At 41.1% G+C, this 144,179-nt stretch overlaps 2 protein-coding genes across 2 annotated transcripts; both read right to left on the reverse strand.

The window, feature by feature from the left end:
* Positions 1-18,287: 18,287 nt before the first annotated feature.
* On the reverse strand, positions 18,288-47,899 carry lbr (lamin B receptor). The gene is made up of 14 exons (XM_061092128.1): positions 47,789-47,899; positions 43,776-43,950; positions 42,880-43,080; positions 41,991-42,065; positions 26,909-27,092; positions 26,355-26,551; positions 24,721-24,775; positions 23,957-24,151; positions 23,721-23,824; positions 22,041-22,166; positions 21,734-21,902; positions 21,364-21,444; positions 20,784-20,906; positions 18,288-20,490 (listed from the first exon to the last, which is right to left on the reverse strand). Exons 2-14 carry the CDS (start codon positions 43,944-43,946, stop codon positions 20,330-20,332), a joined length of 1,842 nt encoding a protein of 613 aa, XP_060948111.1. The 5' UTR covers positions 43,947-43,950; positions 47,789-47,899; the 3' UTR covers positions 18,288-20,329.
* A 6,271-nt stretch (positions 47,900-54,170) lies between these two features.
* enah (ENAH actin regulator) lies at positions 54,171-116,879 on the reverse strand. Its single transcript, XM_061091380.1, is given in 14 exon segments — positions 54,171-55,643; positions 56,581-56,638; positions 58,399-58,483; positions 62,316-62,382; positions 62,942-62,993; positions 63,547-63,595; positions 64,279-64,421; positions 64,899-65,219; positions 67,643-67,661; positions 68,506-69,250; positions 74,058-74,383; positions 89,128-89,200; positions 113,849-114,026; positions 116,718-116,879. Coding segments are annotated over 14 exon segments (2,286 nt in total). The 5' UTR covers positions 116,850-116,879; the 3' UTR covers positions 54,171-55,605.
* Between the last annotated feature and the right edge of the window lie 27,300 nt (positions 116,880-144,179).

Raw genomic sequence — 144,179 nt, forward strand, 5'->3', positions numbered from 1 at the left:
CAGAGTGTTCAAACTCTCCCCGCCTCTTTCCCTCCTGTGGATGTGCGATGATGAGTGAGTGTCTGACAGAGGTAGGTTTAGGGGAGGTTGCGGTACAGTAATTGCATATCATAGTGTGAAGCGCGGTGCAGGTGCACTGACAGTTAGAAGATGTGCAGCAGCAGCAGACACTGCAGGAGAGGTGGCTTTTCTTTGTATATGCTTTCTTTTAGAAAAGGGGAGTTCAACATGATAGCAAGTAGGGAACAAAGCCGGGAGCTCATCGAGGACTAACTTAGTGATTCCATTTACTTTGCAACAGTTCTCAGTGGAGCGCTTCCTTGACGGAAAAATCCCAGCCAACACCTCTGACAGGGAGATTTCACTGGGAGCCATCAATCACTCAACATCTATGGACCCTTACTAATGGAGCTTGGAGCATGCCTTTGCAGCTAGTAAACAAAACCTAGGGAACAACCAGATGATTGGAGGTTGATATAGATTCAAATTACTGCCCACAGTTTTGGAAAGAGACACGTCCACATTCTTTTGGCCATTTGGTATATTGCTGCTTAGCTACTTTGCAGTATCAGCCTGGATCCCAGGCTCACTATAGTTTAATTTAGAGATTACATTTTCAATGAAATTGTATTATCCAACACTGTCCTAATTCTTAGATTTTAGCTGAGCTTCTTCCTGGCAGTAATTAATATAATCCCACTGTAATCCCTCACTTTCCAATCCTGTACAGTTATTGTACGACAGGCAATATGAGATTATGATATTAAAGGTTAGCTATGAGAGATGTTCTACAATAATATAGCAGCCAACAAACAATTATATTAAAAGATAAAGTGGAGAAATGAGCAGAAAAATAAGTTGTCATATTGTGTGTGTGTGTGTGTGTGTGTGTGTGTGTGTGTGTGTGTGTGTGTGTGTGTGTCTGTGTGTGTGTGTGTGTGTGTGTGTGTGTGTGTGTTTGTATGTTTGCAATGTAGTAACTCTGCTGCAGAAATCCAGTGTTTTTGTTTACAACACAACTCCACAGTGCTGCTAAACCAGAAACACTGCAGCTACAAGTTAATTGCAGCTTTTAGCAGAACACATTGTTGAGAAGACAAAAATCATTTACCCAGTCTGCACTGCAGCAAGTAAAGTCCAAAAATGTATAATAATGCCTAAAACGAGTGTGGTATTTGCTTTTCTTCTTGGCTCTTATGTACACACAACTTGCTGAGACCATACAGAGAGCGGGAGGTGTGGCCAACATAGCATTTATTCTGATCTGTGATTTGCAGACATCTAGTGGGAATGAATATTCTTAATATTACCTTTAATGGGTTGAATTTGCAGATAAAGAACAGCACTTGTACTTTGCTTGAGAAAAACTTTACTGTTTGAGTGCTTGACCTTGTGTACAGAGCTTTTCATATACTGTCTATGCTGCATAGTTAAACTTTGTGTTCATCCTCCCTGGGTTATCTTCAATGAAGCTGTTGTGCTTTCATGATGAACCGGTTTCTCTTTTTTGTAAAACAGTGTTTGGTCAGTGTTGCTGACTCTAGTGTGACATTGAGTGGCAATGAATATTATGTCAGTCTTGACATTGCAGATAAAGAGCAGCGCCTTTAGTTCGCTTGTGGAAAATACTTTGATGAGACGCAGCTTTTGTGCTCAGTAAAAACATTGTTACAGGTTTTTCTTCTTTTTTTGTACTTTTACTGCAGTTCAAGAGTTTCATGGTCCAGCATGGGTTGAAATCACATCGATATCTTTTGGCTTTAAACCTGAAATACATGGAGATCAAGCCAAAGTTTCAAAAAGGCTAATATTTCATGCAAGATTCCTAGCTTAAAACGTCTATATGTTGCTTATAAAGAAGAGGAGATACTGTATATTTCATTGAAACCTATTGATTACTTTGCAGCTTTAAGAAATCAGACAAGAAACAAGTTCACTCTAAAAAAAATTGTTGAATAAAAGTTTGCTATCTGAATCTCTCAAGGTCAGAGCCGAGAACGGGGTATTTTTCAAGGTTGTCTGGCGCTAGGCACGGCAGAGCAGTTGGTCGTCCTTGAGGCTGGCGACGCTCTTGTTTTGGAGCTCTGGAGGGCTCAAGCATTTCAGGGCAGACCGAGGAGACAAGGTGGCCTTGGTCTGTCCCATCCACTGCACCAAGGAGCTGAGGTTACAGTCACAACGCCACGGATTGTCATGGATGTGCAGCTTCTTCAGGTCTGAAGAGTCGGACAAGAAAGATTATTACTACAGTGAATTATGCTGCATCAGTAAATGATGAACTCATCAATCATCTGTGAAAATGGGACGGTGAGAAGACCCCCTGCTGGCATTAGTCTTACTGGGCATATGGGTGAACATGTTTCCATCCACTGTCTTCAGGCGGTTTCCACTGAGAGCCAGCTGAGAAAGCTTGGGCATGTTCCTGAACACATCAGGTGGCAGGTGCTCCAGATTGTTCTTCCTCAGGTAGAGCTCCTGGTTCGTTAGTCAGCACATTTACTTATGTTTAGAGGAGGAATGTAGACTGGGAAAGTTTTGTGCAAAGCAATGGTAATGAGAACATATATAGCTAAAGAGGTAGCTGAATCCAGTGATTGTCAACATAATTAATAGGAAGGTCGCCTAATTGTTCTGTTCTGTAAAAAGTGGATTGTTTTACATTGCATATCATTAAGCTTGAAATGAGAATGATTCTATCTGACTTTCTCATCTGTCTGTTTAAACCATAACAAGACAGTATATTACCTGTAGGTTGTCCAGGCCATCCAAAGATGACGGCCTCAGGGAGAAGAGAAGGTTGTTGTCTAGGACCAACATCTCCAGAGATTGCAGCGGTTTGAAGGCTCCAGGAGGAATGGTCTTCAGACTGGATATGGAGAGAAATTCAGAGTATCTTTATCAACCAATAGGGTGAGACATGATACTGTAATGGCTCCCTCAATTCAAAATCAAGTTTTTAACCTTATTAACATGTCCCGGACATTTTCTTATCATCATATCTCATGACTTATTATGAGAATTTCCAATTTGAAACTGAAGTCTACCTGTGACCTTTCAAAAAAGATTCAGGCTGCTTCCCCCTGATGCATTACGAGAAGTATGAAGAGATTTTACAAGCTATGGTACTTATCTAACTTTAGCAACACATTACTGTTTAATGGGGTAAGCAATTTAAAGGCTTATGTTATGTCTTCCTTTTACATTTCTAATTTAAAGAGTTATATATACAGTACATTACTATTCTGACACATTGACTTATGGAAGATTCAGTATAATCAGCACTTATTCTTCATCATCGTTTTCTGGTTCAAACATGCCTGAATGACTTTCAAATTTGTGACAAATCTGCTAATTACTATATTTTAGTATAAGTCATTCATTAAGCTACTCATTAATCACAAATAGGCAAACTTATAATATTTTTTTCCCTAATATATTTTATAAATGCTGTAAATAAATAAAAAGGATGTAGATTCAAAAGTAATAAATCAATTGTCTACGACTGGCTACCACAACAATAATGAAGTGCACATTTCCAGATTCAAAGCTCTACAGACTAACTGAGCTTAATAGTCACTGTTTGGGTGAGGGGATTCAAAATAGTCAGTAAGTGAGGTGACCCATCAAGTGATACCTGGATGACCATGAGATCTTTTTTGTCTTTGTCTTTTGCTTTTTAGTTCTTGGTTTTATAATTAAAAGAAGCACTGTTACACTTTCTGACTTTGTTCTCAATCATGAACTTCAAACACATCATTGATTCGGACCTAACAATCCCCATTAGAGAAATTTGATTCTCGTTTACACTACCTGCAAAGTCAGTCTGCTTTTGTAATCGCTAGATATGCATGTACATCAATGTGTTGTGACCTGTTATTGTCCAAGTTGAGAAACATGAGCTGCCTGAGGCCATTGAAGGCCTTGGGAGACATCCTCTGGATGAGGTTCATAGAAAGGTCCAGAACTTTGAGGGCGGTGAGAGGCTTGAAGGCATTTGATGGGAGAGAGGTGAGCACATTGAGAGGAAGATCAAGATCTGACAGGTTCCTTAAACCAGCAAACATCTCAGCTTTGAGGACACCTATCTGGTTCTGTCCCAACATAAGGAAGCGTAGGTTCAGGAGGTCCTACAGATATGGAAAAATAAAAGTTTCTGTGGTCAGATTATTGTGTCAGCGTATGAAACCCCTCCCACTCCACATCCTTTACCTTGAATCCCCTCGGTGGAAGGCTGGTGATGTGGTTTCTGTAAAGATTGAGAAGCATACGTTGTTTTGCACCGGAGAAGGCCTGAGGGTGGATGGACTCGATGACGTTTCGTTCCAGGTTGACACTCTCAATCTTTGGAGTTGATCTCAGAACGTCAGCCTTCAGGTCTGTGATACCATTCTCACCTTTACACACCCGTAGGGAAGTTGGTTACTCATTGAATCATGTCCTATAACTATCATATCCTAAACAGCACAACAATCTTGGGGTTAATTCTCATTAGTGTGAGGTACCCACCAAGTTTGAGGATCCAAGCATCGGCAGGCAGATCGGAGGGGAAATCCAGAAGACCCGTCCTGTGACAGGTGACCTCTGACTTTTCTGGACCAGACTTCCTGGAGCATTTACAGACGTCAGGACAGCTCTCCACAGACTGTGCCACCCAAAGGATCACCAGCAACAACCACACAGAGAAATGCATCGCCCCTGCAGAATGGAGAGTGTGGAGAAAAGGGGGAAGAGATCATCTTGGGATAGCTTTGAGATGGAGAAAACCAATCTATTTGTTTTTATTTGAACCTTTGAGTTTAAAATATATTTTATTTGGTTGTGATTCTTGTGTCTCACAGCAAGTTGCAACAAATGTACTCCCTTTCCTGAGAAAAATGTATGCAGGAGTAGTAGTATTTAGTTAGTAGCTAGAATTTTTAGATATGAGGAATTTGTTTTAAAAAATCAAACAGAATTTGAAACCAAGAAACTGACTTCAGATGCAAAAGTAACAACATAATTAAAATTGATTTAAAATACTCCACTAATCACTCCCTCACTCATCTATTTTTACTTCCCCTTCCTTAGCAGCTTTTCAGCCATCGATGCTGAAGTTGTCTCACTTCTGCCATATTCACAGTCATAGGGTAACATCCCCATTGGTTCGCAGCTTTGCAAGTGCTGGTCACCAGTGAACTCACTCCACTAGTCTGCCATCTGAGGCATCGAACACTAATACCAGGGAATGGCTTAAATAATTGATGTGACTCTAAACATAGGGATGGACAGTGAGTATACAGAGTGAATGTGTTTGGTAGTTTTGGTTCTTCCTGTTGAACCCAAGTTATCCAGTTCGCTTTCACGGTATCGTAACTGCGTCTCTGTTTGGATTTTGTTTTACAAAACTATGTGTTGGCATGACTGACTTCCTTTGGTTTCACTATAACAAGTACAGAAGTCATAACTGTATCTCAGTAATGATTTTTTCATGTTGCATATAGAGGCAATGGTAACAACTCCTCTGCTAGGTGGCACCCAATGACAAATGACATTTCATTTTTTATTATAACTTGTTATCTAAAGTTACTTGGACCAACATGATTATTTCATATATTAATCACTGTCCATATCTGAAAAAGTTACATTTTACTAGCAGAGTAGCGACCAAACACTTATTAGACTTGAAAAATACAATATGTGACAGTTATTAATTGGGGCAGGACATGTTTTTCTTTTACAAAGCTTTCCTATTGGCGAAATGTCAAGAGACAACACGTACAATACAGGACTTCCACATGCTCACATGATCCTACATTAAATGAGTATCAAGCATCATATTTTTGTACAGCATGAGGGTGATGAAATTAGCATTATTCCTCTCTGTTCCAAGATTTACGCTTAGTGAGTAACAGATGTAATTTTGGTGGAGGTGAGTTATGATGGTAGGTTTTAGAAGTCTACCTAAACAAAGAACAATAATCTCCAAACACCACACAGCCGTGTCGAGGGAAAATGCTGCCCACTTAGCTCAGCTAATTAAAGAACAGTAAACAATCAGTGTAAACAAGCTGTACAGAGTATAATGCATGTGTGTGCAGGACGCTCTGTCCCGATTGCCAAGGAGGAGCCAACTGCAGAAGCCAGGCAAAGTTTAATTCAATAGAATAAGAGGCTGACAGTCTCAAACAACTCAGAATAGGGTAATTCAACACTGAAACACTCAAGCAGCAAATCATAGGTTAAACTGGGAAACAGGGCAGGATTAACAGGACTGAAACTAATCAAACTGACCATATGACCTTACAAAGACAATAAGAAACACAGACTATAAGGGAGGCAGGGATAACTGATCACAGGTGAAACACATTGGAAAAGGTGCAGAAGATCATGGGTGGGACACTGGACAAACACAGGAGGCAAAGTGAAAGCACACAAAGAATGAAGTTTCAAAATAAAACATAAATGTGATGTAAAAACTACAGGGCAAACAAAGACATATTAAAAAATCCAAGAGGCCACACACAACAGTTCATAAATCAAAATTCCCAACATGAAGTCTCTCATTGCTTCACAGCCAGTGCAGAATCATAACATCGTCAACTATTTCTTCATTATTCCTCTTTTAAATGTTCTTGGTGCTGAATTAACTGTAAAAAGTCATGCAGCTCATGAGTGGTTAAAGCTGTATTTCTCTAGATTGCTAATGATACTATTTGCAGGTGTTCAATCAATAAAGTTTCAGGTTTTACAAGGCAAAGTAGTAAATATAAAGCAACACATCCAATATGGACAGACTGAGGAAAGAAAGCTCTCAGAGTTTATTCCCATGATCAAAAAGACTGAATACTGGGAACTCCAATAGCTCACTGGTTGAAGTGGAAAGAGGTGAAGATGGACAATTGGATCGTGCTAAGTTATATTTACAGTTTGGGGTTATCTAGTTGGATGCTAGTCAACAGGTATCTCAGTTAACTCTGCATTTTCAATTCTAGCCACGTGTCTGTTCACATGAGTGGCAGAGTTGTTAATTACAGGCCAATAACACATCACCATCAGATCAGACACAGATAATTTATTGAGCGACAGGATGAAACTGTGACGACCTTGGGGAAATTAGGTCACTGCAGTTATCAGCCTGGTAAAATACACAGCATGGTTTCACAATTACTGATGATCTGTCTGATGAGCAGGCAGGCTGATAACATATCCAAACAACCACAATATGACCTGTGGAGTCACTTTAAAAGAACAAGCACCTGAGGAGGAATTGCTCTTAAAAAATCAACACCTCATCCATTGAGTCACATTTGGCTCAATTCCCCAAATCTGATTCGAGAAGCCATCGCAAATGTTTGCCTGATTCTGAGGTTTATAATAAAACCATATTAATCCCCTATTGTGATATTAAATCAAATGTAAAACAAAGGGTAAAATGTCTCTGTAAGGACAAAATGTTTTTACTATTCAGTTATGGGGAGAAGTTTTTCCCCCATTTCTAAACAAAAAAGCATTTAAAAAAAAGAAAGAAAGTAATTCAAAAAAGGTAGGTAAGTATGCAGCCCAAATTTATTAGGCATAATATCTACAAGTATTTTAAGCCAAATTTGTGAAAGGAAGGCTGGTAAAGAAAATAGGAGATGAGAAAGTTAACCTCAAAATATTACTAAAGCTACAAATGTAAAGCACTATAAAAATGCTTTATTTGCCGACATACTGAAATGTGGGAACTCTGCTGTGATGCACAAACAGCAGCTTTTCCTCAATAAAAGCATTAACATGTCATTAATGTTGCAAAATCAAATTAGTTCAAGTGCGTTGATTTCTCCCAATCAGCAGGGAAGTCCATTAGAGAAATGGAATAGTAAGACATGGGGCTTGTGTGAAAGCAGTCACATCTGTTTCTACTTCTGTTGGTGCCACTTACCTGAACAGGCTCCTTCACAACAACACTTCAGGTGTCCTCTCAATCAGAGTCAGTTCAATGTTCCCTTTAGAAGTGTCCGTTACTGCTGCCTGCCACCTTCACCAATCATCTAAAAACTCTACTTTTAATTATTTTTCAATATGAGGAAGCACTGCAGAAGTCTCAGTCCCTCCTGACGGGTGGATGAAACTATGCATCATATGAAGCTGCTGTCAGACTAGACGCGAAGGCAGCTACACAACACTAGCCAGTGTGGTGGTGTGGGAACACAGACTCAGCAGACAGTCAACTCCGGGTGTGAAACTCTCTGAGGCTCAAGTTCTGCAATGTCACAGAACCCAGAGAAATGTGGCATCCAGAGATTATGGCTCTGGTCCATGTTACACTGCCAAGTCTACTGTCAGTGTGTGAATGTGTGTGTGTGTGTGTGTGTGTGTGTGTGTGTGTGTGTGTGTGTGTGTGTGTGTGTGTGTGTGTGTGTGTGTGTGTGTGGTCCAGGTATTTGTTTTTACATTACATTGAATTTAGCTGACACGTTTTGTTAAAGGAAGGCTGAGTGGTAGAGCGTTCGTCTTCCAACCATATGTTTGATCCCTAGTTTTGCCCATCTGCCTGCTGAAGTGTCCTTGGGCAAAATGCTGAATCCTGAATTGCCCCTCATAGAACAAAACAAGTGCTGCCAGTAGATGCACTGTACGAATGGGTGTGTGAATGGGTGAAAGGCAAACTGTACTGTGAAGCGCTTTGAGTGGTCATCAAGACTAGAAAAGCGCTATATAAATACAAATCTGTTTACCATTTACTTTTATCCAAAGCGACTTACGATAAGTGCACTCAACCATGAGGGCACAGACCCAGAACAACAAGAATCAAGTAAATACATTTTGCTTCACAAATTTCGTTGAGTGGTTAGCTCGCATTGAAGGAGCAGCAAGCCGATGCTTTACTGTTTTATTCACAAATTAATTTAACCAAGCTATTTTATATTGTCATACCATCATTGTATTTCAGTTCATTCTAAATTCCTAGCTATTTCATTCATATTAATTATAATAAATAGGTAATAAATATAATATCAACTATTTTTAAATCTTGAGATTCAGATTCTTATTATTTTCTTTTATCTGTTTTTACTATTAAACTGTGATTTCAAACTTTATATTGTTTCCTTTTAATTTGCTGTCCCTGTGCAGCACCTTGAATCTACCTCAATGGTGCTTTATAAATAAAATTGCCTTTCATGTTAAAATCGTATATCCCTACTGTGCATAATTAGATTTTATCTACTTTGCAAGTGGTCAATTGTTGACAAAGGGATCGGTTATTTCATTTTCTCAATCATTATCAGTGAGTCCTGATGTTGGTCCAGAAGATGGTGATGGTTTCTAAATCAGGGGGTATAAAGGGGCCAACTGTGTCTCCCCATCCATCCACTACTCCTTGAATCATCAGTTATTGATTTCTTTTTTAGCTTGATATCTTTGAGCAAAGCCACAAGTCAATGAATATGTTTTTGAAATTGTTCAAACACATTTTGTAGTTCTAAAAAGCTTTGGGAATAAAAATGCTTGTTACTACATTTGCTCTGAGGGACACCAATACTGCAGCATAGAGCCTTAGGACTTTGTTTCTTCAATGTTTGTCAAAGGTTTTTTATCATAGATGCACCACCAAGGTAAAAAAGCATGGCTCCAAAAAATGTTTTACACGTCAGAACAAAGAAGTTACTTAATCAAATTATAAATATTTTTCAGAAAGTGGCTGCAGGTAGTTAAGATCTTTCTGTGGCCGTTTGTGACACACATTATTCCAGAGGCTCGTAGATGAGGCAGCAGCGGCATGTGGAACTGGGTCAGGACCGTAATTCCTTATGAGAATAGAGAGCAGAGGAACTGGCAAACATGTCACTGTCTGTTACACAGCAATGAGGGAAGGAGAATGGAGGGAAGAGGAGAGGGAGAAGGAACTGGGAGAAAACAATGATGGAGCAGAAGGGTGGAGATTAAGAAGCGAGAGAGCAAGCAAGGAGGAGTGGGAGGAGAAGGAAAGGGATCAGAGTGAAAGTGGAAACAGAGGGAGAATGAGAATGTGTAAGAGAACAGAGGGAGAGAAACAGTGGAAAAGACTGATAGATTAAGAAAGCAAGAATAAATGGAGCAGTGGAGGAGAGCATGGGCCAAAACTGTGCCGCACGACGCTGGGATTAATCGAGACGTGCTGGCGGCAGATCGACAGCTGTGCTGACTGGACTGATTCTATTGTCAGAGGAAGTCCAAAGATCCTTTTCGAACAGAGGCAGTGCACACACACACACACACACACACACACACACACACACACACACACACACACACACACAGTAGGCAAACCATCTGGAAGTGTCATTATCCAACCTTCACAGAGATAGGGAGAGAGACACAGAGCAGATAGGAAGAGAGACTGGAGAGTGTGTGTGTGTGTGTGTGTGTGTGTGTGTGTGTGTGTGTGTGTGTGTGTGTGTGTGTGTGTGTGTGTGTGTGTGGGTGCTTGCTTATAAAATTCTAGTAGTACAGCAGCAACAGCCCACTGTAGAACTGAGAAAGAAATGATATAGGTTTCTTTTTTTTCTAGGGCCAAATAAATAATAATAATAATAATAATAATAATAATAATAATAATAATAATAATAATAATAGTAATAATAATAATAATAATCAACCTAATTGAAAATATATCTGAAAGTAAAAGCATAGTGTTCGTTATGTTGCTACAATGCTGAATTTACAGAGCCTTTATTTTGAAAAGTTTTGAGACTTCTAACTGGAGAGGAACTGCCAAATCAGGTAATATGTATTGGTTAATTGATTTTTCATCTCTTAATATTATCTTTTGATTGATTATTAGGTCTTGAGTGAGTTTTAAACCCCAAAAAAATGTTGTTGTAAAGTAAGGACATTGAGATTTGGCTTCTCACCTAAAGCAGAGAGGAACATTATGTCTTACAAGTGCAGCCACAACTTGAAGCCTTCGAAGTTTCGTAGCCTGCTGTTCAAAGTGTCTCTGTGATGAGAAGCTAACAACAGGCCTCGTGGGCAGGTTTCCATCGGGCAGATGTTGACTGTAATGATGCTCAGGCGAGCCTGGCCATCCCCAGCTCAACCAGCCGAGCCAAATCCACCATTCCCTATTTAGAGGAAGGTCTTTGATTGCTCCCTGCAGGCTAATGGCTCGTCCCACGTTAAGGCCCCATGCTCTGTCTCCTCCCAGGTTAACTGTTGGAGTCCTGAGATTGCAGGAACACTGCCAGACCATAATGAACACACATAATCACCACGGTAATGATGTGAGGGTGAGCGTGGTGGCACTCGGCTGCAGCAGAGAGAAACAGGTGTGAAGATGGCTCAAAAGTTTATTAGTATAGCTGTAGGTTCTTCATGCATTCACATAAGATAATAAACGAATACTTCCTGTATATGGACAGAAGATCTTCTTTACAAAATCTTGTAACAATCTAAAATTAAATGTAGAGATGACCCATCTTCATTCTCAGACCAGCATTGTGCTTTCAAACGTTGCAGCAGTGCAGTATCCTTCCAGGGTAGGAAAGTGATATAACTCCATGCTAATGTGCATGACACAGATTTCCTTACATCTCTGGCTGATCTTTGATCTCTGTGAAACTGGAGAAAATCCTTATCTCCTTGATCTCCATCCTATGACGCTAGAGAGTTTCCACGTGTCCATTTCTTGGTTACTCAGCTGTAAGATGAGATCCCTGCATAAAAATCAGGTCACAATGAAGGTGCCTCTACTTCTTATGTAAAAAACATGTCCATCAAACACCTCATTACAGAATGAATCACAGCAGGAAAATTATTCTGCGCGATCCACAGTGCTGACACCTCCGATACCGAGCCATCAAAGACACTAGTGATGAGCAGGCTGAATGTCTGCTGTGCAGGCACGTGTACAGTAAGGACGGGAGGGGAGCCTGTGTGTGTACTGGTGTGTATGTATCGCTGCATGTGTGATTAAAATAAGGGAAAGCCTTTTTGCATCCTGTCTTAGCTGTTTGCATGCAGCACCTGCCACTGGGTTGTCTCTGGCAGCAGAACACACCCGTCTCTGAGTGCTGAGCTGTTCTCCTTCTGCCTCCTGACTCATCTCTCCGACAAACAAATGGAAAAGATCAGATTATTTTATGATTGGGTGCAAAGATTCTATCAAATGTGCTTCTGCTAAAATTAGGAGAAAAAACACAAAAGCAAAAAAGCATACCTACAGGGTACCTTTGCTGAGGATATATGCCTGAGTTAGTAAAGTGCAGAGAGAAAGAAGAGAGAGATGATGGCATGTAACAAAAGCTGCAAAGCCATATCTGAACCAAAGGTGTTGCAAGGACATCACATGGCACTGAATAGTAAATTGTTTGTCTTTTATAAAGCAGCTTGATGACCACTCAAAGTGCTTCACAGTGCAGTTTTGCTATTCACAATAATGTAATGCATCTCTGTGCAGCCCGTTCTTTGAGCCATCAGAGGCCATTTGGGGTTCAGTATCATGACTTACGACGTAGGCATGCAGAATCGGGGAGTTAATGGAAAACATCACTATTCTCTTATTATTATTACGTATTTTGCATAAGTTTGTAAAGTACAGAGGGAAAGAAGCATTGTTTATTTTCAATAAGGGAAAAATGTCAATTTAACCAAATGAGGAAGACATTTTGAGCATGTTATCAGGGTGAAAATTGTCTGGCTAATAGGATTTGTTTTATGAGGACCCTGAGGTTAAAATGAAAGTCTGGTTAAGTGAGAGATAATCTTTGGATGCTGAAAAATACAAAAAGAGATGGATTTGATACAATAATGACGTATAGACATTTGTTTAATATATATTTGGCATAAATCTCTTCAGTTCTAAGAGACTATAATTACCACAGTAGCACTGTCCTGGGACAGAGGCAACCACATATCTTAAGTGGAGTTTTTTTTATCATTTTAATTAAAAAAAGGAAGATGTGGGTTTGTTTAACACACAGTAGCATATATCATTCTTTAGCCTATTTTAAATACGTTTTGAAACGCATGTGAGCATAAGAATTATACGGTTTATGTGTGTGAGGATAGAACAGGATTTATAACAGACTGGATTGACGGACTGAAATAAAGCACCAAAAGCCCAGTATGAGTACGAAAGTGTGTGTGAGAACAAAAACTGTAACCACCGGGCTATTTAATGCTTCACACTCCCCTGACTTCAAAGAGATTTTAAAATCAATTAGTTTTGTCAAAATCACAGCCAAAGCAAACCTCTCTCTCTCTCTCTCTCTCTCTCTCTCTCTCTCTCTCTCTCTCTCTCTCTCTCTCTCCCTCTCTCCCTCTCGCTGTAGCCACAGACCTTAACCTGAATGTTTTGATGAAGCACGAACGCAGTCAGATGGAGACGCAGGAGCAGCGGTGGTAGCCCAGCTTCTCTTTGATGTCTCACTTAAGTGACTATTGTGATGAATAATGAGACTCACGCTGACCTTTGTGGAATAAACTGGCCTTATTATTCATTCAAAAACAAAATTAACACTGCGTTTTCACTACAAGGACTAGTTTATCTCTCTTTTTTTCTCTCTCTCTCTCTCTCTCTCTGTGTTGCTGTGTGTGAGAGCAGGTACTTGCAGTTCTATCTTTCTGAGGACCCTACACTACATTAGACTCCGCAATGAAAATGGAAAATGTCAGTGAGATAGAGTGCAGGCTCATGGCTGCTTCCTGGATGCTGGAACTACCAGTGTAAACTCAGTTTGTATCCAAAATCTGCAACAATACCGGGAGGAAATATGTTGTTGTTCCGTTTTGTCCAGCACTACGACTCAGTGCAACACTGACAGTGACTCTAGTTCCACAACTGAGTCACATTAAGAGTTACACTGTTCCTCTTCAAGGTTTCTGTATCTGAAAACCCACCCTGATGGAAATTTCACCTCATTATTTCCTGAATATGTCATCGACAGCACCACATCTGCGATGTTAAACATGATGAGGTATGAATATCACATTTCAATTTTCATATCCCCGGGCCCTCAATTAACCACAAAAATAAACAGTAAAATAACCTTGCTCTGAATCTGCTGTGGTTGGATTGATCACATTGATCCAAAGAGTCCTTGGATCAAAACCAGGGGGTACACACCAACATGTTGGCTATAGCAAACAACAAGGATAGAAAGATTGTTTATTTTGACAATTTTTTGGACCGTCCTCACTTTCTGATGCACCTTTAACTTGAAGGGACTTGGTTTTATGCTCATGGTTCACCTCATTTCAGCATTCACCTCATTTCCCCTCTGTGTCTTTTCTGTATCCACTCCCTGCTGTGTCTTTTTTGTCCCCAGTTTTTCTGTCTCCCTGTCCATAGCATAAGACCGCCACCTTCGTGGACCATGTTGACCATAAAGGCCGTACCAAAATGGGTCTGTTCTACAGAGGATTGATCAGCGTCACTAGGTCTTCCTACTCTTGGTTGAGTTCAAACTTGATACTCAAACATTGGACGTCTCGTGCAAGCGCCATTACCTCTTTGTCATGAATCTTTTGATAGTTTGGGACTGGAAGAATCCACCTGATGAAGTATTTGTTTAACGGGGATATAGGGACGTATTAGTTCACAGCATCTGAAGGAGCCTTGGAAATGGGACAGTCTAGTCCAGCCAGTGGGACATAATTGGTCTTCAAATGCAGCCCTGGAATTGAGACACAGGTTGTGTGTGTTTGTGCTACTAGACACGGTCACCTGGTTGCAAATTCACCTGCACCCCTGCGTCTCATCACTTAGTAGCTTCTGTATTAAAAGCAGCTTCAGGTCAATGGTCCAGCCATCTCAGTCGTCTGCAACTTCCAGCTCTGTTCCTCTTATCCAACCTGCCCAGTCGTCTCCAGTCTGCCTCACATGTCTCTTACCACCTTTAAGAACCCCCATCCCCAACCAACCCGCTTACCTTAGACAACCTTTGTGTCACACCCTGTGCTTTCGACTTGTTGTCTTTAATATTGACACTTGGTAGTTTTCAGGTCCTTTTCTCCTTTATTTCCCTCTTTGTCTGACTCCGCCCAAATGTGATTCACCTGTTTCCAATTGTCTTTCCCTCTTTTGTGTCTTAGGTCTTTGTCCCTCACCTTGTCGCAGTTTGTCTCGTGCCTCTGATGTCCGCTACCGATCCTACAGTGCTTTTCTGTGTATTTATTATTGGACTTTTAGTTTTGATCCTTTTACCTCATGTTTTTGCGTTGTCTTTGAGTCGAGCATTTGAGTCCTGAATTTTCCCCTCAAGTTGTAATAAAATAACTTTAACTGCCTATTGTGTCCTTTCCTGTGTTCTGCTCCTTGGGTCCAAAATTGAAGTGGACTCCACATCTAGAGAATAAATTATGTCAATGTGTCCCCAAAAAGATGGTGGTAAAAGTGTGTGTGTGTGCAGGCTGGCAGCGAATGACACAGAAGATGTGCATTGCCATGGCAACAAATGGACAGTTCACCCCGGGCAGCTCCCCTGTCCTCAGAGGGTTATGTGATTTCGTTCAACTCTATCGGCAGAGCCACCTCCAAACATCCCATTTACTTGGCACATCCAGGACACGTGTGATGTACGACTGAGGTCAGATCACACTGTTACAGTAGATTAAAAAAATGGAATGAGTTTTTCCTGTCTTGCAGTCTTTGATGAAGTGTGAGCAAAGGTGAACTCCTCAATATTTTCACAATAGCAATAGATGCAATAACTTTGTATAATGTGAAAGGTGTCACAGGTGGCAGTAGAGAGACTTATGCTTATGGTTTTTGCTGTGTTTGCTCATGACCTAATTTCCTGCCACAAAACAAAACTGTGATCGAAACCCCAAACTAAACTGAACTCTTCAGAACTGTGTGTCTATAAGTGTTTTCTGATCCGATGGTCTTTTGGAAGATTTTCAAAAAGAAAACATTTCCTTCTACAACCATTCCTTCCACTTTTAATACAGAAAAACACAAACTAAAGGTATGAATGGGTTTAATGATTTTTAACAAAGTACCTGCCTAAAAGAATGGATCCATTTGCACTTATAAGGTTATTTAATGTTTTGTTTGGTAATATCCATGCATTATTCACTTTTTGTACGAAATTTTGTGAAAACTAGTTTGCCTTTCTACTAATGATTGTGGTTACTCTTTGATCTGAACCATGTAGTATGGAGGGGTGTCGTTTTGACAGATGTTTATCATTGCTTTAATATTAATTGCCTTATTGCTTATTACAACATTAACTCATTTGATTGAATTGCCTTCAGTTCCCTTCAATTCCCTTAAGCTAGCCTGAGAAACATTGGAAAAATAATCTGTTCACTTCCTGTGAGACTTGAACAAAGCTGTCTTTGAACATCAGAACACCGATATCTGTAGATTATTAAATGTATTCTCTTTGCCTGCTCAGGGTCAGACCTCCTGATACACTGTAGGTGTTGGAGCTCTGTCCCTCTCCAGCTGGGAAAAGATTTTTCTCTGAAACTTTCAAATATGAATTTCCACCTCAGGTGGTTTTCTTCCAAAGAACATGAACCCTGCACCAAAGATCAGGATTTGCATTGTGCATTATGCAAGTGGTTAAGCTTCGACAAAAAAAGGTTAAGTCATTTAAGTGGCATTAGACATGAAAATGGAAAGTGTCAGTGAGATAGAGTGCAGGCTCATGGCTGCTTCCTGGAGGCTGGAACCACCAGAGTAAACTTAGTTTGTATCTAAAATCTGCAAAAATACCTGCAGAAAATATGTTGTTGTTCCGATTTGTCCAGCACTATGACTCACACAGTGCAACACTGACAGTGACTCTAGTTCCACAACTGAGTCACATTAAGAGTTACACTGTTCCTCTTAAAGGTTTCTATATCTGAAAACCCATCTTGATGGAAATTTCACCTAATAGTTTTCTGAATATGTCATCAACAGCACCACAGCTGTGGTGCTAAACATGATGAGGTATGAATATCACATTTCAAGTTTCATATCCCCGGGCCCTCAATTAACCACAAAAATAAACAATAAAAGAAGCTTTCTCTGAATCTGCTGTGGTTGGATTGATCATGTCGGCTAAAGCAAACAACATAGAAAGATAGTTTTAATTTGAGTATTTATTATTTTATTCTGATCCACGCTGGCAAAAAAAGTAAGCAAACCTGCATTAATGTGTAAATTTGACTTAAAAATAATCAAATCACTATATAAGTGAAATTATGACCAAACACACAAGTGTATCGTTATTGTCAACCAACATTTTATCAAGCTATTTTCAGTGTAGGTTTGAACAGTTGTTTCTTGTTTAGCCTTGACAGTGACAAACAGATTTACCAGCAATTTAAAGCACAATGACACGTCTGTTGCATTGAAATTGCATTGGAGCAAATTAAATGAATTTAAAGATAAAATGCTAACTTCTCATAAAACCGAAACATGTGGTAAGTATATAAAAAAATTTAATTTAGTAATTTATCTATTTTATGATGAACCAAACACATCAGCTATACAGTAGCTACAGTATGTGGGTGTGAACACTGCTAGATTTCTCTGCAGCAGAAAGGCAGAGGGAGTTATATCGTGGAAAAGAGCTCCATCTTGTGGCAGCAGGACCTCATATATAAAGGATGAGATGAAAACTTGGATCTAAGAGACAATTTAATGTGAACTACCAGCATTAAGATTGAGATGCTGAAATGTGACCACGCATTGATCTCCACATCCAGTTTGCGTTTATATATAATATTGTGATGACCCGTCCTGACGGAGCTCTCACTTCCTGTTTTATTTTAATTTTTCACTCTCTCTGTTCATGAACTCAAGTTTCACTTCCTCTAATTTTACCAAAAAGGACCCACATTTGTTTTGGGGTCATATGTGCCACCTCAAAAGTGGGATTCTTAAGGCTCACATCCATTTTATTCGGTCTGCAAGAGGCCCAGAGGAGCTGCATCATTGTCGGTAGTGGCACAAATACGTATGCTATGTGATTTTCTGCATTCTTGCATGTGTGAGGGAAGGGTGAACTTAGGAAGGTGGTTGGGGGGGAGGCCAGGTTCGTCTGCTTCAGGCGAAGGTGGAGTTTATAGTTGCTACCCGAACTAAGCTTTTCCCTTATTCAGCCATGGCTGGTAACTTTAGCGGCTTCTGTAAAACATTCTCTGTGGCCTCACATCTAACTGACCTGCTATGTCCGAGAGTGACCGTTAAATGGGCTCAGGCTGTTCTTCCAGAGGAAAATTCTGATGGAACAAGTCTTCCAATCTCTTATTTTCTAAAGAAACTTGATTGTCATCAGAGTGGAACCAGACGTGACTTTGTTAACCTACAAATGAACTAAAGCCACAGACAGAAACAGGAAAAAAGAGAAAATACTGTAAATCTTTATTTTATGCTGCAACATTTGTACAGGTGGGCGTTTAGATTAATCTTCACTGAGCTTCACTTCTCATTCACTAGTGTCAAATATTACAATACATCCTGGTCTCTACTCAGACCAAACCAGAGAGAGTAGCTTTACCTCCATAACATGAAGAAGACAATCACCATAATGTGTCCTGGGCTCTAGAGCGTGGTGGCATCTGAAGTATTCAACTCTTTTTACTCTGGCCAGGAAGGTGTTGACCATTAAACAATTTGTTTTTTTTGTAAATGCATTTTGGTGAAATGCCCAGAAACTTGGCAAATCTATGTGTCAACATAACTATAGTGGTCAAATTGAAAGTTAACTTAAAAAAAGAAAGCAACATTAAATATCTACTGAGAAACATCACTACTTTCAATTCTTTGACTCAAAATAACATGGTTTAGAAATGTATATTTACAGGGAATTCAGTCAGCACAGCATAAAAAAAATACTACCTAAGCATAGTTCAGAAATTGCTACTTGTGTATCTACAGCTGCACAGGCTTAAAAATACTTTTTTTTGGGTTTGCACATGCACAGGTTATAATGTTAACAGTTCACAGCACTGCATATTGTCACAGTCTAAATATGGCCTAGCTAGTTAGAGCTGAAACGGGTCAAAACCAAATTCACGTGACAGTGGTTGGAAGTCGACCAGTTCATTAAGCTCCAGAAACTAGCAGGACAGAAATACAGATGTTCATCAATGCTACACAAACGCAGGAAGTAATGGAGACAAAATAAAAGCAGTTTGGAATTTCGTAATGAAAGCGTGACACATCTGTGATATTTTTCCTCTGTTCAGCAGATATGTCACACTCTTAATTACACACACTGCCCCAAAGAGGACAGATGAGGGAGAGCTGGACACTGAGGGAACCTGAGGTAGCAAAGCCCAAATCAAATTCACTTTGGAAGCACTGATAAAAAAGAAAAACAATGCCTCACAAATTAGTGCATTTTTTTCTTGAGACCTCATCATTTAAACATTTTACACTCTGGAGTCAAAGCTACTCGATAAAACTATTCACAACAAAATGATCATGACAAAACTTTCCTAGTTCAACTTTCTTAAACAAGTTCTGGGTCCTGAGAAATATGATTCTAGTTCCAACCAGTGACTGTATACAAAGATGGCCGACGTGACAGCTCCTCAAAAAGTGAAGCCGTGTGCACCTGGGGCGCCCTCTAGTGGCTAGCTACATTACGTGTCATAAACCTCCACATTGGCAAATGTAAAATGGACTAAATTAAAAAGAAAGCACACGTCAAATAAAGTTTCCTCAAAGATGTTTCTGTCACACTGGTGTTTCTGATGTTTTGTTTTAAATGGTCATTTGATGCTTTCTGATCACTGCTAATAGTTGCTATACTATTTTGTCTTCATTTTTACAGCGTGGGAGGAAGTGGCGACAAGTCGTCCGTCTTTATATATAGTCACTGGATCCAATTTACAGATAATAAAAAAAGGATGCATTTTCAATAACACCCATGACACTATACACAAGCTGTAAAATTATAGGAGGGTATACAACATTATTCATAAAAACAAAGATGATGCTGTCATTTTGAATATCAGAACAAAGTGTAAAACTTACCAGTATAAGTATGCAGGTGGTGTGTTATTCTCCCAAGTATTAAAACAACAGTGTATATACAAATATATACATCCTAACAATACATTCCTAGCAGAGGCGTTTTGTTTTTCCCCACCAGTTTGCGAGATTTTAAAGCAATATATATTTTTTAGGTATTTTCTATTAAGAAAGGAACTTCTTCAAACAGTTCATACAACCAATGAGTATTTTTCTTCCACGTAAAACTTTAATGTACTGTGGCCTTCTCAGTCCAGAAAGATTAAGAAAAATTCTTTGTTTAAAAAAAAAAAAAAAAAAAAATTCTAAAAAGTCAATTAGTTCATTCATATTTGGAATTTTTTTTGGCGAGCCTTCAGATATTGGTTTAAAGAAAGGCCTCGGCTCGACTGTCCAGCTTCAGGCTCCTCAGTAGACACGGGGAATGATCCGGTAGCGAACAGTCCGGCAGTACTCGTCCCACGCTGAGCCGTACTTCCTCCTGCAGTCTCTCATGTCACGGGAGTCTCGATGCACCAGCAGTATGATGAAGTAGATCATGTAGTACCACGGCAGGAGGTGGCTGAAGCCTGAGACAGAGGACAGAATAGAGAAATTAACCTGTATGTACATTTTTCTCTCATCTGTCCACGACAATAAGTTCAAGTTCTCCAAAAAAAATCAATCTCTACACTAATCTTTCATGGTTTCTAGTATGTTTAACTTTGTTTATACATTTTAGACCAGTGAACATCAGGAAGTGAAGGTGAAGAGGATAAGACTCTTGAATCCTGAACAGTTTTGTTATTAAAATACCAGTTGTAGTTGAAAGCTGCCCTTGACAACGTTTCATTTCATATTTGATCTCAAAGCTTCGACTCACCACATGGCAGGGACCAGGCCAGAGCCATCATCAGGTCTCCCAGGTAGTTCGGGTGACGCACCACACCCCACCATCCAGAGACCAGGAGACTCTTCCCTGTCGCTGTGGGGATCGTTTTCAGATCTGGAGACACGAGAAAGACGAGAAGTTATAGTCGAGAAAAGTACGAAGACTCGGAAAAAAAGAGGGGATTGTTATCCACAGTATTTGTTGTGCAATTTTATATGATATTTGCTGTTAATTATATATTTTGGGCCTTTTTATACAGAGTGTTTCATGCTGAAATTATAAGCACGCCAGGTTTTTGAAAATGCTGAATGTAATTATAATTGCTTCATTTCACCTCAGCTATATTCAGATACTGAATTTAAATATTATTGAGGCTTAAAAAGTTCTTGTTCATTAAAATCACACTGTAGCTCGTTTCCACCACCGTTGAGAACTCTGATTGAGGCTGATAGAGATATCAGACATAAGTGACTCTAATGACTGTTTCACCAGATTCATTTAGAAGAAAAGTAGTAGAAAAAAAACTTATCACAGGACCATGACATAGCCGTACACCTGCAGAGCAACTTACGGGACAGTTGGGGGTCTGATGGGTCTCTCCTGAAGGCGTTCTTCTCAGAGTTGGATTTCCTGAAGATGTAGAAGCCAAGGACTGAAAGAGTGAGAGACCAAGAGAAAACGTTAGCAAAACCACACAACCGCGGGGATACATATATATCCTCTCTACTTTTGAAATGAGAAAAATGTAGAGCCTGACCACAGAATTATTTATATCTTAATTATCTTTAGCTTACATTTCTATGAGATCATTAAATGACAATATCAAAATATAAAGATAAGGCAACAGCAATGACAAGTCAACAGCGCTTTGTGACGCCAATAATGTAAATCCTGAAGTCAGACAAACAGTAAACTCAGAACGAGGCTCTGCTCCTACTCACGTTTGAGTGTGATGATGGCTCCAACTGCTGGGAGGCTCAGTGAGTTGGGGTGGCTGACCAGGTAATAAGCCTGCAGGGTGTAAGTAAAGGGAACCCACACCAGATCCCCAAAAGCCAACATGAAGCCAAAGCCATCATGCATCAAGTCCATGGTGGTCAGGATGGCCTCCTGGGAAAGACAGACACAATCAGCCATTATTCATTAGGTCTGAACACATGTGGTTTTATGCAGTAAGGTCCTTTATAGGATGTTTACCTGCCATTTTTAATGTTTTACTAAATAAACATCACATTTTGTCAGGCTTACCTCATTCCAGAGGCCGTCCACCACATAGAGCAGCATGAAGACATTGACGAGGATCATGCTGTATGATGGAGCATCAAGATGGTGCAGCTTCATCTCAGCCAGAGCCAGTGCAAAGTTGATCAAGCACTGAAAACAACCAGAGAAATGCATCATTGTCATCACTTCCGAATCATCCTGAGTGAGCTGTGTCAATTTGTGGAGATACAGATGAACAGAAAAACTACATGTGCATGTGTACTTCCTCAAATGTTTATGCTAAGGGCGATCAGTGCTGCCATGCAACCTGTCTGAGGTTACAAAGTATTTTGAATATGACCAGCCCTCTTAAAAAACGCAAAAGGTCGCATTTTCATCAACTCTACTATTAACATGTAACAAGTACATTTTGGCTGATTGTGTTATAGTGTTGGGGGATGTCACTTAGATTTGCTGTCTCATCTAGAATTCATTCAACTCTATAAATAATGACCCTAGGAACTGGCACTTAGAAAGATCTCTTCTCTCTCTCTTCTTCTCTATCTCTCACTGACACACACACACCCACACACATAGACTGAGTTAAAACAACATAATTTCATGAAAACAAATGTGTATATTTGCACAGAGCAGAGAAGTAAGATGCCATCACACACATGCAACTAGGGCTGAACGATTTGGGGAAATAATCTAATTGCGATTTTTTTCCCCAATATTGCGATTGCGATTTAATATGCGATTTTTTATTTGATCCAATTTTTTTCCCCCAACAAAACGTAATGAATGATTTAAATATGACCAACACAATATTAGATACATTTAGTGTTAAATAATATTTAAAATTATAGGCTCCCAAGTCAGAAACATTTCACACAACTGAAACATAGAATTTGCCTCTACTATACTTTGAAAATATTTTGTAAAATCAAAGTAAATAAAGTTATAAATAAAAAACGGAGAAATGCACAGGCCACAAAGTCAAACAGTACAACTGCATGTATGAACAGTTTCCTGAAGTTAATGAAATGGTCCCACTCCTCAGACTGTGATTTTTAACCCTTTCGAACACAAGTCACGTAACAGACAGAGTGTGTGTGTGTGTGTGTGTGTGTGTGTGTGTGTGTGTGTGTGTGTGTGTGTGTGTGTGTGTGTGTGTGTGTGGAGCCACAACACAGCAGACATGAGGCGGTGTAAAGACCTGGCACATCCTGTTCATGTCCGGGTGGTCGTGCAGATGTACGGAGGCGCCGGGCCTCAGCAGGAAGACCCCCATACTGAACACCTCCGTCTCGCAGATGTGCGTGTAGGTGGCCGGGGGGCTCTGGAGCCCCGCCGCCCCGGAGCTCGGCTCGCCGCCCGGCTTGCTTTTCCGGGGAGCGATTTTCAGGTCCGCCGCCGGCACCGCGGTCACCAGCGAGATGAGCTCGCTCTATGTTTGCGCCACGTAGGTGACGCCGGCCTGCTTCGTTGTGTTGTCCCGCGGCATTCTGGCTGCGGCGGCAGCCCGGTGCGCTACTCTCGTTCGCACGTGATAATCGCGCACGTTGCGATTAGGAAATCGCGTTTTATCATATCGCGATTAAATCGCAAATGCAATTAATCGTTCAGCCCTACATGCAACCATATCATAAATCTGAATTTGTTGGGGTGCAGTGTCCAAACATTTAGCATATCGCCCAACCCAGGTGTCCCATAAGAACTCACCCAACCGATCAGTCCAGGACGCATCTCACAGAAGAATTTCAGATCAAAGTCTTTAATGCGAGGGTTGAGCTCATGTCCTTTGAAAAAGTCATAAACTACATTGCCTGGGGAAGGAAAACATGGACAGGAGGGAAAAATCTGAGTGTGCAAATTCAAAGCAGACAATTCAAAATAAAAAACAACACAACAGAATTATTTTGATTAGTGAGTTGTTTACTCTGGATGTTTCTGCTTACCAGAGTTTCCCCCCAGTGCCAGCTGCTCGGGGGCAGCGTAGCGTGAGCGGGCATACAGATAGACACTGAGCAGGACGGAGATCAGGAATGAAGCCACAGCGAGCTGCAGGAAGTGGCTGTGGATGTAGGTGAGGTCAACACCCTGGTGCACAGCTACTGCCACGGCTACGGCACTCACCATGATGGCAAAGAAACCTGTTAGCAAACAGAGCAAGTTAGACACAAACATGGAGAACTGTAGGGAATGAAGAGTGGTAGTTAAACTCAAACAGCTTTAAATTAAATTAACAGAGACAAAATATATACTCAGATGGCAGTTTATTAGGTAAACCTATCTTAAGCTAATGTGGTCTAATAGTGTCATAAATACAACCTACATGGAGTTTAACTGTTCAGATTATATTGGCTGCAGTTGGAGTACACTCATTGATATGAATGGGTAGGAGACACCTGTAAATACAGCTCCTTATATAAAACTGCAGCATAAATATATTTCAATCAACAACTCTTGAAAACAGTTTTCAAAAAGCAGAGCATTAGAACATGTTATAGTACTAAGGTTTTATAACTGGACAGTCATATTTGACTGTAACTTATAAACTGCCGACTAAGCATATATTAAACACGTCAAAATTAATTTTAATCACCACAAATGTAGGCTTCAATCTGTAGTAATCATTTACAATAACACATGAGCCAGGGTTTTCCCCTGAGACTTAAGTGTGACAGTTACAGACGGTGAGCATTGCTTCACACAGCCTCACCATTGGTTCTGTACTTCAGCCTCTCCCCAGACCTCAGTGGCATTCCCTCGCTCAGCTAGAGAGACAGGAAGAAGATAATGACATTAACAGATGACAACATGTATTTTCATCATGTGAGGGTCACCCACTTACAGGAAATCACAAGCGCGATCACACCCACTGAATATGGACCCACTCCATTATGACATTTTAGCTCACAGAAGGTGTAAATGCCAGAGCTCCACAGGATCCATTCACAGTTGGTCGACTGGAGTCATGCTGCTTTCATACATGACCTGCAACCCTTAACTTTCTCACATGTTACCAGGTGGAGCTGTATGTGTGAACACAAATGTCTACATCAGTCGAACTGGATATTAAACTGTTAACTCTGCCAGCTTCGTAGATGTCTGTGAGATTGTCAGTTTTTGTAGAATTCAAAGCGCCAGTGGGCATGTAGATGATGTTACCCGTTCCTCATTGAAACCATATCAGAGTATTTCTATGTCTGAACTCAAACAATATCTAGTTGTTTGCTGTGGGAAAGAGCAACTCTGGATTTCATCTGGAAGTCATATGTAAACAGTCAGATCACAAGCTTCACTGAAACTCTTCATTTCATTCAAGTTTTTTTATTTTATCAACTTTTAATCTAAGAAAGTAAAACTTTAACTGAAACCCACAACAGAAAATGGGTGTATGGGTTTTATAATTTAGATTAGCACAGACTAATCTCATTTAGAGGAAGACATGACAGAGGACCTTGCTTTTTCCTTATCAATAATCAAATTGGTGACCATGCCAGAGCGACTTTATTGAAGAAGTCATGCTCCAGTTCATGTATGTTTCCTGTATGGTCACACAAAAAAGTACAAAGTGGCTACATAGAGCTGCTCAACTATCACCTTGCCTAAGGCCAGTTCATAGTTTCTGCTCGACTATAACAAATGTACACCACACGCTTCTATTCATTCTACAAACAAGGTGATGCATATGTGAACACGTGTTGTGTGCAACTGCTTCATAAGAATCGGACCAGCGGGAATTGAACAGTACAAACATACACATACTGGTAGGTCTGTCCCCACAGATGATAAAGAAAAGATCATTTCTGACCTGCAATGACCAGTTCAAATTTAAAATATACAGTCTAGAAGCGCATCAGACCATCTGAAGTGGTTTGTCTCATGATCCAGCAGAGGACGATCACTGTCAGCTTGACTTATTGCACGTCCTCTGGAGCCATCACTACAGTAAGTCAGTGATGTTAAGATGTGTTGTTATGTAGAGGGTGATGGCACCAACGCATCTGGAAAGGTTTTGGGTTTGAAACCGTAGATTGCAAAGTAACAATCACAGGTGACGCTGGTGTCTTTGTACCATGCAAGCTGAATTAGAATATATTCGAAAAATTTAGTGTCATGTAGAATTCCTTTAAATTTTTTTTGTTTTTGAACCGACAGCCCTACATACCGGTGCATGTGCAGTGTGCCGTTATAGAAATGTGTGGTTTAACGTGGAAACATGCAAAGGGTCCATGCAGACCACCACTCCTTATGGACAAAGGGAAATGGAAAATTTGAATGTGCAAAAGAAAAAGCCGCACTGTTGATGTTACACACTTGTGTGTAGTGATGACAGCTCTTTTCACACACCTTTCCAACAGGTAGGACGTAGAGCAGGGCCTGGAAAAGGATCCAGAGGATTACAAAGCCAAGGGCCCGGACATCCCAAAATGCTTCAAGAGGGGGCAGAGGTGGGGGGAAGTTGAGCAAGCTGGGGTCCTCCAGGTTAACTTGGAACACCAAGAAGAGAACCCAGGACGGCAGAAAGAGCAGCCACAAATATGCTCCTGGAGGAATACAAAAAACTCACGTTTATCATTGACTTTCTGCATGTCCAGCTAAACTACCATCATATGGAAAAACACACACACAGTGATTATACACAGAAAACTGTTATTATCAGCAACATACATGGCAGTGTTCCATTGTTTTTACAAATCAAAAAGCTATGCATAGTTTATTACAAATTTAATACAGCTCTATAACATCTTAGGGTTGTCCAATTCTCCCATGGATAAGAAAAAAAGAAGGAAAATAAATGAATTAAATTAAGCGTCACTGATTTAATTTGTGGTCTTTAACAGCAATAAACTTTTACAATCTCAGATTGCGAAACTAAACCTGCTGTTCATTTTGTACCCTACCTATCTTTCCTCCAAAGTCCAGTGGGGTGGCGAGGGTGGCAGCAGGAGGTGCAGCCTCCTTGATGACCTCCTTCTCCTGCTGCTCTGCTACGACTGCGGCTGGTTTAGCTCCTCCGTCGTCTTTCCTGCGGCGCAGATTGTAACGGCCCTGGTTCTTCTCAGACTCCACCTCGGCCTCGGCCTTCTGAAGAAACATTTCGGATTATTCAGGATTTTCGATTGTTAGAAACAAATATCAAAGAAGGTTTTTCCACAGCTTTCTCAGGCCAGGGCTCGAGAGTGCAGGCAAAAATGTGTAAAGTGCGCCTAAAAAAAGTTCTTTGGTCACACTGGTGCACCAAACACTGCTCTCCTCTGAGTCTCGGGGTGAGTGAAAGTTTAAAGTTGCACACACCCAGGCCCCAGGCCAGCTGCGCCCACTCACTCAAACACAGACAGACGAACAAACAGTGAAGAAGAGATAAGAGAGGGCAGGGGAGCATGTCAATGTGAACGAGGCGGTATGTCGAGTAAATTTAAGAGGAGTGGCAGCAAAAAGTGAATTTATAGTGTATTCCCAACGGACTGCCAAAGCAAAACCATCAGCACTACTGCTTCAGGATCAGAACAGAAGCACGGGTTGGTTTGCACCGTGTCACGGTCTCTTGTCTGGGTGTGCTCCCTCCACACTGCTGACCTGTGCTAACTTTAATTAAAAACAGCAACACTAATCAAAGCTTTTATCTATGTACATGACCTGAGCCGCAGAGAAGTTATGTGGTGTTTTTTGATTTGCTGGAGAGTTTATGAGGCACGCATTTAACCCTTGTGTGTGTTTTCAATGTTTGCTATAAGAAAAAGTATGCGATAAATAATTTTTTCAACCTCAAACTCATTGGCCTTGGCTCATTTTCTGTGAAGAAAACATATTTTCAATGACTGTACACGCTACACATTTACATTACATATGTGGTGTTCGGGTCCACTGGACCCAGGGGTAAGAAAAGGGTGGAAATTGTCCATTTAAAGCTATTCTGCTCCCATATTCCTGCACATTTTACCCTCTGTCTTGCAGGTAAACATTCTAAAAAAAATTCTAACACTATCCCAGGTGCAAATTGGGGGCGGGATACAACAAATACATAGCTTTGAACGTGTGGCTCCTTATCACAATCAATGAACATGGTGAAAAGATTCTCTGCTCAGAGGGGGGCCAGAGAAATTATTTTTTAAGAGAGAGAAGCTTTGGAAGACAATGAAGAGGAAGACGTTTGAAAATATGAAGGTCATATTTCTGTCAATTCAGAGTCTGAAAGTGAGTTTGAAAAAAGAGGATGAGAATGACAATCAGCAAGCTTCGAGAAAAGCATGTCTGCAGCCAGCCCAAGGACCCACCTGTCTGTAGACAGCAAGTGGAGAAATGTGGATGTCAAGTGTAATGGTCTTTTGCCCAAAGAAATGAGCAACCTTGCATGGCTACCAATGTAATAGGAATGCAACCAGTGCCAACACAGATAGCGGTCCCTCATGTACAGGACATCAAGTCTTCTTTTGAACTTTTCATCCCAGATTCCATCCAGAAAGTTATTCTGGATTGCACTAATTTGGAGGGACAGCATGGTTTTAGAGAGAGGTGGAATGAGATGGACCAAACCAATTTATTTTCATACTTTGGGGTTCTTATCATTGCTGGAGTTTTCAAATCCACAGGGGAATCAATAGAATCCCTGTGGGATGCATAAACTGACAGAGAACTTTTTTGAGGAACAATGTCTCTGGAAATCTTCCACATCATTTCCAGGATTATCTGCTTTGATAAGAGAGACGACAGACCAGCTCGGCAGCAGCAATGCCATTTAGGGGTCGCTGCCCCTTCAGGACGTACATACCGTCTAAACCCGCAAAATACGGAATCAATATCTGGGCTTCCAAGAAATGAACCACCTATATCTTGATTGTACTTTTTTTTCTGATTTTTCTTGTTTAACTGCATTTTATCAAAAAAAAACAAAAAGCCCTTTTATTCATAAATGTGATTTAACAGGGGTAAATGACAAATATTTACCATTGTCTATATTGCTTGTTATTAGGATAAAGATAACATCTGTTAAGTATTTTAACATAAATTGTTATAGCTGTATTGATTTTAAGACCCATAAAGGCAGTGGGTCTACCAGACCCTCAAACATTGGCTGAGCGCAAAAACATGAACACCATACAAGGGTTCAACAAACATACTGGATAAAGAGTCCAAGAGTGCACTCAGTGTTCCTGCTAAACACATAAGAGTGTGTTTCAGTGAATCAGGATCTAACCACATTGAATAATAACTGAATCAATGTGACTGTCAGTTTGTGTGTGAAGAGCAATAAAGATGAGCAGACGCAAACACAATCCTTGAGGAAACACTGGAATACTGAGATAAAACAATACAAACCAAAAAGCTCATCTAAATCATAACCAACCCGTCCTGTTTACTGAGATAGTCATACGTATTCTGTGTCAAATGTTAAATATTTGTTCAGGAGCAAATTTTGTTGACAGAGCCTGAGAGTCATTTATGTATTGTTTCGGTTGTGTTTGGTTTTATTTTATTAGGGCCCGAGCACCGAATGGTGAGAGGCCCTATTGAAATTGTAAGGATTATTATTATTAGGGCCCGAGCACCGAATGGTGAGAGGCCCTATTGAAATTGTAATGATTATTATTATTATTATTATTATTATTATTTTTCCGGCAAAAGGATGGGCTTTTTGAGGGCTTTAACGTGCTCAAAAAGTTATGAAACTTTGCAGTAAATTAGTTACTGGTGAAAATTTACGTATTCTGGAGTATTTTGAAATGGGCGTGGCAAAATGGCTCAACAGCGCCCCCTGGAACCCAGCCCCTAAGTTTCCACATAACCGATTTTCACCAAAACCGGGCAAAAGATGTTTCGTGACAAATCATGAAAAAAAGTCTCAAGGGGCATTATGAAAAACGCAACAGGAAGCCCGCCATTTTGGATTTAGTGGCCATTTTGACCATTTTGGCCATTTTTGCTTTGACGTACTTGTCCCAGGGCTTTCATCAAATCAAATTTAAATTTAGATGAGTGATATCACAACAAGATGGAGATAAAAAATGATTTAGGGATTGATTTTTTGTCTCACCGTGTGACCGTGGCGTGGCGTCAAAGTTTGATTAAACGCCATCAAAACACGAGCTTCTGTATCTCGCACATACATGATCCAATCAAATCCAAACTAGACACATAAGACAAGGATCCCGGCCTGATGACATCTGCACTGAAATCATGACTTAATATGACAGCGCCCCCTGGTGGCAACAGGAAATGTCTTTTTTTTTGCATGTCTTACACTTGGATGTATTTCTCCTCATCCACTGACCTCAACCATGTCAAACTCTATCAAATGGGTCTCAAGACATTGAAAATGAAGATATAAGATTACTGTGACTTTTCGTCAAACACAGTATTAATGGCGTGACATCAAAGTTCATCAGCTCGCCGTGAAACACGAAATTGCTGTAACTTCCATGTTCATGGTTCCATCTCACTCAAACTACATGTGTGTGTTAACATCCCCCCCCTGAAGATATTCATATGGTTTTAAGAAATGGGCGTGGCAAAAAAACTGACTAGCGCCCCCTAAAGGGCAGCCCCGGCACTACGATTGGCCGACATGTACAAAAATCTATGGGGACATGTGTCTTTTCATAACAAACAAATAAGTCTCTTGGATTGATATGTTAGATCAAACAGGAAGCCCGCCATTTTGGATTTGGTGGCCATTTTGACCATATTCACCATTTTTACTTTGACATACTTGTCCCAGGGCTTTCATCAGATCAACTTCAAATTCAGATGAGTGTCATCACAACAAGATGGAGATAAAAAATGATTTAGGGATTCGTCCTTCGTCACACCGTGTAACCGTGGCGTGGCGTCAAAGTTCATCGACTCGCCGCGAAACACGAAATTGCTGTAACTTCAGTGTTCATGGTTCCATCTCACTCAAACTACATGTGTGTATCAACAGCCCCCCCCTGAAGATATTCATATGGTTTTAAGAAATGGGCGTGGCAAAAAAACTGACTAGCGCCCCCTAAAGGGCAGCCCCGGCACTACGATTGGCCGACATGTACAAAAATCTATGGGGGCATGTGTCTTTTCATTACAAACAAATAAGTCTCTTGGATCGATATGTTAGATCAAACAGGAAGTCCGCCATTTTGAATTTAGTGGCCATTTTGACCATATTCACCATTTTTACTTCGATGTACTTGTCCCAGGTCTTTCATCAGTTCAACTTCAAATTCAGATGAGTGTCATCACAACAAGATGGAGATAAAATCTGATTTAGGGATTTATCCTTCGTCAAACCGTGTGACCGTGGCGTGGCGTCAAAGTTCATCAACTCGCCGTGAAACACGAAATGTTGTTACTTCAGTGTTCATGGTTCTATCTCACTCAAACTACATGTGTGTATCAACAGCCCCCCCCCTGAAGATATTCATATGGTTTCAAGTCCGTGTGACCGTGGCGTCGAAGTTTGATTACACGCCATCAAAACACGAGGTTCTGTATCTCTGACATATATTGTCCAATCTAGTCCAAACTACACATGTAAGACTAGAGTCCCGGCCTGATGACATCTACACAGAAATCATGACTTTAAATCACAGCGCCCCCTGGTGGATACAGGAAGTGAAGCGTTTATTGTCCAATTGAGTCCAAACTAGACATGTAAGACTAGTTAGGGCCCGAGCACCGAATGGTGAGAGGCCCTATTGAAATTGTAATGATTATTATTATTAGGGCCCGAGCACCGAATGGTGAGAGGCCCTATTGAAATTGTAATGATTATTAGGGCCCGAGCACCGAATGGTGAGAGGCCCTATTGAAATTGTAATGATTATTATTATTATTATTATTTTTCCGGCAAAAGGATGGGCTTTTTGAGGGCTTTAACGTGCTCAAAAAGTTATGAAACTTTGCAGTAAATTAGTTACTGGTGAAAATTTACGTATTCTGGAGTATTTTGAAATGGGCGTGGCAAAATGGCTCAACAGCGCCCCCTGGAACCCAGCCCCTAAGTTTCCACATAACCGATTTTCACCAAAACCGGGCAAAAGATGTTTCGTGACAAATCATGAAAAAAAGTCTCAAGGGGCATTATGAAAAACGCAACAGGAAGCCCGCCATTTTGGATTTAGTGGCCATTTTGACCATTTTGGCCATTTTTGCTTTGACGTACTTGTCCCAGGGCTTTCATCAAATCAAATTTAAATTTAGATGAGTGATATCACAACAAGATGGAGATAAAAAATGATTTAGGGATTGATTTTTCGTCTCACCGTGTGACCGTGGCGTGGCGTCAAAGTTTGATTAAACGCCATCAAAACACGAGCTTCTGTATCTCGCACATACATGATCCAATCAAATCCAAACTAGACACATAAGACAAGGGTCCCGGCCTGATGACATCTGCACTGAAATCATGACTTAATATCACAGCGCCCCCTGGTGGCAACAGGAAATGTCTTTTTTTTTGCATGTCTTACACTTGGATGTATTTCTCCTCATCCACTGACCTCAACCATGTCAAACTCTATCAAATGGGTCTCAAGACATTGATAATGAAGATATAAGATTACTGTGACTTTTCGTCAAACACAGTATTAATGGCGTGGCATCAAAGTTCATCAGCTCGCCGTGAAACACGAAATTGCTGTAACTTCCATGTTCATGGTTCCATCTCACTCAAACTACATGTATGTATTAACAGCCCCCCCCTGAAGATATTCATATGGTTTTAGGCAACGGGCGTGGCAAAAAAACTGACTAGCGCCCCCTAAAGGGCAGCCCCGGCGCTACGATTGGCCGACTTGTACAAAAAATGATTAGGGCATGTGTCTTTTCATTACAAACAAATAAGTCTCTTGGATCAATATGTTAGATCAAACAGGAAGTCCGCCATTTTGAATTAAGTGGCCATTTTGACCATATTCACCATTTTTACTTTGACATACTTGTCCCAGGGCTTTCATCAGTTCAACTTTAAATTCAGATGAGTGTCATCACAACAAGATGGAGATAAAAAATGATTTAGGGATTGTTTTTTCGTCACACCGTGTGACCGTGGCGTTGCGTCAAAGTTCATCAACTCGCCGTGAAACACGAAATGCTGTTACTTCAGTGTTCATGGTTCTATCTCACTCAAACTACATGTGTGTATCAACAGCCCCCCCCCTGAAGATATTCATATGGTTGTAAGGCCGTGTGACCGTGGCGTTGAAGTTTGATTAAACGCCATCAAAACACTTGATTCTGTATCTCGGACATATATTTTCCAATCGAGTCCAAACTAGAAACGTAAGACTAGAGTCCCGGCCTGATGACATCTACACAGAAATCATGACTTTAAATCACAGCGCCCCCTGGTGGCTACAGGAAGTGAAGCGTTTATTGTCCAATTGAGTCCAAACTAGACATGTAAGACTAGAGTCCAAGCCTGATGACATCTACACAGAAATCATGACTTTAAATCACAGCGCCCCCTGGTGGCTACAGGAAGTGAAGCGTTTATTGTCCAATTGAGTCCAAACTAGACATGTAAGACAAGAGTCCCGGCCTGATGACATCTACAAAGAAATCATGACTTTAAATCACAGAGCCCCCTGGTGGCTACAGGAAGCGAAGCGTTTATTGTCCAATTGAGTCCAAACTCGACACATAGGACAAGAGTCGCGACCTGATGACATCTACACAGAAATCATGACTTAAAATCACAGCGCCCCTTGGTGGCTACAGGAAGTGAAGCGTTTATTGTCTAATTGAGTCCAAACATAAGACAAGAGTCGCGACCTGATGACATCTACACAGAAATCATGACTTAAAATCACAGCGCCCCCTGGTGGCTACAGGAAGTGAAGCTTTTATCCTTGCCACAGAGAGGAAAACGCATCCAACGCGGAGACGTGCGCTTGGTCATCGACCGCTCTCTCCCCCGACTGCAACAGGCTTCAACGTGCAGGTGCTCGGGCCCGCAAGTGCTACAACGTAGCCCTAGTTAGGGCCCGAGCACCGAATGGTGAGAGGCCCTATTGAAATTGTAAGGATTATTCTTATTATTATTATTATTATTGTGACTAAAGTGAATTGGCTTTTTGAGGGCTTTAACATGCTGAACTTCTTACCAAACTTTGCAGAAAATTCGAGAGTGGTGAAAATTTACGTATTCTGGTGTATTTGGAAATGGGCGTGGCAAAATGGCTCAACAGCGCCCCCTGGAACCCAGCCCCTAGGTTTCCACATAACCGATTTTCACCAAAATCGGGCAAGAGGTGTATCGTGACTAATCATGAAAAAAAGTCACAAAGGGCATTATGAAAAACGCAACAGGAAGCCCGCCATTTTGGATTTAGTGGCCATTTTGGCGATTTTTACTTTAATGTACTTGTCCCAGGGCTTTCATCAGATCAACTTCAAATTCAGATGAGTGTCATCACAACAAGATGGAGAAAAAAGTTGACTTAAAAAATCAACTTTTTGCCACACCGTGTGACCTTGGTGTGGCATCAAAGTTTGATTAAACGCCATCAAAACACGAGGTTCTGTATCTCGGACAAACACGATCCAATCGAGTCCAAACTAGACACATAAGACAAGAGACCCGGCCTGATGACATCTGCACTGAAATCATGACTTAATATCACAGCGCCCCCTGGTGGCATAAGGAAATGTATGTTTTTTTGCATGTCTTACACTTGGATGTATTTCTCCTCATCCACTGACCTCAACCATGTCAAACTGTATCAAATGGGTCTCAAGACATTGATAATGAAGATATAAGATTACTGTGACTTTTCGTCAAACGCCATACTAATGGCGTGGCATCAAAGTTCATAAACTCGCCATGGCACATGAAATTGCTGTAACTTCCGTGTTCATGGTTCCATCTCACTCAAACTACATGTGTGTGTTAACATCCCCCCCTTAAGATATTCATCTGGTTTTAAGAAATGGGCGTGGCAAAAAAACTGACTAGCGCCCCCTAAAGGGCAGCCCTGGCACTACGATTGGTTGACATGTACAAAAATTGATTATGGCATGTGTCTTTTCATAACAAACAAATAAGTCTCTTGGATCGATATGTTAGACCAAACAGGAAGTCCGCCATTTTGGATTTAGTGGCCATTTTGACCATATTCCACATTTTTACTTTGACATACTTGTCCCAGGGCTTTCATCAGTTCATCTTTAAATTCAGATGAGTGTCATCACAACAAGATGGAGATAAAAAATGATTTAGGGATTGTTTTTTCGTCACACCGTGTGACCGTGGCGTTGCGTCAAAGTTCATCAACTCGCCGTGAAACACGAAATGCTGTAACTTCAGTGTTCATGGTTCTATCTCACTCAAACTACATGTGTGTATCAACAGCCCCCCCCCCCTGAAGATCTTCATATGGTTTTAAGGCCGTGTGACCGTGGCGTCGAAGTTTGATTAAACGCCATCAAAACATGAGGTTCCTTACTCGGACATATATTGTCCAATCAACTCCAAACTAGACATGTAAGACTAGAGTCCCGGCCTGATGACATCTACACAGAAATCATGACTTTAAATCACAGCGCCCCCTGGTGCCTACAGGAAGTGAAGCGTTTATTGTCCAATTGAGTCCAAACTAGACATGTAAGACTAGAGTCCCAGCCTGATGATATCTACAAAGAAATCATGACTTTAAATCACAGCGGCCCCTGGTGGCTACAGGAAGTGAAGCGTTTATTGTCCAATTGAGTCCAAACTAGACATGTAAGACTAGAGTCCCAGCCTGATGACATCTACACAGAAATCATGACTTTAAATCACAGCGCCCCCTGGTGGCTACAGGAAGTGAAGCGTTTATTGTCCAATTGAGTCCAAACTAGACATGTAAGACTAGAGTCCCGGCCTGATGACATCTACACATAAATCATGACTTTAAATCGCAGCGCCCCCTGGTGGCTACAGGAAGTGAAGCGTTTATTGTCCAATTGAGTCCAAACTAGACATGTAAGACTAGAGTCCCAGCCTGATGACATCTACACAGAAATCATGACTTTAAATCACAGCGCCCCCTGGTGGCTACAGGAACTGAAGCTTTTATCCTTGCCACAGAGAGGAAAACGCATCCAACGCGGAGACGTGCGCTTGGTCATCGACCGCTCTCTCCCCCGACCGCAACAGGCTTCAACGTGCAGGTGCTCGGGCCCGCAAGTGCTACAACGTAGCCCTAGTTATTATTATTATTATTATTTTTCCGGCAAAAGGATGGGCTTTTTGAGGGCTTTAACGTGCTCAAAAAGTTATGAAACTTTGCAGTAAATTAGTTACTGGTGAAAATTTACGTATTCTGGAGTATTTTGAAATGGGCGTGGCAAAATGGCTCAACAGCGCCCCCTGGAACCCAGCCCCTAAGTTTCCACATAACCGATTTTCACCAAAACCGGGCAAAAGATGTTTCGTGACAAATCATGAAAAAAAGTCTCAAGGGGCATTATGAAAAACGCAACAGGAAGCCCGCCATTTTGGATTTAGTGGCCATTTTGACCATTTTGGCCATTTTTGCTTTGACGTACTTGTCCCAGGGCTTTCATCAAATCAAATTTAAATTTAGATGAGTGATATCACAACAAGATGGAGATAAAAAATGATTTAGGGATTGATTTTTCGTCTCACCGTGTGACCGTGGCGTGGCGTCAAAGTTTGATTAAACGCCATCAAAACACGAGCTTCTGTATCTCGCACATACATGATCCAATCAAATCCAAACTAGACACATAAGACAAGGGTCCCGGCCTGATGACAACTGCACTGAAATCATGACTTAATATCACAGCGCCCCCTGGTGGCAACAGGAAATGTCTTTTTTTTTGCATGTCTTACACTTGGATGTATTTCTCCTCATCCACTGACCTCAACCATGTCAAACTCTATCAAATGGGTCTCAAGACATTGAAAATGAAGATATAAGATTACTGTGACTTTTCGTCAAACACAGTATTAATGGCGTGACATCAAAGTTCATCAGCTCGCCGTGAAACACGAAATTGCTGTAACTTCCATGTTCATGGTTCCATCTCACTCAAACTACATGTGTGTGTTAACATCCCCCCCCTGAAGATATTCATATGGTTTTAAGAAATGGGCGTGGCAAAAAAACTGACTAGCGCCTCCTAAAGGGCAGCCCCGGCACTACGATTGGCCGACATGTACAAAAATCTATGGGGACATGTGTCTTTTCATAACAAACAAATAAGTCTCTTGGATTGATATGTTAGATCAAACAGGAAGCCCGCCATTTTGGATTTGGTGGCCATTTTGACCATATTCACCATTTTTACTTTGACATACTTGTCCCAGGGCTTTCATCAGATCAACTTCAAATTCAGATGAGTGTCATCACAACAAGATGGAGATAAAAAATGATTTAGGGATTCGTCCTTCGTCACACCGTGTAACCGTGGCGTGGCGTCAAAGTTCATCGACTCGCCGCGAAACACGAAATTGCTGTAACTTCAGTGTTCATGGTTCCATCTCACTCAAACTACATGTGTGTATCAACAGCCCCCCCGAAGATATTCATATGGTTTTAAGAAATGGGCGTGGCAAAAAAACTGACAAGCGCCCCCTAAAGGGCAGCCCCGGCGCTACGATTGGCCGACTTGTACAAAAAATGATTAGGGCATGTGTCTTTTCATTACAAACAAATAAGTCTCTTGGATCAATATGTTAGATCAAACAGGAAGTCCGCCATTTTGAATTTAGTGGCCATTTTGACCATATTCACCATTTTTACTTTGATGTACTTGTCCCAGGGCTTTCATCAGTTTAACTTTAAATTCAGATGAGTGTCATCACAACAAGATGGAGATAAAATCTGATTTAGGGATTTATCCTTCGTCAAACCGTGTAACCGTGGCGTGGCGTCAAAGTTCATCAACTCGCCGTGAAACACAAAATGCAGTTACTTCAGTGTTCAAGGTTCTATCTCACTCAAACTACATGTGTGTATCAACAGCCCCCCCCCCCCGAAGATATTCATATGGTTTTAAGGCCGTGTGATTGTGGCGTCGAAGTTTGATTAAACGCCATCAAAACAAGAGGTTCTGTATCTCTGACATATATTGTCCAATCAAGTCCAAACTAGACATGTAAGACTAGAGTCCCGGCCTGATGACATCTACACAGAAATCATGACTTTAAATCACAGCGCCCCCTGGTGGCTACAGGAAGTGAAGGGTTTATTGTCCAATCAAGTCCAAACTAGACATGTAAGACTAGAGTCCCGGCCTGATGACATCTACACAGAAATCATGACTTTAAATCACAGCGCCCCCTGGTGGCTACAGGAAGTGAAGCGTTTATTGTCCAATTGAGTCCAAACTAGACATGTAAGACTAGAGTCCCGGCCTGATGACATCTACACAGAAATCATGACTTTAAATCACAGCACCCCCTGGTGGCTACAGGAAGTGACGCCTTTATTGTCCAATTGAGTCCAAACTAGACATGTAAGACTAGAGTCCCAGCCTGATGACATCTACACAGAAATCATGACTTTAAATCACAGCGCCCCCTGGTGGCTACAGGAAGTGAAGCGTTTATCCTTGCCGCAGAGAGGAAAACGCATCCAAAGCGGAGACGTGCGCTTGGTCATCGACCGCTCTCTCCCCCGACCGCAACAGACTTCAACGTGCAGGTGCTCGGGCCCGCAAGTGCTACAACGTAGCCCTAGTTATTATTGTGACTATGCGGAATTTGCTTTTTGAGGGCTTTCCCATGCTCAAAAAGTTTCTAAACTTTGCAGTATATTAGAACTTGGTGAAAATGACAGTATTCTGGAGTATTTGGAAATGGGCGTGGCAAAATGGCTCAACAGCGCCCCCTGGAACCCAGCCGCTAGGTTTCCACATAACCGATTTTCACCAAAATCGGGCGAGAGGTGTATTGTGACTAATGATGAAAAATAGCCTCTTAGAGCATTATGAAAAACGCAACAGGAAGCCCGCCATTTTCTATTTAGTGGCCATTTTGACCATATTCACCATTTTTACTTTGACATACTTGTCCCAGGGCTTTGATCAGATCAACTTCAAATTCAGATGAGTGTCATCACAACAAGATGGAGATAAAAAATGATTTAGGGATTTGTCCTTCGTCACACCGTGTAACCGTGGCGTGGCGTCAAAGTTCATCAACTCGCTGCGAAACACGAAATTGCTGTAACTTCAGTGTTCATGGTTCCATCTCACTCAAACTACATGTGTGTATCAACAGCCCCCCCCTGAAGATATTCATATGGTTTTAAGAAATGGGCGTGGCAAAAAAACTGACTAGCGCCCCCTAAAGGGCAGCCCCGGCGCTACGATTGGCCGACTTGTACAAAAAATGATTAGGGCATGTGTCTTTTCATTACAAACAAATAAGTCTCTTGGATCAATATGTTAGATCAAACAGGAAGTCCGCCATTTTGAAATTAGTGGCCATTTTGACCATATTCACCATTTTTACTTTGGTGTACTTGTCCCAGGGCTTTTATCAGATGAACTCCAAATTCAGATGAGTGTCATCACAACAAGATGGAGATAAAATCTAATTTAGGGATGGATTTTTCGTCACACCATGTGACCATGGCGTGGCGTCAAAGTTCATCAACTCGCCGTGAAACACAAAATGCAGTTACTTCAGTGTTCATAGTTCTATCTCACTCAAACTACAGGTGTGTATCATCAGCCCTCCCCCTGAAGATATTCATATGGTTTTAAGGCCGTGTGACCGTGGAGTCGAAGTTTGATTAAACGCCATCAAAACACGAGGTTCTGTATCTCTGACATATATTGTCCAATCAAGTCCAAACTAGACATTTAAGACTAGAGTCCCGGCCTGATGACATCTACACAGAAATCATGACTTTAAATCACAGCGTCCCCCTGGTGGCTACAGGAAGTGAAGCGTTTATTGTCCAGTTAAGTCCAAACTAGACATGTAAGACTAGAGTCCCAGCCTGATGACATCTACACAGAAATAATTACTTTAAATCACAGCGCCCCCTGGTGGCTACAGGAAGTGAAGCGTTTATTGTCCAATTGAGTCCAAACTAGACATGTAAGACTAGAGTCCCAGCCTGATGACATCTACACAGAAATCATGACTTTAAATCACAGCGCCCTCTGGTGGCTACAGGAAGTGAAGCTTTTATTCTTGCCACAGAGAGGAAAACGCATCCAACGCGGAGACGTGCGCTTGGTCATCGACCGCTCTCTCCCCCGACTGCAACAGGCTTCAACGTGCAGGTGCTCGGGCCCGCAAGTGCTACAACGTAGCCCTAGTTTATTAAGGATATTTTAAATTATAATTCAAACGTCAGACTGAATAGTCTTAAGAATTAAAAGTTCATTGCTCTTTGAAAGGATGTACTGTATCTTATTATGCCATTATGTAATCATTATATCAGTGCTATAAAATGGTTTAAAAATGATGACAATAATATAATTTATCGCAATTATTTCTCCAATAATATATGATCCAACCAAATCATTATCGTGACAGGCCTACCTTGATATTTTCAATAATGCACAAGTGAAAGGTTTCCTTGCAGTTTCCAGCTTAAGTTCTTTATTTTATATGCATGCATTTGTATTAGATACAATGAAATATCCTTAACTGAATAGATATTGAATTTGAATATTTTACCTATATGAACTTAACCTGATAAAAGGTCTGAGGATCAAGTACAAGATTGGTGATGTAAAATGTGAAATAAACAGATTTTATGTATTCTATTGTCAGGATGCCTTGAGCACAGGTGCATGGAGAATTTACTGTGTTTAGTCCTCAATGATATAAAATATAGATTAAGTTAAGCCAAGTGTTCTTCGAAATCACACTGAAATTAGAAAACATATTTACTATACAATTATAAAGCAGAGTCTGTTTGCGTTTGCAGATCTTTAATATTGGAAAACATATGTAGATGGCCCTGGTCTTGAGCAATAGCGTGCACTGCTTCCCATTAATTGTCTAGACTGTGGTTGCCCGCCATATTCCAATAAGTCCCGCCACAGTTTAATAAGAGGCAATTTTTTGGGGTTCTCATAATAATGAAATAGATCTCTAGCTTGGTGTGTGCAGTGCAATATTCTTACTGTCCACGTAGACAGTCAGACCTCATAGTTTTGGCTGCTGTTGTGGCATGCAATGCAGTGCTTTCTCCCACAGGGGAACTTATCACTCTTGAGTCTGCATACCTCAGAATCTGTTGTGCATGAGAGTGAACTTAGTGCGCATGAGATTGAATAAATTCTGTGGAAAACGCTGATAGTATGTAATTTAACAAAAACATATTTTGTATATACTGAATAAAATGCCTTTCAATGGCTTTTCAGTAAACAATGTGATCTTGTGTCAAATCATGAGCAATGATTACAAATCAAAACCGACAGTAAACTTTCTCCCTTACACATTCTCAGCTCTGTGGGATCTGAGTTAGTTCAACTTTTTCCGTCAGTCGCCCCCTGCTCCCTAGTTGTCTAGGAGATTCCAAAAGCTGGGAGAGTAAAGCGGCTGCACATGTTTGAATATCATGTGACTGACCAACTAAAGCACGATCTTGGGAAGTGAACCTTTCAGTTGGAAAAACACATATGCGCACACACACACACACACACACACACACACACAGCACAGTGCCCCCCACATGTGCACATCATGACATTCCAATGGCTCTAACCTGCCTCAAAGCCTATTCAATATTGGAAGGTCTGCATTGCCTGGAATGCATGTTATTTTGTTGTTTTTCCGTCGACTTATTTTGTAAAACGTGTTTCAGCTCAAGAGAAGTGCAAACCAGAAAAGGCTTGAGAATTAAAAGCTGGAATAAATAAATATGTCCAGGCATTTTCACACTTTCAACTTAATTTTTCTTTCACTTGAATGTGTTTGTGTTAGAATGTTTATTAACACACTACCCATTATAAATTTAAAAATTCATCTGACAGTTCAAACTACTAGCTCCAAATACATGAAGAGATTTCTAAATACAAAACAGAACTCACCTCATTTACTTTGTTAGCCGTGTTATTCTCCTCATGTTTATTGTTGCTATTGTTCTCAGCAGCCATTGTCTCTTGCTGCACATCAATGAGGGGAGAGTGATGGAGATGGAGACAAAGAGAGAAGGGGGGAAAAGCACAACGTGAGGACCAGACCCAGGGAACGTGACACTGTTTTGCTCAAAAATCTGAAACAGAACTTGCCATTTCCCCACAATAAAAATGCACTGATGCGATAGGACAACTGACGATGATCAGGATCATGTCCTACAATTCTAAGTAGGGCTGGACGATATGGCCAAAACTTAGATCCAGATAAAAGCTAAATGTCATATCATTATTTCTTTTACGTTTAAAGACCAAAGCTGATGAATTAAAACTCTTTGTAGACAAGTTAGGACATACACTTGCCAAACAGCAAAACAATTATCGTACATACTCACTTAAGCATTATATTATATGTTATATTGCAAAAATGTCAGATGTTGATTTATTGCCCAGCTCTCATTAGTGCAGCTTCTATACTGCACAACTTCAACTTTTTACATGGAATCATATGATATATCTCAACTACAGTGACATTTCTATTTATACTTTCAATCTGAAATGACAATAATCTTTGCTGTCTTTGAGATCAAGAACCTATTTCTATGTGTCATATAGGCCCTGTTACAGTGGATACTGCACAGGACCTTATATAGCCACAACAAACCAAGATCAAACCATAGTGTATAACACTACCACACTACCTGGACCTGCATGTCCTGTTTTTAAAGTGGGATTTATACTCTTTGACTTGTATGTCTGACAGTTAAAGAGTGTTAGTGTTTTCCCTCAGTCCCTTCTCTATCAATATCAGTGCTGTAATAAGAGAATGATAAGTGGGAATTACCAGCGGATCCAGCCTGACTTCCAACTTTGTGTCCTTATTGGAGGACAGCGAACTCTCAGTTACCGCTGCAGCAGCGACAGCAGCTGTGCGAGACGATGAGCGTCGTGTGGTCCTTCCTGGGGAGCGGGAGCGGCTGCGACGACGGCCTGGTGATCGAGAACGAGAGCGGGAGCGGGGGCGAGACTGGAAGCCAGAAAAGTTCTGAAAGAAAACAAGTGGTTGAAACATGTTGAGATGTTAGTAAACATTGGTAAAGCTTTAACATATTATAAATATGTCTTACTAAATGGTGCATAGATAACAAGTGTACATAAAGAGACTATTACACAGTTGGGTCAAGAAAGTTCATCAATAATGCTTCTGCAATAGAACGACATGTCTCCAAGTAATTTTATCCATATGTATTACTGGTCAAGAACTGAATTTTGACTATTGATTTATTTTAAAAGTAATATTTAATGGTTTTAGCTTTGTTCATAAACAGTATCACTGCCATGTGGCCTTTGCGATGACAGGAAAACAATTTTCATTTTATTATTTTTAAGAGAGACTGAAAAAAAAAAATATGCATAGCATATGCCATATAGTTCTATAGACCTAAAAGGTAATATCACATTCTGAGAGTCTCTACAGTCTGAACTACTGATCAAAAGACTGAGCAACTTCCACTAATATCACTTAAATCACTTACCTTCCATCTTATCATCTTTAAACTAACTTATTTAAAAGGATTAAAATTAATCTGGTTCAAGTCTACACTACATTTTAACCAATGAGAACATAGAGAGTTAACCCCAACACACAAACAAAAATTTTAACCGAGACACTGAACAACAAATTGTTTAAAGCAAGACTTTGAAAAGAGCAAGTAAACATGTGTGTGTCACTGATTCTACCTTGATGTCTGGCTCCTTGAGCTCCAGCTCTGTGCCGTCCTTGTAGATGACAGTGTAGAGCTGACTTGAGATGTCAAACCCTAGGACCTTCACCTCATAGTACAGGCTGCTACCAGGCCAGCGGCCCATCACCTTGTCCCCTCTCTGATACTTCACACTAGGCATCCTCATTGACCTGGGAAGGGTGAAACCCAAACAGATAACGAGTGAGAGAAAGTTTTAAGACGGTGATAGAGAGGGCAGGAAATACAGAAACACAAAGACACCAGAGTAGACAGACAGTAGACAGACAGGTGACACGAGGGACGAAAAACAGGCAGGAAGGGAAACACAGAATAAAAGGATAATAAAAGATATTAGTATGAAAATATATTTCGTTATTAAGTCTTTCAAAAAGAAGTGGAGACCTCTGAAGATAATCCAGCTCCTGATAAAAAGCTGAACAATGAACAAGAAAGGATTTCTACCTGCTGAAATGAAACAGCAACGAAAACAAGCTGTCAGCGAGCACATGCAGAACATAGTATGAGCTGCAAAGATGCTCCTGAGCTAAAAAAGATATGATAACACCAAATTCCTATTGATCAAAACAAGACCAGAAATGTGTAAACCATTCTGACCACAACATAACAAACAGCTACAACCAGTCGTGATCAAAGCCCAGGAGGGAATTTCTGAACTACACAGAATAAATTAAAAGGTGTGTGAACCTGCTTAGCTGATGTCGGTTTACTGTTAATATCATATCAAATTTTTTTCAGATTTTACTATTGTGATTGTTCTATGCACACAGGCTGTTGTGAAGCTTTCAATATGATGTGATTTGTTTTGCTCTTAAAGCTTTGAAGGCATATTAGTGCCTTAATGTCATCTTACTGAATATATTCTGTATTGCATTGCATCACCATCAAAGTGTTCCTGCTTCAGCACACATGTTTACACTCCTGACAGTAGAGAGCATTAGCTATACAAAACAGTCACGTTACTTTCACTTCATCTGCTTTGGATTCATTCAAGTAAAGGAATATGAATTAAACTAGAATTATAAACTCTCAATTTAAATCATTGCACCTTCACACACCTCCGTCTGTTCTGTGTATCGACAGGTTTTAAAAAACGTGTCTGTGTTTATACACCTGATCAAACGAGCGGCCTCTTGGTTAACTACTTCAATACCGGGCAACCTCACACTTTAGAATGACTAAATCCTTGTACTATGCACCGCTGGAAACAATGAGGTGGGCCAGGCAAGGTCAGCATTGTGGAACATGAGGGACTAGGGAGGCTCAGTGTCTAGAAAACCAGCACACTACTGCAGAACTGCTGACAGGTCTGTCCCTGCTTGGTTTACCCAAAGCTGTCTGCCTGAAAGAGCCATTCAAGTCACAGCCGACAAGCAAGGGGTTTTAGAGCAGCTACTGTAACAGTTTTGTTACACTTGACTGTGGATGTTTGCCAACTCAGGCAGCCACTTTGAAGAGGGCAATGAAATTTAGCTGGGCAAACAGCGGTGGTAACAGAAGGTCAGCTTTATGACTGAACAGCAGTGAAGATCTGTGGAGCAACATGATATACTTCAAAGCTGCAGAAAACAGTTTCTAAATGACTGGCAGCGCAAAAATGTCAAAGATTGTGATGTAATGCAGGTATACTTTTGTGTTGAATGGAGCTTATTCATAACAAACATATTCACCATGATAACAATTAAGCATGTGAATGTTTCTGTTGCTGTAAAACACTCTTCAGTCTCATCTTGCCACTGACCACATGTGAATATAGAGAAAGCTAAACATAGTCGGAATAGTGAAGCTTTAACAAAAAATGCAGTTACTAAATGGATTAAAACAAAGACTTCAACGCATTCAAGAAAACTAACTTTGGTTATAGCAAACAAATCTTAGCCACACACTAAATATACACCCTCTCATCAGCAGCTTTAATTAAAAGTCCAGTGGTTAAGACAGCCACATGCTACAGGAAAGACCAGGTAGTATGCTCACTGAGATGATAGAGGTTATAATTGGTTGTTCGGGATGTGCTTTTAAACCCTCTATTTAAAAAGAAATTAGGATTAATTTTATGGCATTAAAAATGCCATTAAAGATAAACTTGAGGACCTGTGCTAAAATACAAAACAACTCTGGTGCACAATTCAATCTGACGTCTACATCACTCTCTTATAAACTTTTATAAACACTAAAAAACAGCAGGGAATTGTAAATCGGCTCACCAGGTTCACTACAAACAGGCAGTAGGAATCAAACACATGCAGTCAACCCTTAGTCCACTGGTAACTGATCCTAATCCTGAAAACTACAAAATTCCAACACATCTGCGTGAAAACCACCTCAGTAAGACACACCCAACGCTGCTCTCCTGCCTCGTCTGCCCAGTTCCATGTGGGATGTGGAAGTCAGGGTCGGGTCGTGACTGATGAGAGTTCCCCATCAGATCCCAGGCTGATGACAGGGTCGGGCTCTACCGTGGGTGGAGTTTTTAACTCAAGCCAGGCACACGACCCCCACACCCACCCCCCTAAAATCTACGACAGAGTCCATCTGGTATGCAGCCACTTCGGAATGTCAACAACACGTGGATTTAATTTTTAACTCCCATCAAAGAGGAGCCAACCTGCTACGTTCACATGGCATGTACAATATTATTTAACAATTGCAGGGGATGAATAGTGGCTGGCGTGGTTCACTTTGGTGTGCAAATAACACAAATTCTATTCTGTCAGTGAGTGAACTGTCCATCAGTCCAGGTCTGTGGACCACATATTGGATGAGACAATCTAGGTGTTGTGATGACTCCTGTTTCCCAGTCAACATGTGTCTCCCGACTGGAAGCATCCATAGAAATTCGCTGGGATACAAGGTTCTTGGGATGTGGAACTACACAGCCCAAGATGTTGTAAACGTTCATTTACAAAACCAAACATTAAATTCTCATTGTGAAAGTATTTTCTCTAATAAAACCGAAAAACTGTGGGGGAAAGTACTTTGGATAAAACCTTGATCTCACTTCTGTGTCGCATGGCCATGTTACTTTTTCTGACAGCCCGTCTACTTCGCGTCAGAAATGAGCTGGGCTCAGTACTGCCCCCTGAGGCCGGAGGCCCGCAGCTACTGGATGGTTCGCGGGAGCCTCGCTTTACGTGGGCGTTTTTACCCCAACTCCCACAAGGGGCAACACTGAGTCATTTTGAAGGAAACCGAAAGCCGACAATGACTGATTAACACGAAGCTTTATTTTGACAGTATTCTCGATTCAATGAGACAAACACGAGGACTAAATGTCTCAACTCTGCAGATGCACGTCTGGTTGATTTCCCTGCCCCCGGAAATGAGCAGTGCACGGCCACTTCACAGCATAAACCGTTAACACCCATCAAGTATATATATACATCTTACTGCTTAACACACCAGTGTATGTGTTGGTTGTGAGTAGCAGCTAATTCCTCATCACACAACTCCATTCTGATGTGTAAGAGCTGGTTCTTTAACGAAATGCGGCGAAAGTCTGCTTTGTTGACTCGGAGGAGGGAAAACGTCATGCGTTCAAACAGCGCTGGTGAGGAAAGCAAACACTCAACCAGTGGGCACGTCTGAGTTCAGCAGGAGCGAGTTCAGAGAGGACACACTGGCAAACATATTCAAAGCATAAAGAGCAGACCGGGCTAATGTTACCACCACGGTCCAATACGGACTTTAAGTAGGCGCTACGTACGGTTGCGTGGCGTTAATCTGGATGTTGAAGAATAGCCCGGACACCAGCGTAGTCAGCGTCGCGACATTATCAAGAACCGTTTACTTAAAAAAACACAAGACGCCGGTTGGAAACGTTGGCAGCACACAAGTTCTGATTCCAGGAACTAGCCGGAGCCTGCAGCACCGTAACACGGGCAGCCCGAGTTAGCTTGGGCTAAACACCACTTTCCTAACAAAGAGGCGCATAAAGCGATTTACCGCTGCGCAGCATGCACACAGCAGGTCCCGCACGGCTGCACTCACCTCGCTGTTAGGCGGCTAATTCCAGTGCGAGGACGCGAGGAGATATTCCTTCAAACACGCGGGATTAATAAATCTTCTTTATTAATTTTAAAAACTGTCCCTGCTCACGTTGACGTAGGTCTCCTTCTCCCTCCCTTTCTGGGTTTAACCCACCAGTCAGCAGGAAGGCGCGAAGCATGCCGATTGGCTGGCTCAGCGTTCATTTCAAACGGTGCTGCGATCTCATTGGCTGTCGGTGGATTTGAGCTCATCCGGGGTTGGTTTTAGGGGGGGTCCCGATTACTGTGTTTACTGGTGTCAAGTTTCCGTCCGACAAAATGTAAGAGGTGAAGAAATATAATATATAGAAAAATACCTCACACAATATAATACTATTTATAAATATATCGACCAATATAAACACTTTATTTATAAATATATTGCACAAAAGACCTTTATTTATTAATATACAAAATACACTTTATTTATAAATATATTTTTGTATGGATATATTATTTATAAATATATTTCACAAAATAAACACTTTACTTACAAATATATCACACAAGATAATCACTTTATTTTTAAATATATTATACAAAACAATACTTTATTTATACATGTATCAAATTGAAATAAACACTTTATTTATAAATATATTACACAATATAAACACTTTATTATATAAGTAATATTTAATAATAATATGTCATTTCAACATTATTTTATTATTTAGTATGAAAATAATTGAATTCAAAAAGAAGAATTAAGTTGAAATTGAATAAAAATGTGCGCCATTTAGTTAATTTCCAGTCTTATATTTTATTGTCAATGAAAAAGAGTTTCATTTCATAAAGTGCACAAACAAATAAAACAGCGAGCAGAAAGGGAGAACCTACATGTGGTATACATTACTGGGGGCAAGCTGTCACAATTGTGACACTCCCTGACGCTGCGGACACAGACGATCACCATTAAAATATCTTCGTGGGCTGAGCTTTTCATGCAAAGTGGTAATTGTGATGCAGCACATACAATAGTGCATCCGTGGAATCATTTAATGAATATTTAAAGACACTTGAAACTTGCTGCATAATAAGCTATGGTCTGTCCTCATAGAGACCGTGATAGAGTCAAACTTGACCTGTGAAAGTCGTATGTGCACTGTTATGAGATTATAAAGCCAATACAACAGCACAGGTAGCATGTCTCAATGTTTCTTTAAAATAAGTGCTTATAATCATAACCCTATTGCAAATACCACAACAACTAAAATGTGTTTAGCAGACTGTGCAGGGATATAGTCAAGGGGATACTGAATTTTTGTTGGATCTCCCTTTGTGACTTGCAGAAAAAGTCTTGAGTAGGTCCCGTCCAATTTCTCACTACGTAGGCTACGGTTGCGTGTCGTTAATCTGGATGTTGAAGAATAGCACCGCCAACACCGTGGTAACATCGCTGCATCTATTATCTTTAAATCATTCCGTTATACTCAAGTATCTTTATAGCATAAAGCCCCTTCAGTGTTTGTGTCACTCTGCCTTCAGCATTTGAATCAAGTCACTCACTCATGAAATTGCAAAGAAGAGTCAATTACAGCTGCATGCACACATGCGTGAGAGACGGTTGTGACACACATAAATTCAAACTCTCCAATTACAGCATCGTTGCTTTCTCAGCTTCCTCTTCTCTCTCTCTCTCTGCAGCTCAGGTTGTTTCCTGTCTTGGTGCAGTGTTGGCTGCAGCACAGCCCCTCTGGTTGCACGTCCTCAAACGAACTGCAGATGCACTGCATGGCCGCGGTGCGCTCAGCTCACAGGAAGTGACAGTTTGTGTGTTGTAAAGTGAAGCTACACAGAACGCTTTACAAGGTTCCTTTCATCTTAAAATGCTGTTTCTCTCCTCCCCTGCACACTAGAAGTATAGGAATGATTCCTGGTCTCTGGAGTTTTTGCTGCTAAACTAATAAGTTGTATTCTAATGATTTTAAATTCCACATTGTTGTGTTTATAGAATCTGCTTTTTGGCTCTAACTTTAACACTAACTTTAATAATGATAATTTTACTTTGAATGTTTTACAAAATACCACATCCACAAATCTAAATTCACAAAGTTAAAGCCTTTATTCTTATTATTTACCAAAAATCATTGTAGTGTCATACTGTATTCAAATGGTAAAAAAGCAAAATAAGGAAACATGTGCATGGTCCATACTTAGCCTGGGCTTTCTACATTTCCTCCATTTGCACAATCCCGTCTCTCTTGTGTCATAAAAACCTAGTGAGTGACAGACAAAAGAAAAACATAAAAAACAACTGGAAACTTCTTCAAGTGTTCTCCCCAGAAAATTAAAGTTCAAGGATGTGGAATGAAAACTCTGATATTGTACAATCATAAAAAAGAATCCTCTGAGAATCCTCCTTTAGCCAGGAATAAAGAAAAGTGCAAACCACAACTCGCAGGATTGTAGGTACAAATCTTGGACCTCAGTTCGGTCATCCTGTCTCCCTCAAGCGCAGCAGCAGCAGTTCAGCTCATCATGCAGGCTTGAAAAAAAAAAAGGCACTCATTCTCAGTTATTCTGTCACTTCCTGTTCTCCTCCACTGAGGGTGAGCATGAGGCGCTGTGCTGCAGTCAGACGTGTTGTCACATCTGACTCCCGCTGACCTGGTGTTACAACACACGTGGATGCACCAGGGAAGGAATAGGGTCGGCTGGGAACCCAAAAGTCATAACTTTTAAAGGAAGAAATAACACAATCTTTCTCTTGCAAAAGAAAAGTTGAATTCATGCGCCTAATTGATCTTGTTCAAGTTATTTAAAGTCATATACTTACTACAGTTATTCCAAAATGTCTATTTATGGAAGTTAGGATGTCCAGTGCCAAGTTAGGTTAAATTTTGACCTGCAATAAGTTCAATATTAATAAAAACTGAAGAAAGAGGCGACCAGTGCTCTGTTGCAGTCAGTGGGGGTGGGGCAGTGTGCTAACAATCTGTGGACCAAGTGTAACATGTCTTCTACCACGCCCTCACATAAACTGCAACAGTGGTCACTAAATCATTGACAATTTTTTTCTTTTTAGTTCACTATCTGGGACTTGGACACAAACCATAGAAGGGTGTAGCTAATGCTGATCTCCTATTACAGAATTACCTCCTCTTTAGTAAGTTGTCTTCAAAGTAAAAGCACAACATCAATTGTTTTGCTGTAATGCTTAAAATGTAGCTTTTACTTTGAAAAGTTGTAAATTTGGGACTGAGGATTGTGAGTTGCTTCACAGATCTTTGAAAAAGTGGATATGCAATGTAAAAATATAACAGCAGTTGATTAAATCATTCACACTTAAATTCAGTTTCATTTTAGTAAAATGAGTGACCACAAGATTGTTACTGCAGATAAACCTGATAGGATGAGCAAAAACTTCCCCCTGCAACATAGGCTGTTTATAAAAAGCTCTGCACAGGATGTCTAGTGACATTACATGGAACAGATTGAGCAGCATGACCACAGGCCAAGCAAGCAGCTCATTTCAGACAAGCAGGTTTAGAAAAAAAAAGAGAAACAATCTCTATATTCGTATATTGCAATTTTTTATTTTATTTGCTCAAACAAAACAATATGTTAGCATGTAAGAAAGACTAATTAACGTGAGAACAGTATGGTACAATGCAGATGATAAAATAATAAGTCTGGAAACCCATCCACCAAACTTGCCTCAGCCCAAATCCCTCTCTGCAAATACTCCCCCTGCAAATTCACAATCCTTTCAGCTCCTTCAGCAGACAACGGACAAAGATAAATGTTTCCATCAGCGACCCTACATTAACATGGAGCAGACCTCGCTGCAGAGAGCCTAACAGATTTTTCTCAGAGATTCCCAAGTATGTAGAAAAGAAAAAGACATAAGCGGCTGAACACAAACGTTCTCTGTGACATTTACATGGCATGAAGGAACACAGAACACTGCAGCCAGACTTATCGGGACTTGGTTTAGAAAAATCATCTCAGAGCAAAGATCATCTTTGAACTGTAACAAGCCACAAAAGGTTTGATTGAACTTCTGAGCTGTAAGAAAAAGCAACCTCACAACAGTATAGAAAGAAACCACATTTATGTTAAAAAAACAACAAAAGAAAAAACGAAGAAGATCTCGGTGCAAAGATGTTTTCTTGGTGAGGAACAGTACCATGGTCACTGAACTCTCCTTTCGAATCAAATGATGAAAGAGAAACAAAAAAATAACCGTATGTGATCATAATTACAGTCCCTAGATATTATTACTACTCATCTTTATATCTTTAACATATAAATGCAACTTTAGAGCAAGGCACAGACCACATAGCTTCAGAACATTTCACCTGCCATCGCGTCCAAAGGACTGAATATAGAGATGGACATCTTTCTGCTTTCAGACCTCTTGACAAAATGATACAAAAATAAGAAAGGCGACTTTGTTGAGTGATCGTGTTTAGCAGGAGACTGCCGGTCTGAATCCTTTGGTGAGATAGCCACAACTGTTGGCGACAGAGGCTTTAAGCAACTGTTGTCAGAGTACGTTGGTTTGCTCTGCGGGTTTTTTCTTGTAAAGTGCAATCGATGCTGTGTAAACACTCAGGAGAGGGAGCCTCTTTTTTTAAAGGTGGATGAAAGGATGACACAGCTTCATCAACAGAGATTTGGGTGATGAAATAGACCAGTTCAAACAGATGCCAAAACCTGTACGCATCAACTGGAGTTTAAAGCATTTTTTTACCACAGTATTTCTTTTAAACAAATTTGACCCAAACCCGAGCAAATTACAGAAACTGAGGGGAAATCCTTTTCCCAGTTTTTAAACAAAGCTGTAACATCCAAGCCCTTGAACAGTTCAGCAGGCAGCATCTGATTAACAAACCTTTTGGTCAGATACCAGGTCTAACAGCTATGCAATATGATAACTCGTAAGCCAATTCTCCAAAGTGTCATGTTACCTATCAAAAATCTGTCTACTGAAAAATAATGTAGTGTTGAAGGCTAGGTGACTTCAGAAACCAGAGCAAACTGGGGATGTGGAGTTTGACGTGGGTGTTCACCAGGAGTGAAAAGACACTATTAAGCTGTATTCTGGGAACTGTAGTACCAAGCAGTCAAGGGACTAATGGCGTTTTCATGATTGCTTCGTACCGTGCCTTCGACCCGCCCCACCATCCCAATGGTATTAGGTATGACAAAGCAGTTGTACCTAATATGGAAACTAAATCACAACTACGTAAACCCCTTAAAGCTACCTATACTTATCCTATGCCAAAATTAGCAGGTATACACAGGTTTTTAAAACGCGGTGAAGCTGCTACAAAAGGGTGATTGACTCCTTTCCCATTACAAGTAGGAGTTTTCCTTTCTGTCTTTTACGTTAGGTTCAACATCTCCGATGGCACAGACAACTGAGGCGCTCTCTCACCTCACTGGGGTGTTCAACCGGGTGCCATGCTTCCATCAGGGCCGATCAGAGCCGATTTTAAACCTGCGTCTACTGCAGAGTCCTTTGACCAGCAAGTAAAAGCCAACTGCATCCATTCCCATTGCAGACAAAAGCCAGATGTTAGCTTGTGTAGAAAAGGGGCTAAATACTTTGCCTATTGTAAAGGGGCCCGACATGTTACACTCAGATTGAGCTACAGGGATGATGTACACTCTGTATTGCGTTGTAACTCCTCAGTTTGATGTTGGTAACAATTAGAATATCACAAAATAAACTCTGTAGTTGCTAAATTTCTTAAAGCATAACTTTAAAACCTTTTCAGGATATCATATATCACGTAGGCATCCTCTGGAAGGTCAAAAGGTTCTTATTACATGTGTCCTGCAGACGCCACTGTAAAGTGGCTGTTAGCGAGTCATGAGGTTTGATTGTATTAGTGCGGCTGTCCCTGCTCAGGAGAGAACAGAATTGTGACTAACATGGACTTTTTTCTGCTACTTTGACATACAAGCTTGGTGCAACAGCTACAGTTTATGAACACCAGTCACAGCTCCCAACATGTCCCACTCAGGTGGATTGTACTCAACAAACTCAGCTCAGAACCAAAAATGTTGAAACCAAAGTGTTTTTTAGAATATAGTGACACTTCCCTTATATATATATATATATATATATATATATATATATATATGTATATATGTAATAAGTTGAGGGAAAATACAGTTTCTTGTTTTAAGGATCTGACAGTGGCAGGAAACAAAAGGCAAAGACAAAATGATGAAACAACCATCAGTAAACACTGGTGAAAGGGTAAATGGCACATTCACGTCCTCATATGGACACCATCACTTACACATTTGGGTTGACCTGTGAACCTTTAAAAAGTATTTTCTTGTATAAATGTTGTAAAATAAAAACAGTTCAGCTCCAATGTGGCTAAAGGTACAATATCCTTGGATTTAATATAGCAAGAAAATATTCCAAAATAAAAAGGAGAGTATAAGATTGAGAAATTCCATGAAATCCTTTCTTTACAGTGTCGCCTTCAGTTTCACAGAAAATCTGTAATACAAGCAGTGGCATAGTGTCACACGGTAACATGTGGCCAGCAAAGGGCTCAGAAAGGACAAACACTGAAACATGTCTCGTGGAGTTGGGACTCGGGCTTTTACAATAGATGCTACACTTATTGCTTGTAATAAAACTTGTGACAGTTAATATATGATTTCGTGGCAGACTTGTGACCCACACCTCATAAAAAAAAAAAACGAGCGCACGTGCACCAAACGGAGGACCTCAGAGTGACGAACATGACGGAGACTGACAAAGAAAGGGGGAGAGAGAGAGAGAGAGAGAGAGAGTCTTCAAATCAAAACGTACAGGAAGGAAGTCCTTTCTATCTACACGTCTGTCAAAGGTCAATGAGCGTGACGGTAAAATGTCTCCACACTAAAGTCGCCCACTTCACGGGGGAAACAACACGTGTGACGATGACTTCACAGATGAGGAGACAGACGAGAGAGAGAGTATCCTGTTTTAAAGACCGGATTATTGAGCTACTCGAAATGGCCGTGGATCTACACTGAGACAGACATGGTCGATAGATACGTGGTTCTCTAAATAACTTTTTCTCTCTTTTGTACATGTTCAGGTTAAAATAGTATTTTAGGAAGACGAGCTTTACAGTGTCCTGCAGTGGTGGACTTCACCGGAGACTGTCAAGTCCCCCATACACACACACACACACTCACACACATCCTATCGCACACTACCCCTATGGCATTATGGGAAATAAAGTTTTTATTTTCCATCCCCACCTTCCTGCTATCGCTTAATATTAAAACATGCCTTTTGATAGTAGATCACAAGAGTTCTGATTCTGAGCATCAATGTTGCCTTTCACTCACGCGCCAATGGTTGATACAGCATCATCGAAGAGTTCGGTTTTATTTTGCTGTGGGTTTATTAGTCGTTTCTTTTTATAATGACTGAAAGAGCGAGAAAGCGCTGTTGCATAAGGGCTTTCGCTTCTCTGTCAGAACAGCCCAGGATGAGGTGGGGGGATCGGGGGCCGCGGGACCACAAGACTTTGCAGAATGGATTCCATGAGTCGCAGCTACGTCAGCGGTACGAGCCTTTTCCACCACTACCCTGTCCACTGTCGTTCTGTCCAAAGCCGCTCCACCCCAGATAAAGTCCTCTGTCAGTATTAATAGGATTATTGTCGTCATCTTCATCATCATCATCGCCGTCTCCACCGTTTGCCGCCGTTGTGCTCCGTCGTTTGTTTCGTCCCGCCTTCGACCGACCATTTAGATGTCTGTGTTTGGGTCACGTTGGTGGAGATGTTCTGAACAGCAGATTTGGATCCTCTACGCTGTGCTGGACTTACCCAGCTCCTCCCTGATTGCTGAGGACACACAGTGAAAGACAGACACGGTCAGACATGTTTTCACCTGAGCTGACTCTCATCTCCAGTCTCAGCTGTCTAGAATATTATATATGAGGCAAAAAGACGTTGCAAAGATATAGTGGCCATTAAAATTCAACATATCATATATGTCAGGAAAACTTCTTTGGCATTATTCTAAAGTTCTGCTCAGTAATATTGCAGAGTACTGCCCCTGATGGTTCAGGGTTGCATTTCAACAATAATGAACCATCACAAGAGAAAAGTCATCCTGCTGTAACACTTTTTAAAAGACTGCCTCAATAGTGGACTAGAATGATTAATTCACAGATAATGTTGTTAAGCTATTTTATTTCTTCTTTAAGTATGAAGTTACTTTAGATGAACAATACATCGGCCATTTTGACTTGGTGAGTACCAGTCGCAATGAATAGAATGTCATGTTTTGTTAAACTGACATTTAAAATTTGAATCTCTCAGTGTCTTTTTCAGACAGTTCCATTTATTTGAGCTCTGGGGATACAGGGTGTTGTGTGGTGGCATTGCAGAAGCCTGCAAAAGGGAAAATCCTGCTAACAGCTGTATATTGCTGCTGTGTTGTGTAAGTTAAACTACACTCTCTATATGCACATGGAACATTCTGAGTTGCTGTTTCCTTTATGAGTCACTGCTACACCAGTATAAGAATTACGGTGGGTTTCTGAGAAGAGAGTATGTATGTCTTTCACTTCCTGTCCTCAGCCACCTTTCAAATTTCAATATTTAAGTTACCTAAACAAACCTCAATGGACGGATGGAAGAAACTAAAAAGAGAGTAACTGCTGCATTACTGTTTTGGGTGTTTAATGTGTATATTCACTGATAAAAAAGACTTTCTGAAAGCTTTCTCTGCAGGATGACGGATGTGCGTGTGAGACCAGCTTCCTGTGTCAGTTACCATCAATGAGCTCTTCTTTTAGCTTCGACAGCTCCTTCCTCATCTCATCCAGAATGTCCTAAAAATGAAAAGAATACCATGTCACATTTTCATCTGAATGTCATCACATCTCAGAGCAGAGACAAACCAGACTTACTGACTACCTCCAGCTCCCTGGAGGAGAGGAGCCATTCACTGAAAGTCTCCTGTGGCTGTTGGATTTAGCGAGGTGGAGGTGCTGCCAACTGGCAAAGGGAGGTCCTCTGTTTACTTAATGCAGAACCTAATCCACGTGCAGGGAATCCCAGTGAGATTAGGCTAAAAGACTTAACTTAATGATGCGAAGATTTTAACAAATCAACAGAGCGAGTATATGGGCAAATTAGTATTAATTTGAGCTATGAGCTTTCATAACACAACGAGTGAGAAAATGATAATGAAGGTGAGTACAGTGGAGGGTTTGTAGGGTTTCATCTGTGTCCCAGTGCTGCTGCTGATGCAAGCAGTTGTAGTGACTGATAGGCAGGACTCAGACAGACTATGTATTTATCTAGCAGGCTCATTCACAGAGGTCAGAAGGAGAAGTTACCTTATGACATGGACGGGTCACTGCACACACACACACACGTGTGTCTGCCAATGGCCCTTTGTCAGTCTAAATTGTGCTTAAAATAATAGCTATGCAAATACTAACCTCAAAGACCTCAAATAATTCAGTATTGATAAAAGGTATTAAAGTATTAATGTATCAATGAAATTAGGATTATCTGGGGATAGCATGTAATGGTCTCCATGCTGAGTAAATACCGTAATTTATGAATAAACACCCATCATGCTATCGGTGACAAAGTGAGCATTAAGTTTCTCACCCTAACAGATAGAATGCAGGTAATTGCAAATTACTAAAACACTGATTGATATGAACGTGTGTTATTACTTTATGAAATATGGACATTGCAGATGTGAACACAGAGAACACATTAAACCTGTGCAGCTGTTCCGAATCACAGAAGAAACTCAGACTAAGAAACAACTTATCCCCACAAAAAGTTCCTGAAGAGCTATAGAAATTAAACGCTCCATTGCCCTTTCTAAGTTATATAAATATATAAACTGAAATAAAAACATGGGACTGAATAGATGGACAGAATAGATACAGGAAAAAAAAAGACTCTACATTAAAGCAGTAAATATTAGGACTGCAGTCTGCCGTTTTACTAGTCAGTTGGTTGGTCGTCCGACCACATGCTCATTGGTCAGATAATTGCTGGTGCAATATTCACAAGGAGAAAAGCGAAACATCTTTGGGGATTAATCCATTATTTTCAGCAGCTGGAGGAACATTCTACCAATTATGAACTCACTCAAATGAATGGAGACTGTAAAGTACAATTCTTTAACATTGACTGAACGTTTGGTCGGAGTCGCCTGCAAACTAACTGATGCCACTTAATAAGCTGTTGCTTTTGGATGACCAACAAGTTCACATATCACAGCTCAAAAACCAACATAAAAACAGTAGGATAACCCGTCTTCATCAGCTCCATCAATTTTGAGTTTAACATTTTGCTCTTTGAGTGTGAATATATCAGAAATTAGGTCCGGATTAATTAATAGGTTGCAAAAAACACGCATTTTTGTAATTTAGAATGAATTGAGGGTAATAAAACCACCACTCAGTGCACTTTAACTGATTTATTTTTTTCCCTTTGACAAATCCACTGGTTGAAATGTATAGGTTAAATTTCATACTGACACAAACAGGGCCCAGTGTTACAATATATACCCCCCATATAGTGACACAATAGAAATTCATCAGTGGTCTCAGTGTTATTGTACCTGTTTCAATCTGTCGTAGTCAACAGTTTCTGTTGGCACACCGTTGGCAGTTAAGGATCCAGTTGGTGTAGGAGTGGATTTAGGTCTGCAAGAAGAGACAAAGACATCAAACTGATAAAGAGCTGAAAGACTGAGAGAGGGGTGAAAGGTCAAGGCGCAAAACCAGCTACTCCATTATTTACATGACCATCAAATCAATGCACAGTTGGATTCATCACCCAAAACTGTGCATACCACTCATTCTATCATCATTAGGAGAAAATGCAATAAGACCTGTTAGAACGAATTGGGAATTTGATAAACACAACAAAACGTATGTGACATGTGCTGTATCTGTTTCCTGTTAAACCAAAGTACCTTCTTATGTGAAAGAATAAGACTTAAATATTTTCAGCCGTAAAAGCTTTGACAGAAAAGCAGAAGTGATCATTACAACACCCGGTGAAGCTTTTCCCTCTTAGGGTGTTGTTGCATCTGATGACACAATTCTCAAATGAATGTCTCAAAACCTCTGCTTGAATCATGCACACGCGTTTCAGGAAGTGCACTCACCAAGACATGCATGTAAACACACAGAAATACACACACACGCTGGGGAGCAACCCATGAAACTAAATAAAGACAAAAAAAACTCCTGCCACGAAGAGGTTACATATCTGCAGCTTCACATATGTTCCTATAGTGCAATAAAGAGTCCATGTGTAATTTATTAAAAATGTTCCTTAAAGTTCAAACTAGTTTAGAAAGCAGCAGCTAAGCTTCGGCATGAAATCAGCCCGATCCTTGCTTCTCTCAGTTTGTTCCCTGTATGTTATAGAATCAATTTTAAGATTTTACTGATCACTTTCAAAGCAGGCCAGGTCTGACCCCAGACATAGCAGCGTTGACCTCTTGTGTGCCTGTTGGAAGCCTTTGATCCTCGGGTGGACCCCTGCTGGCTGTTCCAAAGTGTAGGCTGAAACCTAAGGGGGAATGTGCTTTTGCCATCCGGGCCCCTCGGCTTTTGAATGACCTTTTTACATTACATTACATTTCTTTTATCCAAGGCGACTGACAATAAGTGCATTCAACCATAAGGGTACAAAACCAGGAAAAAAAGAATCATGTAAGTACAATTAGTCTTCAAGAAAGCCAAAGTACAAGTGCTACATGTAAGTTCCATATAAAAGTACAACTAAACTTAATTTTTGTGCAAAAAAAACCATCAACTCTTAAAACCTATTTTTATTGACTTCCATGTGATGTTGTCTTTTTTCGTTCCTCAGCTTATCATTTTCTTATCTTTTTTAGTTTTATATATTCATTCATTTTATTGTCCTTTTACTGCTTTTAAGTCATCAAGTCTTGAAGTGTCATGATCTTATATTTATTGAATAAACTGTACACTGCTTTGTTTTAAACCACCTCAATGTTGTTGTCTGCCTTTCTCGTCACAAGCACTTTATAATCTGTTTTTAAATGTGCTATAAAAATAAATGTCATTATTATTATTATTATTATTATTATCAAAAAGACATTTGACATATGGAAACAAGCTAAGCATTTCTTCCAGCAACCATCTTTCAATGAAAGGTGCAACCTATGAACGGCTCAGCCTCTTGGCACCTCCTGAGGTAAAGTGATAAGGCACTCGGACGCCAGCAATTAATGAAAAGACAACATGGAGAGAGCACTTTTACTCTGTGTGGGGTGGGGTGGGGTGGGTGTGGGTGTGTGTGTGTGTGTGTGGGGGGGGGTTCACCATGCAACCAATCACTTTCAAGAGAGGATGCGTGGCAGGAAGCAGAAGTGAAAGAGAGGGAAGCGAGCTCAGCAGCCGGTCATTTAATAGCTGTGGGTCGGAAATACTGCACCTTGCCAGCGGGCGGAAATGATGTTACGCTTTAAAGCTTATGTGCACAGATCAGAAGAAAAGACCCGGGAGGAGAGGGGCAATTGACTCAGGTGGAGACACAGCCGCACTTTTGAATTTCAGTCCAATCAGCTTTTACTATAAATTCCATATCTGTGACAGTATTTATCGAAGGGAAACTTTTTAGTTGTTGGCACTATTTTTTTGCCAAATTACGATTTCCAATTTTCAGCTGGAAACAACGCCCATCTGGTCCCCTCACGCACATGCACAAACGCAGGCAGGCACACACACGCGCACACACGCACACACACACACACACACACACACACACACACACACACACACACACACACACACACACACACACACACACACACACACACACAAGCACACAGACAGCAGGGCCTTATCTGTGCGACCCTGCTGGATCTGTTCCGGCTCCACAACGATAAAACTCTGCCAAGTCTACTCTGCACTGGGTGGACACTCATTTTTGTGTGCGTGTATGATAGCGTGGGTTCATAGCATGTGACGCACACATATGGATTTCCCTCTTTAGAATGAGGGGAGAAGAAAAACGTTTTTTTGAGGGCAGCAAAAAGAGCAGCATGCAAAAAACAAGAACTGGATTCCATTAGAAATCCATCAACCAGACAAACAAAAGATGAGCAGAGCTGGCCCCTGCAGGCTGATCAATATGTTACACAAAGACAACACAGAAATCATTCCAAACGTCCAAGCATTTAACAATAACTCCTCTGCCAAAAAAAACAACACGTCCATCACAGCAAACCTCAAGGAAAAAAGGAGATTGTTTTAGAGAAGAAGGGATTCCTCAAACTCTCCACTGTCTTTTCTCTCTACCTGTTGGAAGAATCTGCTCCCAGAGGATATCTCCACGGAGACTCTCGTCTGTGTGAGCAGCAGAGACACTGACTTTACAAATTACAGCCTGGTATCTATCTATGCACTGTGTGTCTCCAGCCTAATGAGATAATGTTGTGGGTCAGGGCGGTATCTGTTCCCGACACCCATTGGTAGACACTGTCATACACTAATTCTAACACCTCCATGGGATGGAAAGATTGCTACAGAACCTATATATTGACTTTCTTTATTCTAGACAAATTGTACAATTACTGACAGAGGCCTTGGTCTGTTTACTGGGGAAGAATATTACCGCTAAAGATGAAGCTATGTAAGATGTATTGAAAACCAAATGTAAAAAATCATCCTAGTTAGCCAGAAAGCAATCTCTATAACATGAATATGCACAACTGGAACAAGAATGATCCTATCTCCATTTGGAGAGCAATAGAGGTAACAACTATCTACTTTTTAATTTATCTGCATTTATATGCAGCCAGCTGTTGATAGAGATTTGCCAAAATGTTATCAGGACCTAAAATAACCTGCATACCTAAAGTATGTAAGTACTTTTTTGTGGAGACTGACGTGATAAAAGAAACTAGTTGGACTGTGAATGGAAGAGGCTTGGCCCGTACATCCGTTATCTACACTGAAATCTCCAAAATATTGTCGGTTGACCCAAGCTGCTTTCTCTCTAGACTAGACAATAGCTGATGGGCTCTAAGATATGTGAACTACAACTGAATGCATTTATGTGCGGGTTGAATATTTCTTAACGTTAGCACATTGAACGTAATGTATGTGTGGTTGTGACGCAAAAGTAACCTTCATAACTGCCTAGCTAATTTGACACTCTTCTATTCTTCTTCTCTCCTGCTGATTAGCACACAGACACCTCAACAGTAAGTTGGATATCCGACATCCAAGTTGCACAAGAAGGCGCCGTAAGCTTTAGTGATGTTAGCCAGCACTGAACGGCCCCAGCTGCGCACCATGCTAAAGCTATCTGATGCTAATGTTTCTTTTACGAGGGAGAAAGATGTTTAGTAGCGTTGCTGCAAGCCATTCAGAACACAAATCATGTGACAGATTAAATTTACTTTGAATCATTGGATATAACAATGTAATTTATAAGGAATATACAACATGACAATGTAAGAGAGAAAGAAGTAGCGTTGGCTAAATACTTTACCTTCCAATGACTGGAGATTTGCTACCGTTCATGGTGTTTGTTCTTTCCCATGGCTTCCTGGGCATGTCTGCGGAAAACAAAACCAAACAAAAGTTGATTTCCAGTAACTTGAAACAGCAAATTTGCGTGTGAGGTCCAGAAAGTGCAAGTTAGGTTCCATCCATACTACAAAGTTTTAGTTTGAAAACGGTTTCATCAAAACTCTTCAAAACACCCCCACGTCTTTTCTGGAAGGGGGTGATCATGAGATCGGAGACTGATGAATCAGTGAAGGCTACGTGGTGACTGAAAACTCCCGACAAATAAACGGTTGTGACTGTCAACGTCATCGTTTCAAAACATTCTACAAGTCCAAGCTTAAACACAGCCGCGAAGTTTTAAAAATGAAACAGAGCCAGCAGCGTTTCCAAAGTTCTATGTATTAACGGCTCTAAAACACCCGAGTTGTATCCGTATCAGAGTGGATGCAATTTCAAATGAAAACGTAGTAGTGTGGATGTAGCCTTAATGCTAACTTGGGTCCTCATCGTCTGCGTTAGGAAGATGCATGTTAATTTCTGTTGCTTTGGTGTTGGTGGCTCCGCTCAGTCCGCAGACTCTGACTGCCAGGTCCTTCTGACACTTACCTGGTGTGCTACATGCTGACACTTTAGGGGTTGTGTTCATTTCACCCTCCTCCTATTGGACACACAGAAACAGGGTTCAAAGGTCACCAATGTGGTAATCAGAGAGCGTAGCAGATACCAAACAGAGAAGGCAACAGGCTGTTTGAAGGGGGGCTGCGACACCGATCAGACACAATATTCAAAACCAGTGACTGATTTCAATGTCGTGGCTGATGTGAAATATCAGTGAAGGAAACTAGTTTTAACAAATGAGAAATGAGTTAAACAACATATGCCTGTTTTAAATAAAGGCCTAGCTTGATACTATCTAAAAGTAGGGATTTACAGACTGGAATTTTGTGCACAAAATCCCCCCTGAGGTATGTGGACTATCACACAGATAAAGGGATGAGTGACTGAGGAGTCGTTTCAGGCAGAAATGTAATGAATGCAGTGCACTCTACATTCTGGACACGCTGACGAAAGCATGCGCTTCATCACACAGAGCAGCTTCTGTGTGTTTCAGTGGTACAGGGAAAGTATTAATGATATTTTGGAGCCATATCAAACAAGCTGTCCATATGGCAGACATGGAGGGAGAACAGAGCAGCACTAATGATACTTACTGATCTCTGGTCAGGTTCAGGTGACGAGCCCTTGTCTGCAATTCTTCTCCTGTAAGACAAACAGCCCGGGTTTAATGTTGAATGATAAGTTGCCTTTTTGATGTTCACATCATAAACCACAGATCTAGTCCAGATTTTTAACACATAAATTCTGATTGCATAAATTCTACAGTTTCTCTTCTTTGACAACAATATGAATATATTCATAATAGGATTGTACAACATATCTATGTTTAATATTGAAGAATACTGGGAGAGGGGTGATTGTGATATTAATTTGAACAGCAAAATCCACTTGCATTGTGATTCAATAAATAACAGGCACGGACATGTAAGTGTAAGGCTACATCCATACTACTACCCCTTATTTTGAAAACGTGACCACTCACATAGACCTGGTATGAGCGTGCCGGTGTAAACAGGAATGTATGCATGTCCCACTGAACAAGGGAATTGTTGCATTGTTGCTCGAATAACAGTTTGTCTCCTACACATGTGAGAAGTTGTATCATGTTGCAAAGTTGATTGATAATCCATGTTGCGTAGTACACTAGTGGTTGAGGCTAACGCCGGCTCTTTTCTTTCGGAAGAGGGTCATGTGATAGGAGCCTGACGAGCCTCCTATCTGGAGCCTTAGAAGCTTTAGAGCCTTTAGAGGAGGCCAGGTGTATCTGATGCATTTTCAAAATAAAACGTAGTAATGTGGATGTAGCCTAAGTGAGGTGGCACTACCTCCTGGCCAACAGGGCACTCATCTCCTCCATAAGGCCTCCTCCTCCAGGCAGAGGGCCATTGCCTCTGGCCTCAGATTTGGCCCCTGCAGCCCCTCCAGCTCCCAAAATGGCCGCTGCCAGAGACGCCGCTGCATCGTCACTCTGAAGAGACACAAGCAACATCTCCAATGAAATACACACAAATGTAACAGGCTCTTTACAACCAGAAATAAGCATTAATACAATTTTGAGAAGAGAGCCCAAAATAATAATTTATTACTGGTCTTTATGTAAGAAAATGCAATAACTATTTTAAAAGACTGCACTATGTCAGATTTGTAGTTGATTTCTGTATGATGTCAGGAAGCAGACATTCATTGTTTGGCAGGGACGCTGTCAGCTTTATATGTAAATCTCCTCTGTGTCTGAGATAAGACATGACAGATGAAGACTGTGTGTGTGTGTGTGTGTGTGTGTGTGTGTGTGTGTGTGTGTGTGTGTGTGTGTGTGTTCATGCATGAATTTTTTGAATATCATGTGTGATGAAAAATGGAAAAACAGAAATGTGATTGTGCCTGTGTAGTTTAAACATGACATGTCAAGCCTTCCACAGATCACATGAACCAATCAAGCGCTCACCTTTGACACTTTGCGCAGCTTGGCTCCAGCGAGGGCGGAGGCCAGGCCTGAGAGGGGCCGGTCCTCAGCGGGGGAGAACAGCCCGGCGGGGAGAGGCGGTGCTGGGGGAGGAGGCGGGACCCCGGGAGGAGGAGGAGGACCTGGCGGTGGGGGGGGCGTCCCACATGGGGTCAGCGTGGGAGGGAGAGGAGGAGGAGGAGGAGGAGGAGGGGGTGGCGGAGGAGGGTGGGCGGCCGGGGTGATGGGGGTCGCCGAGGTCACAGTGGAGCTGGGTGGCAGTGGTGGTGGTGGGGGAGGAGTGGGGGTGGTCAAACTCAGGGTCTGCACCACGTCTGTTGGTGGGAGGGGGGGTAACACATTGGGGGATGGGCAAAGACACAGGGATGGAAAACTGAGTTCAACTGTCATGTTACAGGACATCACAAAGCACAAGGCTGTTTGACAGAGTGGAGTCAGCTGACTCAGGGTCTGTCTGTTCACTGTGAGACTGGCTCACTACATTCGGAGTGTTTTCTAGGGGCTAGCTGGAGAAACTCTTATCGCTATCGATTCCACACTCCTTAGAAACTTTCCTTCAAGATTCTGCTCCATGTTGACATCAGTGCATTGTTCAAATGAAACAGAACATGGAATACTCAGATGAGCTATGACAGCATGCCACGTCATCAATACAGCAAATGTTGCTGTCAACATGCAGCTTTAGTGAGTAGTAGTGAATGCTTTATGAAAAGAAGTAGAAGGCGTGGAGACATGGAAAAAAAACCTACATAAAAATGTGCTATTTGCAAACATGAAAAATGGATAATTGTCCAACCATAAACGTAAGGTTTATATTCCAATAAACCAGTCCAGACAATCAAGAGTGAGAATTAAAATCAACAAAACAAACAGTTTGATGGAATGTCTATGTCTCTCTCTCACTCACTCACTCACTCACACACACACACACAGAAACACAAATAACACTCATAACAACAGATAATGATCACATGGGGCAGCAGTAGTATTTCTGTCAATACCATCGGTTTGTATGTGATAAGCCCTGATTCCCTGTTTGCCAAAAGATGATTTACACTGAAAATGAATATGAACAGGATTTCTCCACTTAATATACAGATGATTACTTCATGTCTAATAATTAGAGGGATAATAATTAAGTTCTCAACACGGACACAAGTCAATGATACATGGGGGAATGTCAATAAATCAATATTAAAGCAGCAATTGAGTCCATTCAAGCCAAATGTGAACAATGACCTCAGGGGTCAAAGGTCATTAGAGCCTCTCAGGCAGCTAATAGCAGAAATGCCCAAGGACAAAGGTCAATCGAGGAAGGTTTTAGCATAGAAATGCAAAACTGTTGTTTCAACAAAAATAAATAGTCTTTTTCTATTAAGAGAAAAACTTCACATAAAAATATTGATAATATAGCAAATATTTTGATTGTTGCTGATTTCACATATAATGGCAACTCATAACCAACAGATGAATTGTTGCAAATGTTTGATTACCATGAGAAGAACAGATAAAATAAAGTGCTTTAAAGGCAAACTTACAGATTTCTGTTCAATTTGGAAGAAACTTTATTTAAGTGAGGTTTAATATTGTAGATGTAGATGATGTAAATTTGACATGAAATATTAAAGTCAGTGCTCCACTGCTGTTGCCCAGAAGGCATCCTGCTGTGACCACGCTAACTGGACTGACTGCACAATGAAGTGCCATGTGAGGGTCAATTGAATGGTGAAACCATGGCAAAACAAATTAAATTAAACACATAACAAAATATGCTGAACTATGAAATGGATTGAGGAACGCACAACAAATCTACCAGGAAATCAAAAAGGCGATGGCTCCACACAGACTTCCATCAATGATCACTAACAGACTCCTATCGATGAGACAGAATGCCATGCTGCAGGACCAGACACATTTCATATCCAATGCACAGTCAGCCAACAAGACCTTGAATCAGCAAGCACTTATTTACATAGAAAGAGTTCATGAGAAGACAGACAGAGCAGTTAGAGAGGCCTGTGCAGCGGTGAATACTACGCCATGAGATCATAAACATGAGCTGCAAGAAGCTGCAGCCTAAACCATTGAAGAGGAAAAGACACTTGATAGATTTAATCTAGAGTCAGGTAATGGCAGCCAGGGCTGAAACATTTCCCAGAAGAAAGGAACACTCCTCTGAAAACAGTGCAATGGAACTCACTTTGTGTTACACCTGCAATTTGTTTCACCTCAACACTGAATTTGATGTAATTACTCAACTGAGCTTTTGAATAGATAATGGTTTCCGCTAGTTTCTTTGACCAGATTGCACATCAATACACAGATAAATTATTAGCCAAGACTACATACCCTTATCAAAACTGCAGCTCTTTGCCAGATTCTAAGTCACTCATTTTGTTGGCCTTGATCAGGAATAACAGCCTTGTTTTTTATGATTTCATCAGCTATCTACAAAAACACTGGTGTTTTTTCGTGATATCGTCTAATTGAGCAAGATGAGGCTTGATTGACAAATTGTTTCAGAATTATCAACATTTTTAATTTGAATGACATTACAAGTTAACATCAACATCTTAAATGAATGACAACCACAACAAAGTTTTTTTGGCTTGTTTAGATTTTTGGGGGAAGAATGTTATGATGTCGATGTGTTTTGTGTCCAAGCCTGATGAATACTGTTAAGAAGAAGGGTTGCATTGGTCAAGGCTTCTTACAACCACCTTTACTTACTGTGAGGTATATTCTCTCTGAAATCTTTGGTGAAGTTGTTTCAACTTTATCTAATCAGATTTTTTTCTTTGGTTTTACTTTACCCCTTAACCTTTTAACATTCATTGATCCCAGGTCCTGCAAACAATCACCCACTAGTGAGTAAAATGACAGTGTTTCCAGTGTTTCTAAACACTCCATCGTGCCCGCCTCAGGAATATGTGGCCCAAACGCTGGGCTCTCCTCCCCTGAATTTGTCAAATTTAGGTTTTACCTTGGAAGGCCGTGTTGTCAGGGGTGTACTTACAGAGCAGTGTGCCCAGAGTATCAAAAGTGCATGAAGTATGTTTGAACTTTAGAGCGAAAGACAAACCTGCTCTTGAATAGAGTATAAAAGTATTATTTCAAATGTCTTGTATGCAAAAGTCTACAACAACAATGTGTTTTATTGCTGTTATTTTAAATAAAGTTTTAATAAGTCTAATGTGTTTTGTGGTGATTAGTAAACTAGACACATGTTTAATTTGATCAACTTAAATATTTTATGTACAAATAAAAAGAAAAAGTAGTTTCTCTATCATCAAATGCTTTGAGGATTTTAAGGCTGTCTCATAGTTTTAAAGACAAGACAACTTTACAGATCCAACAGAGTAGTGTCCCAACTGTTAGTGAGTGAGTCAGAGGACGTGAAAGACAGAGGGGACAGAGGCAGAGAGAGAGAGAGAGAGAGAGAGAGAGAGAGAGAGAGAGAGAGAGAGAGAGAGAGAGAGAGAGAGAGAGAGAGAGAGAGAGAGAGAGAGAGAGAGAGAGAGAGAGAGAGAGAGAGGAGAATCCCTTACCCTGGGGCTGATAGGAGAAGCCCCCCTGAGGCAGCTGGGACTCTGGGCCTGCAGCTGGGTCCAGCTCCCCCGGCCCCGACAGGCCCAGGCCCAGGGGGAGGGAGAGGTGCTCAGCAGAGGCAGTGGCTGCGGCAGCAAGGGACGCTGTGGAGGGAGAGGGCACACCAGGAGCCTGGGATGAGGAGGGGGGAGACGAGGCGAAGGAGGAAGACGGATGGGGGGCTACAGGGGAGGGGAGAGGGGGTGGGGTGGGTGGGGGTGGCGGGGTTGGACAGGCGATGCCGAACGGAGTGTGGCCGTGCATGATGGTCAGAGGAGAGGGCGCGGGAAACATGGGTGGGCCGTTGGGGGATGGCGAGGGGGGCTTCTGGGTCAGAGGGGAAGGTGCTGCGATGGGGATGAGAGGCCGAGGACCCGCGGCCTTGCCTGGAGGACTGCTTATCATGACAGGGGGCGATGGAGGCAAGGGCGTAAAGTTGCACGCCGACCACACCACAGACTTGGGTGGAACAGGGGCCGGGGCCGGACCAGGGGGCGGGGCCTGCGGGAGGGCCTGCTGTCGCCTCGGAACTGTGGCGTAGTGTGGCAGCACCGGGTGGAACGCAGAACCGAGCGAGGTGGCGAATCGGGACGCCGAGTGCCTGAGTGGCGGGGTCGGGGGTGTGGTGTTGGATGATGATAATGACGTCCCAGGAGCAGGGTAGGTGGGTGTGGATGGAGATACAGGTGTGGAGGACGTTCTACCGTACTCCTGAGGTGTGGGACTGTACAGGGTGCTTTCAAAAGCTAAAACACACGTCACGCCAATGGACAAACCAAGGTCAGAGACAAGACAGGACAGAAGGGAAGGGGGAGACAGAAGGAAGGAAAAAAGGCAGGAAGGAAGCAGCCATTGTGCACACAGGAGGGAAGTACAGCAGGTGAGGAAAGAGAGAAGGAAGGAGGGAGGGAGGAAAAAAGAGAAGGGGGCAGATGAAGCAGGAATAACCAGCACAGAGCTTTATACCTTTATTTCCTGGTTCTGTGCACTTTCTGAGTCTGAGCTGATGCTACTATGTTAGTGGACAAGTGTTAGACACTGTGGACAGAGCCAGAGACACACAGCTTTCATAGTCATAGTTGGCATGAGAAGAGTGGAAAACCAATGGATTGAGGAGGAAAATTTAAACTTTACCAAGTAGCACGCACCCATAGAATTGTAAGAAATAATATCTAGAACTTAAATATTAGGAGACTTGTCCAACCCTGCTCCTTGACCAATGTCTGGATTGGCTCCAGCAGCACCACGACTCTTAATACAAAGACTGTAAGTTGTGATGTTTCCTTCCTTATCCATTGTTGCATATAGAAGACACGGTTATGATCTCAGCAGTGCTTAGACAAGCACACCTGCAGGACAGTGACCCTTCAAAATACAAGCCGACAGATAGAAATAGAAGATAGAACTTAAAGCAAAAGAAGAGTTAAGATTGCTGTTGCTTTCAACCTCTGGAGACAGCTCTTGGTGAGTACATGAATGAAGTTTGATGCTCAACTCACACAATGTCTGATAAGTTAATGCTAACATTAGGTGAGGATGATATTCTGTCTGTTTTGATCTACTTAAGCCTTTGAAACACAGTGATGCAGCAACATAAGTATATCCTCTTCTTAATGCTCTTACACAGTAATGTTATCATCTTAGTAAAGCTATGCTCTAACACAGTGAGCAGTGGAGTAAAGGACTGAGAGAAGAATTTACGCAAAAGCAGCATCTCCCCAGTTAATGCTGAATTCTGTCTTTCTGCCAAAATAGAAAATAAGCTTGTGTTTAGTGCAATACCTTTTGTAGACTATAAGCCAAACAATACAGGATTTTGCATATATTTATCAATGTATCAATGATTATGATGTTTTTGAGTAAATCCAAATATGAAACAGGGCAATTATATTTTTCCAATAAGATTCTGATTTTTATGTCGCAAATGTTTTTGTTTTTTTTAAGAATCCTGACCTAGATACAAATATTGTGAAATACTAACCTGGCAGATGTTTTAAACTTCTACCAGTTGTTCCAGTATCTCTTCATATGAACCGAGTCTCCTCTTTCCAGTTCAGTAGTCAGTGCTGGGGATTGTTGCATGGTCATTTGAGTCTAGTGTAGCACTCGCTAGCTTATTACCTTTGTTGTGTTTATTGCAGCTCTTAATGCAGGCTGAACTACTGTGTATGGACATGCCATATGTTTCCTTCTGTGTGTGTGTGGGGATGGTGTGAAGTTGATAATCCACGGCTCACCTTCTGCTCCACTTCCCTTCACTATTGATGTCATTCTAAACCTCATATAAATCCTTATTCTCATGGCTGTATTTTAAATCTTTTGCTCTGGGTTGAGTAAGAGTGTAGATATTGATAATTACCTGTCAGAAAAACAACACTGCTGCAAATTAGTATCTGTAATAAAAGGCATGCTGCAGGTTTTTCTTTATTAAACTACCCCAAATCCTTTTTCTGATATATTTTGAGACATTTTTCTTGCATGATTCAGATCTACACATTCAACACACTATCAGACATTTCACACAAACTCTCTTTCAAATACACACACAACAACTTTGACGGACACGACTTGAATTCACGTGAAGGACTGAATGACTGGAGAACTGATGGGACTGTACGACTGCCTGGCTCATCCCTTCCTCTGTGTGACATCTTTTTGCCTCTCCCAGCTGAACGATCTGACAGCTTGTACCATTTATCCTCTCCTACTGGAGTCACTGCTCATTCCAACTTCCACTCCACTACACCCACAATTTCACTCTCATTTTCCCAGTTCACCACACACTCCATCTCTTTTTCATCGACCCAGAATTTCCCTTCATGCTTTACTTCTTCCTCCGCCTCGGCCAACTATTCTTTATCCTTCATTTCCTTTAATCCACTGCTCTGCTACCATCTCCTTCCTTATTCGTTTGACCCTTTCCATCCTTCTCCATCCTTCTTTCCATCATACCCCCACTCTCTGTAGCTCTGGGCTGGTCATGTGACTGAGAGGCCCCAGCTTTGCTCTGCCATTCCACAATAAACCCACGTCCAAAACAGGCTGATTATGCTGACTGCTGGACACGTGCACACAAGAATATTAAGCGCATGTGCACACATGAAGAAGAAGACAAAGCCATATTGCAGCTCAGCTCCTCTGTGCTGAACGAACTGGACTTTTAGCACAAATGATGGTCCAGAGGATCCACTGAAACCCTTAGGTTATAATTTGAAAAGTGTAGTTAAGTTTCATTTTTAGTCACACACATCTGAACAGCATGATGAAAAAGAGGGGTTTTAGTTATAGACATTATGATGTAAGATCTCCGCAGTAAGTATGTAAGTATACACATTAAACATCTTAGAGGGACCTCCTTCAAATTTAGTATCCACAAAAGATGCTGATGATGCTAATTAGCAATTTTCAGGCAGATAAAATCACCATCAGGGTCCTTCAACAAAATGGGCCTCATCAAGGGAAAATTACAGACATGATAGAAAACGTTTAGTTTGCCCGACAAGAAACTGAGGGGTTTGATCAGAAAAGTCGATCTGATCTTATAAACTGAACTGCACTGATGTGATAAGAACTGTTAACAGGCTGATTTAAAAAAAAAACAGTAAGAAAACACATAGCTCTCACAGTCAGATAGAGTTATCCTGTCAGAGAGAAACACAGAGGTGTTAAATGTTAAACCCCAGACTCAGAAAGTATGTTCAAACAAACCATGCATTCATGTGTATGTGCTGCTCCTGCATTTATGCTTTCATGTCCTGTGTGTTTGTTATCTCTGATGTGTGTGACATGTGAAATAAAATAACTCCTCCCTCTTATCCTGGGGCTTTAGCATGTATGCACACAAACACACACACACACACACACACACATGTACATTCATCCCTGGGGGTCTCACCAGCATTCTCCCTGATGATGTATTTTTAGCCTGTGAGTAATTCTGAACTGTGTCTGCCTGCCTGTGTGTGTGTGTGTGTTTGTGTTTATGCATGCATATGTTAATAGGCTGACTGTGGCACTGAAGCATGCTACACAGCGAAGCCTTCCCTATTGACCCAGTCCTTAAATGTTGGAAATTCCCCTCGGACAGTTTCACACAACCAAAACCTGATCCATTGCAGCTCCAGTTTAGATTGTTGTTAACAGGGTTTTCCCACCTGTGGCTCATCCTTGTCCCTGCTGCTAGATTCAAATATTCATTCATCATGGCTAAACATATAGATCGAATAGTTCAAAAATGGGAAAATAGGGAAAGTGGAGATTATTTTGGAAGGATTTGCTGAAAGTCACTGTTTCCTCCCATGGGGAATCTCTCGACATTAAGACATGTCTGTGCACCAGCATCACACCTCAATTATATTTCTGAATGTGTGTGTGAAGTGTCAGTATTTGTGTGTGTGTGACTGGTGTAGGAGTTCGCACAATCTTTTTCAAGTTCTGAAATCACCCTTCCACTCATGTGCAAAGACTCACACACTTATTAGCCCTGTGCCCCTGGTCTAAGCAATCTGTTCATAGCTCCTGACACCACCCCATGGGTAAATGACCATACTGTCATGTTATGAAGGCTAGCTAACAATGTTAGCACTGACCAGAGGGGCAATAGAGCAACTCCTCCCACGCTTTAAGGCCTTCATGCTGTGGCCTCTTTATTGAAAGACATTTTAATTCCCAAACTGGGTTTCTGAGTTTCTCATCGTCATTGAGCAGAATTTTTCTTTCACGCATTCAAAGTTAGAGTTTTACTTAATAAACCAAAACTAAGGCTTTTTATGAATAGACGGGGGAATCTTATTGGATGAAAGCTTTGTCCCAATTCCACACTACGTATGTAGTAAATCTAAATAAGCATCAAGTGTGTAACTGGAAATCAGAAATTATACTATAAAATTCAGAATGAATATTAAAGAACTTTTCAAGGTGTTGATAATAATGTGCGCTATTGTCCCACAATGCAATGAAAAAACTGAGTGGTCACAGCAGCAGAAAATGTACTGCGTTTTTGTGAATAACAAAGAAAAGACAAAAAACTAATCTTATTGATCAGTTTAATTGGCAGTTATTTTAATGCTGGGATTGACATGCATTGTATGAATCCATGTCAATGCATGATATACAGTATTGTGGGCCTGTAATGTGTTATATATTGGCATGTTTTAAATGCACATGTAAGATTTACTGTTGATGTGAGTATCTACTGTATGCAGTTGGTATGAAGTATGGATTGGGACTAATATTTTTACTGTAGATCAAAATTTTAATTTAGAGAAGCATTTTGTTAAGGAAATAAACTCATTAAAATATTCAGTTTATCATGAAATAACTACTGTTCTAATAGGGCCGAGCATGTCTGCCATTATTATTAACACCTCGGTAACTATTTGAAAAGAGAAATGCTTTACTGACCATCACTCATAGTATCAATTAACTGAACATTTTCAAAAATCACAGATCTTTATATCTTCAGTCCAACAGTCTTGCACTCGCCTTCAAAAATTCAAACCCTAGTGCGTATAAAAGTGTGTGTATACAAGGAAATGTAAGTGTATCACTCACCGGCATTCGAGACGCGTCTCCCTCTCTCCCAGTCCTGCTGCTCTCTGTCCAACTGCTCCTGCTGCTCTCTCTCCAGCCGCTCTCTCTCCACCTTCTCCCTCTCCATCAGCTCACGCTCGGTGCGCTCCTGCTGCTCCTGGCGCTCACGCTCGAGTCGCTCCCTCTCCGCCTGCGCCTCCCTATCCTGATGCTCCCGCTCCTGACGCTCGCGCTCCTGCTCGCGCTCCAGCATCTCTCGCTCCAGGCGCTCATGCTCTTGCTCTTGACGCTCCCTCTCTTGACGCTCGAGCTCCATCTCCTTCTGCCTTTGCAGCTCCTGAAGCTGCCTGGATAGGAGTGACAACAATACATATCAAGATAAGACTCGATAAAATTCAACCAGCATCAATAGAAGGAGGAAAGGAATAGTGGTTGAAGATTTAAAAAAGAAAAATTGAACAAAAGTGACAGAACGTGTCAAAATGAGTAAATTAGTAAGGGGCCTGTCTTGACCCCTGTAGCCTGTTGTCATTATATAAGACATGTCATTATATAATATGACTCTTATGCTCTTATGCAACCACAGTCAGCTTTGCTAAAATTTGGACACATTAAAAACAGCCAACATTAATAAAGTGCCTGGGGAAAAAATCCTTTCTGAGTTGGACACAGCTGCAAGAAAACAGCTGTCTGTCTTACAGAGGAAATAGAAAACAGAATAAAATTGCATATGTTTTTTGGTTTTCTTTTGGTTTTCTTGGGAGGGGGCTGCACAATTATTAGTGATGTTGAAGTATGATGGGCTGAGGGAGGTTTTTCTAAGGGTGTTCAGCATAAAACCGTGTCTGCAGACTCAGGTTTGGTCACTAGGTGTCAGCGGACAGCAACTGTAGAGACGCTGGTTAATGTGAGACTGCAGCAGCAGTGGAGGGGAAACAGGAGAAATGGACCATGTAAGCAGCCAATGTGTGTCTGTGCATGTGTGTAGGAGTGCACGTGAGAACGAGTTACAGCACAACAGGGAAAGGCTGCCGTTCCACATTTTACTACATCTGAGATTCAATGTTAAAAAAAGCTTAACGACTCCTGTGGGGATACAGAAGTGTTGTCTCAGCAGTTTGTGCAAGAATATCAAATAAGAGCGAGAGGCAATTGAGAATAGGCGGAGTGAATAGCTAATATGTGCAAGTCAGTATTCCATGGTGATAAATGTCTTATATAGCTTTGACACAGTGAGCTATGAAGGAAAATGTATTCACAGAGGAAGCTCCTTTGACATGTCATAAAAAGCTAAACATAAAGAGTATATGACAATATACCCTTTCAGCATTATAAAGGTCAACGTAACTCCACATCACATTCACCTACTGTGCAAAATAACTGCAGCACAGGCAGGAGCATCACCCTGTATCCTAAAGTCCACAGGATCCTTGTTTCATTTATTACCTTGACAGCACTTAAGACAGAGGATTTCGTACAGATTTTTCTATTAGCCATCTGTGATCTATAACATCTCCCCGAGGATGAAAGTTCAAATTCACTGTATGGTGGATGAGAAGGGTCGTTAATAATTCTGTCAGCTTTACGCCTGAACGAGTTCATCATACAGAAGACCCAGCAGCTTTTATGGCTTCCCAAAGACCGTGGAGGCCATTCTGCAGCGTGTCACTGTTACAGATTACTGCAGCACATAGATAGAACCAATGATGAAATGTGTCCCGCCATGCAGGGCTGGGTGATACAGTCAAAACGTACATATCAATAATTATTGCTAATAATGTCAAATTGTTATTTATTTTTGTTTTAAGACACATTTTTGATGGGCAGAGAATCACAAACACTTGATAAATAGTAAAACGTTTTATGCGTTGTACCTCCTCACTGTGCTTTCACAAAAGCATAAGCAATATATCTATATGTATTGGACGTTTGTTATACGGCTATTGATTAAAATTTGAATGTGATAGTTATTGATATCCTTTGATGACCTAACCACCGACCCTTGGCTCTGAAGTAGTTGAGAGTTTAACAGTTTCCGTAATATTCTGCTCACTACAAAGTTGGTATTCTTAGTTTGGATTTTCCTTGATTGTAAAAACTAATGTGAACGTGTATATGAAGATATTTAAGATCCTCGACCATCTCCATCTTTTTCCCTATTAATTGGTTTTATATTATTAGCAATTCGGCTCTTAGGATAAGTGGTATAGAAGGATAGTTGAATGGGTAAGTGGGTCAGTCGATGGATGGATGGATCTGTGGTTCAGTGGATGGATGGATGATGGATGGCTTGATGGATGGATGATTGGATGGATGACTGGATGGATGATTGGATGGATGGAGGATTGGATGGATGGATGGTTGGATGATTGGATTGATGGATCGACGGACAGTAAGATGGAGGATTGCATGAATGTAACAAATGTGAGATCTTTAGTCGTAATTATTGTCTTATTTATTTGGAGCTTTTTAAACACTAGCTCTCCAGGGTGAGCATTGGGTAACGTCTGTATAATGACACACACAGAAACTAATGAACACACAGTATAAACTACATGATTTGAGCTGTTTCATTCTCACATGTCTCGCGGATGTATAAATGGAAAGGTACAGAAGTCATGCTTCATCATCACAATGAGGGTGTGAAGATTTATTCTTACGAACAAAGAAGTGGTACAGGGAGAGAGTGTGTGGTGTGGACACACAAACAAACACACACACAAGGTTTCCAGGAAATCTGTCATTTAATTGGAAAGTGTTTTGTCACATTCTATGATTTACACAGCTGTAGATTTCACTGGCTGTAAATGAGCGAGTGTTGTGTTCATAAATTAGGGAGAGAGAGCTGTACTGGAGCTAGATGCCAACTTGCACTATATTTCTCTCTCACACACAAATACACACACACACACACACACACACACACACACACACACACACACACACACACACACACACACACACACACACACACACACACACACACACACACACACACACACACACACACACACACACACACACACACACTCTATCTAGTCCTCCTCCTTCACTCATCCTGTTCTGCTGACTCAGCTCAAAGCTGAGCGTTAACGTTGCCTCATGCAAAACGCTCCCTCCCTCTCCTTCCATCTGCCCCACACACACACAAACAAATGACCCCAACTCTGCCACTGACTCACAATCGCACAATATCTCAGGGCATATTCGGTTCAGTTGTTTCAGTGTTACCACGGTGTGGTTTGGGAACAGTGGCTCTTGAGCATCAGGTTGCTGTGAGCAATCACCCGAACATGTCACATACACCTGTCCTGTACCAGAAACCAAGGAAAGCTGGTAACTTAAAAAAGGAAAAAAACGCCATGTGTCTTTGCTGATCTCAAAACGTAACTTTGGCAAAATTAAGTTTTTCTTTGGACTGTCGGATTTTGGTAATCAGTGTATGTTTCAGCACATTCTGTATCTCATTAGTTTCTAAGGCAGTTTTTTCTAATATTTTTTAAGTCTTATGTTATGACCACTCAAAGCAAGTACAACTACAAGTCACATCCATGCTACAAGTCACACATCTATGTGCAGTACCTTTGTCCAACACACGCGATTAAAGTTCAGCCTCTTGCTTAAGGACACTTCGGCACACAGACTGGGGGAGACTAAGATTGAACTGCTGACACGTGGGTTAGCGGATGTCCTGCTCTACCTCTTGAGCCACAGCCACTCCTAAAGGTTGTATATTGTTCATTAAGAATGTATTAATATTCCTGCCGAACTGACACAAGAGTCAGCCCATCACAGTGAGCCATGGTAACAGCCACTTGCTTGATCCTCCTCAGCGCCCTCCAATCCATCTCCAGCTCACCAGTATTTCTGGCTCCACTAAGTGTCAAGATGGCAGCGGTTGCTCAAACCAAACTCCAGGCTGCCCTCAGACTCCGCTGGGGCGCCACAGATGCTATGAAGCTTCTCCCAGCATGAGATCATTCGGTCATGAGCCGCTCTGATTAGGTGAAAAATGTTTTAATTTGAATTACCAAAATATGAATAAAACTAACATCACATCATAATTACGTAACAAAGACTTTAGTAAAATTCACTTTAAATGTATTAATTAAAGGAACCATTCATCTAATCAGTACCTAGTAGATTTTTGACAGCTGTATTTGCAACCTCACCCCCACCTCTTCACACACCTTCAAGAGGAACAGGATCTAATCAGAGAATTTGACTGAATTTACCATCTTTTGATTGCATTACGGCTGATTAGACAGATCATAAGCAGCACTGACGCTAATTCTCTAAAAACTGTGGAGTCTGGCTGTGACACAGCTGCACCCCACACAGCAGACCCCCCAGGACATGTCATACAGCTCGCCTGGATGTACAAAAAAGCCCCCTGGGAGCATAGCTTTAAATCAGCAAGAATTAGAACATTTTGGCGAGTTGAGGGGATTGTATTTTAACAAACTTCTTCAAAAGAATTGATAAAATTCTCATTGTTTTTTAAACATTCACAAGGAGAGATCTTTAAAATATTTTATCTTTTGTTAAACAGCGTCCCCATAGCATGCCGTCAAAGTTATGATGTTTCGCCAAGGCACACAAAGTCCCAGCCCCCCCCAACCTGAATAATTTCTATACAGATATTTAGTAGGGATGGTAAAATAAATAAAGCGTCCAATACAAAGGTTCAACATACCAGCACCCGTGCCACGCCCACACAGCACATAGCTTTATCAATCCTGCCTGTACCTCCAACATGTTCGAGGCCCGTTCAACGCTGTTTGCAGCTCAAATTTCCCTCTCTTCTTCCCTTCCATAAAAATGGAAAATTTGGCTTCCTATGCAAACACACATACATTTCTATCGCTCATTTTTTTATATGAAAATCATGGACTTAATACATACACATGAAATGTCCTAGTTCCCACGGTGCTTCAGTGGTCCACTGATATAATTACTCACACACAGAGGTAACCTGAATTCACAGCCACTGGAAGCTGGGTAGTGTCTCGTCCCTGAGGATTTTACAATCTCTTCAGGGAGATTCCCTCGTCTAACATAATGAATTCTCTCTCATAGCAAATTAGCCCCAGTAGGCTCCTCAGCAGTCAGCAGTGTAACATCTTCATGATGAAACTTATCTCATCATGTAATGGTGCGATGGTAGTAAACTCGGCCTAATGAGGCAGATCAGATTGCATTCTTCTGGGTAGGACGGCCAAAAAACACCTAGCCAACCAAATGGTTAAATTACTGGCAGTGTGGCAGGTTCTGCAGGTATTGGAGTGAGACCGTGGTGGAATTCAGTAATACTCTACCATAGTGGTGGGTGATTTAAAATTAATGGCTTAAATGGCTGTGACAGCAGCACAAACACGTGCCTCCACAATACCAACATGCAGTATAAAAATATTACACATGGTTTTGCACTGCTATCCTTATTAGGTACTTTACTACTTTGCATTGACTTACATTCATTGTGCACAGCCAAACTAAGACCAGATCCCTAATCCAAACCATGACCAATTCACATCTTTCCACTAATCTTAACCAGGCATTCAGAAATTATATTTTTCTCCATTAGGACTGAGCTTTGTTCCTCATGTGGTCTACATGGTGCTGACAAGGTCAGTGTTTATGGAGTAGTTCCTAAAGAGGTAAAGAAAACGAGTTCACACACATGCACAGAGGCACGCACACACCCTTTGTCTGAAATCCACTATATCAGTTTTAGTAGTCATTGCATCACATCACAGAATTAAATTGACATATGATTAATTTTCTTTTTTTCATAGTTGAAACCTTAAACAAGAATTACAGCCTCATTGTTTAATGTCTCTGCCTGATTCTGTCCAGACTCATAATATACTGCCTGTAGTGAAGGCTGAAGGAATTTAATAAAAGGTATTAAGTTGATTTATGATAGAGGGATGTATGTATTGAACCGATTTTACTGGACTTTAAGCTTTTTTGTTCTGGTTCTGCTGTATATTTATTGTATAAGCATGTGTAAGTCATCGGCGAGAAACAAAAACAAGAGTCAAATTCCTTGTATATGTTCACATTTGGCCAATAAAGCTGATCCTGCCTCACACACGTCTTCAACGCAGCAGCACAGAAGATCTAAAATGTCATAATTTGATTCTGCCAGGCATCTTGAAATCTTGAGCGGAGTACTCATTTGATAGTAAAAGAAAAACTTAACAGACAAAATATACAAAAAAAGACACTAAATTAAACATATAATTAAATGAAAAGACAGTAATATGATTTATCTAGCTTCAACATCGAAGCTAACCTTTTATCTATTTTCATGGGAACTTTAGCTGGAGGAACAAATTCCAGTAAAGCTCTGACAGCTTTTTCAACTCTTGACTGCTTACTAACTTTGCACTGAAAGTTCGACAGCTGTGCATTAGTTGTTTATAGATCATGTTCAGACCTGGTAATAACCTCCGTCCTGAAGTGGTCATCTATAAGTACATGTCTAAATGGATCCAAATAATTAATGCGATCTGATTATTCAGACTTTTACTTTGGTAAAATATTTCTTCATTGCTGCGCATAGTCATTCCTTCATTCAATCAGTCCCTCTCTCTCTATCAGACACACAAACCCAACACAACATGATTTAATCTTTGCGAACACAAATTATGATGTATTTGCTCATAGAGCAGGGAAGTGAGATCTATGGTCACAGAAGACACAATAAGGATTGATTTTCATGTCAAGTGTGAACAGACAACTAACAACCAACCAATCAAACGCACGCATGCACACACACACAGGGACGCATGGACGGACAGACACATGCTCTTTAACTTCAAATTCCCTGGACAGGAGATCATGACATTCCTAAACAATGTTCACATAATCCCAAAATAACTTGTCTAGAGAGAGAAATAGTGTGTGTCTGTGTGTGTGTGTGCGCGTATACATGCAGATATGCAGACTAACTGGGGACAGTGAGCCTGTCTTCCGTCAGAGGGACACCTCTGAGTTTACGACACAGCTTAGCCTTTGAGCTGATGTCATGAGGTTGCAACGCTTGTCTTCTCCTCACACGCATTCCTGCTGAGTGAGAGCAGCTTCTCTCACTGCCAACACTTTAGTTTTGATTAAGAATGACAGGAAAAAGAATGATAAACCTTTTTTTCCTCTGCTCACATCAGAGAGCTGTGTCTCAGAAGTAAAAAATAACAAAAAACTTTAAGCCGTTAAAACCTTGGAGTTGCTGCCAGAACCTGTGCCAGCAACTTACAGTTATGACAGGCCAGATAAGATGTGTGAATTTAAACTAAAGTTGATTTTAACTCTTTTTGTTGACTTTTACAATTGCTGGAACGTACACCATTGTTACTCTTGTAAATTGTACCTGTGATTTTGCTTTTTGACAAGTCCAAAAGTTTGTCATGAACAAGGTTTGGGAATCTGATCTGATTTAGAAATGGTGATTTGGGCTTCGTTCTACTGAGGGTATACAGATTCAGGTTGGTAAAAAAAGGTGATGCTTATCTAGCAAATGTTTTTTTTTGTATTTAAAGGGGACAAGGAATGCATGTTAATTCACTAGCATGATTAAGATCAGCATGTAAATGTGCCATATTTAGCAATGAAGGCATGCACAATTCCAGGCAAAGATAGAGCAGAGATGATGGGTTTTCAAATGAAACCATATTAGTATAGATTGAGTCAAACTAACCCTCTTCTTGACAAATACCATGACTTGATCAGGGGGCTGTAAGGCCTGTTGAGTTTCCTAAAGTGGTTCAAGGTGAATTTTCAAATCAGCCTCTTTCATTTTTACTCACTTATCGACATTTTTGAATCCAGAATTTGCTGATATTAAGTTGAATCCATTCTTCCCACTATATGTAATGTTGTTCAACTGGCTGCCACAAACCCAATATTTGGTAGTTTGTTCCTTTCACAAAATGCTAATTCTTTTCTGTCTAAACACATATTTGGTGATTACGGCCAAGGGTCTCAGTTGTTTTGCAGATTTCAGACAAAGTAACTTTAGTGAAAGGATTCAGTCAGATGTCTTCCATGTATATACACTGTTTGTGCAAGATGCTGCACAGAGCAACAGTTTACCTCCACTCTAACTGTGTCAGATTAACATTTCTGCCAAGCTGACCTGAGGGTTTAGCATTACAGTCAGATTTTCAGTCAGAGGAGCCCATGGTTGTTAGTGTTACCACAAAATTGTCCAAGGATAATTCTTGACCTGCCTAAAGAGTCTTAATGAGTCACTGAAGGCAATAAATGAGTTAGAGTTAATGAGTGTTTGCACGTGCCAGAAATACTCTTCAATTTGAGTTTTTTTTTTTTTTTTTTATATAGAGGCTATTTGCTGCAGGGGTTGTTTTCTTTCCAAAAAACTAAACGTTTGTGCATGATTGACCACACTTTGTAACTATGCATGAGTCAAAGCGAGTATATGAGGAAGTTTAATGTGACTTCACTGTGTGAGCTTGTGACAATTCAGCATTGTTTCTATAAATCAGATCTTTTCATCACTTCCAAGGGATCAGCGGAAGGCTCCCACCTGAAATCTTCCCATCTCCACCATCTGCTGTCTACATCTCTCCTCTGATGTGTTACTGTAAAGGAGGTCCCTCCTCGCGTCCCCCTCTGCTTTGCAGGGAAACGTCACAGGATTCAAAGCTGTGAAAAAGCCTCCTGCACCATTTAACTGGCATCTCACTCGCCTCTTGACAAAAGTTGCCAGGGAAACCGTTGCTAAGGGAGCGTGGGCAGTGCCACGGCCTGAATCCCCACATGCACATGCATGCTCTCGCACACATATTCCTTTAATCTCTGTAAAAACTTGGGATGACTGAGTTCAAGACTCTGTAAGGGAATGTTGGAAGCAGCATAACACTTGTTGAAAGTAAAGGCCAGGAAACTTGACAGAGGACAGCTGCAGGGGGGAAATTCAAATAACGACACAACAGGATCTGTAGTTTAGCCAAAAGTCATATAATGATGGTAAATTATTTTTTATTGATAGTTAGAAATGTATTTATTAGTAAAATACAGAAGTAAAAGTATAAATACTTGTGTTCAAAATGACTAAAGTATTAGTACTGATTCAGCCTCTCAGGTAAAAGTACATGTTCTGAAATGTACTCACAGTATAAAACCAAAAAGTTATTCTTACTGCCAAATGACTAATCAGTTAAGTAAGTAATGGTTTTACCTTGAGAAAAATCAGATCTGATTCATGTCAATCTACCCAATAGGTGGTGAGCTGGTTTTTTGACAAGGTTCTTACAAACCTTTAAGTCATGTTGTTAATATTTAATAACAAATGTCCTTGTAATTAATTTGAAGCTTGCTGATCTCAGTGGCCTTGTAGTGTAAATACTTCACTCCTTTGTGCTGCAGTATTTCCATGACTTGTTTTTGGTTAAATCCACTTTATCTTAAGTGATTAGTTAAGTATGTCACATTCTACATTCGCCACTTTTCCACACGTGACAACTGTGCTAAACCTCCAGAGACTCTGATATCTGGTGAAATCTGCAGGGCAACTACTCAGTGGGTCGTCTGATTGGCTCACAGAACCAGGACATGTTGACTGAACTAACTGGGGCCCAGATGGACCAAATGATCAGGATCAAGTCCAAGTGTGCAACATATACACACACAAACATGCCCACACACATGCCATGTGTCAGCTGTAGGGCTGTTTGATATGAACATCAAACATTGTTCCATATTCACATAATGATACATATCATCACTAGTTACTTGTTACTTACAGCTTTTCTTCTGTAAATTGGCGATATGTCATTACTGATTAGTTAGTGCATTATCTGCTTCCATCTTAGTGAACTTGTAAAGATGCAGAAATTTGAAATGTTTGGGTGATAATTGCCGATGCTAGTGCTGTAAACAACAGCACCGCATCAGAAATAATACTTAACATAAAAGTCCCCCGAACCCAAACATTCTATGGGGTTCATGCCTAAAAAGCGCTTTGGCGACGAATAAAATACATCTGAGATAATGACACTAGAATCTGAAGTACAAGTTACAGGCTGACAATGTCCCTATCTAACCTAATGTTATGTCGCGGGAAACTTTTTTGTGGGTCTCATCCGACTCATCTTCTTGCATAAATGCTAACAGAAGTAAGAAGTGTCTGTTGAGGAATTCAGTCTGCAGCATAATTAGCAGAGTACGCTTTTCTCGTCTGTGTCAGAATTCAAACACAAACCACATCCATGTGGCAGAAGTAGCTCTTTTTTTTGCATCATGTTTCTGTGTCACATTTAGTCTCCGCCATGTTTGTTAGTGTTGCCTTGTTTGTCATCCAAATTTCCTGCCAAAGTCTGTGTCATGTGGAAGAACGAAAAGCGTTGTCCAAACATGCTGCCATTAACAGTGAGTTTTGTCACAACAAAACAAATGATGAATAATATAAACAGCTCTTGTGTCCCACCAACACAATGTGTGTGTAGGTGTGTGTCTTCATATTGTATTCATATATTCACTGTCCTTTGTGAATATATGCAGATGTCAACATCTGTTCATGACAATGTGCTCAACATGTTGCTGTCAGTAGTGCCATCCTCTGAGTGCTATTAGCAGCAGCTAAATGCTAACAGAATTCTAACACTCACATCCTTCTTCTACCACTTCTCCGTTCTCACTTTCATTCAAGACGATGCAACACATTCCCTCTCTCTGCTGTCACACACATTTCCGTGCACCCACGCGACGCACAGCTATTTATACCTCAGCCTATTATTTTGCAGCTCATGTCTTTTTAATCTGAGGGCAGCACCCTGCATTTCTGAGCAGGTGGTTCATTGGCAACGTCTCCCCCCAGCCGTCCACGGAGCCTATCACACATGCAGTGAATATTTCCATCAATCATCCTCGGAGCGCCACTGCCTGCTCTCCATCCGTCCGTGTGTCAGTGAAGCGGAGGATTGCAGGAGAGATGGAGGAGGAAGCCGATGAATAAAGAGGCGGAGGAAAGACAGTGTGAAAGGAAAGGAGACGCGCATCATTATGTTTTTGAACATGTTTGGTCACTGAGGAATGTGAAGCTCTATTCATTGGTAAGATGATCCTGTTAACTGATGCAGAGAGTGAGGAGGACTGGAGGGAAGGGAGCCTCCCTCTCATTTGTAAACACTCATCCATATCTTCAATTCTTCCTATTCTCTCTCTCTTCCTCTGTCTCTATTTCAGGTTACATGGCTCTGTATGACACATTCCAATGACATTGCATGAAGTAGGCCAGCCAAAATATGAGCTGTTATTGTGATATAATTAAAGGTTCTAGTCAAAACAGCAGGTAACACAGTTATTTGTCCATTATAGAATTAGGCTTTGTGTGTATAAAGCAGTTCAAAGGGTTAAAATGTAAGTAAGCAAAAAGCATAGGGCATCGCTTTGTGTTAGGTTTTTATCTTAATTTATGTCTTTACTTTCTACTCTAGTCCACACCACTACTTGTGTTGGCTACTTGTTAATGCAGGCCCAAAAGAAAAAAGAAAACTATTATTAGTGTTGGTGATTTGCCCAAAGGGGCAGCTCAGCCAAAAAGGGTAGATGGGCTGTTGCTCTGGCAACTTTAGTCTGACTTGGTGCAAATCATTGAATGTAATAATAGAAGTTTAATAAATATTAGAGAAGGAGAGAAAGAGAGTGAGGGGACAGAGAGAGTGAAATAGAGGGGATAGAGATTGAAGGGAAAAGGAGTAGAGACTCAGCATTATAGGCCTAAATAAAAATGTAGGGGTATAATGGAAAGACTGCACATGAGTAGATTACAGGGCTATAATTAGAGGATAGAGTTATATATATTAAAAAGCTATATGCATTTAATCATTGCATAACATTGTGTTGAATATATGATACAAGATGTAGTGAGGCTACAAAGTAGTAGTCACATAAGTCAAAGTCTGACACCGATATATATTCAGGAGGGTATACTGTTATATACTATCATTCTTGTCTTGCATTATTTTCTCTGTGGGGGTAGATGCAGTTAAACATTCTACATATTCATGGCTCCAAGAATAATAAATGAGGCAAAGTTGTAAAGTTACATCCAAGCCATTTTAAGGCTACATAAAAAAAGTATAAAACAAGAATGAGACTCAGAAGAGTGCATACCTCTGCCAAGGCCCAACAGTCGCCTTAAAAACAATGAAGCTGCCCTTATATGTACACACTCATAAATACCATTCCTCAAACCAACCAACCCAACCAGCCAAACCTACAACAAAAACCAAAACAACTAACAAACCAAACAAACCAAAGAATGTAACCAACCAAACCAAAACAACTAATCAACCAAACCAACCCAAACCAACCCAACCCAACTAACCGACTGAAACCAACCCACCAACAAACGGACAGGGAGGAAAATATGACCTCCTTTGTGGAGGTAAATATGTCATTTTGAGGATCAGGGTTGAGTGAAGTTTTTAGACTTTAGCCAAAGCTATAAAGTTATTTAAGCTTTGAATCTAAATCCATTGAAAGCTTTTATAAAGGCTGATAATAAAAAGCTTGGATTCAAGCTTGGATATTTAAACCAGATGTTTGAGAACATATGCTTCTCTCAGTCTTTACACTTCCAATAAACAATCACAACATCTGACTGGATTACTGAGAGTGGTGTAATGATAAGATGCGACAGTGCCCCTCAAAAATAAGCTCAGAAGGAATATGGACACAAAACCTTCAACAGATTCCAAACAAAATCTAACAGTATGTCAGCTTTCCTTTTAAAGAATGGTTCTTTATTCCTGCTCCTCCTGTACCGCCATCTCTTCATCTTTCATCCCATTCTCACTCTGCTCTTTACACATCCTTTATTCGCTCTCCCACCGGGCTGATATTGGCCTTTGCATCAGCACATGACCTTAGTCACTGATCTTCTCGCTGCCTGTCTGTCATCTGCTGCTAAATATGGAGCAGGTGAGGAGGGGCGGACAGGAAGGAGAGAGGGGAAAGAGAGGTGAGAAGAAAAAAGAAAGACAAATGAAGCTAGACGGAAACAAAAGGGTGAGAAAAGCGAGAATGCTCAGGGGGCACGTGAGGAGGAAATCGTAAAAAGAAAGAAATGGTGAAAGGAAGGACAGAATTAGAAGAATCACTGACTCACACCTGAAGAATGCCTCTCTACTGACCAAAAGAGCGAGAGGAGGAGGCAGAGCAGAGACAGCATGTCTGCGAGATGACAGCATGAAGCCCCTTTAATAAAAACCATACTCTTATGTAGATGATCATAGAGGAAATCTCACTTCTGAACCTCAGATTCATTCAGACCCCAGTTATGAACAGGAAGGTCAGATCAGGGGAGAATAAACCAAAGGGAAAGTTTCCCTTTACATGGTTTACTAAATATATTTGAAACCTCATATGACCAACTCCATGAAAGCCATCCAAAGACAAAACAGTCCCAAAAAAACCTCTGTTTATGGCTCATCACGAGTAGTCTTTTAAATTGAGTGATTTCAGATAATTTCAAAATATATGAAAGAATAATAGATGACAGTTAGAATATTTATCATTATCACCAGTCTTGAATTATTGATATTGACTTAATGCGTCCTCTTGTTTTTTAGATGTAAAAATTGTAACAGATTTGAAAAAAACATGTTGTTAAATATGACTAAGGCGTCGGGTCACCCTGCATTTGCAGAATAGTTTAAAGTCTGTGAAAACTCCTGAAAAAGATAAAGAACAACAACCTTCTAAAACATAGCTTTTGATGATGGTGGGTGGAGTACTTTCTCAAAATTATGAATATGCGTTTAGTTGGCCTGAGATATGGACACAATTGTATGAATCAGATTTTTGTTTTCATTGAAACCTCATAGTGAGCCCTGCTGCCAGGTACAGAGCATCTGCATCCATTATGATCCTCCTGTAAGTGTTTGTATACGATGAACACAGATGTTAAATAATCCATCCAGATGTGTTTCATGACGTGTTAGTGTGTTGTGCAGCAGCCGCCCGCCGTCTGAAATGGTTTCCAAAGCAGTCGTCACTGTTTCGCTAATGTAACTGATACTAAAGATACATGTTTACATCTCTGAGTGTGGTCATGGATCCAATTCAAGGATGATTGTATATATAATATAATGATCACTTCTCTGCCATTCATTTCAAAATGTTTGTGTGGTTAAGTCGTCACTGCTCACCAACACCATTGTAAAGAGTAAGATGTGTGTCACATTTCAGTGTATGTCCAAGCGTTCATGTTTGTATGGAGAGTTTGTGTAAGCAATACTTTCTGTTTAAAGCTACAATATGAAAGTTATTAAATACAAGACAGCACAAGCACGAAATTCGAAATAAAAAAAGGCGTGCTTCCCACCCCTCCCTCTTTCCCTCTCCTTCCGTGCAGCCTCACCTACATCCTCACTGTGTACGCTGTTGTTCGCTCGTGTTAGCCATAGCATTTTCTTTAAGCTATTCATTCTACCTGGAAGCCTTGCTGCAACAGAGGAATTATAGACCAGAAGTGTAATTAGATATTGATTGACAGCTGTGAGCTCCAACCCTAAACATCCTGGCTTCATCTGATTGGTTAGAAGAACAAGGCTCGCTCTTAAATAGTCTCTGTACGGCTCCAAATTGCTTAATTAATCTCCACGCTGAGATGTTTTTCATATTTCAACATCTCAACAGCTTAAATCCCTTCAACCAGGTTTTCTGGTGAATAGTATTCAAACGTTGGCCAACAGCTGGGCCCTATTTATACAGCTCTGTGTGTGTGATGTCTCCTGTGGTTATTCCACAGCTTCGTTATTACCTGAGGAAAAGACTGCCCTTGTATGGGGAAGTAAAACAACCCTGAGTGCATGTGAGGCTTTGTCAGACTCATACACACATGCTCTCAAATAAGTGCATGAGTCTGTAAGAAAATTATATTTGGAAAGGTGGGTGGATGAAAAACAATTATGTATGAATCCAAATTTTAGAGGAAATGTAATAAGAGGGAGAGATGGGGATGGAAGAGATAATGGTGACTGACAAGGTGAACAGACTATTTGTGTTTGAATCCAGAGACAATGTTCATCTTTGAACGGTGTAAGTATGTGGTGCTTACCTTCTCTGCAGCTCCATCTCCTCTGGTGTGGGGCCATTCTGAACCTGGGGGCCTTGTCTGGGCAGTGTGGGGCCTGTAGAGGGTAACACACACAGACAGCTGTTGTTAAACATTAAACTGGCATCATTATGTTGTGTTTCAGCCTGACTCTCCCTCTGGTATCATGATAAAGAATAGAAAAACAAAAAGTAAAAAATTATCATATCAATCCAATATTGATATAATACTGAGCTACAGGACTTTTACAGGCTCTTAATTAATTAACATCAATACAAGTTGTATGCAGCCTTTAAGTCAGTAAGGGAAACAGGTTTATACTTTTCATGCCACTAGTGCTTTTTTGCCTTTGTGTCATATGAAGCTACCATTGATTTGTGCTTTTTGTTTATTCAGAGAGACTATGGCCTTGTCTACACTTCTGCTGATTGAACAGATATGTCCCCCTTCATTTAAAAAATATCTCCATCAAGATGGGAACACCAAGACGACTACAAACCCTCAAACAGGCATGACGGGCAAGTGGGTGGTGAAGCATTGTGACCAAATCAAAACAATAGTAGCTTTAAATTGCCCTTATATCTTCGATTATAAATTGGGCGAGGCAGATACCTGTGAAGGCGTTTGCACAAATCTGTGTATTAGTGACTTTAAACATATTCGCTTATGGACAAGAGGCACAAAGCAAAGGAAAACGCGTACAGGTACATATCTCTCATCATAAGTATCCACCTGACCAATATTGTACCTTGTAGGGTGCTGTTATAACATTTGTAGTGGAGGAGTATTCAAAACCCTTCCTTCAGTAAAAGTAGCCACACCATAAGGGAAGAAAAAGTTGTTACCAGTAAAATGCACTGTGGTAGTTCAGGCCGCCAGAGAAGTGGCTATGTACTTATAGGAGGTCCAAACATATCTGACCAGCAAGTGGTCAACAGATCATCAAACCGATTTGCGGTTCATTATCTCTGTCTACACGGTAAAGACCTCCACAGCCTCCAAATGCATTAGTATTGATATTTAGGTTAGGTGTGTTCATGTTCTTTTATATGTTCCATATGTATGTAAGATGTTGCTGTGAGACTAGAGAGCTCAATGACAGTCTGACATTTGTTTCAGGAGTGACACAGGAGCAGAAATCAATGATGGTACATTAAGATGGACAACATGACAGCTCCCAGAGTGAAGCCAAATCATCTAGATCGCTCCCTGGTGGCTGACTGCAGAATTGATTGTATACCTTTCCTCCTCCCTGTTAGCACCTGTGGCATAAAACAAACCAAAAATTCAAACTACATAGATGGCTTTTGTCATTTATACCCTTCTTATTACAGTTATGTACGTTTAAGTGCTCATTTTTCTGATGGGATTGGTTTTAATTATTTTTTGGATGCTTGACAGCTGAGACTGACTTGTTGTGATTGGTCAAGAAGAATGAATTGCCAACTGAACAGTCAGTTGAATTGTACATTTCATTGTTAAAGCTAAAATGCCAAAAATACACATTTCATCCCGTCAAGTATGAATATAAGCTGTTTCCCTTGGTCTTGTTTGATACAGATGGCGTGTCTGCAGTAATGAACGTAACAACTGTCACAGCTGTCAACTGCTGAAAGATTCACATTCTTTCATCTCGATTTCTTGATCCGATATTTCCTATATGAATTCAGCATTCTTTAATTCCCCACCATACCCTATTCAGGCCTCGAAACATGGTTTGTGTTAAAATAATGATGTCTTTAGGAGTTTTCATTTTACTTTCAAATTAATGGTAAGCTATTTTTATGTGTTACTCTTGTGGAAAAATAAGGTTCAGAGATATCTTCTAAACCACTCTGAATAAAAGCTCAGACTCATTTTCTCATTAGCTTACAGGGATGTTTTGTGGTAAACACAGGATTATTACTGAAAATGACACTGCAGGTGTGTTAATGTTCTGCACGTAGACAGAACAACAGAGACTAAATGAAGCTATATAATGAGAGATTAGCCCAAGTACACAGACAGCTGTCTGTGTGTGTATGTTTGGTTTTCATAGCAGGCCAGCGGATGATCACACAACAGAGTTTGTACTGACTTATTAGACAATAGCTAAGTGGCTTGGTTTGAACAGAGGAAATAACAATGGAGAGAGTTTGGTCCAAATGGTATTACAGCCTAATAAGTTACAGTCCTGGTATAAACTCTGAAACACACACTGATGAACACTTAGTGGCCTAACATGCGCACGCACACACACACACACACACACACACACACACACACACACACACACACACACACACACACACACACACACACACACACACACACACACACACACACACACACACACACACACACACACACACACAGAACACATCTGAGCTCCAAAGGCAAGAATGCAGAGATAAAAACATGCCCACATGACGTCATGTTAGATGGAAACAAAGTCACAAACAGTAAAGAATCCCTGTGTCATCTTGCACTGTGACCTTGGACAATAATGACTAAAACCTGAGCATGAGGAGATTTACTGGAAGCCTGATGAGTCAGCGCAACCATAATGAATGTGTTAGTCAGCTTAGTGGGATTGAGGCAGTAAATGCATGTTAGTGATGTATGTGACAAGAGCGTGCAAATATTTTAACAGTTTATTCACTTTGGTTTTTAAGCTTGTATTTCTTTGCTTTTGTCTCTATTACTCACTGAGCATATTTCACCTCTGAGGAGCAAACATCCTCAGGGGCAGTTGTGGATCAATGGATTGTTTAGAGGTGTGTGTGTGCGTGTGCGGTTGTGTGTGTGCTTACTGGAAACTACTCAGTGACATCACTTAACAGGTGTCTATCACAGGACACACACACATACTCTCTTATCTTAAACAAAGCACTTTTTTTTTTACTTCTATGTCTTGTAGGAGTTAGGAGCATCTGAGTGGAATTGTAGATTACAAATAAATTGATAACCCTTTGCCTCATCCTCCCATTCCAAGTGTGAAGAAGAAATTATAGTGGCCTTCAGGTTCTATAAATTCATGAAGACCCTCTCTAGAACCATTGTTTGGTTTGCGCTTTCTGTGCTACTGAACAAAAACATGGTTGTGAAAAATGGTGGACTACAATGAAGAGGACCTGCTTATAAAAAAGTCTCGTCCTATGATTGTATGTAACTGCAAAAAATGAAAAGCACCAGAATAGCCAATAATATCCATCTGGAGCCCACGAGACGGCAAGTCACACCATAGGTCAGTTTTAATGCCAATTTGACTGTTGCCCTATGATAATTTTAGTGTTACTTGATTAGGAATTGATTTAGAATAGTAGCAAGACCCTCGTCTTGCAGTCTACAGACGGGCCATTCTCAAGTCAACAACTGCAGAAGAAGCTGTTGTTGAGTCTGCAGCATCATGTGGCCACTGGAGGGAAGAGCTATGAGTTCAGGGAGGAGCCACTCTCAGCTAATGGTCAACATGCATTTTTACATCCACTTACTGAGGGACTGGGGATGCGCAAGTTGTGTTTGCACCTTAGCTGGGTCCGACTATGCAAGAGAATTAAGGCTAAGTGTCCCAAATAAATCGAGTATTTCCAGCTGCAGCCGTGGAGCTAGTAAGGGTTGTGAGTGGTTTGGACAAATTGGATCAAAATCAGAGAGGCTGAGAGTAGTGGTTATATTTTATACATGGATTATGGATTACAATAATAATCTCAAATAGTCCATTAAATAAGAAATGATAATGATTATCAGATTCTTAAATTAAACTATTCATATGCACTTTGTTTTTCAGTGTCTCATGAAACCTCACATATAATATGTTCACAGATTTTGTTCACACACTCTTTTTTCCCCCCACAAAAGAATATGTTCTATACATGCACAAACCTTTTTCAAATTGTATAATGAACCCTGGAATTACATGTGAACATCATTCAAAAAGCTGAAAATCGTATTGACCCCAATTTAGGCCCATTGTGTTCCTTCCTGTTTGAGCTTAATTGAAACACTGAATGTCATTGCAGACATGGTCGTCTCCATCTTCCGCTGCCTTTGGGGAGTAATCATGTTACTGTCTGCTATCATAGAGCTCATGTGCTAATGATGGAACACAGACAGCAGCTCTGAAAGCAGCTCCGGAGGGAGGTGTTACGTTCAGATCAGTGGCTTGTTTTCTGATTGGACCAAAATGTATGTATGATTTTAAGTAAGTAGTTAACTATATTACTGCAAGGAACTGTCCTTCTGTAGCATCTTTCATGTGCAAATTTGACAGCCGCTCTTAATCCACCAACTCCGGAGTTGACATGTAATAATTTGATTATTTTCAAATGGAAGCTCTCAAGTAAATTGATACAATGACCTAAAACTACTGACAACATGCAGTGAAAGATAGGAAAGAAGAAAAGACAGAGATAGTGCAAAGACACAAAGAGAAGTTGAACAGAGCTTGTCTGGCATTTACAGACAAAGGCGGAAAGAGAAAGTATGAACTGGTCATGACATCATATGAGGAGAGGAAGAGGTGATGTAAAGACTTTTTAAGAGTATCTATCTATCTGCTATGCTATACAGATAAAGCTATAAGTATTAATCCCACAAACATCTGTCTGTCTGTATGTGGAATGCATATGTTGCAAACTGTTCATCAAATTGTCAAATCAGAATGTCTATCAAAATAGTATGAATAAAGAGCATTTATCAAGAATAATCCCTTTAATTTCATGAAAAACAATAACTATAAAATCTTCATCGTAAATAAACCAGGTAGGATGAACACACTTAGTTTTCTGACTTCACTCTAAACGATAGACCTTAAACCACTACCTGACTCCAGACTGTGAATGATAGAAAAGAAGATAAGACAGAGGCAGCACAGAGACACAAAGTGAAGCGGAACAGAGCTTGTCTGGCATTTATAGACAAAAGCAGAGGTAGAAAATAGACGCTGGTCATGACTTCACCACCTGGTATGCGTGACTGATGTCTGATCATGTGACTGAGGAGAGAACAGACAAAAGAGAGGGATGACGTAGAGAAATTTAAAGAGTAAGAGTAATACACAAATCTTTTGACCACAACTTCACAAAATTAAGTTTCTCGCCGACTTTACAGCATCATTCATAGCGACATACAGACAAACAGCCACTGCTTCCATCTCTGCATGTGTACCTACATGAAGGCAGCGTTAGCGTGGGCCTCCTCTGGCAGCAAACGTAACACCACAGTCCCTGTTTGGCCACGTCTGACCCATTTCCAGCCCTCAGAGCAACCGCCACCCCGCTGGCAGCCCCCCTCTGAAACCCTGCTCCCCCACTACAATCCTGGGAGGTCGCATACAAAACCATAGCTCAGGCTCTGGAACTTCTTCTTTCAGTTGCCCGTGCCTTAGTTCTCCATCATCCAGAAGCTCACAGAGATGGATGGATGAACTCCAAGATAGAAAAAAAAACAGAATATTGAGCCTCCTTCTGTTGCAGTAGCCAGTTAAGTTCTTTATCCTGTTTAATGTGATGCCTTTAACAGTCTGACGGTACACCTCCAAAGATGAGGATGAAATGCTGGGTGTGGTTCCTCTCTGTGCTGCATCTCCAGTAGATTATAATTGATGGAAACAAAGAGAGAGGAGAGGGAGGGATGAACATAAGAGGGAGAGACAGCAACCACGAAAGGGAGAGAGAGAGAGAGAGAGAGAGAGAGAGAGAGAGAGAGAGAGAGAGAGAGAGAGAAAGAGAGAGAGAGAGAGCACAAGATTGAGAAAGAGAAAGAAAAGCCAGAGAGAGACCAAGAATGAGGAGAAAGCAAACAGATGAAACACAAAATGCAGAGAAAGAGATGGGAAGAGAGGATGACGAAGAGAGGTAGGGAGGGAGAGAGAGTGAGAGGCAGAGCTGTGGATGTGGTATAGGACCCGCTGCCTGATGGGCTGGGCAGCCAGTTTGTACTTCCTGGATCCAATCTATTATTCATACACTGGATACAGATAAAGAAACAAGGCTGCTCTCAATATCATTAGCTGTGTGTGTGTGCTGTCGTGTGTCTGTGTCTGTGTGTGTGTGTGTGTGTGTGTGTGTGTGTGTGTGTGTGTGTGTGTGTGTGTGTGTGTGTGTGTGTGTGTGTGTGTGTGTGTGTGCGTGTCTGTGTGGGTGTGTACAAGGCAGATGGGAAACCAGCTAGGAATCCAGTTTGATATATATGACTTTTACCTAAATTATTCATTTAGATCCCAGGAAGTAGCATCAGATGCAGAGTCAGTTCATCCACTTTTAAAGAAGACATATATCATCTGGCCATCACGGAGCACTTTATTGGGAACACCTGCCTATTCATGCAGTTTTCCAGTCGGCCAATCATGTGGAAGCACTCCAACACATACATTAAATGGTTCAGGAGCTTCAGCCACCATTCAACTCAAACCTCACAGTGGGGAGGACATGGAATCTTATAGGGACTTGATTTGGGACCCTTAACCGAAATCTTTTGTTGAGCCCAATGAAGCCCATTAGATTTGTGAATACAATTTGATTGATTCAATCTGCAAATGTCTGCTCCATGCAGGCACTACAGGAGGATGACAACAAACCTGCACAGTGGAGAAAAAAGTCTTCATGACAGTAGAGAAGGTCAAGAATTCTCTCCAGGATGCAAAATGTTTTCGTGTCAACAATCAAGAGAAGACGTCTTCACTAAAACCTCAGGAGATTCACTCTAAGATCCCTCAGACACACAAAGTCCAGGCTACAGTTCACAACAACACACAATACAAATGGGTACAGGTCTAGGGCTGATGAAACTAAAATCAGCCTCTGTCAAGATCATTTTGATAAAGTTATACACCAATAACATTTTAACATTACGAAGACAATGATTTTAAACATGGGGCCAAAGCAACTAAAGACTTTTTCAGGATGAAGAGGAAGAACGTCCTTCAGTGAGTCAGTCATCTGATCATATATATAGCTAAAGGATCCTGCTGTCAAGCAATTTCTACATGATAATGTTATCTAATCTAATGTTAAATATATTTATTTCGTTTGAGTTCACGTGTCTCTGTCCTATTACGTCAAAACACCATGACTCTATGTGCCATATGGGTTGAAAGGGCTACTGTATATTTCCCACTGACGCCAGTGGAAAGAATGTAAAGGACATTCCAACTGTCTCCACTCTGTCAAAATCCACCTGACTGTAAAGACAAATGTCTGTGTGTAGGTTTATTTAGACAACGCAGTGATAAAAGGTCAGATGACAGAGTGGACCCATTTTTAGAAAGATGGAATCCACGTATAGTTTCACATTCAGGTCATGATGTCATCCTCTGAGATCTGTTGTCAGGTAGGAATGACAGCATCTATAGATACAGCTAGGGACTGTCTCCATCCTTGGCTTGGCAGCAAAAGAAACTGACACATGATCTACAGAAATACATTTGTCTATTAAATATGTCTTTTTGGATTCAGGCCATGGATGAGATCATGGCCTGTGTTAGAATTCCCCATGCTTAGAGTTAAACACTAGGACTTAACGTTCACTTACTGTACCTCAGAGGACCTCAAGGTTATTTATAAAGCTCCCTCTAGTGACTCCTAACTATGAAACAGTGTGATGTTGATCATTTACTGTATAATATTCAGACCTAGAAGGTAGAAATTATGACTTGTTACTGTTTGAAGCTTTAGAAAAGGGCTAAACTGAAATGCTGAATCATCACTGTAGATTTTATATGTATACGTAAATTAAACTATGTGATTTAACTCTGCTGTGTAAACTCATTGCAGAAGCCCTGTCCAGCCATATCACTTCACCGGCTGCCTATAGAGCCTCCATCACCTCATCACTTTCATTTCTTTTTTAGCTAAATTATAAGATGAAAAATTATATTTTGCAGTATCACCCAGTTTTTGGAAACAAGATACAAGATTACAGCTATCAGCTGCTTTCAATTGAAATAAATACGAACTAAAATCCGCATTCGATTTTACTGTTGTCATTTTTATAAGACTTCCTTCACGGCAGTTAAGCATGACATTCAGTGAGGAGGGACGTTTTATTTAAACCAGTTTTATTGGCTCGCTGACGAACCTTGTTGATTGCACAGTTTTTAAATATGTTATCATCATTTTTAGCTGTATTTTCCCTGCTGTGTGCATTCACAAAAACTGTTTGTTTGTTCATGTAGTTTGTTCATGAACTGAGTCTCATTAAAGTTTCCCATCACTTATTGAATAATGTCTCCTGGCAGCTCCAAACCAATTAGATCTCCTCTGCACCTCTCCTAAAAATATTGCCTGAGATGAGAGAAATGGTTGGGAATGTGCCTAATGGTTTTGTTGTTGCTTCGTCTCCCTTTCCTGGTTCTCCCTGACGATAGTGTTTCCAGTACAAGAAGGTGAAATGGTTATTTGAGGTCTCATGGTGACGGTGCATCAATAACCATTACATTAGATAGGCCGATGAAAATGGGCAACTTGGCATCAATAGACCTACTTCAAATACTTTCTCTGGCATCCAACTCCTCATCAGTTGCTATCTCTCTAGCTCCATGACCTCACTACTTTCAAACAACCTTTGCATTGCCTTTATTTCATGGCTCATATTTCACTGGGGAGGAGCTTTTAAGTTCTCTGCCATGAAATAATTCTGTGACTTCTTTCTGACTTTCTGGGTCTTTTTTTAATCAATGTTTCAAGGTCTCAAAAGTTTAAGAACTGGTCATGTCCTTAGGCCTCATCCTGGGAAGAAACCAGAGGGAAATAATTCCTTTTAAATCTGCTGCTCTGACAAAGCAAACCTCCAATGTCCTGAAGCACACTGATGAATCTCCAAGCTTTGCTTTGATTAAAAGGACAAAATGGTCTCACTTTCAAGGACATCCATACACGCTCAGAAAATATCACTCCGGAAATGCTCTTAAATAATTCATGAGCTCATGAACTGATGAGTGAATTTGTAACAATATAATGGAATTATCTTCGTTTCATTTTTGTAGCCTTAATTTTTAGCCTTAATGCAAGTTTTTCAAGATATTTTTAAGTTTTTAGTTCCTTATTTAGAAACACAACATTAAAAAGACAAATTATAGCCAAGAGTTAGGTTCACTCAGGATGAGTAGGTTGGTTGGACCCTAATTATGACATTTAATTGTCTGGAACCCACGTTCAGACAGATTTGTAGGGGTTTAAATTTGCTGAAGGGCCAGAGTGAACCGAGCCGTTTCCACCTGTTTTAATGTCCACCTCTGACTCCTCCACTGTGTCCTACATGCTGGGGGATTATTTTGGGGCTCATGGGAGTCAGGATGTCTAGAAGGCCAGAGGGAGGACGACATCTAAACCTCTGCCGACCTCGCCCAGCGCCACATCTCCCTCACCCACTAAGTCTGGCTGCTGGACATTTGATGCCAACCCACAACTCTGTCAGAATATCTGAGTGACATGACAGAGATGATCCTGAAACCAGTGTCAGACGAGGAAGATCATATGTCTGAGTGACACAACCAGCAAACATGTACTTATTATAGTTTCAGATCTGCTCGGCAACAAGTGGGCGGCCCTGGCAACGGCCTTGAATGGTTAAGGTAAACACTGGGGTTCTAGCAGAAAGAAGGGGGCAGGGTTAGCAGTTGCCAGATGATGTCGTCTCCATCTTGAACCTGGGACAAACAGAGACTGGGTCAAAAGTACCTCAACTCCAGAAAGATCAACTGAGCTCTTCTAGATTTTTGGAAGCAAAACACTCTTAAGAAGTAGTGGACAACCAAAGGTCAATAACCAAGCAATATATACATTCATGCATTGTGCTCCCATTAAGTGTAAAATAAACAGTTAAAATGTAGTAATATTATGGGATTTTCCAGCGGCCGACCTTGCTGTACATGAAAATCCTCTGACAAAGAGCTCTGAATATAGTCTCTTAGTGAGTCCCTATATAGTGAGTAGGGGTTAATGATTTCGGACGCAGCCACAGTCTGGGGTGTGCCTCCACATAAGTTCTGATATTTATTTATATATTTTTACTGTTCATAGCTGCATTACATTTGGCTATTTGAGAGAAGGGTGGTCAACAGCTCGCTGAGATGTTCCTGTTTAGCTGCTACCTCCACTTTACCCATAAGCAACTTTAAGACCCACAAAACCCATGCTAAAGACCATCACATGCTAACTCAACTTTGGTCAGTGACATGTATGACAGTCAGTTTTATGACAACAATGAGGTCAGAGCAATAAATGAGTGACTTCCACACTAAAAGACAAAAGAACAGCTGATTCATGGGAAAGCAAGAATTTTGCTTAAGTGAAATGTTATTAGCCAGAGGCCAAAGCGTGGACACACATTAGCATGACTCCAGTCATGTGATGTCAGTGGACGTTTTGTTTGTCTTGGTCAGAAGATAATGATTCGTCTTGGTTGTTTAAATTAACTGTTTTGTAAACATTATATTGGGAACACAGCAGAGATTTTAGTTCAGCTGAATATTTCTGTTGAGATAATGATCTGACAACCAATAACTCTTTGGCCCTAAACACAGAAAACACAGCAGCATTCTGACATGTTTTTCAATAGAATGTATTTTTTCTGCAGTCTTGACATAACAAGGAACCACAAACATAACTTTGTGGCTGATGAGCTCATTTCAGATATATCGAGCCAAACTAAGCGATGGGTAATTTAAAAACAGCGTCTGTATCAAATAGTTTACCAGAGAGTACAAGGACTATTTTAGTTTTACACTGTAATACCTTCAATCTAATCTGTATCTATAGGGTATCTTTTCAAGTCTTGATTTAAAAATCTTAACAAGCTACAAACTGTGACACGAAGGCTCTGTGTGTATGATTTAGTGACATCTATTGGTGAGATAGCAGATTGCAACAGACTGAAGTGACTACACAACCAAATAAAAACACATTCTAAATATTATATAATATTTCTGCATTAAGATCCCCTAAATCCTACACACTGAATATTCAAATATTGTTTTTTTCACATCATTATATTCCTGGCTTTGGCTTAAGAATATGACGTCCCCATTTCTTAATGGCATCTACAGATATCTGATTGGTTTGGTTGTGTTTTCTACCAGCCAACAGCTGTCAATGTGCACAACAGCAGACATATTTGAACCACAATTAAAAAAATGGAGACACAAGCAACTATTCTGAGCTGTGGACCCAGGATAGTGCTCAGCCATGGCATGCTACACTACACAAGCAACAATCTCAATGTATTTTCAACTGCTAACATTCCCTCGTGATTTGTTCACGAGTGAGTTTGTTTTCTGTTCGCCGCTTTGCTTTTGTTCTTTGCTCATGCTTATTCATCAGAATTTTAAAAAGCCCACAAACAAGTCAAGGTTTATATTTTTCTTCTTTGTTTTAATCCCTTGTGCATTTTCTTCACACTCATAACCGCAGCACTTTAATGGTTTGCCAAACTTATGTACAAAAACACATTCATGCTGTGTCTCACACAAAACGTTAAACTTGTTCTTCTATTGCAGAGATCAGGAGACCGTGACAACTATGTCACCCCTCCGTGCAGCCTTTCTGAACTGTTGTTATGTGACAAATAGAGCACAGCTTAACCAATGAAATGCAGAACAGCTCTGCGGCCAATCGGAAAGACTCAATGGAGACCTAGCTTGCAGCTAAAATATGTCTGAGGCTTGTGGGACAGAAACGTTTTAACACACACCTAGGCCTGTCGCGATATGCAATAAATCAATTAATTGCGCGATAAATTAAAATGAGCGATAATTTTTTGCCGGCTGCAATAAATTCAGGGATTAAAGTTTTCCGTCGCTATGACGGATTTCCGTCAACTCCGCTCGCATAAGGCTAAAAATGAGATCGATGCAGATCCCATCCGGCAGTCGGCCGCGGCTGCCGGTGGACAGACTCTTGTCTCCGCGCTGCCCGCGCCCCGCGTGCGTCAGGGCTCCAGTGCAGGTGTGGGGGGATCTCCTCGCGAGCCCTCTCCCAAGCGCTGGCTGGCCCCCGCCGGGCGCATTTCCTCCGTGGTGCGCCGCGACGGCTCCGGGTCGGCTTGGAAAGGCTCGGGGCGGGAGGAACGGAGACCACGGCGAGAAAGGTTTCACAAAAGCGTTCGGGGGGACGAAGGCGGGCGGAAGCCTGCCTGCGACAGCCCCAGCCGCGGAGACACGGGGGTCTCCGAGCGGTCTGACACAGGGGTCTCCGCGGAGACACGGGGTCTCAATTGGCTCAGGCACCGAAGTCAGAGTCACGAGTCAGAGTGTGTCTGTTTTGTATTTACTTTTATTTATTTAAGTATAGTGTAAACTTTTGTTAACAGTTCATATATTATTCATAGTTTTAAGTTAAAAAGTTTTTGTATTTATTTATATTTATAATCTACTTTAAACAGTTCATATATTTGGCAATAAAAAAGTCTTTCTTAAATGTCTTCCAGATGTCCAGTTCCAGTGTTCTTTAAAAATAAAAGTTTATTGATCTTCGAAAGGGTGTACTTGCATTATTATGCCATTATCATTATATAAGTTGAAAATGGTGTCAAAACGGCAATATTATCGCTTATCGCAATAATTTCTGGGGCAATTAATCGCACAGAAAAATGTGTTATCGTGACAGGCCTACACACACCGACACACTCTTGTGGACTTTCTTTCACTTATAAATACTTGTACATGGAGGCAGCGGTGGAGGGCATTCATTTGCAAATAACTGACCCAACTTTTTCCTCTCCTCGCCAATTTTCCAACTTGGATTCAAGAGTACAGATCTGATACCTGATGAGCTCTTATGGGATAAATATCACGCCAAATTCAACAACAGCAAAAAAGCTTTGAAAGGTGACTCGAAGTCTAATAAATCAATGTGGTGCATGATTGAAACTGAGCCTTGCAAAATGTTGTAAAAACAACTTCAAATCCTTGAAACATAATTTTTCCTTCTTCAAAACTGCAGCAAATTTGTCACATTGTTTCTCCAACACATTTTTCAAATTTTTCACTGTTTGTTTCCAGGTTTGAAACATTTTAAGTGGTGATCTGAAAATGTACATTTGGAAAGTTTTCATACATTGTGGACACACAACCGCACTCCCATCGCAGAGTTGAGATTTTACGATTTTACATTTACGATCATGCAAATCATGTGATTTCATGTGGTCTGAGAAAAAGTTGTCAACCTGGGTGCAGGGGAATTTGCACGTTTGCAGAAATAAAATCTTTTGAATTTTCATTATGCAAAGCTTCCAAACTTAGTTTCAATCATGCAAACCCCAAAAAGGACACACACATGGCCTGCCTTTATGAAATGGACACACTCCAAAGCAGAAATGTCCCATCAGGTTAACTATACTCACTCCTGAGGATGATTTGAGCGCGGCTGATCTTCTGTGTGTCCTGAGAGAATCGATGAAACCTTGCTGCAACAGGCATGTCTGCAAATACGGCTGTGACTAGGCCTGAGGGGGGGTCCTCGATTAAGCAGAGTGTCCGGCAGCAGCAGTCAGAAAATAAACAAGACAGCTGGGGGACCTCTGCCCTCTCTCTCTTTAAATTGTGGTTCCTTTTCTGCGTTTTTTTTGGCTTTTCTCTGTAAATACTTTTGTTTTTAACACCTCTTTGCCTCTTTCTTTCTATGCTTCTTTCTCACAACGTCCCTTCCTCCTGCTCTTCTGATATCACAGTCCAGCCGTGTTGTGGTGTGTAGTCTAAATTTTCATGCTCTACACCATGAGCTCACCGAGAAAATGCAAAGCGGTCCAGGTGGGCAGATGGGGGGGGGGGTTAAGGAGGTGGGGCGTTGGGGTGGATGGGGTTGCTGGGTTAGGGATTGGGGGCCGTCACAATCTGAACCAAATAAACACATACCAGACTGATGTGGCTAGGGGTTGCAGGAGGGGTTCCCCCCCTCGTGACCTGCAATAACAAACTCATTCTGGTCAGTGGGGACGTCGACTGTTTCTACGGGAAAAGTCGCTCAGCGAGTCTCTCTGTCCTCCTGCAACCCCCCCAGCTCTCTCGGATTTCAACCCCTCCCCTCCACTAAGGTTTCACATGATGGAGAGCCACATGGTGCACTGTTGGCAAGGACCATAAAGACAAACAAAATAAGTGACAATCCCCAGTTAGCAAGTTTTCATATGTCCCTGCGGAGAAGAGTTGCTGCCAAATCTGAGTCTGGCTGTGAATACAAATAGAGCAGAGACTCAGATCCTGCTCATCTGGTGAGACCATGAAGAATAAATTGTTTGCTCTATTTAAGCAGGAATGCGAGAGCATAAATGCAAGCGCTGCACTAATTTCCAACATGTAGCAATATGTTTCTTAATACTTTTACTACACAACATTTGAGATATTGTGCTTTTATCCAACTTCTTTTAATTCAAAAGTTAGCTCTAAGGGAGAAAGTAACAGAAGCACATTTTAAGAGCAAAATGTCACAAAGGGATTCTCAGAAATGACAGATTTGTACCTCCGCCAAGGAGGTTAAGTTTTCATCTAGGACGTGGTACGGGTCAGGGAAGAACCTATTACACTTTGATACATATCTGGATCAGGGGGTAGATCCAGACCTCTTTTTTTTTCACTTCCTCTACCATAACATTTTTACAGATGTTTTCCAAACACAAAAATTGGACTTTGAGAAGTTAATGTTTTTTAGGTTTAAGTTTTCTATGAAGCAAAGGTAAACAGCTGAAGTTTGTAGATTCTGACCTCACAGTAGAGATGGGCAATATATGGAGATAAAATATTAACAAGATTAACATTTTTATATCGGTCAGTATCAATGATGATCACAATAAATGTCAAATTATTGAAGGATGTGGCATTAAACACATCTTAGGGGGATCACTTTTATGGTATTTATCCCCATCATACTTAAACAATATATAAGAATTACATCAATATTTATTTAACTCTCGCTGAATTGATATTAATGACAATTATATTGCGATAATTGTCCTACTTAACAGCTTGGCTTTTTAAATATTATAGAAACAATCCACAACAGCTTAGACTACAACTGCGCGTGTGTGTATGTACGTGTGTTTGTGTGAAAGAAATTAAAGGCACAGAGCCAGAACAACAGCTATAGAGACAGATATAAATATTTAGCCACAGGGCTCCTGCTCTCCGTCCATTTCCACAAAGATATGACAGTCATGCTGCAGGTCACATTCTTCCTTTTCAACACAGAGTGATTTTATAAGCAGTGAGCTGTTGACACGTCCAGCAGAGTAACACAGGTTAGGCCAGGACAAAGTTGTTTTTGTGTGATATGGACAGGGTTAGAGTTACGACACAAATCTATCAACCCTCCAAACCACTTCTATGTTTTCCACATCCTGTCCATCATCTACAGGTCATCCCATCCTTATGCCTGAGACCTTCTGTATTTCACCTTGTCCCTTTCATCCTCTCTACCTTCTACGTCCTTGCCATGCCCTCAGAGGAGCGGCTTACAGGCCAGACCACAACACAGACAGACGCCTGGCCAGTTGTGACCCATCCGTCCCTCGCCTAATCCCGTCCTTTCATCAAGCTCTACTTTGGCCTTTTTAGGAGAGAGGAGAAACACTGATGAACAAAGTGTGTGTGTGTGGCAGGTTCACCAAGTGTCCCTGTTTGAGCTGACAGTACAGACACTACGTCACTTTGTTCCAAAGCAAGAGGAAGTCAACAACTACTCATCATTGAAAGTTACATGCCAAGGCTGGACCTCTGTCTCTATACGAACACTGGTTTTTAGTTATCTATGAGACCCTTAATCTTTTTTTACCCCCTGACATCACTTCACTGCTGTCATTTATTCTGGGCTCTCATTGAAAAAAACACTCAAATGACCTGATCACACTATAGGTGCCAGTTGTTTTACTGAACTTTGTAAATCCTGTTTTTCTCATCATGTACCTGCAACATGGAATTACATACAGAAAAATCTTAAGATCAACTCATTTTTATCTTGGAATGTTTTTTTTAAATATTTTCTGTACTCGCCTGTATGAGGTCTCTACCTCGTTGTTTTCTTCAGTTAAAATAAAGGGAAAATGAATGAATGAAGCAATAGCTAGTTTCAGTGATGCAAAGCAAGATGAGGAAAATGGCGTCTGTGGTGCCAAAAGTCATATAAATGCACACACATGCTGCAGAACTTCAAAGAGTAAGCCTGTCCTTAATTGTAATCACCCGCACGCACGCACACACAAACACACGCGCACACACACGCACACTCTCTCTCCACATGTCAGCAGTCCCTACAGTCACATTTGCCTTGCTAAGATGTAAACTATTCTGTGATTCCTTCAGCTGACACACACATGTTTGTGTGCAAGTAATAGTTCCAGGAAACACTAAGCTGGTTTTCTTTGTCAAAACATTAACAACAAAGACTCACACACTTGAAGCATCTGAGCTGAGATACTCAGGAAGTGCTTCTGTGGCAAAGTGTCAAAAGTGAACTTTAAAAATAAAAAATAAATATTAAAGCAGTTTCAACTCCACATTAGAGAGATCTTTAGGAGAGCAAAGAGTCAGATGTCTGTACGAGATGACCTACAACGTTTAAGTTGTTTATTTGTGTTTTTGTGAAGCGCGTCGTTCATTAGGAGTAACTCAGTAGAGCGAAGATCAGAGAAAGGGAAACAGGTCGCTGAGGGCAAAGTTCATTGGTTGGTTTCCACATGGTGCTGAGATGCTATGATTCACTGGTGCGTCACATGAATACATCAGATAAGTCTCAGGCTTATTTCTCAGAGACGTGATACAATAATTCACACTGTGGTCCAGATACAGACCAGTGCTCATATCCACATATCATTTTGTCAATACGCCTGTCTTCCCGATAGAATGGTTATTCTGCCACGCGCTGCTTTTTAAAGTCAGCAAACATGGCCGTGGCTCAGGTGGTAGAACGGGGTCCACCACCAGTCTGTGATTCGAAACCTGGCTCCTCCAATATGCTGTATATATATATGTATGTAAATGGTAAATGGTCTGTATTCATATAGAGGTTTTCCTGGTCTTTATGACCACTCAAAGCACTTTACAGTACAATTTCCCTTTCACCCATTCAAACACACAGTGCATCTATGGGCAGCACTTTTTTCTAATAGGGGCAATTTGGGGTTCAGTACCTTGCCACAGGACACTTTGTCGATAGAACCGCCTACCTTCTGGTTAGAGGATGACTGCTCTACCACCTCAGCCACAGCCACCCGTGTGTTTTTGTGTGTTTGTGTGTTTGTGTGTGTGCGTGTGCTTGTGCTTGTGTGTTTGTGTGTGTGCGGGTGGGTGGACTACATATATACAAGTCTCACTCACATACAGACACTTGGTCAGGACCCTAAATAGGAAACCCTCCGCAGACCAGAACGTCTCATTTAAGTGAGGTCTTTGTGCTCTACTGATATGAATGATGGAATTTTTAGCTGTAAAGTGCATGCATGCACATGCGGGTGGGCATAACTGGGTGGGTGCCATGAAAAAATACACTATAAAGACAATGGTTCAAAAAGGTTTGGTGTCATACCAGTGGGATTTGAATTCGTTACGGGTACAAATATGAACTCTTCTTGAAGCGGAGGAGAAGAGAAGTTGCCCCTTATTAAATACCAGTTTACCATCATCCTCTTGATCTCACATAATCTGTTTTGATCACAGCATAAATGTTTTTGTAGCAGCAAATCTTCTGTGCCTTTTTAATCAAAAGCTGGAGTCATTGAAAACCGGACAAAGACAAAAGCTGAAACAAGATTATTCAAGTAAATTGAAAAACTGGTTAAAGAAAAAAAAATCACGCCAACGCGATACATCCAAGAAAGAGATTACAATTATTCACACGTCCACACTCTACGGTGGAGTATTAGAGCAACATAAAGGGAAAAAAACAAGATTTTGAGAATAAAGTTGTGATATTACATGAAAAGTCGAGAATAAAATCACAATATTACAAGAATTAAGTCATAATGTTAGTCTGTGACTGATGTTAGTGGAGGACTTTTAGCAGGGCTTGTCACTTGGGTTGAAATATGTTGGATTCACAAATAACAAAATACTTTTGGCTCATCAGCTCCACATTATTATAAGTATCAGGACCATTCAGAAGACAGCTATTTATATATTTGGAGTATCGTTCATGGAGGAGTAAATGTTTGTTAGTGGTCGCCTGGCCATCGTGAGTTACATCTGAACGATAAGAACTGGATAGAGCTCAAGTTCTCCCTTCTGCATATTGTGGGAAATCTTTTTACTTTAGTTTATCTATTCTCGTAATATTATGTCTTCTTTTAATTAATCATGACTTTATTTGCAAAATCTCAGATTTTTTACTTCTTCAGTATGGCCCTATACTCCATTGTACCTTTCAACTAACAGCAAACATATTTCTAGTCTGATAATTGATAATAAAAGAGCTCTCAGGCTGAGGAAAGGGGGAAGGGACTCGCCAAGAGTAAAGAACAGGATCAGAATCGGGCCAATAAAGTGAAGACGCATGTAAATATAAAAGATGAAGCTATCTAAGAGAGGCCATTACTATGCTCATCCTGATGTTTGTCTTGTTCTATTTAAACTGTCCTTTCTGGCTCGGACTGACCGAGGTGTGATTTACTGTATGTCTCCAATGATTATCGAGCTGTTCCTGTAAACCATGAACAGGAAAGCTTAGCTAGCTAAAGCACTCACTGCACTTTCTGTCTATGTGACTCGAGAGATTCACAAAAACAAGTCAAACCAACAGCAGCTTCCATGTGAGGTCCAAACAGAGATGCTAGCACATACAAGCATCACAGGGAAGACTTCGTAAGGATTATGAAAAGCTTCCACTTTATCATTCACACACAGTGGCGGTTCGTCATACAGGGCGCTGGGGCGCCGCCCACCCTACAATTTTGAGATGAAAAAAAAAAAAAAAAAAAAAAACATGTCAAAAAACATTATATATCAAATAATTTAATAAGAAATGTACTGTTTTAAAGCGTTAAATGTGTGCCGGAGACCGTAAGCCCCTGTCAAAAACCACTTAATATATTATATTTGGTAATATATTTGCCATTCATTATCACTGAGAGAGAAGCCACTCCTCCCTGTGGGCGCCGGGCAAGTGGAAGTCTATGGAAGCCAACAAAAGGGGCAGGAACATTTGAGCAAGGACAGCTTTTCAATGGCGGATGACAGTTCGAGCCATGGGCGCACTTCACTTGCGCCTACAGCCAATGAAAGGGTTTCTTATACATCATGCTGACAGGACTGTCCAATCAGAGACCTTATCACTGATCTACAGGAGCTGCATAGTTAGCAGATACTTTTAATCTGCACGGAGGTGCAGCTCCGATCCCGGAGCACTGAGTGAGACAGGTAGAGGACAGACAGTGGACAGATAGAATCATTGTTGTTTACTGTGTCGTGTGTGTAGTTTTATCGATCAGTAATAATCAGCTGAAATTTTTAACCACATGTTAACGTGCATGGGGACGTGCTCCTCCGGGACCGGGACCGGAGCACCGGAGCACCTCCCCGGGGACCGTGACCGTCCCCGGGGACGTCCCGGCGACCGGAGCACCTCCCGGAGCACCGGAGCACCTCCCTCTGGTGCTCCGGAGACCGGGACGACCCGGTCTCCGACCCGGTCTCCGACCCGGTCTCCGACCGGGGACCGGGACCGGAGCACCTCCCGGAGCACCGGAGCACCTCCCCGGGGACCGGGACGTCCCCGGGGACGTCCGGACCGGAGCACAGGACCGGAGCACCCCGGAGTTTTTTTTCTCTCATTGCGGTGGGCTATTTAAACCGCGCCGCCCAAGTGCGCCCCCCCCCCAAAAAAAATTCACCAGCCGCCACTGTTCACACAGCACATATCACCACGCACAACAAATGCATGTCTAAAATAAGTGACCTGACCCTCGCTCGTGTGGCAGGGCTTTAACACCCACTGAGTGAGTGATGGAGGGCGAACCTCTGTGTGCCGGGGAGGAGTGTCAAGTCCACAGATGACTTGGACTGGAATAGACGCCACACCGGGAGCAGCTGTCAGGACACAAATATATTAGCAAAACAGTGGGGTGAAAGGGGAATCCCTGTCACCTTGCTGTGGCTTCTGTAGGCAGCTGGCTGAACCGCTGAGACAGGGGCTGAGGCCAAAGGGAGGGAGAAAGGAGTGAGGCAAGGAAGGCGGTGTGGGAGATGAATGGGAAAGTGGCAAAAAAAAAAGGACTGCAGCGGCCGTTCAGGTTCATTTATGATCTTTGCAGCGTTTATTTCACCGCTCTCTCTACACCCCTTAAAAATCTATCCAATCAATAAAGGGTTTAGTGCCCAAAATATATCTTTAAAAAACCTTAAGCGAGAAGCGAGAAGGAAAGATGAGGAAGCAGAGAAAGAGAAAATGATTTTGAAAGGTTTCAGGTTGTGCTGGGGACTACTGTATTTATCCAAGGCTTGTCTCTTTAAAGTCCATTTTCCAATGGTCAAACAAAATCTGCAAACAACAACAAACATCTAGTTTTGTCTGAGATTGGAATAGATACAATCCGCATTCACTCTTGGGTCAAATGACTCTACATCAACACAGGTTTTTAATAGCTCTAAACGGAAGTGATGAAAACTTGGTTCATGGAGGAGCGTCTAGCAGTCTAGATGCTGACACTGCACTTTTTCTGCTCAACGGCATGACTCATGAACACTTGTTTATGTTTTTTACATCTTGAGAACAATTTGCAACATCGATTATCGAACAGAACATAACAAACATGTGAAAATTCAATATTAACTCCTCTACATGTCCTGTTTTTAGTGGGTTTATCCAGCTTTAACAAAAACTGCATTTACCTGCTATTTTCGGTGTAAAATAAGTATAACAAACACAAGAGTATGTGTCTGTGTCCTTTATCTCTGATGTAAAGATTTAACTCAGATTCAAAATGATTTTTCTTCTATTGTTTTTATGCAGCTAAATAGAAAAAAAACATAAATTTTTTCATTATTATTTCAAGCACTGAAACACAAATATGCTTTTGCTAAACACGGTTCAACATGTGCAGTGCTGGCCACTTGAGTTCAGAAGAACAAGCTGAGAACAAAGCATTTAAAGCTTTTACTAGATGTGTTCCTGCAGCACCTCAAATACCCTCAGATTCAAGGAGCCAATTTGAAACATGAATCAAAGTCATTACTGTTACACCACTAAGAATTTTCTACAGAGAAAAGAGCACTTCTTATGTCTGTCTCCTGCCTGTATAACACAGCCCAGGAAAACCATACGATGTGGAAGCTGTGTAAGATTTAGTTCCAAGTCAAACAACTGAGAGACGATGGATACACAAATGCAGACGCCAGCACAAAGCTATTTCTTATTTACTAAATAAATAATTAGTAGAATAAGTAATAATAATCAATTTAAATTTGTGCAAAATATATATATATATATATATATATATATATTCAAGCACTTTCAATGAACCAAGTCTATTATCCAAACCTTTTAAAGGTCCAGTGTGTAAGATTTAGATGAAAGGAATCTAATGGCAGAAATTGAATATAAAATAATCCTAGTGGGGTTTTCACGAGGGTGTTTCATCAACATTTTAGAAATTGTTGTTTTATTTACCCTAAAATGGGAGCTTTATATTTAAATACTGTATATTAACATCGAGAGCTGGTCCTCTCTACCGAGGCCGCCATGTTTTTAACAGTTGTCTAAACTGGAAAAAAAATTTTTATGACAACTGAAGGCTACCACAGGTTCTCTTTCAAGTTTGAAAGGGGAGGGTGAGGTGAGGGATATTCAGCTGCAAAATGCATCTTCACCACTAGATGTCATTAAATTCCACACACCCATCCTTTAAAAACTTGTTCTTTTTCCTCTCATACTGACAAGCAGTAAAAAAGTTCTGGTCACCTTGTATAACTAATTGCCCGACATCGACTCTTTGCGTTTGTTCTCTCTCAGTCAACCCCCGCTCCTGAGGATCAGGCTCTTTTACGACTAAAAGCTTCACTCAGTGTTCTTCAGCTTGTTGCTGACTTTGTCTCTGTCTGTCGTGTGGAGGAGTGTATATTGAGATTATATGGGAGAGTTGCAGGTGGAAATAAATGTGTCAACAGGTAGAGTCCTGCACCAGGTCAGTTACTTGCAGGATGGGTAGACTTCCAAAAAAGAAGTTTAATAAGAAATATATTCATCTAAATACACAAGTACGGTCATGGGTAAAAATGTAATATAAACGTTGGTGGGCAACACGGCAAACATCTAGATCAGCTTTTGTTAAACTTACTCAGCCGGAAGGATTTGTTTTATTGTGAAAACCTATAACACCACCTAGTTTACCTTCACTTCCGCTAAAAAACTGTCACTACAGACACCAAAACTAGCTGGAGCATCAAAATAGATCACATAAAGACAGAAATATCCAGTGGTGAATTCGTTCTCAGTGGCTTTGCTGCTTGTAAAATGTGCCACCATGTATTAGCTTTTATGGCCACAATAAGCTAGGCTCGTTGTCACTGAGGAAACACATTGACAGCTGCAGAAGCACAGGTCCCTCGACTATTCAGATACTTTTCCAAGACCACAACTCAACCACAGAAACAGGAGGACAAGGAGGACATAACCCATTTGATGTGAATGACTGTGTATGTAGCATGTGTGTTGAATAATGGGTCATGGGTCGTATGTACTGATGGATCCAGATTTGACTTGGAGATGATTGCAGTTAAGGGGTACTGAGCAGGTTTGCAAAAGTGGACCCATGCAGGACGCTGATAGGTTCAAGGTTATAAAATGCTCTTGCCGATAAAACCGAGGTGAACTACAGAAACGTTCACTTTGTCGTTCCAACTTAAATTATACAAATCATTTAACCCCTGTTCAAAAAGATTGATTAGTGTAGCTTGAATCTATGTACTGTTGTTACAGAGGCATATTACATTATTTCGATATATTTTCTATTTGTCATCCTCAACTGTTGGAATGTCGTCGGTGGGGATTGACCCCAGCTTCGACTGTGACGCTCAAAAGATAAGCTATAGAAAATGGATGAATGACTAGATGGATGGATGGATATTGGAATATTTAAAACAAGTGCAATGACCCAATTTTCGGATGACAAATTCCTTTTACCCTCTACACAAACAAGCTACCAAACACACACACACACACACACACACACACACACACACACACACACACACACACACACACACACACACACACACACACACACACACAGCAAAGTTAGCACCTTTAGCATAATGAGGTGCATACCATCTTAATTATTGGATGGGATTAGAGTGTGGGGAGAGGAGAGAAGAGGAACATAGAGGACAGGAAAGGATGTGGGGCATTGTGGGTAATGTTGAACAGCATCTGGAGTCACACACATACAAACTGGCTGCAATTAAAACCTCTGCTGCGTCTTTGTTGGATTAAAAACAGCAAAGTAAAAAGACAGCAGGAGGGGGGGGTGATGAGAGGATAGTAATCAGCAGAAAGTTCAGCTTTATGCCGGGGACTGTTCACTGTGGGAACGCACACGGACAACACACAATCATCTGCGTAACAATCCTCAGTCCTCCTCCTCTCATCCCTTCTGGCAGGTATGAAAATGTAGACACAGCTGGAGGATGTAGCTTCGTAATGAGAGCATGTTTCAAAGAGCCAAGGTCAGGGTGCACCACTGGAAGCACAGTGTGTGTGTGTGTGTGTGTGTGTGTGTGTGTGTGTGTGTGTGTGTGTGTGTGTGTGTGTGTGTGTGTGTGTGTGTGTGTGTGTGTGTGTGTGTGTGTGTGTGTGTGTGTGTGTGTGTGTGTGTGTGTGTGTGTGTGTGTGTGTGTGTGTGTGTTCGTGTGTCATGCCATGAATTCTAACTCCTTCCTAACATTCTCTTAGTACACTGGAAGCCTCTTGCCAGAATGTCGTCCCTTTTACGCTTAGATCGATGCTCAATTTAAAAGGTTACAGATTCAGAATTGCCACATGTAAGTACCAATCATGCTCAACAATGCTAAGAATGCATCATCCCATTAAGTCATGCTGTTACCAGGAGCCGTCTATCATTAGCTGCCTGCTGTGCTCTCAGACAGGCAGCTCCAAATGGAAGTTTTGATTAAAGGAACTCACGGCTGTAGTAACTGCAGCTCTCTCTCTCTCTTTGTGGGGAATTAACTCGAATCATTGTTTCCGCTAAACCCATTAGTAACTGTAGCTCACTTAAAAAAACATGTTTTCACTGTTGACAGATGTCTTTCTTCATCCTGAATGCTTCAAATCATGTTCCACCCCGTGTGGTCTACTCTGTTCCTCCAGCACACGCAGCAACAATGAAACCAGCTACTTATCAGCAGTATTAAGGGTTCAAGCTGCAGCAACAACTTAAATTTAATGCTCAGTTATCCAGTTCATGTAAATCCCAACCTCAATCTTTTTGTGTCATATTACAACTCTGCTGCTTTGGAGGCAAAGGTTGGGATGGCAGGGAGAGAAACATATTCAGTTCTATGTATAAAATGCACGTCCACTGGTGATAAAGCAACAAGGCTTGACTCTATTTATTTTTTTGAGAGCGACCTTGTAAAATATTAAATGCTGATTAGCACCTTACAGCTAATTTTCCTATGCAAGTCATTAGCAGCTCACAACTGAAAACATGTGGCTGAACAGCACTATACAAACGAGACAAGACGCATATGACCCATATATACCAAGTGTCCCCCAGTTGTGAATCAAACTTTGCCTTGAAACCCATGTATTGTATAAGTCAGTCTTACCAGAGTCCTGGGAGTTGAGCACCTCCAAGGCGTGCATCATGGCGCTGGCAAATACGTTGGCGTCCTCCTTGCTGCCAAAGTTGAGGCCGTAGACCTGTCTGGAGTCACGCCACTGGTGGAAGGTCTGAGTGGCCTGGTTGTACTTCAGACCCTTGGGGATTGCACAGTTTATCACCACCTGGAGACACAAGAGAAGAAAAAGGGAAACATTCTTTAGATTGGCTTGCCAATTACCCAACTTTTTACTTTAACGGTATGAGCAAGAACTACATCTTCATCCAGCTTGTTCAGGCTATATCCATCTAATTCATTTTGTTTGAAAACAGCATTTTTATTTAAATTTATCCCTGTACACACAGGTGTTTTGGCACTGTATCAGTTTTAATCACTGTCCATACTAACCCTAACCCTAACCCTTGACAAGTCATGTACACTGGATATGCATGTGCCGGTGTGAACAGGGAATACTTAAATAACAGCTTGTCTCCTACACATGTGAACACTTGTATCATTGTAAAATGCAGAATATATCTGCACAACAGCTGTTAGCAAAGACAACAGGGTCTGTAACGCTTGCAATTGAATGTCCATGTTGCCTTCTACACTGGCAGCTGAACCTAATGTTGGTTGTTCTCTTCCAGAAGGAGGTTAATGTGATAGGAGCCTGACGCATCGGCAAAAGCTACATCGTGACTGAAAAGACCCAATCAGCAAGAGCTGGTTGTGAGTGTCTACATAGTGTGAAACATCTCTGTTTCTACCCGTCCAGATTAGAATACAACCCCTGGAGTTTTCAATCTAAATCGCGTTGCATATTCAAAGGAAAACATAGTATTAGGGATGTAGCCAAAGTGAGTATATCGGGGTAATGATGGGCCAAAAGTGGGTAACACTTTCCAAGATTCATGCTGACAACTATCACTGTAAAATCTGGATGCAAAATCCTAAAGCTGGCCAGGGAGACACATGTAACCTGAGGAAACACCTGGGCAGACAAAGTGTGTCTAAAAGATGTTGAGTGAATCGTATTAGATGGACCTTCAACTGTCACAGTCAGCAGAACAGAAGCTGAACTCTCCATGGACCATGATAAATGACATCTTTAGGCGACTAATTATCCCAGTAAATTGAGTTGTGTGAGATAACGGAGTTCGACTTTGTCGATGTTAACTTAGCCTTTTGCCTCAACTTTGTCAATTGATGAGTCTTAACAGCTTCTCAACATGCTATTTATTTTTGCTAAAAGAATATTTTTCAGTATAACATTAGTATGAAAAGTCAAATGCATCGTATTTAAGGGGAGATATTACATCACGATATTACTACATGACAACAAGATTACAGAAAATGCACATGTTAAACCAAGGGAATTAAGTATTAAAGGTAGGCCTACTGTTGGGTACTGGTGTGAATTCCACACAACAATGCCAGAACAATTCAAATGTGAATAATGCACAACCATAAAGGCTTGTAAATAATGAATTTTAAGCATCACCATGACAGAATGCATCTTCGTCCTGTTTAGCTGTGCTGAAGTGCTGAGAGCATTAACTGACATTAAATACCAGTTCGGAAAAGGTTTGGGGAAGTGTCTGTGACAGCCAAGCTAACCTGAGATTTGTGGCCCAGGAGCTCAAATAGAGATAAAATCAAGGAGTAAAGATCTTCACCTCTCACTCTGTCGCTCACTAGCTCTGTCTGCCTGCTCCAAAAACTCTTCGACGATTCAAAACAAATTCACACACTCTGATCTAGTTGTGCCAAAAGCCCAGAGTCTAATGAAACATAAACACTGGTTGCTGATAATGTGGTAAATTATCATTTTTACCTGGTTGTAAAGGGGCTTTATGATCCACTCTGTCTTGTGTTTAAGGTGCTTCAGTGCTAACATCGGGAGTTTTTAGTGTCCCGGGCAGACAGCCAAGGAGAGAGACCTCAAACTACTCTTCTGTGACTCTTGGAGACAGAGTGGGAACGACAGAACCTGCAGGACTGTGACAACAGCAGATTCTCTGCTCTGCACTTCTGCACCCGGCATACTCGTTTTTAACTTTGTCTGTTATATTTAATTTAGTCTTAGTACTTAGATAAAATGGAAGCCTATGGTACCCTACTTTTTTGCTTTTGCAGCGACAGCCTGTGTCATCTCACAGGAGGAATTAATTACACACAGACACACAGAGACACAGAGACACAGACACACAGACACACAGACACACACACACACACACACACAGGTAAGCAGCTAAGCCGTGTGTCTCTAATTCTCCTCTTCATTCAACAGCTGCTTGCTGTATTTTGCGGTGTAGCCTGTGCACAATATATAACATACATGCAGAGCACACACTCCTACCCACAGTGCATCACACCTGCTTATGGCTGCTGTCAAGCTGTGAGCTCATCTGAGCTTCCTCCACCTTTTGGGAATCTGTTGTTTGTGACTATAGGTGAATGTATTCATATTGAAATGTGTGCTTAGGAAGAAGCTTATCAGGCATTGGGATGTGCTGACATCTACTAAATATAGGGTCAAGATTCATAAAAGTGGCTCAGTGGAAGGTCTGCTTTTTGTGTGTGTGTGTGTGTGTGTGTGTGTGTGTGTGTGTGTGTGTGTGTGCGGGTGGATCTTGCTACCATCGTATTTCATTTCCATGTCAGTTCCCCTTTCAAAAGCCCATTTTTCTCCCCCACAGTGGCACAGTTCCAGTCTCAGTGTACTTTAACAAGCAAAAGGCAACAATACAAACACCTTTTTGTAATCTTTTGGAATATTGTATAACTGTCCACTGTAAATAAAAAACTCCAGCTGACTTCATGCATTAGGCAAACAAGGTTCAATGTGTGCAGGTTCTTTGTTTGATGCACTGACCTGATGATCTTGGATCTTGCGTCCCACCACGCGAAAGGCATTGTTGCCTGTGTGGTGGTAGATGTGGACTCTGCTGAAGCCAGTGGAGCCACCGGCTGGGACCCACTTCTTATTGGCATCGTCATACACCATGACAGCGGCTCGCGCCTGGCAGATACTCTGTTCACTGTATGGACAGGAGACAGAGAAAAATATCATTATATACTATTCACCCATATAAAAAACACATTATTAACTTACATTTATATTCTACTTTATCCCTTCAATGTGTGCGGTCTGTGTTACTGATGTGAGCAATGGGCTGCTTTGCAAGAGGATGTGACAGACTGCAGGGAGGGAAACAGTCAATTATTCATTGCATGACTTCTGCTAAAACTGCTGATAGCAGAACAAAACCGAGGGGAAAACAGGTGAGAAGAAAGCGGCTCGGCGATATGAATCTCTGTACATCACTGCAATACTGACAACTTGAATAGTACATAAAGAGAGAGGGGAACAGAAGGATACAGGAGGAGAGATTCAGAAAAAGCAGTGAAGAGGGGCCAGGGGGAAATGACAAGAGGATAAATCTACTTCTATTCAGATGCCCACCAACTATGAGTCTCCAGTGGGTAATATGTGAATATGTCATTACTCTGTCAGGCTCATGTCACATCTTCTTCTCATTTTCGAAGTCCAAAACGGAACGAAGCACAAGAAGATGATATTAGCCAGCCATGACACTGCGTTATTGTGTTTATTATTGTGTTATTGCTTTTCCATTGATCTCATCTTCGCCGCGAGTTTCTTGAAAAAGGTCTATGTTTACTTGTTGATGCCTGGGCCACACTGGTTGCATGTGCAGCCCGTGATGGCTGCTTCACTGATCTGCCGCATCACGTGCACGTCTGTTGTAGGTCTGCTGCAAGGCTGCTACATAATGTTTGTGGTATGACATCTGTATTTCCTCAATAAAATTAGGCCTATTCACTCAACTAAATGCCAGGACTCTACGTAATGAAGCCGTACTCACAATAACTTTGATAAAACATATGAATGTAGAGTGCACTACTCTTTTACTGCTTTAACTTTGAAACAGGAAGTGCGGCAAATATTTAGGCTTGTGACACATTTGACAGACAAACATTGAAACTTCAGTGAAAGATAATTGTCACTGGTTTGCCTTGAACTGCTCGTGTCCGCAGAGAAAGTAGGCAAGACCAGTGCGAAAAAATGAAAAACATCATCATCATCATTTCCACCCACGTGGGGACTGACAACACAACTGCATTTACACTTGTGTTCAGTGTGTTCACAAAGTGTCCCTGACAACTCTGCCAAACCACCCAAGGTCTTTAATGCATCTTGAGTGCATCACACGTGCACTCTCATGTGGTCCAGCCTTATCGGAGTGTGAAAGGGCTAAAAGATTCCCCCATTATGTTCCTATAAATACATCAGTATTAAAGTTGGATAATAAAAAAAATGGAGGGTGGACACATTGAAAAGTCAAACTAAATGACAGTATGAACACATTCACATGCAGACACTCCAGTGCAAACAGTCTCCAAAGCTACTCCATATGCGTCTCTATCCGGGTGGAAAAAGTCAGAAAAACACAGTATCTGCTTGAAACAGCTCTGAAACATTTATCTCCTGTGTGCATTCCGTTCTTGCACTAGACTCAATTATACAACCTCATGTACAGTGTGTATCCATATCCACATCATCATCACCAGCATCCAGCTTTCACACTAACGCTCACACCTCTGCTAATGTGTTTCATTATGATTAGAGAAGCTGAAACTGGGTTAACACTCTGCAGCAGCTGACAAATTTACATTACGCCTCACTGTCAAGGCTTTTCCCACAAAGGGGTGTGGACGCTGAGTTTACATCTCGGTCCATAACTTGCCTGTGAGTAGAAATAGACAGGAGCTGGGGCTAGCTGGCATTGTGGAGAAAAAAAATGAAGGCAGGATCATTAATTCATGACTCACTGCTCAGCCAGAGGATTTCTACATATTCCACAGGCACATTATTAAACCTCGTGTCTCTAAAGGATTTTGCATTTATTTGTATTTCTCGCAAAGACTCAGAGCAGCAATCAGGTCTCTACACTGTACTTTAAAAAGGTGTAGGTCGTAATCAGGAAGGTCAAACTGATGTATAATTATTTTCGGTGAAGTGAACAGAGCTCCCCCTCCACTTCCACAACCATGATTTCCTTTTCTTTTTCTCTGTAGATTCAGACACAGGGATGTTTGGGCAAACAGGTAAAACCTTTCAGAATAACCAATGCGACACACCATGCGGTTTGCATAAGCTGAGATGATGATGACGAGGATGAGGATGACATGTCTGGGGTGATGTAAGTAACTGGACTGTATTTATATCGAGCTTTTCCAGTCTTATCGCCCCCTCAATGCACTCTACAGTACAAGTCACATTCACACACACACACTCATACAGCAATTCTTCACGCAGCGCTTTTTCCATCAGACATCAGCCAGGCTAAGTTGGGCTTCAGTGTCTTGCCCATGAACACTTGGACAGGAATGCAGATTGGAGGAGCTGAGGATCAAATCACCAACCTCCTGGCTAGTGGACGACACTCTCAAGCTTCTGAAACACTCCTGTTGACCAGCTATGCTGCAATGATAAGCTAAACAGACTTTCTAAAAATAGCTGACAAAAATCAGCACTAGTGTGCACACTTGTAAAATGTACATTTTTGTGCGGTGAATGTACTGCGGTCTGCACTCGTGTGGGGGGTGATTATAAGTGTGTGTGATTCAGCTGAAGGCTCCGGGGGTTTTCCTCTTCTTTACAACTGCTGTGAGCTACAAGCCGGAAATATTCCTCCCAAAGAGTGATGAGAAACAGAAAATGTGGCGGCTGCAAGAGCAACACATGCAACGCCCCACGTACACTGAGAGAAAATCCTCTTAAAACATATCAGTGGAGCACAGAGAGCAGCAGACATGACATATCTGATCTTTCACTTTCATTACCATGCCTCATCCCGATCATTGACATTCACTATCAAGCTTTACGTGCTTATGCATCGGCCCTTTGTCTCTGCAGCCCCCACGGGTGCGTGATGTCAGTCAATCACACAGAAATGTGGATTTCCCCTCATTGAGTACTTGAGTGGTGTAATCTAGACTCGTTGACCCCCCTCGTCTCCCTGTTAACCCTTCCTCTGTGCACATCAGCTGCCCCCCACTTCACTCTCTCTCCACTGAGCCAACGCTGCTGCCAAGCTCCATGTCAGCGTGTCTACAGGAAGTGGCGTTCCTTTGCCAAGAACAGTGAATCTTTTTGTCTGGCAAAAACAAACAGACCAATTGAATGAGCTTGGGTTGCCATTTACTACCAACATCTGTACCGTCTAAACTGTGTTAATCATGAATTCATTTTAAACAACCCTCCATTGAAAATCAAGTGTTTAATTTTGTTAATGTAGCCATATGGGGATTTTATATGATACCAAATTTATCATGAACACAACATTGGATGTTTCCAGCTTGGAACTGCAATGAAGCCGTTACATTCTCCCAAAAAACTATCCACCCATCCATCCATCCGCTACACAAGTTCGGCAGTTTTCCCAGTTTCTGATAGCATCACTTAATCGTTATGTTGCTTATTATTACTGAAAAACACACATACATATGTATTGAAACAATCTGTTAAATGAATTAAAGACCAGTTCAATGGTAAATGTATGTTAATGTACTTTCAATGTATTCAATGCATTTCGCCAAATGTCATGACTGAGGGCTCATAGACATTACTCGCCTACCTACACCAGCAACCACAAACACACAAACTGACACACACACACACACACACACACACACACACACACACACACACACACACACACACACACACACACAGTAACTAGCTTCAGATGTGACGAGTATAGGAATGGATAACAGGATATGGGATGAGTCTATTTTCAGCTCCCTCATTAATGTTAATGAGGATCTGAGTTCATAACGGTTCTGACTTCAAAGAGGAACAAAGCGGTTCCTGGGGCTTCGCTGCCATGATGTCACATCCTGCAAAGATCAGGTGGGGTGTGGCACAGAGTGAGGGGGCAGGGTGTGGGTGGACAGAGGGTAGAGAGATATTTATATCTGTGATGCTCTTGGAAAAAGGGCGAAGTAGATTAATCCGTCTAGCAACTGGAGGAAGAGGATGTGTAACTGTCAGCAAAACCGGCCAGTTTATGCAGACTGTTTTATTCTTTTATTTTAGGGTTGGGCTATATATTGTTCTTATGTTCAACTACGGTTTGGGTTATTTTCGTTGTCTTTTACACGTAGCGACTCCCCTCGCATAGTTACCTGCAGCAAAGGAGCGGACGGTTTTATTCGACACACCTGATCCCTCGTTTCCGCCCCAGTGCAATAAAATACCTGCCGTCAGCCCGGCACAGAGAGGAAACCAAACCGGACGCCAGCTTTGCGGCATTTCTCGGACAGAACCATCCAAACAACTTTAGCTTAACACCCCTCGCCAAGCGGAACGAGGTAAGGAAGCTGGTCCCATTTACTTTGCTGCGGGTAGTGCGGAAGGGAGTCGCTGTCACGTTAACGAGTCAGATGTCTCACGTGGCGATTTGTTTGTTCATTGTATTTTAACGTTCGTGTTTGGTTTTAATGATTAAAATCTTTGTAACTTGTAACTGTCATTACAGTTTTACAGTGTCACTACGGCAAACCAGATGTGAGAATAAAGAGCCGTGTAACATCAGTTCAAGAGACTCAGCGTTTGTGTGGAGAAGCGGGGGGCCGTTACAGGATGGATTGATTGTTATATATTGTTATACGTTGTTATGTTATATGTTGTTAGGTGTTCTTGACCCCAGTTAAGAACACAAACACAAAACGCCAGACAGGACATCTGTGACACATTGTCTGATTGTACCAACTCGCTGCATCACTACTATGGATGGAAATTATGACTAATTTCATTGCTGATGGGCCAAAGTTACGTAACTAGGCAACCGGCTTGTCTAAAAATAGAAACAAAACCAAAAAAGGGGGAGTCTAATATCTCACACATTGTTTCTGCCAAAAACAATTTGACAAATCCAAGCAATGAATGATGATTTCATTTTTGTCATGCCAGCACACTGCTCCTTCTGAACGTGGTGAATCACTGACTGTGACCTCTAGTAGACTGATAAGAGCTCAGGCAGATTCATCTAACATCTTTATTCATGAGGAAGGAACTAATTTTCATTTATCACTGGGAAAACTTTTGTTTTCCGGAATCCAATCATCATGTTTTGTTCGCTTTATCAATTTATCATCTGAACAAAAGACCTTTTTAATACTACTGATTATCTATAAAAGGACACCAGGCATTTGTTTTTGCGGCTATTCCGATATTTGCGAAACTTTGATACATCCTGTACAGGATGTCATGAAGGCTGAATGTCCAGTACAGCTGAAGGACACAAAGACTCCTTTAAAACCTTGACCTGTTGCGACTGAGGTTTCTGGACTGAAACAATTAGACCTTTTCTCTCCTGATACAGACGCTGATACTTTAGTGTCTACTCTACACTAATACCAAGGTGGCTATGTTTTCATTGCTGCTTGTCTGTCTAATTGTCTGTTTACAGGATTAGGCAAAAACTACAGAACAAATTTATTAAGCATTTGACTGAAGATGAACTACTAAAAGGATGGATTATCCAGCAGCAATTATGATAATCAACTGCTCCAAAGAGCAAATTGTCCCAATATCTACTTGTTTCAGCTTTTAAAGTCACAAATGCCGCTTCACTGGTTCTTCTTGTCGAAATAGTAAACGTACACCTTGGTAAACTATGATGAATTTGAACTACCATCTGAAAAGTCATTGATCACCCAATGCAGTAAATTAATGAAATGAGAAAAATGCATGATAAATCAATTAGTCATTCACAGTCTCAATAAAGCTACTGTTGTTATAGCAGAGTCTATGAATGCGTCCGTTGGTTGCTGTTATATAAAGTATTCTGTCCATAACACACTGAAGACCACCTGCAGAGATTTGCCCTGTAATCCAGAGTCTTTGGGTCATAGCTGTGGGATCTTCTTCACCAGCTACAATCTGCTGAAAGCGTCTAAAACAAGCTACAGTACTTACACAGTTCATTCAACTCTCAGGTTCTTTTTTTTGAATGGGGGTGTGCCTGAACAGAACAGAATGTTTCCTCTCCTGGTTTCCTATGTGATCACTGACACTGTCAGCTTTTCAGCTGCTCCATCAGCTCAATCAGCTGGTTGCTATTATAGAGCCATTCTCTCGTTCACCTCTTCCGTTTCCTCCGTTTCCCTCGAGACAGACAAGATTAACAAAACGACCTCGCTTCCTACATAAAGATGTTCCAGTGCAACTAAACTGCAGCAGCGAATATGTTTTGTGGAAAACCTAATTGCAACCAGATTGGGTTTTCATAATGAGGACGACATGGTGGTGGAGTGACTGCTTTACGTGTGTTTTCTATCTTCTCCCTGACTGTGTGGGTTTCCCCTGGTTTCCTTCCACAGCCCAAAGACTACCTTAAAAAGAAATTACATTCTAGGTTCAGTTTTTACGTACTGATTTATTTTTATTCTTTCATAACTGTTTAAAAAATTGTAAGAGTCATTAGTAGATGAAATATCAAACCAAAAACAACAAAAGGCATAATTTCACTATACTCGATTAGTATATTTGTAAAGTTTCATGAAAGTTCCAAATATTTTTCGAGTTCTGCCCCGCAAACGAAATGATTGCACAGGTCAAAGGAAACAGTGATCTCTATATCTTCCCTGCATAGGGGGGGGGGTTAAAACAAAACTATAGCCATTATCAGACCTGAACTCCGGAGAATGTCTTGACAATGGGGTGCGGAGTTCCCCTGGAGTTTACCTTTCACAAATGAAAAAACACAGCAGGAGATACTCCTCTTTTCCATAATAAATTCAAGGGACTATCCGAAGTTCAGTGTACATTGGGACATTGTGGACTGACTCACAACAGAGGTATTTCTTTTCTGTTTTTTGCACGGTGTCCATGTCTCTTTTGAGACTGACTTGGCTTTTTGCAGTTTGGCCTTTTTGGCTGTAAACTGCTCCACTCTGGATGACCAGAGCCAGTTCTCTCCAAGCTTGGAGAGGATGATAAACCCTGGGAAGCTGAAGCAATACGAGCGGAGCCATGTCAATGTTAGTGAGGGCTCTTCCAAGCCTGGGTGGGGGAATCCAGGGGAAGTCCCTGCTATGAAAGAGGACGAGAGAGGAAGAAAGAAAGAGAGAGAGAGAGAGAGGTAAGATGGGGCTGAGGGATGACCCGAGGGTTTGTTCATGGAGAAGAGCAGCTGGCTTCGGACGGACGGATGGAAGGAGCGTGGGGATGGAGGAGCTCTGGGGAGCAATTCAGCCACATCTGCATCCTTTGCATCGCTCTGTAGCAGGTTTGTAATTTTCCACTCACACCATCTTTTTTTTTTACCTACCCACTCAATTTATAACTTCATGTACCACTGTCTCACCCTCCCAATGCCTTCACAAAACCATTTTTCCCCCTAATTTGTCTCCTACTGCCTCCCCTCTCCCTCTCCCTCTCATTCCCTTTCTCTCGCTCTCATTAATCAGCCATCACTTATGGTGCGGTGCAGGAGATGCAGACTGCTTCCAGCCCATATGGAAGTGATCAGGGGGGGGCAGGGAGGAAAAGCAGAGGCCCCACAGACAAGAGCATGTCCCTGTTCTACCACTGAGTGTATTGTAACAGTGTTTGGCATTACAATAAATTCACTAAGTATGACTTTTTCAAGGAGAAATTATTTGATTACAAGTTTTACAATCCACACCACGCTATCTCTCTTTATGTAGTACAGACTAGATACTGTGTCACACATCAAGCTGTGATTAATGGATGCAAATGATGATTCTTTATATTATGAGCTAATCGGTTATTTTGTTTTTTTCAATGACATTTAAGTTTCCACAGCCTTAAGTGACACCTTAAAATTGCATGTTTTGTCCTCCAATCCAATCCCCTGACAAAACACATTTAATTTACAGCAGCCCGCTCCCTAATCTGCTCTCCTGAGGGAGCTGCGATTGCCCACTCGAGGCTTATCGTCCGCCACTAAGCTTTGGCTTTTTGGTATCTGAATCTGAGTCCGTGGGGCTGCCGCAGATAGAGGAGTGAGTGTGTTTTTTAACCTTTGTGTAAACAAAAACCACAAGAGCAAATATGTAAGGAACTAAGTGTCTCTCTGCTCTGATGTAAACTGCAACCATTGTCCTCTGCCTAACCTTGTGAGACTGCTGGATTTCTCACAAGCGGCTGTGTTCACAACTGTTGCCCTGAATTCATCCCTCCGTTTATCTTACTTTCTTCATCTTCCATTAAAATTAGGATTCTTGTTTACCTTTACTTTTTCAACATATACAATATGAAAAATTCAATATATCAAAGTGACCAGTGGCCAGAACTTCTCAGAATAAAAAACACGTTTAATTCTAAACCAGTAATCTAAACATCAGTGTGTGGTTTGTGTAGAATTGACCCACACCACAAAACCAAGCTGTAACTACTCAAGAGACCGAGCAGGCAAAAGCTAGTCACTGGACAGTGAGAGGAAGTAATCAAGAGTCCAGCAACACAACACAGGAGTCAGGACTCCTCATCACCTCCCCTTTCCAACCCTGCAGCCTTTTTATAGGAACTGCAAACTGATTTGTCACCCAGGCAACGCAGCTTTGCGTGGGCGAAGGTCTGCTTACTGCTAAAGAGAGCAAGGGGTGGGGGGGTTTGGGTGGAAAACACATGCATGATGTGCAGATGTGCATACATGTACCTGTTCACCATTCATTGACGAATAGATGTTTGACTGCATAGAGGTAACCCACTTTCTGTTTTGCTGATAAACAAACAAAAACACACACAATATATAGAGGAGCCATGAGAAAATACCCTCCACTCACAAACATGACTCATCCACTCTACCAGATGGTGGGAGAGACAGGGACGGAGCAGGAGCAGACCAGCGTGTGGCATTATAGCAGTAAAGACACCTGAAGTGTGACACGATCAACCATCACTATCAACTAAATATAACTCGGCACAGCCCAAAGTGAGACTGTCTGTGTGTGTGTGTGTGTGTGTGTGTGTGTGTGTGTGTATATATGAATGTCTATCTATAGATATGAGGGCCAATTTTGGTTGAATTCCATCATTGTGAGGAAATTTTGACTTAGTGAGGACATTTTGACGTTGTGGGGATATTTTGGCTGGTCCCCACAAATTCAATGGGCTGTTGGTTTGAGGGTTAGGGTCAGGGTTAAGTTGTGATGGTTAGGGTCAGGGGCTAGGGAATGCATTATGTCAATGAGTGTCCTCACAACTATAGAGAGACGTGCATGTGCGTGTGTATGTTTGTGTGTGTGTGTGTGTGTGTGTGTGTGTGTGTGTGTGTGTGTGTGTGTGTGTGTGTGTGTGTGTGTGTGTGTGTGTGTGTGTGTGTGTGTGTGTGTCAGGGAGACAAGCAGGCCCTCCAATCAGAGCAGCGACTGCAACCTTGAGAAATGGAGTGATCATTCTCTGCTTTATTTCTGAAGGCAAAGGCCAACATCTGGTCAATAAGAGTGAAACAAGGTGTTCACATATAGCACCTCAGCAACTGTGTTCATTAAGCGTCTTGTCTGCTTTTTCTCCTGGGTCTATGTGTGGTTGAAAACATGTTGATGCCAGATTAAAAGTGTACATACAGTCATGCCTGCCTTGTTTATACTACTGCAGATATTTTTTTTATAAATATTTCCCCCTCTGTTTTTTCATCCTCAGACTTGGTTTTCCGACAAATCTCGGTCCAGCGGGAACACAAAAAATACTAAAAAGGCTTAAACAAGCATGCCGGGCTGGAAGGTGGCGGTCGTGATGCTAAATTTAACTGCAAACTGGTAATTAGACCCAAAGGAGAGAAACTGGTATATAGCCACCATTGTTGTTGTTGTTTGTGGTGCATGCTCATTACACAAAACAATAGTAAACAGTAGTGGATGTGTAAAATGAATTGTAATGTCATTATTTCTCCAAAGCTCATGTACACACAGACACACAGAAAACCTTTGGGAACATTTTGGTTAAGATTCTGAGTTCTAGTGACTAGCTGATTGCATACAGCTTAAGAGAGAAAATATCACTGTCATTGTTAGCAATCCTGCTCACAAAATGTGTTTGTTCTCAGTTTAGTTCTCAGTTATCCAAATTGACCTTTGGCCTTCTCTGCTTGGAGTAGCTAGCAGTTATAATCTGCTCAATTTGAGCTGCTTGGGAAGAGTCAAGCAAAAGCTGAGAACAAGGTAACACATCTAATCTGTCGATCAAGAGAAAAAGTGGCTCATTCAGAGTCTGTTCTCCAATTGAAATGTTATCAGATCCAGATGTCTGCAAGGACACTTCGTGTGCGCAAGCAGCTGAACACATTTCCTGTTCAGTGAGGAGACGTGATGAAGATGGTGGAGATTCAACTTAGGCCCACGCTGCTTTGAGGAGACTACTGCCGTGCTGCTGATTGCTTGGCGTGCCTTAATCCAGCGTGCAGCTCTACAGCGAGAGCATCATCCAAACAACTTCTCACAAATTACTCATTACACAAATGTACCACGGTCAAGGGTGGGGCCAGTTCAACAGAATAATTCTGTGTGTGCGTGTTTTATAAGCCCTGCTGTTGCAAAGTCCATGCCCTCAGATTTGTAAACTGTGCCCTCGAGATCCATGTGCTCAATAAACTTGGTTTGCGGGCGAAAACCTCAGTAGATACAGTGTTACACAATGAAAGAAACCCTGGCATCTGCACGCTGTAAATTGTCCGAGCTGCACCGCCCTCGTTATGTGGTACGATGTTTGACCTTCCAAGTTCGACGTTGATCTGATGAAGGGTTTTCAAAAATAGAAAATTAGTAACATTCAGTAGAAAGAGGAGGGGAGTCTGAGCCAGAGACTGATTGATGGCAAAACTCATTCTTGGGCAGAAAACGTAAATGTACAATACGTTAACCTCGGCCACTAGGGGTCTCTCAATCAATAACTAAAGACCTATTTTGGTGTTGTCGTGAAGTAGGCTGATCGTGGGAATTGTAACTTATGAAGACCATCATCATTCACCCATGGACCCCTACATTGGACGGAGCAAAAAACAACATATTAGCTATATGTGTGATTACGAAGCAGAATCGTGGGCTGATAGGTTGAGAGATATGGTGTCTCCCTGGCGTTAGTCTGTAAACTATCAGAACTCACCAACATGCTGGCCAACTTTTAACATGATTTGTATTGTGTGTGACTTCACCTCTCTTATCTCTCATCTCTTATGACAAAAAAAGCTATAACTTATATCTATACACCAGTGTGTAGGAAGTATTTGAGTGCCAGTTCTAGGTCTACACCTTTGTGCAGCGTGGCTGTGGCTGACAACAGTTAACAATAAATAATTTTCTTATTAGGAATAAACCTTCCTCTTGTGTGTATCAGCTACAGGTTAGGCCTACGCTACTGTATTTTAATGTTAGACATAACAGTGGTACTTGGAGAGCCTAATATTCCCTGAGGTGGTATATGGTGTAAAAAGTTTGAGAACTACTGGACTAGAATTAAGAAATTATAATATTTATCAGAGGCCTTTCAAATAATCGAATGAATGTCTACCCATGTTTAATAGAACTGGAAACAAAACCAAAAATCACTGCTACAGTACAACAGTTCTTCTTTGTTGTTCCATAATTATTTCCTGGTCATATAATGCAGGTCATCATGGAATTAAACAGTTATTGCCCAGTAATTACCCGGACCATCGACTGTCCAAGTCAAGCACCAGGCTTCTTTAATGAGTAGTTGGGCCTGATTCGCTGAATCCTCCTGAATTTAATAAGGCTTTGAGCGAGTCACTCAGAAACCATTAGCGAACTGAAGACACAGATCCCAGAGGAGGGATCCACAGGTGCCCCCCCACCCCTCTCTCCTTGCCATTAATGACTCTGCCGTTTTCAGCAGTGTGGTAATAAGAGCCTCTGTTTTCTCCCCCTGGGGAGCAGGGTGGGAATCCCCTCAACAAGCCCGCCTGACCTTTCATTAAATAAAATGGCACAATCTGTCAAATGGGCTACAAATGGGAGAGAATCTAAAGAAAAATTGGAGGACACATTAGGCTGCCTTCGAATGCTAAGAACACAGTAGGAGCACAAATAAGTCATATCAAGTGGAATAGGAGCTACAATGATAACGCAACACCTCTCACACTTCTACCTTTTAGTTTTTAAAAGCATCATTGTTGCTATGTTTATGCCTGTTGTCCACACTACTATATATGAAGATACAGGATCTATAGGTGAGGGACCATATTTTGGGGTCGGGAGACAGCCAATGGGCTCCGAGATCGCGTCCTTATTGGTTACCATAACTCGTGACTCTACTCCCAGCAGTGAAGCATTGTCAATGAAAAGAAATCCCTGCTCTTAATTTTAAACATTGCTCATTTGTAGTATTTTCTGAAAGTAAGCAACCAAGTTTGTTTTAGTATTACTACGTAGACTGAGGTGGGAGACAGTTGGAGACATTTTAAAACAAACACTGAAAGCTATACCTGATATAAGAAACTGTTTTTCCCGCCCATTCTTGGCAAGAAGCCTGAAAACTAGCAGAGGCCTTTACTTTAACACTTGATGCATAGACGACCATGACACACTCCAGACTCAGTTTTCTGTTGGGACAACGGTCTGTGTGACAGTGTGCATGTTAGCATGTGTCGGGTCAGGGGACATGTTAACCATGCATACACACTGCGCACTCAAACACTGCATAGTGTATTGCAGGTTGCCCGGGGTTCCGGCTGCAGCCAGCGTGTTCATTGGGAACTTGCCACATTTTACAAGAGTCCAGTCACGTTTGCATTCACACAGGAGACAGGGGACACATTGACCGCAGAGCAGGTCTGGACTGGACCGAACAGCAATCAGCTTTCACTCCTCGTACAAATTCAGGGAGAACCAACAATCAAGACCTTCAGATGAACAGTATTCACTTGTGTGTTTTTTAACCACAGTCAGGACACAACGGTGCAACAGGCCACTGCTCTCAAAGCTCATAAAATACCTGTGAAATTCACCTGGTGAATGGGATATTTGTCCCTCTGAGGCAGCCACAGATGGCTTCTGGGAACTTCAGTGTGGGAAAGTCCTCTACTTTATACTGGGTTTAAAATGAAAAAAAACTTGCTGTGTGTCACCCAAAGAAAGTCAAAGGAAATCTATAATTAAATCTGAATGATACGATTTAATAAATTATTAACATTACAATTATGTTAACAAAATATGAATGTATATAATGATAAACTCATGTCTAAAAAAAGACACTTAAGTATTGGTCAAACTGCATTTTAATGGTGACATATTAATATATAGTATAATATTACCTTTCTGTTCAATGGGAGGACAACAAATCTATAATTTCACTGCCCAAGTCACACTATTATACTGTACATGTAAAATTATTCTGTAGTTCATTGTAATTTTTATATAATAGATATCAAAAGTATTTTCTACATTAAGCTGTTTATTTATCATCAGTTTTTAGTACTTTTGTTTTATATTAAAGTTTTTTATGCATTTTCTTTCTTTTTCTTTTTTTTTCCATTCTGATTGTGACACAAAGAACAGTGCGATTCTTTGCTATTCATTTCTGACATTGTCCCATCAAAGTGGTTTTAAGCACTAAAATCAACATCTTCAGCACCAGTGACTTTTACTTGAATGTAGCAAAAGCGTTTTAAACATGAGAGGAGACATCAGCGGACCTCACTGTGTGTTTTGTGGGACTTCGCTGTGTTGTTTTTGATCTGTAAACACCCTCCTACACAATGTCAAACATCAATCACCTCTCACTCCAAAGCATGACACACACTGACAATACAAGACAACACACACAGACACACACGGACTGAAACAGTAGAATGGTTTTCATTAGTCTAGACACAAGACTGACAGAATTCATGCAGAAAGACTGACAGACCAGAATAACAAGCCGAGCTCACCTTATCCATCACTGTGGCTTAATGAAAGGGGAGACAGGTGAGTCACTAGTGAAACATGGGATCCTGATCTGATTTCTAAAGAACTCTAGGTTTTGATGTAATGTTGAGTCTGTGCAGAAACACCACACCGCTATAACATCTCTGTGGTTGTGGCCCAACATCATCATTCTTCCTGTTGGCCTTCTCTGATGTTTGAATCCCACAATTCTTGCTTGTGAGAAATTCTTTGAGAAATTCAGCTAATTTTAACCAGATTTAAAACGTTTGCCCTTTACTTTGAAGAAAGAAGAGAAATTCTAGTTAATTGTCCCTTCTTTTTAAATCACATTTGACAAAAAAAAAAATTTGAAAGGTACAAAAGCTACAGACCAATTAATAGAGATTGTTTGATTATTGGTCAAATAATAGGAAATGGATCTAACACTGCACCCTGTTTCAGTGTTTTTAGGTTAATCTTTTAAAAAATGCATTCATGTCTGATGTAATCCAAGACTAGACGGCTGCTGCAAGGTAATTGTGGCATGAAGGTTAAGAGTTCACCCCTGGAGCCTGGACCTCCACAGGCCTGAACACAGCACATCTAGTTCAAGGACAATCAGTCTTGTTGGTCCATCAGGCCAGAGTTCAGTTATATTCCCTCATTTGACAAAGAAAAATACAACCAGCCAGTTGGCTTCACTTAATGCCATGTTTTCAAAGGATTACTCCCTTCAAGTGAAGATAATACTCTGCCCACTGAGCATATGAGAGATTTATCAATAATTAAGCACCGTCTCCTTGTTTAACATTATGTTACGGCAGCTAAATGCAGAAGTCAGCGCTGTGTTGCTCACCGAGCCTTCACCGAGCCTTTGGGGAGACAGGAACCTGGGCATGAGAAGGGGAATCATACAGAGAGCTTTCACAGAGGAAAATCCTTCTCTCACAGCCAGAGAACTTCTGCAATGACCACGAAGCATCAATCAACATAGGAAATTTGTCCTGGCATTTATTAAAAGTAAGAAAAGTCCAATTGTCTGCTTGTTATTGATTGTGATAGATGTCATTTGTCATTAGATGTCTTCTTTACTGCCTATTTCACTGCTGTGCGATTTGTTAGATGTTACTTTTGGTAGTTGGTAGACACATGATTATAAATCACAGATTATATCAACATTGTCATTGTGTTTCTCTCTGTATTTAATAAAAATATAATTTCCTCTGTTCCTCATACAACTACACTGCAACAGCAGATGCATTTAGTTGAAAAGTGACTTACAATTTCAAGTACAATGTAGAGGTGTAAGACACTAATATATTAATAATACTGATACATAATGTGTGTTCTATGAAAGTTTTGCCAAAATTGTAATTACAAATACATTTCCTTGCTTATATATAAATCCAAATATATTGAATCATAACCAATGTATCATGATACATTCCACAATGCCAGATTCTTGCCAAGCCCTAGTATGACAGTTTCCATCTATGGTTATGGTTACTCAAAAAAAGCTCTTTTGGGTGAAAAGTGTTATTTTGGTTACATTATAATATACATTATAACTATTTTATAAGACAACAAGCTTCTTTATCATAAAACTTAATCACTCTTAAACTTAGCATTACATTAATAGAAAAAATCCACACAACCATGTGGATAAATAATGTTTCCTGTAAAACGTCTTTGCTGATGCAATTTAATTGTATTCAATTTATTCTGAGGAGAAGTTTCTCAGGACTCTGAATTCTTAACTTGCTTTCAAATACACTGAACACCAGATAATCCCCTGAAATAATGCTGAGGGACTGGATTTGAGAACACAGTTGTCTGAGTCAGAGGTCCCTATAGGTCCATGCTGAGAAGCATGGACCTATATCTGGAGAATTTGCAGTGAGCTGGAAGCAGTGTGCTTGGTAAGAGAACAGGATTGCCGAGCTTTTGTTGATACAGGCCGATGGGTCTGTGTACTGTAAACAAAAACATGTGATCCCTGCAGTGGAATTTAGACACTATAATGTGCCTCCTGCATCACCCCTCACCTGAACACTCCACAGATTTCCCTGATGTTGTGACAGGAGAATCTCCAAGTTTGGATAATGTCAAGACTCAATTATACGAACAATACAAGTTCATGCCTGAAAACCTCTTATGGGAAACAGTCCCCAGCAAAGGAAGTAAAATCTACTTAAATGTTTCAAATCTATATAAATGGTAATTCAGTTTGGTTCCATACTGTAACCCCAGATTAGTGCAGATAACTGCAGAGGCGGGAGGCAGCTCCACCGCAGGTGTGGTCAAGCTGATGCTTAGAATCTGATAGTGATGGGAAACACACATCAACTAGGAAATACAACCTGGGCTCTTCTCTATGAAAAGTGATTGGGATTTCCCTCTTCTTCAATTAACCTGCTGCTAAAAACATCATCAGAAACACTCACTCTTGGGGCCTTGAACAGTCACTGATCAAAAATTAGCAGCATGATAAACAGACGCGATCCTTACAGAATGAAAACAACAAGAGCATGACACTGGGTCAGACGCTGATGGAGAAACACAGAAGAAGAAGCCACTTAATGTCAGATGGTACATACCGGTGATTTTCCATTTCGGGGGCTAGCGCACATCTCTGATTGAGGATGAAGCTGGAGGCTTTGGACTGTGGACCAGAAGACTGGATCTGTGCGTCTCCACACAGCCTGCTAGCTGCTACCTCCCCCCCCCCCCCGCCTGCCGAGCTAACCCAGCCAGCCCCACTCGTTGCTTCTCCCCTACCAGCCTTTCCCTTCCGTGGCTCCCCTCTCCCAGGCTCTCGACACCCCTCGCTTCTTCTCTTTCACTCCGTGAGGTAATCTCTCCCGTTTCTCTTCCTGCCTACCAAACAGCTTTCTTCATCGTCCAAAGCAGGGTGCCAGCCTCCGACCCCCTGCCTCCCACCTACTCTTCTCAAAGCCCCAGTGTCAGGGTGATTCCTCCCTTATTCATACGTGCGTGGAAGCGAGGGAGCCAGCGAGCGAGCGCGCGCGGGAGCCATTCAGACAGTCAGCCAGCTGTGATTTTCCCATGGCAGCGGCACCAGCCAGCAAACACATACACACACGCGGTTCCAGTCCTGGCTTTTTGCCGCCGTGGGAACAGTATAGGGGTATCCAGGCAACAGGATCCTGCTTCTGCACAACTGGCTCCTGCCTTCTCTGAGCTCCGGGGCGAAGGTTGTAAAGGTGCTGGTCGGGGGGGCAAAACACTGCGTTGGTATCACACAGCCTGGCACGGCTCAGCCCAGGAAGGTTCGAGCAGGGATGTATGATGGAAGGCGAGGGGGGGTGTCCTTCTCTTCTTTAGCTCTCCGTCAATTTCCTTGCTCTGGCTTGGCTCCTGCTGCTACATCTGTCTCATCTCTCACTTGATCTCTCTCTCTTTTGATGTGCTTGTGGCTCCCTTCCTTCCTCCCTCCCTCCCTCCCAGCTCCGCTTTTATCAGCGCGACGATCCACGCGCTCCTAATCTCTCTAACTCGCCACACACCCACCCAACTCATTCCCTCTCCCTCTCTCCACAACAATTACTGCTGAGGAGAGTCAGGAGGAAGGGAGCAGCCAGAATTACTGATGAACCACAGACCTGACAGGAGGGATTCTCCTTTCCACAACACACACACACACACACACACATAGACACACACACACACGCACAAGCACACGCACACGCACACGCACACACACACACACACACACTCGCAGGAACACTGCAGGGTTTTATTTTAACTGTGTAAATATGGTGCAGCATTCTGAAGTCTTCTGCGTGACCACACTACTTATTCATTTTCATTCTCTACGTTTCAGCTCTCATCAATTTGCATTTTTCTGATAAAAGCGCGCAACAAGATCGAAGTCAGAGTACAGCAGCATGGAGTTCCGTATTAAAAAACACTATGTGTATATCAGTCATCGACACACTCACTGGTATCTCATGTGAATTCATTATTAAAGCACAGTTTTAATATCTGACTCTTATGAGGCACTATCTATATTTAGAGGATGCCTTCAGTCAAACTTGTGGGCTTTCCCTCTGAGCTAATGCTTCCTGTACTGCAGTCCTTACATGGTTTTACTGGTTGCTATGCCAACTCTTTCAGTAACTTTTCTCTCTCTTGTACGGTGCTTTAGTGTGGATTAGCATTGAAATGCTAAATGCTAACTTTCTGCAGTGAAAAGGACACTTATTGACCAGGTGAAATATATGAATTACAGATCCTGTTCATTACAATCTACTGTGCACAATAACAGTTTGACTAAAAAGGTATAATATATAACTTTCCATCACTAAACCTCTGTTCTTTGTGTTGTTGAGTTATGTTCTTACACTGTCCAAAAGGTTTCCAGGCAAACCTAGAGAAATTATTTTGTAATATCAATAAAGGTAGTCGTTAATTTAATTTGATCACTTGTTAATGACATTATCTTCTTTGCACGTGTGTCAGCGTCAGCAGTGTTTGTCTGCAAGAATCATCCAAACTTTTGTCCAATTTTAAGCCATTTTCCAAAATTGTTTTAGATTTTCGATTATTTTAACGAAATATTTAAATCTTATGTTAATAATGTGTTGATAGAATCTTATGCTATCAGTGAAAATAGCTGAGCAAACCTTAGTGGGGGCTCAGCGGTATCTCCTCCAAGATGTGTCTGTGCAGAAACTGCTTTAATCAATGTTTTTTAAAGGATGTGCGGATAATTCGGCTCCTGGTACAAACCTCCTGAAACATTAAGACTGAATTCTAACCAGGAGACAGCGATCGCTGTGAGGATCCCTAACGACTTCACAACATCACACAACTTTGTATTTTGCTACTGATTTGTATGAGAGACACCTAGTGACAGAAAATTACAATATCGGCAACAAAAAATCAGTAGGATAAGAGCAGGAGTTACAAACACTGAAATCTGAACCCCAATGGATCCAAAATAGGGATTTGAATTTGGTCATTTGGATTCAATATATGTTTTAGAAAAAATGATATTGAACCCCTCTGTGATTAGACATATTCAAGATTCCTTGTAGGAAGATAATCTTCTTAAAACAGCCACATTGATAATATGGAATGAATCATGAATTACCTGTAGACACATTAAAACAAAACAAAAAACATTTAAAATCAAAAACCATAACCAGTAAGAGAGATCAAATGTTCCATACTCACACTTCTGAGACAAACAACAATATAAAACCACACTTTTGCCTTACCAATGTAACATAGGCAGAGAACCGAAGCTCAGAACACACCCATAAACAGGCTCATCGTCCAAACAGTGAACATTAAACACAAAACAATTATAGAGGATATATAAATATAAGATAGAAGAGCTTTGTATTCCTTCCTCATCCAATTTTGAGCAACGCTTCTCGCTTCACATCTTCGATTTGCATGTAGCTTCGTCAGCAGCTGTCACTGACAAAGGATCAACTTGTTGAACATGTGATTACGGATTTAACTTGTTATTCACCCTGAAGGCGACAAACTGGAGAATGTTAATGTATGTAAAAGCAATCTCTCTTGTTCTTTTCCCATTGGACAGCTGGCTTGACAGGCATGAAAAGAGCCATAATAATAGAGAACATGTCTATCAGCATGTGTGAGGGCTGTGTTGTTGTCATGGAAGACGTACAGCCCAGAGACTGACTGTATATGGAAAGTCAGTCACATATTCTTTTTTTATTTTACTACCACCTCGTCTGCCCCTAGCTTGTTCTCACTCTCTGTGCTTTTACTCTGGGCTCATGCGAGTTATGTGTGAGCACCGCCGTTTAGGTGAGTCGAGGATATTGGCCGTTTTTCTTCTCTTATTGGTTAGAGGGGCAATGCTCACTCAAAATGTCTCGAAGGGAATATCGCTGCCCAGACTGTTCAATCAGTCTGGGTCACACAGGCCCTTGACAGCACCTCTGCATTAAGAGGGAGGAAGGAAAAAGAGGTTCCATACTAAAGCACAAGAAAAACTGTCTGGCCTGTACATGTAGGACTGGGCACTGACACACAGTATAACAGACATACAGTGACAGGGCCGCGAGGGAAGGCTGTTCCAAACTCTTGAAGGTCGGAACAACAACGGCTGGAGGAGTTTTCAGCATTTCTGCCTTTGTTCAGCACATTGATGTACACGCTGAACCTCTGAGCCAACACTGTGCTTAACTGAGCCTTCAACGTAATAAATAACTGACCGCCACGTGTACACTTAAACATCATAAATCTAAGTAGTAAGATCAACTTATTAACATATATGTTATTCTAATATATCCATATTCTACCATTAGACTCATAAGAAGCAAATTAATGTACCACACTAATGCACACATCGTTTAAATAAGGCTTTTTAAAGGCAGGGAGAGGCAGCGTGTGCGACAGGAAACGGCCTGTGACGGATGAAAGGTCTGCAACGAGAGCGGTTTGTCACACTTTACTTAAGCACACACTCAAAGGCTGTCTAAACACCGCACACACATCAAGGGCTATTACAGTCATTTGGAATGAGAGGACGACGGAGAGGGATGAGGAGGGAGAGGGAAAATGAGAGAGCGCGGTGTGAGGCACCTGTAATAAGCTCCCTGCCACTTTTAGCAGCACAGATGATGTGAGGGAGGAGAGGGGGGAGGCGGAGGGGAGGGGACACAAGGGTAAAGACACACAGATGGAGGGAAAAAAGAGCGTTGAGTCATCGGATAATTCCATCATAGTGTCCATTATAAATGGCTAAGTGGTTGACTGGACTTAAAGAATGGCCTGTGGTGACTTTGTATAAACTTATTCTTTTGCAAAGTGACACATACTGACGTTTTTCATTTTATTCAGTCAGTAAAATAACACTAGTTACCTTATTCAACGAGATTAGCCAGCAGTAATGGCAGCTTCTGATATGTTAATCTGATTCATCATTTAAATTGTATTAAATGGTTTTCAAGTAAATTGGGCCCCACTGTACTTAAACACAGTACCATCCTAATATGTGACTTCACAAATGAAGTGAATTAAGCCATTTCAAGACATAAACTCTTAAACCTCTTTGTGTTTCCAAGTTGATATTTTATTCAACGTCATTCTACATGTATGCCACCTTTTTGTCATCCTGAGAAATGTACATTCTTGTTGTTTTTTTACAGTTTTATTTTATGTTAGGACTTTTATCAGTGCACCCACAGTGAACCCTCGGGAGAATCTCCTGCTGTGTTCCCACATGGGCTCATTCCTCCGGAGTTTTTAAGAGAGGGCTCGTAAAATAATCTCCGGAAGAACCTCTGAGTCAGACATTTTCGTTCTGACCTACAGTCCCTGTATGTGTTACGTGCATGTCTGAAAACATATTTAGAGTCAGTTTAAGTTTAAAGGTGAGTGAGAAAATGAGTGTAAATATGCCAGTAAAGATGTTTTAGGGTGTCAATTGAACTCTTGAACTCTCGTTCCTCCTTCAAGCAGGTAATTACAGGTTACCTGCTCAAATCAACAGATTTTAAAACATTTGAGGATATAAAGGCCCATGAGTGCAGCTAGCCATTTGGAAAATATACAAATGTAGGTCAACCATTTTAGAAAATAAAGATATTTTATAGTGTACAACAATGCCTTAAAATTCCAAGAATAAAGCTTAAATTGATATAACTTCCAGAACGTTACAATTTTTTCAACAACACCTAATGTAAGATGGTTAGTTAGACTCTGATGGGGTTAGTTTTTATTCTGAAAGCAAATGGAATTAATACTATAATGGTTGTTTAAAGCTAACCATCTATTATAGTATTAATAGGAAATATAAATCCATCTGCTTATTGTGAACTGTCCAAAAAGCCATGCCATAGTAAGAGATCTGCATAAATGTAGTATAAATGTATGCAAATCATTGGGTAACCATGGAAACACGTTCAGTATGTGCATCAGCATGGGAGTGTAGAGATTTTTTGTTTCCTTTTAGCCCTCAAGACACAAGATCTGGATTTGTCCACACTCCACTGGGAACACTTGCAGCCTGATGATGCAACAGCTGACAAAACTGTTCAACCAGTCTTTATAACTTCATGTTTACAGCTCCTGGGTTTGTTATAAAAACCAATGTGAACAGAAAATAACTGAAAGAACGTGTGAAAGAGTAAAAACAACCAGACAGCAGTGTTTTGGTGTTTTCTTTCTTTCTCCTGATTCCACTGCATATGCCTTATATACATCTTATAAAGGTTTCTAGCTGTTACAATATTTCATAGCTACAATATAAAAAGCTGCTCACTTATTAACTATAGGAATCAAAACTATAAATTTGCTAGAGAATATTACAAACAACAGTATCAAAGTTAGACAATGTAGATTACATTGTTTCTATCATCTATCACCATACATAGAGGTCAGCATAGATGCTTACAGCAATAAATGCCGGCTGAAAAGAGCAATGATCCCATAATATCAATATCCCACTTATCCCAGCAAAATGAGGAATATGTGAAGACAGGATGAGTGGAGGACGTATGAAGATTATAGACACACTGTGACAGCTCCGTTAATAGAAAGAAAAGCAGCGGGAGAAGAAGGTAATGGAGGCGAACAGCAAGACGTCTTCGCTTCCCTCAGGCCTGATGCCATTTCAGGTTGTCTCGCCGTGGGAGGCTGCAGGGCACAGGTGGCGCAAATGCCACAGACTCAGACACAGACTCAGACTGGTAAAGAAGGAACTGTGTGTCTTTTCCCACACAACACCTTCCAAAAACCCTGGACACAGGACAACTTTTGAGAAAATGAATCTTAATAATGAGATGTAAGAGTTCACACCTTAAAGGTCACTATTTTTTTAATTTTTTTTTTTATGTTTTTGTCTTTGAAATAAGTTTGTACACAGATAATTGGATACAGTTTGCCAAAAAACCTTTGGTCAAAGAACAACGTGTGAGTCCACATAAATACAAACTATGGACTAATAAAGTAACACCAAGACGTTGATTCTCACTGTTTTATAGAGATACTGTCATAATTAAAACTGATTTGAATAAATCATGACTCCTAGATCTGTAGATTATGTGAACAAAATCAAAACAGCCCTCTCTGTGTAGCAGAGTTTACATTGTCTTGCTCACATGACGACACCACTCACAGTTCTCAGGGGAGTGACCCTGCTGGCTGCTACCTGGGCCTCATTAGAGTAAGAAGTGACCTTTTTAAACTTGGTACTACATCTGTTTGCGGTTCCAAGAGGTGAAAAGGTTTTAGCTTTAATGAATCTTCACAAACACTCAAAATATTTTTTACGAGAGCTGCAATGACAGTATTGTCATGAAAAACTGGAAGATGCTGACTGCTAAATGGTTCTGTAATGTGTCTGCATAGGCACACTGGCTTTTGTCTTCACTGGACACGGTAAAGACACACACACACATGCGCGCATGCACACACAATTGTCTGTAGCATAGATATAATGTGGAGAGAAATAAATGCTCATGAGGACTACAATGAAACACACAGTTCACTAGAGTCTCTCTTCATTATTTTCAGTAATATCAACAGTGTCTTTAAAGGCCTGTTTGGCACAGTGTCGCTGATAGAACAATAATTCACCATCAGCCCTCCTCTTTAATTAAAGTCAAACAAACAGCCTCCTCTTCTTAATGTGTGTGTTGATTATGTGAGTGTGGGTGTGTGTTATGACATCATGAGGGAAGTCAGCAGTATTTTTTGCCACAGCAGGCAAGAGCGGGAACAGAGACAACTAAATAGAGAGAGGAAGCTTTTATTTTCTACAGGTTGTCAATCTCTTATTACCAAGTAACCTATAGTATATAGTATATAGTATAGTAAGCTATTTGTCTAGAGTAAATTCAGATTTTAGCTGCAGAGCATTAACCAAGAGATGCAAACACCTGATAAGCCTCTAAAACAATATGGCCAGGTTGCGTTAAAACATAGAAAGAAACCAGTAAAGCAGGTGGATTGGACTGGTGAATAGGGACAGGTAGAGTTGCAGATAAATACCAATAATGCATTAAGCGCTTCTTAGAAATTATCCTGGGATATTCAATTTCTTCTTAATTCAGCGACAGCATTGAAGAAAAGAAAGAAAAAATGAGGGGCGTCATCGTGATGCATATTTAAAAATATAAAACCTACATATAGCTACACATGGACTGTCAGCTGCAGATGCTTCATGTAAGTACAGACATCAGCTTTAACCATTCCTTTGAGCACAGACAGGACGGAAACAGAAAGTCTGCTCACTAATTCATCTTTGTTGCTGCTGATGACGGCAGCCTCATATCGGCAGACAACTGGCTAGTCTGAGTTAACAACCCAGCAACAGAAACTGACTCAATACAGTTGAATCCACACACTGTTGAGCTGACTTCCAAGGCCTGACATGGCCCAAAGTGTTATTCACATACTACACTTTGTGTGCAAAATCAGAAAAAGCGGCAAATGAAAGGATTGACTGTTTAATTTTAAGAACCGCCACTAAAACATTCAAACTGAATTTGTGAGGCATCAGTAATTTGATTTATTTCCAGCCTCACTGTTGTGAGTTAAAATATATATATTGTACTCAGAAATATAGTTTCATCATTTTTAAAGGCTATTTTCCAACTATTATACACTTAACACAAGACTTTCCCCTTTCCTTTATTATAAAGCTTCGACTATTTTACTATATGATCACTAATTATTTATATTTAATTAGCTTACAGCATTGGCCCACATTGTATTTTTGTTAGGGTAGTGTGGTGTACATTGATCATAATGAAAAAAAAACTCTCAGATGCTTCGATGGGCAATGTACCTGATGTTGTATAAGATCAATGCAATAATGCAGAAAATAATCTAGAAGGACTTCACTGAATAAAAACTAGGGACTGGAAAAACAGCTTGTCGAGAAAGACAGGCTTACTTTTAGGCAAAGTGAGCAAATAGAAAGATGCATTGTTTTGGTGCCAGGCTGTTTCCCACGGTGACAGTAGAACAGGCAGGGACATCAGTGCAGGCAGACAAGTGAGGCACGGATGCAGCAACACAACAAACACATGGAGGGAGGGAGAGCTGAGGAAAGGATGAGCGAGAGAAGTAAGAAGAGACAGAGAAGAATGACATAAGGACAATAGAGAGGAGGAGCGGAAAGACGGTGCTGGACATTGTTGGAAAACTAAACACTGACCCTGATCGTAATAGACAGTGTAGCTGCATGCCAAAGGTTCATTCATCATTAATAAAGCTTTACCCATGTGTCTCCTGATGACGGGAGGTCCCGTAAAGACAAAACATGACAGAGACGATCAGGTGACAGCGAGGTCACAAACCATCCGTCGCTGTCAAAGTACCCTTGAGCAGACAGTGAAGCCCTGTGTGCTTCAAGGTAACGATAAAAATACTGTCTCACCGGCAGAAACACACCCACCTGCTGAAACACAGCCGTGCACAGGAGTCAGGGGACGTGAGCAGCTAAAAGGCTCCATATCAAATGGCAGACAGGTGCACCAAGACTGCCATGGTGGATTTTCCCGTAAGACTATGCTGGCACTGTGATAACGATGAAGCATTTAATTCTCAACGAAGGCATCCTGACAAGAAGTGATATAGTTACTGTTCTCATGTGACAGACGGTGTGAGGACTAAATCCCAATAAACAGAGAGCCAGTCACTGCCTGAAGGACCATACTGACCAGCACACAGAAGAAAGAAGAAGCCTTTGTCCTAGAATAACAGGACAGGATGTTTGCAGGTACACGCTGAAATGCTAATGGATCATTTTACATGAGAGTGCAGCAAAAAGAAAGACCTGAAACTGAAGCTGAGGTGCTGCTTTGGCGTTTTCTTTATTATATAATATCTATTTTTTAATTTTTCACTGCGACCCTGAAACAATGGTGTGAAACAAACCTTGATGTTTTATAAACCTGTGGCTGAGATTACTTTCTTACTTTAGACTGAGAAATAATTGTGTGATTTACGAATTCATTTTGTTGTATTAGTTAAGTAATGAGCATGGTTCTGACCACAAATGACCACTACATACTGTAGGTCAATTTAATGTCTCAACCTTAATATGTTAGGATTTGGCGCTTAAACATTTTTTTGGATTAATACTTTTTTCTGCAATGCATCATTATGTGCTATACACATAAAGTTATTATTATTATTATTATTATTATTATTATTATTATTATTCACTTCCATTCAGATAATTGTCACTACCGACATTGAACTAGCTAGTGAATCAAAACAGATCAGATAGACAAAAACAGCCAGTAATGAACACATCCTCATTGGCTTGCTGCTTGTAAAGAGTGATGAGGCATGTTGTCACTGAGGAAACACGCTTACAGCTGTAGGAGCAATAGTGCTGTGACTATTCACAGAAACTTTTCCAAGAACACAAAGCAACCACCAAATCCTGAGGACAAGGAGGCTATAACCCAATTAATGTGAGTGACTGTGTAAGTAGCATGTGTTTTTAATCGCGGGTGATTGGTCTGGTTGCAGTTCATTTGTTAATGGGTGCAGAAGGGTCTGGATTTGACACTGAGATAAAAGCGGGTAATAGATTGGAACCAGTACTGAGCTTAGTGGGTGCGGGTCGGCAAAAATGGACCCATGTGCTGGTGGCAGCAGCATTGTCCTGCATCGCGATACAAGATTGTGAACATTACACCCCTCCATGTAGGAAAAATGGAAGTTGTAAGGCGTCTTCATATTTTCAAAGGTAAAATGTTTCACGATGACAGAAACTTAATGTAACTTACACCTGTGAGTTTCTTGCTATGACATTTCAAACTGTCCACTTTGAAAAAGACAATACCTTCCATTCTGAAGATGAACTGGAATGGGATTTAAGTATACCACATACCTCCCAAACCCCAAACAATAATCTGTTCTTCACTGAGTCTCACCCCACCCTTCCACCAAGATTCAATCAAATTTCTTCAATAATTCCAGCATAATTTAGCTAATAGACAAAACAGCAATGAAAAAATAACCTTCTTGGCGGGGTAATATAACACATTGATATGCTGTAAGGTACACAAAATCCAATATCCTGTTAAACGTGATAGTGTCTATATAATCCAAAATTAGACAGAACAAAGACAGTTTAAATTAGACTAAATGACTAAATCCCTCATCCGCAGTTCACACAGACAGCAGGACGCTTCTTTCTGTGTCAGAGGAAAACAATTCGGAATTGCTGTCATTTGACCTGCACTGCTTTTATTGTCCAGGCTGGACAATGATGTCATTGTTGCTGGGTGAACTCGCCATGCCGGAGGCAAGAGCGACAAAAGGTGACATACAGATAGATGCTATGTCCACACAGCAACTTCATGAGCGCAAATCATAAAGCTGCAGAAGCAAAGAATGATACATCAAATGCTGAATTAGAGAAATTAACATTCTTTGGGTCACAAAA

Source organism: Limanda limanda, chromosome 18, assembly GCF_963576545.1.
Source record: "Limanda limanda chromosome 18, fLimLim1.1, whole genome shotgun sequence".
In the NCBI taxonomy this organism is placed as follows: domain Eukaryota; kingdom Metazoa; phylum Chordata; class Actinopteri; order Pleuronectiformes; family Pleuronectidae; genus Limanda; species Limanda limanda.

Coding starts and splice junctions, on each gene's coding strand:
- lbr (XM_061092128.1), bottom strand. CDS start 43,946: ATGAGGATGCCTAGTGTGAAGTATCAGAGAGGGGACAAGGTGATGGGC. Junction 21,903..22,040: donor TGGACGGCCTCTGGAATGAG/GTAAGCCTGACA, acceptor TGTCTTTCCCAG/GAGGCCATCCTGACCACCAT. Junction 20,491..20,783: donor GGCCTGGTCCCTGCCATGTG/GTGAGTCGAAGC, acceptor CCTCTGTCTCAG/GCTTCAGCCACCTCCTGCCG.